We start from the raw sequence: 114,063 nt of genomic DNA, 5'->3' as shown, positions 1-114,063 counted from the left end.
TAATATAATATTTTAATACGGAATAATAATGTCAACTACATGTAACAAATAAATCATTTAATCAAATTAATATACTAAATTATTGCCAATAAAATAAAAAAAAACTTGTAAACAAATATTTTCTAAAGAAAAAAAATCTATAGTCAAATTATTTCAAATCTAAACCAAAAAAAAAAAATCCATGTGTTTACTTTTTCTTTCTTCTACTGGGGCAACCTCTTCCTTTGCTTCACTTTTTTTTTTTTTAACAAGATCTTTTGATGGAAGAAAATACCTCGAAAGTAAAATACAAGAAGGGAACTTTAAAAAAATTACAAAAATGCTTTTAAAAAAATTAAAGAGAAATTTTAAATGTATCAAAAAATATATTTTGCTTCCACGATAATTCAAAAAATGTTGGTAGAAGAGACAGAAAATAAAGTAGTTTATTTGAATGACTATTTGCTTATGAAGTTATGTTGGAAGATCATTAACGTAAATTTAGAATTAAATACTTTTTAATTTCAAATCTTGACAAATTCGAGCTATTTTGAATAGAAAATTTTGGGACTTAAACGGTAGAAAAATAGCTATGTATTAAGGACAACGGTATCCGGAGTGCCCCACATCGTATCTCTACAATGGTATGATATTATCTGTTTTGGGCATAGCCTCACGACTTTGCTTTTGGTTCCATCCAAAAAACCTTGTGAAAAAGAGCTATATACCATGAATCACTCATTTCACATATTACACCAGGATTACACATTCCAAGGCTCACCACTACTTCTTTGTTCGACACCTGAGGATTTCACCGACACAGCTAGGTTTTAGACCATGACTCTGATACCACTTAACAACAGTACCCCACTATCTCCATAATGGTATGATATTGTCCGATTTGGGCATAGCCCTCATGGCTTTACTTTTGGTTCTACCCAAAAGACCTCTAATAAACCTTGTACCATTTGAGATAATTGTCCTCTCTTATATACTATGAATCACTTTTTTTCGAGTTGCGAGACCTTGTTTGAACTCCCTGCACAAACCCAACACTATGCTATTACCAAATATGAGAGTTCAATATTACAAAAAATAATAATAATTGCAAAAGGTAAATCAATGATTATTGTGATATTTCAATTTAGTAAACATCCAATATCAATTATGTAAATTAATGCGATGATTATGATTTACCTCAAAAAAATATTTAAATCAATTCTTAACTACAATAATCAAACTGAGTAAATAAAATACTTATTATCATTTTAAATATTGAGGTTTTAATCTCTACTATTAAAGTTTGAGTATAGTTTAAATGGTTTAGGTACCTAACCACATTATCGTGAGCTCTTTGTCGTTGAATTATACTCATGTCATCAATAAAAATTATTATTTTGATAGAAGATTAGAAAAATATATATAAAAATTCCAAACTTATTTTATGAATATTATTGTTTTAAGAAAGTATCTCATGAAAAAGACGTTATTTTATCTAGTAAATGGACGTTTTTAGGTGACATATTTTGTCACGTAAATCGTCTCTCTACTTGGACAATTATCATCCTTCCATTTTCTCCTTAATTCCTGCTCTCCCTCGATGTACCCACCCTCCCTTCTTCTCTTTAATCACTCACTATAATCGTCGTTTCGTTCACTTTCCTTAATTCCCGCCCGCCCTCTCCCTCTTTCTCTCTCTACGTAACATTTTTATTGAAATCATCTATTCAAAAGACAACTTTAGATTCTAAAATAACTTTTGAAAAATAATATAAAAAATTCCCAGAAGAAACTTCGGTGTCGAAATCATATTTTAATCTTTAAATTTTATATTTCTTCAAATCCATCAGCATGTGCATACTTATTTCTTTCTTTGAAGTTGAAGGTTCAAATTTTTATACCTCTAGTTTGTTGTAAAAAATAAAAAAATCTCGGGTTCCTTTTTAGCCCTACACTTTACATTAGAATTTATTAACTTTTTATTTTTTATTAATTATTTAAATGAATCCAATTCATTTTAAGAACTTGACACCTGACTTTCTACGTGCATGCTTTTATACAAGTTTAGGAACTAATATAAAATATTAAAAAATTTAAAGACCAAAAAAAATAATCAATTTTTTTTTTAACCAAATTTCTTTCACTTCATTTATTGGTCCGAATAATTGTACTGTTTTGCTTTACAGCGTAATTAGGGTAACGCTTTTATTGATTTTTATTAGTTATTTATAAATCAATTAAACATTGTAACGTAAAAACAAATGGCAAGAAAAAAAAATGGCAACAACAGAAATGACCTTATTAAATAATGATTTGAAAAATAGTGTAAATATGGTTAACTGGTAGTTATCGTTCAATTCTACAATTTAAATTAGATAAAAATGCGTTGAAAACAAATTGGCCAAATATTATCCTATAATTGTTTTTTAGTGACAAATATACCTTTAAACTAACAACTTAATGTAGCAGCTTGATTCTAGAAATTCTAGGAATAAAAAAACGGGAGAATAACATACATAATCAAACTTTTTATTACATGAAATGGTAGATTTAAGGGAAAAAAAATTAGAGGATTACATTCTTTGAACTTTATCAAACTTATAAAATCAACTCTTACATTCTTTTAACTTCGAGATTTTGAAAAAAATAATAATAATAATAAACTTATAAAATCAATTCTTTAGACTCCTGGAAATAAAAAAAATTAAAAAAAAAAACCATCAAAAGCTAAATTAAGTTGCAGTAATGTGATTAAAATTGATATAGAAAAATTAGAATGAAAATATGGATGACGTAACAATCAATATTGTGGCAGTATTAACTGCCCCTCTCCAGGATAGGTAGAGATTGAAAAACACATAATACAACAGATTGAGTATAAACACAAAGGTATATAGGGTCCATGTATCTAAATTTGTTGGAGGTAAACTAAAGAATCATGATTCCAAAGGACACAATTACGAGAAGTTGTCGTTGAGGTTGTGAGATTAAGATTGATGGTGATGAGTGGACCTGTGTAAGAATATTTAAAATACAAAGAGGATTTTGTTACAAGTAGTTGAAGTAAGATGGTATTCAAATTTATTTATTTATTTGAGAAAAGATGGTATTCAAAATATTAATTAGTTAGAAGGAAATTCGATATTAATTTGTTAGAAGAAGATTCAAAATATATTGATTTGGCCGTTTATCTACTGGGTAGAGAGGGACATTCCTGTGGACCTGGGGCCATCAGATGTATACGAGGGTAAATACGAAAATTAACTCCAAGGATCCTCAGGGGTTCCCTAAAATAAAGTTGTTAATCTTTCGTATTTTTTAGATCTTCGGAAAGAAAAAGTAGGTTCTTTTTGCCGGGTTGAAGACAAAGGTTGAGGGAAGAATTTTAACTCAGCGATAATTTGTTTATATCTTCAACCTACTGCAACGTGAGGCTCTGCCCGCCCTTCCCTTCTCCGTCAATCCACTCCGAGTCGGGTCGAGGAGCTGCTAGTCCAACTTCTTGAGCAATCGAGATATTGAACAACGAACATTTGATGGAATTCCTTGCCTCACCAAGAGCGAAGGTCGATTTGACTAGAATCCTGGACCTGATCTTTAATCCTACACTGGTTAATGATGCGATCGGAGAAGTTTCTCTTTTGTCATTTTTTCATCAATGCTGGCCCAGTCGAGGCTCGTCCATGCCCAATCCTACCCTTCCCTAGTCCCTAAAAGCCCTCCTCTCCTAGGCCTAGCAAGAGGTTATGAGTTCGATCCCCCACCTCCCACATGTTGTACTCGAAAAAAAAAGGCGATTTGAAACAATATTATAAAAGATTTATATGGAGTAGTCAAATTGAAACAATAATATAAAAGATTTATATGGAGTAGTCAAAGCGAACAGCTCAACGGTAATTGACATATATCTCCAATTCTCCCGTTAAAGCAATGCAAAAGTCTAATAATATCAATAGCAAGGACAAAAGCTAATATTGATCTTGAATGTATTATTTCTTTAAAATTTATTACAGTTGTTATTACTTTTTAAAACTTAATAGCCTACTTTGTTGTTATTATTATTTTTCTTAAACATGTGGTTATAAATATTTTGATAAAATACATTTTTAGTCCCTCATATTTAAATTTGGTTTCTATTTGATCCCTCAATTTTCATAACCAACACTTCATTTGATCCCCAAAATTTAAATATAGTTGCACAAGTTCTAAAAACGAAAAAGTATTTTAAAAAACGAATTCAAACAAACTTGTTATTTAAAAACCAAAAAAAAAAAAAACAGAAAACAAATTGGTCATCAAACTGGAGTTAGTAGATAGGAGAAAAATATTCTCCCAATTTTTTCCAAGGACATGAATGCAAATTTCCTGTTCTAGTCAACAAAGTCTAGGCAATCAGATCAGACTATCCAAAATCATGAGATAAAATCTTCAGTTTTGGTTTTATTACAAACATTCTCACTTTTTTTTTCCTGATTTTAACAGCCATCTAAGTGATTATAATTCAAGAAGCCAGCAAAAAGGACCTGAAAACAAATTGAATATTATGAATTTCCAGGGCAATCATGCAAGAACAATCAATGAGAGCAGGTTTCCTTTTTTGTCTTTTTTTTTTGTCACAAACAATACAAGTAAATAATGCATTTTTAAAACCATCAATAGGGGGCAGACACTTACAAAACCAATTCCATGTAATTGAAAAATGTAGTCATTCCCAGCAAATTTAGATAGCATGAGGGGAACCAGTGTAATCCTATATTGAAGAAACTACAACAGCCAAAATTGTAATAAGAACCTTTAGTCTGCCAACTTAGTCAACCGGTGAATTGTGCTTCTTGCAACTCTGTTACCCGGATCGATCTTCAGGACAGCCCTCAGGTCTTCTGCTCCAAGTCTGTACTTCTCCATACTCTCGTACAGAAGTGCACGTTGAACGAGAACGGTTACATTTGCATCATCCTGATCCAATACCTGCACAGCACAGTGAAGGGTGTGGCTTTTTTACAAGTATTCTAATGTTATACTTTTTCCCCTTTGGGGGCGGGGTGTGGAATGGTAGAAGACATGAGTTTTAGTAAAGTAATTTATCAAAATCAAACACCAAGCACTGGAAACCAGTGGTCAGCTAACAATATTATAGCACCCAGTAGCGTTTTTCTTTAAAACAATGTTTGCAGAAATGAAAATTTGACTGACAATATGGTGTTAACTTCAGTCAATACCAACACACACCAGAGATGAAGTTACTTCTTTCTTCTTTTACAAGAACTGAATTATGATAATCAAACAAAGCTGCAAACAAAGAACCAGAAAACTTCCTCCCAGCTAATGGACCTAGAATTCAGGGTGCCTATTGATGATACGGCCATAATTTCCAAGTTACCAGGTTTATAAGGTTAATATAGTACCTGCAGTGCATTAACAAGTATTTAGTTATATCAGAGTTTTTGGATCTTTTACCTTTGTACAATCAACCACTGCTTTCTTATATTCCCCAACTTCTTTGTAACATGAAGCTCGTGTCGACAAAACTTCAACTATGGCAGCACTATCACCAGCTTTCTCAAAAAGAATTACAGCCCAAGAAAGCCACTTAATAGCATCAGCATATTGTCCCTGCTTATAGAAATCGACTCCCTTGTTATTCGCCAAAGAAGATGTCACCCCTGCAGGAGGAGTTGGAAGTCCTTCAATCTCAGTTGTTGAGCCGCCCACATCATGACCACCACCCCCAAACTCCGAATCCATTCCCCAATCATCGGCATCCATGGATTGTGGCACTCCAGTTGCTCCAGACGCCATTGCAGCACCTCCAACTGGGGCTTTGGATGAGCTAAACAGCACATCGAGCGGATCACTGGCAGTGGTTTGAACAGTCTCTTGAACCTTGGGACCAAAATTCATTGGGGGCATTCCGAAATCACCCATGTTTAAGCCAGAATTAAAACTAGATCCATTGAAACCAACACCACTCCCACTCGATCCACTCGAAGGAAATGTTCTAGTGCTTGGATTTGAAGCATTCTGGAAATCTCCAAATGAGTCCTCGCTTGAATTGATCTTTTGACTGCTACTTGTTGAATTCAGCTTTCCGGATGATTTAGATCCAAAGTCAACTAAAGAACCAAAGGGATCCTTGCTAGAGCTCGTCTTACCACTACCGGTGGTAGAACTCATGCTCCGACCTCCGAGATTTGGAGCCTTGATATTGGTGGTATTACTCTGATTAGTATGCCCACTATTATAACTGCTAAGATTCTCAAAACTCCAATTTCCAGTACTTTTACTCGGATTACTAGTGGCTCTTGGCAACGAATCGGTCATGTTTCCCATCGAAAACGAATTCCTATTCAATGCAGCAGCTGACGATGCCGATGCCGATGCCGGAGTCGCATTTTTCAATGGAGAATTCGTGTTACTCTTACCTGATCCCAAGGCGGAACTGACCAAATCGCCGAACAGATTCGGATTCTTTTCCGCAATTCCAATGCCCGCAGTGGAGCCAGAATTCGGCGTGGAACCCCAGCTCTTCCCAAATATATCGCCGACCATTGAAGAGGGTGCATTGGACAAGGTGGGCCGCGCCGCCTGATGCGTCCACGAGGATCTGCTGGGCTGCTGCCAGGCCGGCCTGGTCTGCGTCGACGAATATGAAGGACCGGAGGAAGCATATGAAGAATACGATGGGGATTTGTTCTTCTGATCGTTGAGCGATTTGGAGGGAGAGGATCCGAGACCCAAATCGAACTCGAAATTCTTTCCGAAATTGGAATTCATGGCTTGATGAATTCAAAATCCCCAGATAAGGAATGAAATTAAGAACAGAAAAATGGGGATCTACCCTTTCAGAAGCGTACCTAGGAGAAAGTGATCGGAAATTCAAGCGGAGCAGGGCGTGTAGATCCGACAAGGCGACGGCGACGGCGGAAGACACGGCGGATGATGGGGTGACGACGGTAACGGGCGGCAGGGTTCCAAAGACTCTCCTGGATCCTCGAATCCGAGCTCTCTCTGGTTCTTTCAAGCTCCACCCGACCTTGACTCTCTGCCGGTCAATATTTAGTTTCTCATTTTTTTCTCTCTAAAGAAATAAAATTTAGGTTAAAAAACATACTTCCTCGCTATGAGCTGTAATTTTTTTAAGATAATAATTTAGTCAATAAACTTTAATTTTTTAAACGGTTTAAAATTTATAATGATTTAGTCTTTATTATAAATTTTTTTGTTAATTTTTTTAGAAAGATAAAATGTGTTTATAAATTACAAAAACTAAATCTCTATCATAATATAATGTAACAATTTAGTCCTTATTGTTTAAAATTTATAACGATTTAATCTTTATGGTAAAATTTTTTGTTAAATTTCTTATATGTGTAGATCGATACTCGATGAGAGACAAAATGTATTTGTAAATTAGAAAGATTAAATCGTTATACGATATAGTCCCTATCATATGTGTTTATAAAAACAATTTAGTTCTTATAGTTTAAAATTTTTTACAATTTAGTCAGCAAACGTGAAAAATCCATTAAAATTAAATCTCGATTTTTTTAAAACATTAAATATCAATTTTTATCTTATAACAATTTAGTTTTTGTAATTTTAAACATATTTGGTATTTCATTTATTTATTGATCTATATATATAAAAAACTTGCTAAAATTTTTCATGATAGGGACTAAATTGTTACAAACCCTACCTGAACTAAATTGTTTTCAATTTGAAAGTACAATGATTAAATCGTTACGAACCAAAATTCGTGAACTAAATTGTTATTTCAATGGAGTACAAGGACCAAAAATTTTTTTAACCTAATTTTGATGAGATTTTTTACGATGGGGACTAAATTAAAATTTTTTAACTAAAATTGACTAAATTGTTACTTTATATAAAGCAGAGGGAGCAATGTATTTTTTAACCTAAAATAAAATAATGCTAATCTCATATATATACACACACCGAACGGTTTCAAATCTTTTAGCTAATTCGGTCTATACTTTTTTTAACTTTTTAAAAATTTTATTTATGTATTAAAATTCTCACTTGTGTAAAAAAATATTTTTAAGAAAAAAATTTACTTCTACTGTCCAAACGAGTATAACTCAGTGGTAATTAATATATATCTCTAATCAAGAGGTTGTAAATTCGAGCATAGCTCACTTATTATAAAAAAAAAAAATGTATGAGTCAAGCTGATCCTCGTTAACTTTTGCAGACGCAAACTTCTAACAAAATCCACAACAATATGCCGTTATTCTCAAGGCTATCGAAGAATCAGCGGAAGTTCGTCGAGGCTGGCAATCTTTGATCCAATTTTCATATCAAACAGGATTTAATTTGATCATAATATTATATAAAGAGCTCTCATTTACCATTTTTTTTGCTCTAAAAAAAGTTAAAAAGGTCTTGTATTTTCAGCCGGTCATTTTCTTTTATTAAATACCTTCTCTCAGACTATCTAAATTTAGCATAGAAGCATATAACAGCCCAACACACTAATATTGTCTAGTTTTTGTTTTTTGTTTTTTTTCCTTCTTCATAAGACACTGATATTGTCCTGTAACGTATATATTAATGGCAAAATAATGCAGTATATTTTTTAAATTAATTATTAATGTAATTATGAATATCCTTTTTTGAAATCTCCTTTTCCTTCATCTTAATACTCCGGGTTTTAGTTGTATTAAAAAAAATGACCAACAAATCATCATGAGTAACTCATTGATCCAAAGAGACTAGGCCAATGATTCAAACCACTTGATGACCATCTACTAGAGAATTAATTCCTATATATTTCCACGACGAATTTGAGGGAAGTCGTATAGAAATTGCAAATTCGATGCAAATACATTGAAATATATACATATACTTTTTTTTTTTAATTTGCATAGTAATGAAGCTAAAATGTAGAATTAAGAATAGTGAAGGCATGGAGGGCACCGTTGCAGTTGAATCGCCCGATTTGGTGGTTTTGATCAGGTGGCTGAGTGGCAGTGAGATTTATGTAAGAAAGCTCAATTTTCTCACAAGCCTTCCCTGAGCTGCACTGCAAATTTACTGCAAACTCTGAGTTGTAACTCCCACTTATGTTTCTCATCTTTATCTCACTCAGCTTCACATTCGATGCCTGCCTCAAAAACAAGTGCTTTTAATGAAAGTATATTAATTAAAGTATTTTTCTAAACTAAAACTATTCTCAAAACACAACTTCGAGTCAGACCAAAAGTACTACTTGTAGTTAATACCATAATCATAACACTGAATGTGACATGATCATCGTTATCTATCCAACACTGTTTTGTTACACATTACACTAACTTAGCCAAAATTTATCAAACGAACATGTCACACCAGCGTTTTGTTAATTGTTAATGGTTAAGAATGAGTTTTATGTGGAGTAGGGTCATATTAAGAGTAGTTAATTACCTCATGTGTTTTGCAAGAATGGTTGGGACAATATTGTTGGTCAATGACAATGGGGTTTGAGACATTGGACATGACAATGTTTTGAAATGTCAAATTGGTAGCTATGCTTGAATGCTGTCCTGGCCATGTCTTTATCCTCACTCCATTTGTAGTGCCATTTATGGAACAATTCTCCACTCTTATTCCCACCACATCCATCTCATTTTGGTACCTCCCTAGGCTCCCCACACTGCATTATATTATTCCAAATACCCAAAAACACTACTTGTTCAAGATTCTACCATTTCACGTACTTTTTTCTACAAACACAACACTAATTAGAAAGTAGAAAGTAGATGGTAGATAAAAGATACCTAATTCCATGTCCCGGACCACAGTTAATGTCGGAAACGGACACGTTAACGCTGCCGGGTCCGATGGAAACACAATCGTCGCCGACGCCAATATCGGAGGAAGTAATGTTGATGTTGGTAGACTGACTAACATGGATGCCGTCGGTGTTCTGACTGTCCCCTGGAGCTCTAATATTGAATCCAGAGAGATGAATATTGTCACAACCATGAAGAGCGACATGGAAACCTTTGCTGTCCACAACCTCAATATTGCTCACCCTTCCATATGACACATCGCTCAGCTTCAAAGACTGATCCACCAAATTGGGAGAGAGAAAAAGGTTGGATTTTGGTGTTTTGATTCAAAAAATAGAAGGGGAGGGCAATTGCAATGCAACTAACAGCAAAGGTAAAATTACACCTTTAATAAGTCACAGATTTTTTTAATAATGCTAAATTAGGAACTTATTTGCAAAATATACCTTTCCCGAAACTTATTTGGGAAGTAGTGCTCGAATAACTGTAGGCACTTTGCAAGTTGAAAACTATGGAGTAACATAGGTAGTTTCTTTACAATTTGTCGAACATTATTCTTAGAATAAGTTTGAGGAGAGGTATATTTTGTAAATAAATTTTTAATTTAGCACTATTAAAAATAAGTCTATACACTTTAAATAGTGTCTATTGATAGTCGATAAACTTTTAATTTAATTTGTGTCTAATAAATCCCTAAATTTTAAAATGTCTCATAGTTATCTTATGAATCTAATAAGTTACCCCAACTCGTTTTAAAATAAAAGAATGTTTAATTTTAATACCTAATTGATTTAGTGAAATTTTTTTAAAAAAATATAAGAATATATAACAAAATTGAATATTTAAGAACTTATCTGACGTACCAAAAATTTATAGACATAAAATTGAAAATTAAATTAAAGCCTGACTCAACTAATTAAGGTATACATCGATTTATTATGGTCTCTGAATATACTTACGGTGGCAAATATGTCGCAAGTGAAGTGGCGACGGCAGGCAGAATTGGACCAGGTTTGAGCGCCCTGACCGTCGAGAATGGCGGTGGTATTGGTGTCGCCACCAGTGATGTCGAGGTGATGGAGGCTTTTGAAGTGGATCCAGACGTCGGCGTCGTCGAGGGCGGTCGGAGCTCTCAAGGTTCCTAAAATGAGGACTTTGGGAGAGAGGTCGTTGAAACAGGGGCCGGAAAATACAGTTTCTCCGACGAAGAATGTGCCCTGTGGTACGTACAACACCGACCTTCCTGGATAAGCGCATGCCTCCTCCCACGCTACCATGAATTCCTATACCTCAACAAAATTTTATAGATCTAGTATTTTAATATTGATTCAGTTTAGTTTATAATATTTATTTGGATTATTATATTTAACTTTAGTTCATTTTAGTCTCTTTTTTTAAAACTTTAATACAGGTTTTACACCTAACGAAAACTCTTCGGTATGAAGTAATATTTATATTTTAAAACAATATTGATGGTAATGTCATGTTCAAATTTGATAGGAAAATAAGATTAAAAATAAAACGAAAGGAATTGGTTCTTTTTGTTTTTAAGGGACATTTTCATTGGTGGATCTGGGTAATTTTTTGCTTGCTAGATTTTGCGGCCAGACGAAATATTTTCAGTATCATTTGATACATTTTGTTTTTTTAATTAAGCTTGTTTTTTAGATTTGCATTAGTAAGGTTATCAAATATGAATTTTTAATCAAATTTAAAAAACAAAAACAAGCCTGTAATTTTTTTTTAATTATATAAAAAACAATGAAACAAATAAATAGATAGGAAAAAAAAGTGTTTATAAGGTTAATTTTAAAAATAACAAACCAAAAACAAAATTGATTAGCAAAGGTTGATTTCTAATTTTTGTGGTTTGATTTTAAATATTTTACATTTTTTTTACAACAAATATTTTACAAGTTAAATTTAGTGTAAAATTAGTTTTGAGGTCACATTTATTCAAGGTTAGATTTTAATGCTATAAAATTTAAATTTAGAGTGGTTCAATTTTCTTTTTCTCAATTTTAAAAATATTTTAGAAAATACATGGTTCTTTTCACTATTAAATATTTTTTTTGAAACACAAAATATTGCATTAAATAGAAATAATACAATTAAAGGTTACATCTAAATAGTGGTAACCACACATCACCGTCACAATCTATCAAGGAAAACAATTATTCCAAAGGACATAGAAATGTATAGAAATGACACACTTGACTAATAAAACAGTTTGCCTTTTCCAAGAACCATGAATATAATCAAATTTTAGCTCAATGAATATCTTCTCAAAAGTCATCGGGGGAGAATCCTCAATTAATTGAAGTATATATTGTCAATTATGACACCCCTATTCACAATTGTTAGAGAAATAATTGGCACCAAAGTTTTCTTATTCCCCCGAAGGATAAGATATAGAAATAAAAAAATATAGATTTTTTTTTTAATAATAAACTTTCAATTTTTCAACCATATAAATAAGTTTCACGTAAATATTTTTCTTTTAAAAATAAATTAAAATATAATGGAATAAAATAATATATATATATATATGGAATTTGTGTATAAAAGCAAGTGACTTACCAAACTGCTCTCCGTATTTCCATCAGCAACTGCTCCATAATCAGTAACATCAAAAATACGTGGAATCCGCCATGGGTCTCCTCCGGGAGGCTCCGCCGCGTCCGCCGGCGAACGAAGGAAATCCAATGCATCGGCGGCGGATTCAAAATCTCTGGCGCAACTGAGAGACACGGAAACGGCTAGAAGAAAACAGAAGAAGATCAGAAGAGGTGAAAGCTTCATGGTTTCTGAGAACAAATTCTCACTGCAAAAAAATGGCGAGGATTGGCCATTTAAATAGGTAAATCTGCCATTAATTACTTGAGTTTCAACTAGTTTATAAATGTGGAGTTTCTTCGTCGAGTTATAAATGCTTCGTTTCTCGTCATTTTAATTCATTTCCGTTTTCGGTTTCTCTGTTGACTCTTTCGGCCGTTTTGTTCAGTGCATTGCGGGGTTTTTTAGCTCAATAGTCGGCCTACTTTAAAAATGTCACCATTCCCAAATTTAGCTAATTGCCGATGTTTTTTAAATTACAATAATAATAAAGTAAATATTTTTTATTATAACAATTTATCTAATATTAATAATTAAAATAAAATTACATCAAATAAACTTTAATATAATATATTATTAAGTTTTATTATTCTAAAATTTAAAAGTAATAATATCTATTTAAAAATTTTATTGATATTAATTTATCATATTATATAATAAAATTACATCAACTAATAAAAATTGGAGTATAAATGGAGAATAAATTATAAAAATATAAAAAAAAAAGTTAAAAGACGTATTTGGTCCCCTGAAATTTTTTTTTATGAAAATAACGATTTAATCTCTGAATTTTTAAATTAGTAATATTTTAGTCGTAAGCGTTAACTATTCTATTAGGATTTAACAGAAATATGGGTGGAATATGGGTGGAGTGCCCAATAAAATGCCACCGAGGACACGCTTTAACCCAAAAAATAATACAAAAAACAAAAAACAAATGTGCCGAAATTTACGGCCACAGGTGAAATTTACTGCCTCAGCCGGAAGACAAAAGGAAATCTCGCAGAGGACGAACCCCCAGTGCATGTCTGAGAAATGGAAGAAAAAATCAAAGCAGTTGAAGAAGAATTGCAGGATAATTGTAAATAAAAAACCAGAGCATTACAATTGTTAGATTTTGATAATCGATTAAGTCCAAAAGAAAACCCATCTCGAAGATTGCGTAGGAAAAAGGGAATTTGTTCGTTTTGCTTTCGGCTTTGGCTGAGGACCAAACCCAGCCCCAATTTGGCCTGAATTAAGTCTTGCGAGGCACTCATCTCCGACAGCCGGATGGTGAAGCCGGTGGTCTAATCGTAAGGGTGGAGACCGGTAGATGAGAATCGCAGGGGGACTGGGAGCACGTTATTCGTTGGTGTGGCATCCTAATTGGCATTCCACGTCATATTCATGTTAAATACTAACAGAATTTAAATACTAGCAGAATCTTGCAATGACTAAATTATTATTAATTTGAAAATTCAGAGACTAAATTATTACGTTTGAAAGTTTATGGACTAAATCGTTACTTTAATAAAAGTTCAGGGACCAAATGTGTTTTTTAACCTAAAAAAAACTAATTAAAAATGATATGGATTGAGAAAGGGTAAAAATGGTACATTATTAATACACGGAATAAGTTTGAGGTGGGTCCCACCATTTGATTACATTCTTACAATTTGGTAAACACCATCAAAGAGGATCAAAGTTTTGATTCATTGATTACGATTGCGGGGAGGTAAATGAGACCTTAATGGAAGAGAAAAAGAAGTATGCATATGGAAGATGAAGAATCAAGGAGAGGGAGGAGGGGAACCGAGAGAGGAGGGAGGAGAAAAAAGGGAAGAGAAAGTAGAGAAATTCAAGAAAAAAATTTAGAAGGGCAAATATATAATTTCATATAAAAATGATGCCCGTAAATTGTTAGAAAACATAAAAGTTAGGGGTGGGAACATATTTCAAAGTTGGCCCTTTAAAATGACTATTCAGTTCAAAAACCTCATTGCACGATGAATAACCAAGAAGGTCCATTTCTTTAAAGAATTATATAAATGAATTTGTAAAATATATTTTCGTCCTGAAATTTAAGTTTCCTGTCTATTTAATCTTTAAAATTTCAACACTTTAAGTAATTCCTCCATTTTTAAGAAATGAAAATAAGATAAGTTAAACGACTTGTTGATAACATTTTCGTTTATGTTTCTTTTTTTTAATTATAGAAAAAAAATATATGTTTGAAAATCATCCTGGTTTGTTGTGCTCTAAAATTTTAAATTGAAAAGTTAATTTATATGAACATTAGTTTTGTAAACTAAATATTCAAATTTATTATGTTGTAATTACTTTTTAATATTTTTTATGCATTTTTTAAATCAATAAAATAATATTTTTAATTTATACTTTGAAAAAAAAATAAATAATAGAAAAAAAATAAAAAAACTTGATTTTGTTAACCCAATTTAGAAACATTTCTAAGAAATGAAAAATGAGAAAGAATAATAATTATCAAATATTTGTGTTTCTCACGAACTAAAAATAAGAAATAAGAAATCAACTTTTAAGTTTCTTTCTTTTTTCTTTTTATTTTTTATAAAATAAAAATAAATGTATTATTTTGTTATCTTCCCCTTATAAAAATTCATAATCAGATCCGTTTGCTTACCATCGTTGAAAAATTTCATTCCTTTTTATCCTATTACTCTCCTACAAATCCATCAATACTATTATCATTTCTTATTTCATTTCGTGAGCTCTACATATTTATTATAATTACTTTACCACTTCTATCCTTTCTCTCCCCTCAATTAATTAGATTTAATTAATTTTTTATTCATTTATACTTCAATTTTTATTAGTTGATGTGATTTTATTATATAATATTATAATTTTTATATTAATCAATAAATAAATTTTCTAAAATAAAAGTTATTATTTTTAAATATTAGAATAATAAAATTTAATAATATATTATATTAAGTGATGGTTATCCTCCTAAAAAATTGTTTTATTTGACGTAATTTTATTTTAATTATTCATTATTTATTAATATTAAATCAATTATTATAATAATTTTTTTTTACTATCAATAATATTGTAATAAATTGAATCAAAATTTATTATTACTTTAATTTGTTCGGTAGTAGATTGAGCCAAAAAAGAGAGTACAAAAAACACATCATAAATTTGAGGGCTGAGGGTCTGATTTGCAAGGGGGTGGGAATTGAATGCCTTTGTAGCCTACTTTAGCATTCGTACAATGGGAGATGAACGGCGCGTTGGCTTCAGAAGGGCCTGTGTACGTGAGATTTATGTTCGACATCTCAATGTTCTGGCAAGGGAACTGCTTGCTGCACTTCAAGTTTACTGCCACCGGTGAGATTGAGGATCCTTGGACGTTGATGAAATGAACGTCGCTGATCTTCACTCGGGATGGCTGCATTTTGTTGGAAAGAAACGAGGTTAGAAAGAAATGGGAAACGAGAAACAGGAAACGAAAACGAGAGAACGAAGACGACGAACCGGCTCCTTGCAAGTGGTTGAGCAGCTGTACTCTTGGTCTATGAGGATGAGGTTCTTGACATTCAGCATGTTGATGTCTTGGAAAATGATGCCTGATGCTGCACTTGGGGGTGAGTCTGGCCATGTTTTGATCCTCACTCCATTGTCTGTTTCCAGCAATGTGCAGTTTTTTACGGTGACGCCCCGCACGTCCTCCTCATCGGGGTACTTCCCGAGGCTGCCAACGCTGTCATGATGGTGGACAAGACACAGATCATAATTTTAACGAAAATACTTAACCCCTCACCGGTAAGGAGCTGGAATCTTGTCCTCACAAGTATTTTTTCCTTATTCCAAATACTCAAAACACTACTTGTTCCAGATTCTATCATTTTCATATACTTCTACAAAATAACACACAAAGAAATTAGAGAGTAGAGAGTAGATATGATACCTAATTCCGTGTCCAGGACCACAATTAACGTCGTAAACGAACACGTTGACGCTGCCGGGTCCGATGGAAACACAACCGTCGCCGACGCCGATGTTGGAGGAAGTAATGTTGATGTTGGTAGAGTGACTAACATCCATCCAGTGTTCTGGCTATCCGAAGGAGCTCTAATATTCAACCCAGAGAGATGAATATTGTCACAATCATGAACAGCGACATGGAAACCTTTGCTGTCCATAACCCTAATATTGCTTACATTTCCATATGACACATCGCTCAGCTTCAAAGACTCATCCCCACCAAATTTGGAGAAAAGAAAATGTTAAATTTTGGTGTTTTTATTTAAAAAAAAATAATAATAGAAGGGAGCGTGAGGACAATTGTCCGTGACATTCGAACTCTCACCCCATGATTGGATATATGTGTCTTCACCCATTGACCTACGATAGTCTATAAACTTTTAATTTAATTTGTGTATAATATATTTCCAAATTTTAAATGTCTCGCTAACATGAATTTAACTCGGTAATTGACACTATCTCTCATAAATAGATATGAGTTTGAATCTCTCAACCCCACTAATAATAACAATAAAATAATTTACATGCCTCATAATTATCTAAATTTTCAATTTTTGAATCTAATAAGTTATCTCACTCATTTTAATTTAATTTAATGTCTAATTGATTTAGTGATATATTTTTTAGAAATTATCAAATACATAATAATAAAACTCAACATTCAAAAATTTATTAGACATTACTAAAGTTTAGCATGCATTAGACATAAAATTGTGTTTAAAAAAAAAAAACTTTTAAATTTCATATGATTATTGTAATACTTACTATGGGGAACATGTCGCAAGTGGAGTTGCGGCGGCAGGCAGAATTGGACCAGGTTTCAGCTCCTTTACCGTCAAGAATGGCGGTGGCGTTAGCGTCGCCACCGGTGATGTCAAGGCGATGGAGGCTTTTGAATTGGATCCAGACGTCGGTGTCGTCGAGGGCGGTCGGAGCTCTCAAGGTTCGTAAAATGAGGACTTTGGGAGAGAGGTCGTTGAAACAGGGGCCGGAAAATACAGTTTCTTCGACGAAGAATGTACCGTGTGGTACGTACAACACCGAACTTCCCGGGTGAGCGCATGCCTCCTTCCAAGCTGCCATGAATGCCTATATACCTCAACAAAATTTTCACTCTGTTACATTTTTTTTCTTACCGTTTTTTTTAACAAATAAATAATAACTTCGTTAACATGTGTTAGTGTGTATATTGACTAAAATAGATATTCGAAAAATTGACAGATAAAAATTATTATTTTGTTAAATTTCAGCATTTCCTTGAAATAAAATGTTGTGGGATTGAATTGTAATAAATACGAAAATTTAGAAACTTAAATAAGATTTAAATATTTTCTTTTTAACTTTTATATAAATTTATAGGCTAAACTTTTTAACGAAATTTCAAAATTTTCTAATCCCGTTGATTTGCGAGTATTGATTCCTTTGTTTATAACGGACATTTTGATTGGTGGAGTTGAGTTTACGGCTAGATAAAATATTTTCGTTATCATTTTATTTTTTTATTTTCCATTTTTAAAAACTAAAACTTATTTTATACATTTTCATTTAGTAAGATTATCACTCCCATTGAAAACATATTTAAATTTATAGTCAAAATTTAAAAAATAAGAACAAATCTCTAAAAACTACTTTCTTTTTTCCTTTTAAAATTTAAAAAATAAGAACAAATCTCGAAAATATTTTTAAAAATTATATAACTATCATGGTTCAAAAGAAATTGTTCTTACAATCAAAAATATTTTTAAAAAATACTGAGGTGAATGGTGACTAGTAAGTAACTATTTAGTGTTCACCGCCACTGAATATTTGACAAATATAGTAGAGAAATAAAAAAAACATACATAAATTTATTTTTGAAAATGAATGAGGATATAAATAAATTTCATCTGTTAACACGTAAGTATTTGTCTTTTTAAAAATAAATTAAAATAATATATATGTGTGTGTGGAATTTGTGTATAAAAGCAAGCGATTTACCAAACTGGCCTCTGTCTTTCCATCAGCAACTGCTCCATAATCAGTAACATCAAAAAGACGTGGAATCTGCCATGGGTCTCCTCCGGGAGGCTCCGCCGCGTCCGGCGGCGAACGAAGGAAATCCAATGCGTCGGCGGCGGATTCAAAATCTCTGGCGCAACTGAGAGACACGGAAACGGCTAGAAGAAAACAGAAGAAGATCAGAAGAGGTGAAAGCTTCATGGTTTCTGAGAACAAATTCTTACTGCAAAAAAATGGCGAGGATTGGCCATTTAAATAGGTAAGTCTGCCATTAATTACTTGAGTTTCAGCTAGTTTCTGAATGTGGAGTTTCTTCGTCGAGTTATAAATGCTTCGTTTATGGTCATTTTAATGCATTTCCGTTTTCTGTCTCTCTATTCAATCTTTCAGCCGTTTAATTATCAAATATTTATCTTTCTAAGAAATAAAACTAATAAACAGAAATGAGAAATGAGAAACTAAAAAATGACCTTTGAGTTTTTTTTTCAGCACTATTTTGATATTCTTGCCTTATAAAATCCCTAATAAGTATTAAATAATATAAATACTTGAAATTTTGATCTTCAAATAAAACTTATACTTTTTGGCTTAAAATTTTAAATAATAATAAACAAGTAACAATAAAATTGTTACTAAGTTTCTATTTCTTTTTCACAGTTAAAAAACAGAAATAATAAACCATTACCAAAACTGTTTATTCATATAAATTTAAAAAGAAAAAAAAAATCAAAATTTTATGAGAATTTCTGGCTTTCTCCTGAGATTAGCAATATTATAAGAACTTTTTGCAACAATAAGTCTCTCTATAATTTGAACTTAAAAAGGCCAAATGATTTTTCTCTTAGTCTCTGTAATCTAAAATCTTCTCTGATAATTTGGGCTATATTGGCATCCACATCCTCACTACTTTCTTCCTGTTTTTACCTTTTTTATTATTATAAATTCATTATTTTTTCATTTGTGTTAATTAATATGTTTAACAATCTTTGAATCTGGGTTCATTAGTGTGGCTTTTGCTGCTGTTTTTCTCTGCATCATATTCACTATAACAAACCACATTACTTGATCAGTAGAGAAAAACCACTGCTTCTCAAAAGATTCTGTGCATTAGATTGAGCCACTGCAGCATCGCATGTGAATCAATCCACTTTACAAACTTCATCAACACAAAAAAAAGAAAAGAACAAAGAACACATCATAAACTTGAGGGTGGGGAGTCTCATTTGCAAGGGGGTGGGAATTGAATGCCTTTGTATCCTACTTTAGCATTTGTACAAGCGGAGATAAACGGGGCATTGGCTTTGGGAGGGCCTGTGTACTTGAGATTTATGTTCAACATCTCAATGTTCTGGCAAGGGAACTGCTTGCTGCACTTGAAGTTTACTGCCACTGGTGAGATTGAGGATCCTTGAACATTGATGAAATGAACATCGCTGATCTTCACTCGTGATGGCTGCATTTTGTTAGAAAGAAACGAGGTTAGAAAGAAATGGGAAACGAGAAACGGGAAACGGAAAACAGGAAACGGGAACGAGAGCGAAGGTGACGTACCGGCTTTTTGCAAGTGGTTGAGCAGCTGTACTCTTGGTCTATGAGGATGGGGTTCTTGACATTCAGCATGTTGATGTCTTGGAAAATGATGCCTGATGCTGCACTTGGGGGTGAGTCCGGCCATGTTTTGATCCTCAGTCCATTGTCTGTGCTCAGCAATGTGCAGTTTCTGACTGTGACGCCGCGTACGTCCTCCTCGTCCTGGTACTTTCCGAGGCTGCCAATGCTGTATGATGGTGGAACAGGACACAGATTAAGCAGGGTAGAAACAACTCTGTTTGATTTTGCAGGTGAAGATTGAGTGTTACCTGATACCGTGTCCAGGACCGCAGGTTACTTTGTTGATGACGACATTCGTCGATCCTCGACCGATGGAGATGCAGTCGTCACCGGTGGCAATGACCGATCTTGATATCTTCACATTGTTGGAGCGGCTGAGATGTATGCCATCGGTGTTGGGGCTGTCTTCTGGCGCCGTAATGTGCATTCTTCGCACCCTAACGCCTTGGCTATTTGTGATGAACATGTGAAACCCCTTGCTGTTGGTGGAAGTGATGCCTTTCACAAGTCCATGAGTGATGCCATTGAGTTTCAAATTCTAGGAGAAGGGGAAAAAAAGAGTGAGAATTTTTGGGGTCCTGTTTTTCGTCGAAAATATCGGTAATTAAGGCGATCTACAACTTACAACAGCAAGCTTCGTGCAATCAGGATTCATACCGCAGTCGTTGTATTTCCAAACAGAACCACCTTGTCCATCCAAAGTACCTCTACCAGTGACTATCAAGCCGTTGATCTTCTCAAACAATATCCATTCATCGGAGACGAATTCGCTTAAATCGGTACCACCTTTCAAGACCGCGTCGATCTGAACAATGATCGGACTCAGACAGGTACATGGCCCTGCAAATACAACTTGATTGATGAAGAAAGTACCACTAGGAATCACAACTCTTGCCGCTCCCTTGGAATGACATGCTGCAACCCATGTCCTTATTAAATTCTGCAAAAAAGCAAACAGACCCAAATTCACATTCCAAATCCGTAACAACCCAAACAACATTCTTAAACAACAACAACGAGGACAACGACAACAACAAACCATAGAACTATCCGTCTTGCCATCGGCCTTGGCACCGTAATTCAGCACATTAAACACAACTTCGTTGTTCCGGTGTTTAATATCCTTCCCTAAATGGACATTCTTAAAAGGGTCCGGCGTGTGCGGGATCGGGGGCGGGTCGGCGTTGACAGCAACCAATGCTAGTAATAGCAAGGTAAGAAGAAAGGAAAGAGATGTCATTGGAAACAAACCAAAAAGGGATCAGAAAAGAGAAGAAATACAAGTTTATTGGGTGTTATTGTTTTGTAGGGATTAATAAAAAGCCCCCTTCAAGCTAAGGGAGGCCAATTAGAAGCAGAGAAATAGAAGCAAAATGTTGGTCTTCTTTTTGTGGTTGGTTATTTTATAGCAAGTTTGAAGGGGAAGAAATTGGGAAGCACAAAGTGTATTGAATTCAATTGGTTCTCAGTGGAGGGTGTTTTGTAAATGTTTGTTGACTTGAAAGGCCCTAAAATTAGTGGCTATGTTCCTCTAATATAGGGATGCCAATTTGTGTTTGTGAAGAATCCTGCTTTTTCTCTACCAACTCTCTTCTATAAACAGATCCTATTCGTTTTTCATACACATAATTCTCTTCTAACTTCTCAACCAAATATATGCTCTCGGTTCAGAGAATAACTCGCTTCCCATTGCCTCTCCAAACCAGATATCACAAACTACTTTATATTCGCATTAATCCACCGTCTGTATCACTTATCGTGTATTGTTCCGTCACCAAAAATACTTGTTACTCGTCTCCCTAACGGTTAAAGGTTCAAATCTTCTGCCCCTTATTTGGACAAAGAATAAAAGTTGTTTTAAACTCGATTTTGCGTGATAGATCGTTCCGAACATGGGTTATTCATTGGTTTTATTTGTTTGAATAATGAAAATGTTTATCCTTGAGAGGAGCAGCACATCTTTTGGCTCATCGATCTTGGTCGGATCTCATTTTTGGACTGTTTGCTCGTTTGAGCATTTTGGGCTCTATACCATATTAATATTCACGAGGTTTGGTTCTCTTTTGACAGGAGTAATCCCTCTTTTTTAATGTAGGATTGTGTTATTTTATTTATTTTCATATCATTGAAATAAGATGAGTAATTATTCATCTCACAAAAGGAGCTAGGGAATTATTTCTCTAAATGAAATAGAATTAAAATAGATTTTTGGTAGGTACCGTAGGTTTACACCTTGAATAAAAGAGATTTTTTTTTTCTAATTAAGGATAAGTTCAAGTTGGTAATTAGTTGTAACCTCAAACTAATTTTAGGAGTTTGAATGGACAAAAAATGAGATTTAAACTTTTTCTTTTAATTTACTTTTTTCAAACATGTTTTATATCAATAAAATAAGAAACTGCAACTACCCAAACATATAGTTAATTACATATAGCTGATAACTTTGTGTTACAAGCAGAGCCCATAAGTTTTACAGGACTCTCCATGAGCTAGCTTCACATAAACACAGAAACTAGGACATGCCACAAAAAGAAAAAAAAAACGACAAAAGCTATAAGAGATGCCATCTGAATACATAACTCAGTTGTTAAGACATCGCCCTATTTCTTTGTTACAGTATTGTTTGGTATTTTATAGTATACTGCAACAAGGTCAAAGAGCCTTGTTGATCCGCTTCCCCGGCCACTCTTTAATGATCATGCCACCGTGGGCTTTGGCCAATTGATCAGAACGTATCGGTGGAGATGGCTCAGCCCTTCGCGGAGGCTGAACCGCTGCCACCGACTGCGGCTGACAGGGAGCAATCGGCCTCCTCCTCGGTCGGGCGTAGTGTTCATCGATGAGGGTGAAGCCTTCCAACCCGATCCTAGCGAGGTCGGTACGAGCTGCCATGGCAGAGATGATGATAAACCTAAGTTATGAAGCTTTAGTGAGCTTTGTGTTTTGGCTTGGTTGGAGATAGAAGTTGAAGAATGATGAGTTTATATAGGGTTTTGGATGGAGCTATGAAATTCACCAGTTTGTTGGAAGCTTATCCTCAAACAGAGGACAATTGTTTGGAGAAAAAAGGATTGGAATTTGTTCTCCAAGATCATTTTGAGAGATTATTCTTCCAAATTGTTTGTGGGATCTTTCTTTCACTTTTGGTGCAACCCAATTAAAATCTGCCAGATGTTTCAAGGGAATGCTTTCTACATTAAAAGATAGCCTTATAAGGTTAATTAATAAGCATGATCTTGTTGTTGATTTCTGAATCTGATTTAGTTTCTGTGAATGAAAAAAAAAAAAAGATACAATCAATTATTATAAATCTTCAAAGCTAAAAAGTTACTTTTTATTCGGTAAGTTTTAGTTTGGTTACCAATATTTAATATTATATTAAGATCTTGGATTAGGCTCTTTTGTTAGGGAATAAAGTACTCAGGTTTGGTTGGATATATCTGGTCAAGCTCGGATTATTTTATATCTTATTTAGAGTAATTTTTAGGTACGTGCTACTTGCGCATTAGGTAATTCTTGATTCTTAATTTTTTTAAAAATTTCAATATCATTAGATTATTGTTTACCAACAACCCAAAATCGATGTCGTGTGACTTTGTCAATTGGTATGCGCCATTCAGAGTTCCAACCAGAGAGGGAGTATCCTCATTCGACCACAATCCAACTACGCCATTCCCGGTGGGTGTGGTGTGGTTACCCTTTGAATAATTTTAAAGTATTTTTTTTGTTTTAAAAAGAAAGGAGGGATGAGAAAAGAATCTATCCCTATTGAATCCAATTGACTGAAGCACATTATTACTTGCCACATGAATATAACAAAAATTTTGAAACACTAATAAGAAAGAATATATTCTTCTCTATCTGGGTCATACAAGGCATTAATGAAATAATCATTCCAAGAAAAAAAAAAGCATAAAGTTGGTAGGATGAGATATTTTGAGTTTTTGTTTTAACTTTTATTTTTTCAATTTTAAGAAATATGTCATATGTGTGTTTCATTTTTTTTAATATTCTTAAAACGATGTAGAAAATTTGGGAATAAAAGTTTTGATTTTTTAGGGTTCGTTTGATAATGTTCTTGTTTTCGATTTTTTGTTCTTGTTTCTAATTTGTTTAGAATTAGAACCTGTATAGTTTGGTAACAATTTCTATTTCTTGTTTTTAAGGGAAAAAAAAATAGAAACATAAATATGTTTGATAACTCTTTTCTGTTTTTTGTTTTTAATACAACTTCTTGTAAGAGTGAGATTTGAACCCATGACATATTGATCAGTATATATACCTAAACAAATATTTGTTTTTTTAATTTTTTTTTTGAGTTATGTTTTTTTAATTTTTAGTTAAAATATAATTTAGTAAATATAATATAATAAGTTATAACATATACTCAAGAAATATATTTCATCAAAGAAAATATAATTTACCACGTATATATTTCTTTGATATAGTAGTCTAAATGATTAGACTTAAATAAAAAAATACATTCTCAAAATATTCTTAATTTAAAAATTATATATTTTTATTAAAAATAAAAAATATATTAAAGAAAATATAATTTACAATATATATTTCTTTATAATTAGACATAAATAAAGAATAAATTTTCAAAAAATTTTAATTAAAAAAGAGAAAATATTTTATAAAAAATAGAAAGTATTAAAAAAAAAAGAGGAACAGACTAGTTAAGTTTAAAACTAATGTAAGTTAAACAACAAATTAAAAAATAATGTAGATTTAAAACTAATAACAAAATAAATGTAATTTAAATAAAAAATTATAAAATTAAGTTAGACATCTAAACTATTGAGATAAATAGGTTAGGTGTTGTAAAAAATTACGACAGAGAATTGAATTCAAGTAAGGAGAGTTAATGACTAACGAACTCATCACTGGAAAGTTTCTAGTCCCGAAGTTAATTAAAGAAGTTTAAATAAAAAATACTTCATTGAAAATCAAAATCAAAATAAAGAAAGGAGAGGGTGAGAATCAAATCAAGAACCCGAAGTTATTAATGTATTTGCCAGCCACTGCAAGTCCAACAACTTTTGAAATATTGGCAACCAATACGTCAAATAAACTCAAAATTGCATGCACGGGCTGAATTGGAAGTCTCGTCAAATCGAAATCACAGTTGATGGCTGCAATTTTGAGGAGATAGCACAACCAATAGCTTCGACTTCGAGCACAAGCAACTTGAGTTATGGGTATAAGAATGAGTTTTTTTTTCCAAAAAAAATAAAAAGATAAATCTCCCCTATTTTCGTTTTAAAAACGAAGAAAATGATGAGTTATCAAACATGTCTCTTTTTCAAAAAATGAGAAATTAGAACAAAAAAAGAAACGAAAACGTTACCAAACAGCCTTTATATTTCTAAATTTTTATAAATATTAATAGAAGTGTTATTTCATTCTTATTTTATTTTTACTTTTTTTAGATAATTTTATTTTTACTTATAACATGTTTAATAATATAAAATAATATTTTAAAATACGTAATAAATTTTGAATATTTTATTTCAAAGAAGATTAGAGAGAAAAATGATCTTTCATTCTTTTTATAATTAAATAAAAAAGAGAAAGTAAGGAACTAATATAGGAAATATAACTAAATATGATTTTGTTCAAAATAGAAAACAAAAATAAAATTAAAAATTAAAAATATTCGGAAGCGGTCTCTTTAGTTCTTTCTTCTTACAAAATTAATTGTTTTAAATAAAGATGAAATAATGTTTTGTATAATTTATACAACCTTTTGAGTTTTGAATTTTAATTAATTAAAAAAAAGTAACTAAAATTTTACCCAGTTAAACTCTTTTCAAATGGATAGTAGAGAGAACAAAAGTAATTTAAATATAAATCATATATGAATTAATTTTGTTGGCATCTTATCAAAAGGTCAATATTATAGTTGGATATTCAAAAATTTTAATGAAAATATATAACAAGACATCGTCAAAACAAGCACAGTTTAGCGATAATTGACATATACTTCCAACCAAGAGTTTATGAGTTTGAATCACCTCTCCCAACATATTTTATTTATTTATTTTATAATATAATAAAAAATAGGGAATTTGAACTATGACATTCAAAAAAGTAAATAATGACTTAACCCATTAAACTATGTTAGTTTATATATATATGTTGGATGGAACGAGGAAATAAAAACGAATGACCTTTCAAAGATTAAGGGTTCGTTTAGTAACTTTTTTGTTTATAAGAAACGAGAACGTTACCAAACAAGTCTAAAATCAGGCCTTTATTTATTATTATTGTTTATTCTTTTTGAGATAAAAAAAAGGCTCAAGCCTTTATGCATATGTTCCCTTTCAAAAATGTCATAAATATCTTTGTACTAAGTTCCACACTACCCTATCCATGTCCATAGTAGTGGAGTCGTGTATCTTTTTTTTTCTTAAATAAAAAAAAATAGTTATTGTTCTATTATTGATTAAGTTCCATCGTATTAATGTTTGATTTTTTTAATTACAACTATTTTTTTTTATATCTGTGTGTTTGTGTCAGTCAGTGCGCACCTCGATTATTCACGGACCAACCGCCTGACTCTATTACTAGGTAGCCACCATGGTTTGAATTCATTCACCTCTAAGTTTTTTACTTTACATTGTTCTTTATTGACCACTTGAACCATCCTATGATAGTTAATTACAACTATTTTATAAATTATATTTGCAATACTGTTGTAATATTCAGGATTTAGGGTTCACATTTCATATTCATTTATCCATATTTTATAAGTTATCTTTTCCATTTTTTTTGTTAATAATCTTTATTTCATATGAATCTAAGTTGGTTTTAAAATGAGAAATTTAACTTTTTCTTTGTTAAAGGAAAATGATAAATTTTAATTATAGCATAGATTTAATATATATTTTAAAAAATGTTAAACTTTTTTTTTTAAATATAACATAATTGTGTTTTTTTTACGTGGTTTACACTAAGTTTGAGTCTCTATTAAATAATTTTTGAAAAAAAATGAATTTTTTTAATGTAAAACTACAAAATTTAAAATTTATACATCAAACCAAAACCAAAATAAGTATGAAACTTGATACTAGATTTAAATCAGTAAATAAGTCAACCAATCATCATAATTTTTTGGGGATTTGTAATGGGCAGCATATAAGTTTTCTATATTTAACAAAATAGCATGCATTTTTTATATTTTCAGATATAGCATTTTTTTGAAAATCCTGATTTTAAAATTTTCAATATTTCCAAATTACCCTTTTCAGTTATCGCTTCGTTATTATATATCAAACATATATCACATATATATCAGGAGTATATCTGACAACATTAGGATATCAGAAGTAAATCAATAGTATATCAAAAGTTAATCAGTTCTATATCAGTTGTATAATAGTAAAATCACTATTTTACCTACTTTAACCCTTTGTCTTGTATTTTTTTTGATCAATTAGAAATTAGTAGGTATTGGCATGCATGGAAAATGAAAGAAAAATTTGATACTTACTGAAAATGAGAAAGAAAACTTGAAAAGGAACCTGCATGTGAATGTCAATGGTGACTTTCGAAATTACTGTGAATGAAAAATCAATTAGAAATTAGAGGTAAATAGAAACTTAGAGTTTTTCTGTTTATCAATAATATATCATGATATATCAAGTATACATTGTACATATATCAATAGTACAATTAAGTTTTATTTAAAGTTTTAAAGATCAAAATGAAAGCAGCAACAATGTCATTCTTAAAAGGTTTAAATGTCATTCTTGGGTATCAACATCAATATCAAATCAGCAGCAAAGTCCTTCAACCAAAAACTTAAAGGTTTAAACATCAAAACGAACCAGTAGCATAAACCAAAAGTAGACTAACAATGTCATTCTTAAAATTCTATAAAACAAGAAGCATAAGTTCCATAAGCATAAGTTCCAACAGTCTAGAAAAGCGTAAGTTTCATTCTTGTATAATCTTTAGGTAAAAGCTTGAAACATCAATCTTCGTTCTTAGTGATTGTCGCGTTTTCGGAAATACTATCTTTGAAGCTTTTCATTTTTCCAAAGACAACACTTTTGGCGTTGGTTTATGTTGTCTTTTGGGACGAACGACATCAACATTTTCGACAATGTTTTTTTATTTCATTTTTTGTGTTTGTACCATTGCTTTTATCTGAAAAAAAATTATTTCATATATTAGTATATCATAAAACATATATTAGAGGTAATATGTTCGAAATAATTGGTAGATATCATAGTTATATAAGAAGTAAATCAATCTCATATCATATGTATATCGAACATATATCACATATATATCAAGAGTATATATGTTAATTATAGTTATATCAGAAGTAAATCAATAGTATATAAGAAGTCAATCAGTTCTATATCACCTATAGTAGTAGATATCATAGTTATATCAGAAGTAAATCAATTTCATATCATATGTATATCAAACATATATCACATATATATGAGGAGTGTATCTGTCAATCATAGATATCATAAGTAAATCAATAGTATATCAAAAGTCAATCAGTTCTATATCACCTATAGTAGTATATATCGTAGTTATATCAGAAGTAAATCAATTTCATATCAAATATATATGAAATATATATCACATTTATATCAAGAGTATATCTGTCAATCATAGTTATATCATAAGTAAATCAATAGTATATCAGAAGTCAATCAATTCTATGTCACCTACAGTAGTAGATATCATAGTTATATCAGAAGTAAATCAATTTCATACCATATGTATATCAAACATATATCACATATATATCAGGAGTATATCTGTCAATTATTAGTATATCAGAAGTCAATCAGAAGTAATTTATTGTTGGTTCGGGCCTGCAGGGTATATTTGTAATTTATAATGTGGGCCTCCGTTTTTTTGCCAAAAAAATGCTATATTTGAAAAACCCAAACCTTGTTGCTATTTTGCTTATTTACCTAACTTTTTTTTGTCATATCTCAAGTTGCCCCTAATTTTTTTTAAGTAGAATAATTTAGAGACATGGGGAATCGAACTTCCAATTTTGAGAGAAGTACTATATATATACTAATTACCATTAAGTTATGTTCATATTGACAACAAATCATCATAATTTCTTCCTACTTTGATTATTGGTTTGATGGTCGGATAATGATAGATGATTACGCTTGTTTACATGCGTAAAAAGAAGGTTTTAGATGCTGTTTTTATTATGTTTCAGCTTTGTTTCGGATTTTTCTCGGTCGTTTGAGTTCCAATTCATGCAAAATTCATGTATTATGGTTTGTGGTTGGCTTATATTGTATTTATGACATTTTAGGACCATTTGGGAGTGCAAATTAATCAAAAGAAGCAAAAAGTCGGAAATACCTACATGGGAGGCGCCAGGCGCCTGGGAAAGCTGCAGAAAATAGTTTTTCTTCCAACTTTGCCCTTAATGAAATGCGTCTTCCCATGCGTTTTGGTGGTTCCAACCGATGCATACGTGTAGAAGAAGTGTTCCACTATCAGTTTGAGCACAATTTGGTCAGTCAAAAGAGTTGGAAATGAGTGATTCACCATCGTTTTAGGACCTACCTAACCAATTCTGCACAGCTATAAATTCCAGCAGCTTCTCCACCAAATTCATCAAGCCTTGCTTCCTTCTCTTGATCATTTTTAGTGTTTCTTTGTTGCTTTCTAAGTACTTTTGAGTTGCTTTCATTAGTTGCTTTTGGTTTTTAAATCCCGAGTACTTTACATTCCTTTATTGAGCTTTGTTTTGTTTCCATTTATACTTAGTTATTTTCTACTTATTCAAATATATAAAAATCCAGCACTTTGCTTATCTTCCCTTTGCCTTTACTTTATTTTTTAAGAGAGTTGTGTTTTTGGAGGAAAGAGCACGTGACACTCCCCCTTGCTTGAAAGAGAAGGGCGAAGCTCTCAATCCCGAGAAAAACTCTCCGTTTGTTAACTTTTGTTTTTCACACATGCATTCTACATTCAACCATTTTACTTGCTGTATTTTCTTCAATATGTCTTTCTAAATTCCCGTCTCTAGCCCGGTTATGGATAGTTAGCCTTTTATTTCTAATAAGGGTTGCTAAGAAGTAGTGTTTTTGCTTTCCATTCATTGCTCAACATGTTTTCCCAAAAAGTTAGGATTTAGAGAAGGCCACTGTACGTCTTAACAAGTCAATACTAAAAAGGTTGCTTATTTGCATTGTTGAGTGGTTAAATCGAGGAGAGGAGCGCCTTAGACATAAGGGTTCCGCTTAAGTAGCCTAGACATAGGACCTTAACCCGAGGTTGCGACTATTTCCATCCTAAAACTAAGATATCTCTCATAATAGACATATTAGGGAATATCTTAGGACTTTGAACTTGCTTAGACATAAGTCAAGTGAAAAGCGTAGTCGTTGGTTCCTAAAGTAAAATGCATATCGTCCTTAGCATATCCTTGATTCTTTGTTGGCTAACTTGAAGTAATTCGGGCTAGGTTTTATCATTATAAGTCCAAATCCCAAATCCAAAACCATTATTTGTGACCACTTCTCATTTTACAAGAATCACTCATTTCAACATTCACTATTCTTTAAAACTTTAGAGTTTGGAAATTATTTAGAAGTCCTTGAGGATCGATACTTGGATACTCCATCCATTTTATATTACTCTGACAGGTGTGCGCTTGCATCTATATAATTGTTACCACGCTTAGTGCGTGCGTTCAGCAAAACGCCAGTCAATAGACTAAGTCATAAATTTGTCTCCTAGAAGTAATTAAAATTTATTCCCTATCATTTTAAAAGTATCAATTTTATCTCTATTATTTAAGATTAATTTCAATTTAGTTTATATTGTTTAAAATTTATAACGGATTAGTACATTGATAAACCTATCAGAGATGACATTCTACAAAATTTACATTTTTGTGTTAAAATACATCCTTTAAAGATGGAGCATACCATTTTTTTATGTAGATGTAATTATTATTAAGATATGGAAATTAAAAATGGAAAATTGATTGATTTGAAGTTTACATTTTAAATCTCATGCACCTTTCCACTCCCCTAAAAAAAAATTCATAATTTTTAGTTATTTCTCTCTTTTTCATTAATATTTTTTTTCCTCTTGCTTTTCACCATGGTTTCTGTAGGTCGTCTCTCGTCTTCTTAACGTTCTCCATTTTTTTGTCGTTACCGTCTTTGGCAGCCCGGTTCCAATTCACTCGCCTTTTCACCATTGTTTTCGATAACCAATTTTCTGCTGTTTACGTTTTAAATATTCTAAATTTGTTTTTTTTATTTCTGATTTTGGATGTTGGATTGGAGTTCATCAAACTCAATACATAAAACTTCTTTTAGACAATCGTATCACGGGTCAAGAGTGAATTTTAACTAATAAGACCCATCATTTATTTCGTGTTCGAATCATCCACATCCACCCTCGCTAAAAAAGATTGTTATCAAAATAATTTATTAAAATCTCTCTTTCATACTAAACTGGCAAAACCGTCAAACTTTTGCCGAACTTCACGTCCGAGGAAGGACGATTAAAGTATATTTCTTCCCTTTCTTGATTTGTGTGTTCGTTCTTCCATTCGAACTATCCAATCGAATCTCATGGCCTGCAGATTCTGCAAAAACCCTTCTCGATCCAATTTCGCTTAGTAATTTCTTCCCATTCTTGTTCCCCTTCAATCCTTCACCTGATTCCGGAAAGATGGCGAAGCGCACATTTGATCTGCTCGGCCATGTTCGTCCGGCTCATGAGCTTGACCTCGATGCCTTGCTCCGCTACTGCTCCGCCAACGTTCCTGCCTTCCCTCCCTCCCCATCTAATTTCACTGTCTCTCAGGTACTTCATCTTCTTCCCCCCTCCCTGCTGATTTGATCGTTGGTGTACTGGTGTGGATTGATTTTGTGCTTCTCTTTTCATTTTTTGGAGTTTAGTTCGGACATGGTCAGTCAAACCCGACTTATCTCATCGAAGTTAGTTCCGGAGGTTCTCCGAAGCGGTATGTTTTGAGAAAGAAACCTCCGGGGATGTTGCTCGAGTCTGCTCATGCTGTTGAGAGGGAGTTTCAGGTGCTTAGTTATATATCTTGATTAGGAAGAAAGTGATGCTTTCTGTCAGTTTCGTTTCTTGTAAATTGCAGTGGGTATGATAATTTTTTCAGGCTTTAAGTTTCATTTTCAATTTCTGATGTGATAGGTTCTTCGAGCATTAGGCGTTAACACACAGGTTCCAGTTCCTAAAGTTTTCTGCCTGTGTTCTGATCATAGCATAATTGGTACTCCATTTTATGTTATGGAGTACTTGGATGGACGCATATTTATAGACCCCAAATTGTCGGTACGTCGAGTAACTTTGTGAAGTTTTACTAGTTATTGACTTTCTTCTGATGGATTGAATACTATTGCACTAGGGAGTTGCTCCTGAAACGAGGAGGGCAATATATTTAGAAGCTGCGAAAGCTTTAGCCTCTCTACATTCAGTTGATGTAAACTCCATTGGTCTAGGAAAATACGGGCGTCCAGAAAATTACTGTAAGCGACAGGTGTGCCCAAAGTATTTATGTTGTTATTACGGATTATCTGCAAGGTTTTAAAGGTCGACGTTGACAAAAATGATGAGGGCTCAATTTTATGGTAATGTCCATGGAAATATCAATAAAATGTTGATCTTGATGAAGTTTTGTAGAAAAATTATAAAAATCAAGAAATTCAGAAAAAGTATTTAAATTAACAAACAAGCATTTCACTCTTTTTAAATGTGTCAAAATTCTTATTATTAGTATTATGTTTATATTAGTAATATTTTGTTGATATTTTCTATGCCTTTTCGATTTTTTTACAATGTAACGAAAATGATGATTCACTATTTATATTGATGTTGAACCTATTGACGTATGAAAATGTTGATAGAAATATTGACATGTTGATGAAAGTTTAATGCCATATTATGAATCCTTTGAGTTATCTTGAACACCCCCACATTATTATTTAGTGAGGGTGTTTCACCGGAAGGGTAGAAGAAATGGTCATAACAAAGTTGTTAGCCAAACCAAGTAATGTAAGATAAGATGTTGCTCATAAGCTTCTGCTTTTGGGTTCTGTTTGTCTTTTTTCCTTAGATTGAGAGGTGGGCAAAACAGTATGTTTCATCAACCAGCGAGGGTAAAGTAGATGGAAATCCAAAAATGTTTGCACTGATTGATTGGTTACGGCTACATATTCCTACAGAAGATTCATCAGGTGTCACAGCTGGCTTAGTTCATGGAGATTTTCGAATTGATAATCTTATATTCCATCCCACTGAGGTTTGCTATTTCTTCTATATTAATGTATTCCTTAGAATATCTACCCATCCATTTTTGTATTAGCTTGTTCATCCAAGAAGATTAGTTTTTAATCTTCACGTAGTCTGGCACCCCACTATAAACTTTGTTTTTTGGAAGTTTATAGTTGAAGTTGAGGTGTATATATATGTTTAAGACTGTCTCGTCTTTAACGGTGCAGGACCGAGTAATTGGCATTCTTGATTGGGAGCTATCCACTGTGGGAAACCAAATGTGTGATGTTGCTTATATGTGCCTGGTATGTTGGGAATTTCTCTTCTTCAGCATATGTATGATCACCATTAGGTTCCAGCATTATAACTTTAGCTGTGCTACTTCATTTATTTTCAGGCTTATATCCTGGACTTTCAGTCTGACCATCCAAATCTAGGGCAGGGTTTTGACTATTGTGGAACTCCAGAGGGGGTTCCTTCTTTACCAGAGTATTTGGCTCATTACTGTTCTATTGCTGTAAGTAGCTATTATTAGCATAGTCTATCAAGAATTTGAGTTTTTCGGCAGTCTTACAAATGTTTTTCATTCTATTAGGGCGTAACCAAATTTTGGTTCATAGTTTTCCACCCTTGGATTGATCATTGACATATTTCATCTTCGTTTATTTCAAGTATTTAGTTCTTAGCATTGGAAAAAGAAAGCACTGGTATCACATATTCCAGCGAACTTAGACATCTGAAAACCTTCATTACACGTGGTTTTGAGAAATCCTGAAGCCATTTCATTGTTCTGCCCCACGACAGTTGGGGGCACCACCAATTTGTTACCTTTTTTTCACATTTTTAATAAATGGGTTTTCATTATAAGTTCATAAAATTATTAGTTCATAAATTATCATTAATACGCACATTAATTATTTTTATTATTTTATGGCAAGTTCAATTAATGTCTTTGAGAAATGGTGTTAAATATTTTATATTATCAAGATGAACTTTCGTAGATATAGTGTTTAATTAATTAAATTGTAAAAATTAGTTATTATTTTTAGACTTGATTAAAACTTACTTGATTATGATTAGCAATTATTAATTAATTTAATTTATATACGACTATTAAATATTTTCAAGTAAAAACTTTTGCAATGTCCATCGCAATCATCTAAATATTCTCCGATATCCCATATGTTCAAGCATCCTCTTACTAGATATCTCATTTTTTTGTAAACCTTTAAACAAATAGCCTTGAGCATCAATAGACTAGTGATCTGTGTGATTTTTTTTTTTTTTTTTTTTTTGTATGATGCAGATAAAAATTGACCTAGATTGAATTGAAGACATTTTTTAGGGGGATTTATATTAGATTTGTCGACAATGAATGCTCATGGGCACATTTCATTGATCTAGCTGAAGTGTAGATTCATCATTTAAAATATATGTCACTGGTTCTTGAGACACACTTTTGTGGAATTTCTTGTTGCAGGGAAGACCATGGCCCTTTTCTGCTTGGAAGTTTTATGTTGCTTTATCCATTTTCCGAGCAGCTGCAATCTTTGCAGGAATTTATAGTCGATGGATAATGGTATCTTCTCAATCATTGAATATGTGGAGAGGCAAATAGGGTGATTTTTGAAGTTGTTTATTTGGGGTAATTCACAGTTTTCTTCTGAGAATGTAGGGAAATGCATCAGGAGGTGAGAGTGCCCAGGTTTCTGGAGAAAAAGCTAATGCATTCATTGATTGTGCTTGGGCATTTATTGAACAAAAATCTGTGCTTCCCGAGAATCCTCCATTTGGTATTTCTATTTTTTAAAAAGGTTTTTGGGCTTCTTGTAGAACATAACCAAGAATATTTAATAAGGTGTTATTTCCCTTTCAACAACTTCAGATTCAATTGTACGAGTTGATCCACAACATGCTAGGAAGGAGAATGAAGAATGGTGCGTTCTTAAAAATGGAGGAAACTTTGTCCCCAGTGAAAAGGTCATGGAGTTGAGAAAAAGGTTGTCTAAGTTCATGAAAGATCATATATATCCTATGGAAAATGAATTTTATAAACTTGCTCTGTCTTCCTCACGTTGGACCATTCACCCAGAGGAAGAAAAACTAAAGGAGATGGCTAAGAAAGAAGGCTTGTGGAACTTGTGGATACCTGTTTGTATTTTGACTCTTCTCTCATTTACCCACATGTTCTCATACTTCTCTGCTTTTTTAATACTAGTATAAGAAATAAGATTCCTTGTGCAGTTTGATAGTGCTGGTAGAGCAAGGAAACTGCTTTTCGATGGAAGTAGCCACATCCCTTCTGCAGGTGCAGACAACCTTCTTCTTGGTGCTGGCCTCTCTAATCTTGAATATGGGTATCTCTGTGAGATAATGGGTCGATCTATTTGGGCACCTCAGGTGTTCAATTGTGGCGCACCCGACACTGGAAATATGGAGGTAAGATCATATTTCATAGCCTGAATTCCGCCTGCAAGGCTGCCAGCTACTATAACTGCTGTGCCTACATATTGACTCTATAATAAATTGAACAGACCAATCAATGGATAGATACGAATATATTTGACACCAATGATACGGTCAAATTTTGACAGATTTATGGCATGATATAAGCATCCATTATTGGAAGTTTGGAACTGTATTGATCATTTTGTCTTTTCATTATATTAGGTATTGTTGCGGTATGGCAATAAACAGCAACTGCATGAATGGCTTATTCCTTTACTTGAAGGAAAGATACGCTCAGGATTTGCCATGACTGAACCACAAGTTGCATCCTCTGATGCAACAAACATCGAATGTTCAATTAAAAGGTAGTGGAATGGTGTGAAACATTTATTTACAGATAAGATCTCTCCTAATTAGTGTACAGAAAAAGAGAGAAACTCCCCATTGTTTGGATTACATTAAATTTTTTTCAATTATTTCGTAGAAACAACTTTCAATGAGGATAGATATTACAGATATTGAATCTTCAACTAAAGGCATGATGAATGACGGTTTTCCTTCCGGATATGTTTTTCTTCATTAATTTATGATTAAGCTTATCCTTCATTTACATTTTGGTAGTTCTTTCCAAAAAGAAATGTCAGACTTTTTAGAAACATAGAAGATCTTACAACTGTACAGACAATGTTGTTTGTTATTTATATAATTACACTTGCACGCAGGGAAGGTGATACCTTTGTCATCAATGGAAAAAAATGGTGGACAAGTGGAGCCTTGGATCCGAGGTGCAGAATCCTTATAGTTATGGTTAGTTCTACTATTTAGAAAAAATATTTATTCATCTATTACTTTCCAAATTAATTTGTATGATTATTTATGCAACGAGGGATTCTCCAATCTCCATTATTTGCAGGGAAAAACAGATATCAATGCTGCTATGCATAAGCAACAGTCCATGATCTTGGTTGACATCCAGACTCCAGGTGTAATAATTAAAAGACCGCTAACAGTGTTTGGCTTTGATGACGCACCTCACGGTCATGCTGAGATAATATTTGACAACGTGCGTGTTCCTGCAACAAATATTATACTTGGAGAGGGTCGTGGATTCGAAATTGCCCAGGTAATTTGTTCAAATCCTTAATACATTACCTTGTATTATGTATCCTATGGATTATGATCCTTGCAACAAATGGTGTTGGCTTCGAGTATTCCCTAGAAGTTTAACTGATGGAGCAGTTTCATTTTCAGTAAAATGGAACTTCGCCGAAAATGTGAAGTCTGGATTTGTATAAACTTCCAATTTGTCAACAAGTTTATTAACTGAGGACATGAAACCAGAAGCAGATTTATTCCTATGTATCTTGTTACTAGTTCGCAAAATACAGATACAGTTTCACATGCACATATGGTTATTCTTCTTTGTCATTGCCTGTTTTTCGCTATTTACCTACCAAGTGTTCTTATTGTTTACTTGAACGACCTTCCTCTGGTTCTGTATATCGCTGCAGGGTAGGCTGGGCCCAGGGAGGCTGCACCATTGCATGAGGTTGATAGGAGCTGCAGAGCGAGGTATGCAGATGGCAGTTGAGAGGGCTCTTAGTAGAAGAGTGTTTGGAAAGCTGATTGCTGAGCAGGGTTCCTTCCTTTCAGACATTGCCAAGGTATTTGATACATTGACCATAGCATAAATCATCTATGGGGGGGTTCATATCACGTCCCAGGTTCAGAACCCCATTTCAATTGGAAATCTTAACTAGAATTCCTTGGTTCACTTGTATGCTACATGATCCTCCTTGACACTAAAAATGATTGTGATAATGGCTACATTCATGTCAGTGTCGAGTGGAACTGGAGAAAACAAGATTGCTGGTTTTGGAAGCAGCCGACCAGTTGGATCGGCTAGGAAACAAGAAAGCGCGTGGGACAATTGCAATGGCCAAGGTAAATTTTACTACATCTGATAGAAGTTCTCAGGATAATTGCTAATTACACATTTACACTTGAAGAAGTTTGTGGACTTTATAAATAGTATCCTCTTGTTTTGTAATGGTTTTGAACACTCAAGCAAAATCTTCAAACTACCCATTTTGTTAATTAGAGTTATTAGCTTTTCATGGAATCAACACATATGACACCTAGAACAAGGCACGTGCTTGTTCTGTTAAAAACTTTAAATTACGGTAAATTTGAACAAAATGGTATAATTTATAGATTTTGCATCTCAAAAGGTTATGTAAAACTATTTTCACTTACAGAGATATGATTCGTAGATTCCACACACACAAGGTGCAATTTGTCATTGTTCCAAGTTCTAGAAACCAATCTTCATTCCCCCTTTCTTTTACATACACAGGGTGGAGTCGAGAAATTTTGAAATCTTATTGGGGCATTAAGGATAAAAAAAATTTAAAATGTTGACATTTTTTAAAATCATTTCTCAACAACATTGTCTTGATTTTTCGCTCCACTGTTGTTGATTAACGTCTCGGTGAAACTTGGTACAGGTTGCAGCCCCAAATATGGCATTGCAGGTTCTGGACATGGCAATGCAAGTCCACGGTGCAGGTGGCTTGTCTTCTGACACTGTTCTTTCTCATCTGTGGGCTACCGCAAGAACTTTAAGAATAGCAGATGGCCCTGATGAAGTTCATTTAGGAACCATCGCCAAGTTGGAACTTCGAAGAGCCAAACTCTGAAAGTTAAAGGAAGATTCTCAGGTACCATACGACTGAAAAAAGTCATGTTAAAAAGGACAAGGAATAAGACAAAGTAAGAAAACAGAAGGAAAGAATAAGTGGATTATATTTCAGCTTTATGTTGAAGGAATGTATTATTATGGTTGTATCTGTTGGGATGGTGGCGTCTTGTTACGCCCATGAAAAAAATTCAATAAGAGCATAGTAATGTTTTGTATTTTTTTTTCTTTGGACGAGCAATAGCATAACACAATGGTTTAGTTGTAAAAGACCTTTGTTCCTTTTCAAGTTGAATATTTCTTATCGTACTAAAAGCGGTTTATTGGTCCAACAAGATTAGAATTAATTGAAAGGGAATGAGTTAACATTTCATGAACGTGGTTTTCAGCACAAAATGTTAGCCAAGTGGTTGCCGCATAAGATTAGTCGAAGTCTGCATAAGCTGGCCCGGACATATATATGAAAATCAACTTGATGATCTAAGGTAGTAATGCCAACTTAAAATTATTACTTTGGACTATTTAAAAACACTTATGTCATTTTTAAAGTTATCTCAATACTCGAGGTTTGCTATCTCGTATTTCTCCTTCAAACATTTAATGGTGGTGAGGATAAGATTTAATAAAGTGTCTAAGTATTTTTCCATCTAAAATTAGGAAAATATTTTGCTCCTCAGCGAGATGGTGGGAGAAATATAAAAATAAGACTTTTTTTTTTTTTTAATATTGATGAGGTGTCAACTGTTGGCAAGATTTCTCTTCATTGCACAAATTGAGGAGCTAAATTTTTTCTCAGAGATAAAACAAAACAACCCAGAACTATAGCACTGTGGGATGTCTTAATTTAATTCACAACATAATGGGTTCATAAACATGATGAAATTAAATCCTAATTAAGTTAAGAAATTAGAAAACGTGAGAACCCAGCTAAATTTAGACTGGAAAAAGTCAACACAATGTTTTTTTTTAATTTTGTTTTTTTTGGAAAGCAACACAACTGATTTAAAAGGAAAAGTCAATATCAAGAAAGGCTTCCCCAGAATGTTCCGACAGTAACGGTATTAACTGTCATCTCGGATCCCTGCCCAAAATTTCTTTTTCCGGTCCCTCCATAAATTTCGTTTCTCCGATTAACACCAGAAAGCAAGGCAGTGCTGCTGCAACTTCCATTATGCCATTAGCCAAGTGAAAAATGAAACATTAAAAAAAAACAAAAAAAAGGATAATCTCGGGCAAAACTAATTCCAAAAAAGAAAAAAAATGTCTGATGGCGATGGAGGGAATAAGAAGGCTGCCCTCATCGGCGTGTCTTCGCTGTTTCTCGTTGCGATGGTAGTTGCGGTGGCTGTCGGCGTCAACAAAAGCCCCGACGGCGGTTCGGGGGAGATCACGACCTCCACCAAGTCGGTGAAGGCCATCTGTCAGCCCACCGATTACCCAGAAACATGTGAGAAAACGCTCGAGGCGGCCGCCGTCAATACGAGCGACCCACGTGAGCTCATCAAGGTCGGATTCAACACCGCCGTCGAACAACTCAGATTTGCCATCAGCAACAGCTCCACCTTGAAATCGGCGGCCGCCGACCCTAAGGCCAAGCTGGCACTCGACGACTGCGGCGAGCTGGCCGATTACGCCATCGACGATCTCAAGAATTCGTTCAACAAAATCACCGACAATTTCGACATGGACAAAATTGACGATTACATGGAGGATCTGAAGGTGTGGCTGAGTGCTGCGCTGACGTATCAGGTATTAATATTATAATTCGAATAGTCAATATGTATTATAAATTTTTGTAAGGTCTCTTATCTATGAGCAGGGGATTTGCCTGGATGGATTCGAGAACGTGACGGGTGACACTAGGGAGAAGATGAAGGGTGTACTCAAAATGTCGCAGGAATTGACCACCAATGGGCTCACCATGGTGGATGAAGTCTCATCCATCATGACCTCGTTTGGGCTTCCGGCGATCGGGCGACGACTGATGACGACAAAGGAATCCAATGCCAATGCAGAGGAAACAGAGTCGGAGCCGTCGTGGGTGAGTCAGAGGAGGGCGCTGCTCCAAGCGAGTCCAGGAAACATCAAGGCAGACGTGGTGGTGGCTCAGGACGGAAGCGGGAAGTACAAGACAATTAACCAAGCTCTGAAGGACATCCCAACGGCAAAAGACAACCCCACTAACAAAACTTTTGTAATTCACATTAAGGCTGGAATTTACAAGGAGCAAGTGCTTATTGACAAACACATGACCTGGGTCATGATGGTCGGCGACGGCCCCACCAAGACCAAGATCACAGGCAGCTTGAACTTCATCGACGGCATCACCACATTCAAAACCGCTACAGTTGGTAAGTTCAGAGAGATAAATGCAAAACCAGAGAATTTTTAAAAACATATAATAAAAATAATGAGCTTGTCAAATTTTTCAGCTGTGATTGGGACGAACTTCATCGGCAAAGACTTGGGGTTCGAGAATTCAGCAGGAGCAGCGAAGCACCAGGCTGTGGCGCTTCGAGTTCAATCCGACATGTCCATCTTCTACAACTGTCAAATGGATGGTTATCAAGACACCCTGTACACGCACGCTTCACGGCAATTCTACCGGGACTGCACCATCACCGGCACCATCGACTTCATCTTCGGCAACGCTGCAGCGATCTTCCAGAACTGCAAGATCTTGGTGAGGAAGCCAATGGAGAACCAGCAATGCATTGTGACGGCCCAGGGGAGGACTCAAAGGCGGGAGCCGACCGCAATCATCCTCCAGAACTGCGTGATCGCGTCGGACCCGGCATACTTCCCGGTCCGAATGGTGAACAAGGCCTACCTGGGGCGGCCTTGGAAGGAGTACTCGAGAACCATCATCATGCAGTCCCAAATCGACGACTTGATCCAGCCGGAGGGGTGGCTCCCATGGCAGGGGAACTTCGCTTTGAAAACTCTGTTTTATGCAGAGTTCAACAACAGAGGGCCCGGAGCAGCCAAGGACAAGCGCGTCAAATGGCGAGGCATCAAGCAAATTACGCCGGAGCACGCCGTGGATTTCACCGTTGGGAGGTTTCTTCGTGGGGATCCATGGATCAAGCGCACCGGAATACCATATACTTCCGGCATGATGGCAGTGTAGACAGGGAGGAACAATGTAACTTAATTACATTACAGAATACAGAGTTAACTAACTATATATATATTTATCCATAGACAACAAGTGGAGTGGAGCTCCTTTGGGTAGGAGATTTAAATTTTTTTCCACGCATTTAATTTTATTCAATGCCAAAACTTTTACTTTCTTTATTATTTTTTTTATTTTTAGGAATACCCTATTCAATCTTTTGAAGCTTGTGTTCTTAAGATGTTGAATAAAAATAACAAAAAAATTTGAGATCAATTTCAGTCTGGAGATGATAATGCATCATAGTGAGTAGGAGATGCCCTCCACGTCATTCTCCATTTCTCCACTCCCATGGTCTCAGGTTAGTTTGTTTACTCTTAGTGGCCTTCTCATCTAAAAATAACAATCCTAATTTTATTTTTGGTTTCATTTGAAATATCTCTTATCAATAGAGATAATTGTCCTCCATTATATACCATGAACCACTCTCTTCTTTAATGGGACTTTATTCGCACACTTAACAACCCCAACAATCATCGCATCGAACAAAGTACCGTTTGTATCTTACTTCGAATAGTCATGCACTCCTTGCTATACGTACCACATTGTAAGAAATACCTAGTGTTGACGACTTCTATCGCACTATTAATCTCCTCCACTCGAACAAAGCTACAACATTCCTCCTGTCAGTTTACCCGACTGACTTCCTATCAATCTAACATGACTTGATAGGACATGTCTTGCTCGTCGTTTGATCACGAAGTATGTCTTTGCTCGCCACCTCGAACACTTTTTGTTTGATTTGGAGATCCATTCACAATTTCCTTAAATGACTATAGGGCTCACCAATCACTCTTCTTCGTCATTGAGGATTTTCCACCACAAAACTAGTTTTTTTTACCATGGCTATGATATTACTTGTTAAAGACAATGATATCCCAAATATGATATTGTCTGCTTTGAAGATAACCTTTTATTTTTTGTTTCACCCAAAAGACCTCGTACTAATAAAGATAATTGTCCTCCATTATATACTATGGATCACTAACCAAACACTTTACAACCTCTAACATTATACAAAACCATCACTCCCGCTTTACAACCTCAACATTGTACAAAACCATCACTCCTTTGCTCAATTAGTGTATCATATTAATATTTAGAAATAACAATGTTAGCTATAAATACTCTCAAGAATCATAATTGAAAGATTTCCAAATTCATAAATTAAATAGATGCAACAATTAAAATTTAGAGATTCTCTATAACTTAACCTAAAATAATTGGGATTTCACTTTTTTGACACATGCAATGGACTGGGAAAAGGGACTATAAAATTGAAGAAGGGGTCATTTTCTAAAAATAATTTGGTCCAATATACATTAGGCCAAAATAGTTATTTTGTAAACCTTCATAAACTAAAATAGATATTTTTAAAAATTTAGGGACCAAGATGAAATGACCTAAAAGTTGGGGATGAGATGACATTCAAGCCATAGAAAAAGGTCCGAAAAGAGAGGCCCAAAATTTGATGGAAGACTGGGAGAACGCGGCCCAACACTTTGACTTGGAAAGCCCAAATTCTTGGCCCGTTCAATTCCTTCCCGCATCATTTTCAATTTTCCACTGACTTTCAATCGCGAGCGAGCGGGAAAGAGAACTATTTTGAATCCTCTTCCAAATCTGCAGCACCAAGAAGCCAAGAATTGTTGCGCCAATCCATTAGCTTTCTTAGTTTGCTCATCATTTTCCCAGGAAAATTTCTTACACGGACGGACGAATTGTTCTTCGAGTGGTCTGTCGCTTTATTCCATAAAATTGCTATCCCTAGGGCTCCATTTGAAGTTATAGCAGCAGCGGAATGTTTGAATTTCAACCTCAAGATGACTGATACCAGAGAAGGAAACAGTAAAACCGCCGGCACTGGAGAGGCTAGTTTCCATAGGCTGCAGCCGGAGCGGGACCTTCAATTAAATTGGGAAGTGGACCTTGCGCAGAAGCTCGAAAACTATTTGGTGCAGATTTGCTCCGGTGGTGAGCTTCAGTCCGGCGAGGACGAGAACCAAGTTTCTGTCAATTTTGCCGAAGGTAAGCTTCATTAGACACTCATCTCTGTTTTAATCTATGAAAATTTGAATATTTCTGACTGCTGATGTTTCCGAAATTTCTTTTTGAGGTTGTAGCTGCTCTGTTGCTTCAAGGTTCGATTCAAGTGTATAGCCGAAAGGTTGAATACCTCTACTCGTTGGTTCTTCGTGCGCTGGAGTTCCTTTCCCAGAAAAGGTTCGACCCTTGTTTCAATTTTGAGTTTTGTATTCAGTGCTCAACAGTTTATATATATATGGAAATTATATGGTAAATTCCCATTAGAAATCTAGCACCCAAATGCATAAATCTTCAATGTCCGAGGAAAAGTCAAGATTAGGATCTTGTAAGGTGGAAATTATACGATAAAGGCCCATTGGAAGAAATAACAAAGATGCAGTATGAATCATTCTTTAGGGAGAAAAAAAAAACTGTAGATACAAGGAAGAGCTAGCAGGATCCATTGCCTAGTCCATGATCATCCCAAAACCGAAAACGAGTAACATCTGCAACAGTTGGATGAATGAAACCTAGGATCATTTAGAATGGATAGCAGAGTTATGAGTTTTGACCTACCATATTTCTTTATCAGCTTAGCTGAAGGGCATTGAATTAGGGTAAAATATTGCTTGACACCGTTCTGTGTTATTACTCTTTCCTTTCCTTTCCCTTTTTTTTTTTTGAAAAAAAAATCATTTTCGTAATTTTTTTATTCAAGCAGGCAACAGGATAATTTAGAAGGAACCTCAATCGAGGGTGAACAAAGTGGCTCTAATAACAATGTTGAGGATGAAGACCTATATTGGGTTTCAGAGGATGTTCCAGGTAGCCTATCAATTCTATGTCATAGTGAAACTAGTGGAGTATTTTGATAAAGTATTGTTTTATTTATGGTTCACATCTAATAATTGCAGTTGATCCAAAAAATTCCTTGGACAGTACCAAAGAAGATGGTTGGTTACGTCAATCTGTAAAGCCGCCGGCAAACTTAGTTGTTCTTGAAGGCGACTGCTTTGATGCATCTGGTGATAATGGAGAGTTGGATTCATACTTGGTAATTGGTTGTTGTAGTTAATTAACTTTTCACCTTTTTAAAGCTTTTGAAATTAATCGTAAGTTATAATTTTGCAGTTGGCCACCACAAGTGATATTTTTCAAGACTTTATTCTCTTAGATCCGTGTGATGCAGAAGGAGTTCAAGATTTTCTCAATGGTGGTAACAAGTTTGGTGGTCAAAGCCAAAATGGATGCAAGGGCAGCTCAACCCGTAGGGGCTTTCAGTCTCCCTCGAGACGTTCAGGAGGAAATATGCAGAAGTCATCTACGGGAAGGGGTCAATCACCTCTTTCCAACCGTTGTTTCAATAATAATGACTTTGACTATAATACGATGCCTGATCCGCCATGTTGTGATGATTTTGCCCATGGAAATCATGAAGTTGGTGTGGATGTTGAATATTCAGAATCAGATGGTTCTGATGATGAAGATGATCCCTGGAAGCCTTTGGATCCGCACAAACCTGGAAATTTGAAAATAAAACCATTCAGGAAAGGTTGTTGAGGCATTCTATTTACATTCATTTATTATTTAGCTCTTGCTGATTGCTGATGTTTCTTTCTCTTTTCTTGCTTTCTTTGCAGTCAAGGCTTTTAAAAAGAATTATGATGATTCTAGCAGGCATCAGTCTGTTACTGCTTTGTTTCCACTGGCAAGATTACATGGCCCAATTAGTCCAGAGTTTGCAAATATTTGGGAGGCGCGGAGACATGCCTTTGATACACAAAATGAATCCAATTCTTCTTTGTTATATGAAAAGGTAAAATTCTAGTGTATGTTGTTTTTAACTTAATGTTTCATAAGGTTAATGACACTAGTTGTTGTGACAACAGCTGCGAAACTCGCTTATTAATGAAGGACATGAAAGTTGTGATCCCACTTTTGATGTAGAAGATGAGGATATCGATCATGGTTTTGAAGGAGCAATGCCTGATGCCAATCCACCTGATATTGACGATTCCAACAATCATTTTATGGATGAGGCTATGTGTTCTGAGAATGAAAAGGTATAGAGCACAACGCTTGGTCTCTTGGTACATTGAATTTATTTATTTTCCTGAATACTGTTGATTGTTTAACTCATGGCTTTAATACAGCGTGATGCTGCTGCTGCTCATTTTAATAATGGTGAAACATATGAACCTGAATATCCAGATTCTCAAGCAAGTCTAGAAGACCTTTGTCGCTCTCACCTTGTAAGTGTTGTATGTAGATTTCTCGCTACACTTTACCTGACAGATATAGCAGGCTCTTTAATTGTTCCTTTATTGGTATTATTATTTTGCCATCCCCCTTTTTTCGTTGGCATGTACTCTAAATTTACATTTTTTACATTTTGAAATTAATTTGGTAACTGATCTGGAGTATTTTGTTTGGTTACTGGGTGCATGTATTCTCCTCGTTTATTGGGCTAGAGGAAAAAAAGGGTTGTTCATGATCTCTATACTATCCTGGTGTTTTTGGAGATATATGGTATGGCGTATGGGTAGGTTTTGGTTTGCTAGAATTTGTTCTAAAAGAATTATGGAGTCATTTTGCAGAATTCTGCACTTAAATGTCTTTCAAATTTACATTTTGCACATTATTTTAGTTGGTAGACTGACACAAATATCTAGAAGCAACAACAATCAAGGAGGAGGTACCTTGTCCGAAAACTTGGAAGTCCACATCCGCTTATGCAAATCATGCCTAGTTTTTGTCTTATTTGACGTGCTGTATTTTAGGTAGATGGTTTAGGTTTACCCATAATTTCTTTTTACAGGATGCACTCCTGGCAAGCATTGCTGAGACGGAGAAACAAACTGAAATGGCCGCTCGAGTCTCTACATGGAAACAGAAAATTGAACACAATTTGGAAGAGCAAGTAATATTTTTGATATTTTTGTATCTCAGTTCTAATTTTATTTTTTTTGTCATGATCGATATTCATTTCATAACTTTCCTGGCTTAAGAGAATTATTTTTCTGTCATAGGACATACGCCCTCCATTCGATATTCTTGAATATGGCAAAGGTATTCTTGAAGAGTTATCTGGTGAAGCTGACAATGGAGGTGTCGTGTCTTTTTCTGATGTTGTCAAGGGACAGGAGAAGTTTGATGTGGCACGAAGCTTTTCCGCTCTACTTCAATTGGTAATCTTCTTAACCAACAAACAATATAGAAGTACTAGAGTGCTGAAACTTAGAACGACAGTAGCATATAATAGGAACCATTTCTTAATTTTCTTTGTTATGGATGAAAATTGGATCTCATTAGTCAATTTTCAGGTGAACAATGGAGAGGTGGAGTTGGAAAAGAGAGGGGTTGATGGGGAGTCGATTTGCTACACTTCTGTGAATCCATTCCATGTTCGCCTTACTCACCATGACATTCGACCGGATAAAACACAGCATCAGATGTTGAGAAAACAGTCGACATCCTCGTCTAAGAGTGAAAATGGCAGTAGTGACAATGTGAGACATATAAACCATAAATCTTCCCATGACAACAATACTCTCAAACAGTCTAGGACGAGAGACTTGTCACAACAGAATCGTAAACTTCCTGGAAAGCTGGGAAAGGTCGGTAGCCTAAGGACCACTCCTGAAGGTAAGAGGCGACGAAGATCTCGATTTGCTGAACCGGTCGATTTAGGATGACGAAATCTAATATACAGTTAGGTGACTGTTAGAATCTAGTTAAGCAATTCAACACTGTATGTGGTAGTTTGAAGCACCAACTACTCGTTGGGGTATTGAGTATGAAAGTGTTTAGTGTCTAACAATTTTCCCTTTTTCCCTCTTTAAGTCTATTGATTTGATGTAATTATCATTATCTGGAGGGAAATTGATGTATTCAAAGGAAAAATACGTTGTAAGCATGTAATTTTTGTTGACCAAAGTCCCATCTGAAGGGGGAACTGTATGTATTGATTGTCTTGTTCTCTACAAATGTAATACATCTCTGTATAGCCGGAATATGTTTGGCAAGTCTTGTTAGATAATTGCTTCATTTTTAATGTTTCTGTTTTTTTTAAGATCAAGTTTTTCTTAAACAAAAAAGTCTTTTTCTTTGCTTTCTTTTTCCTTTTTTATTTTTGCTCTCCTAACTATAGGCACTCTGTATGTGAACATTATGGTGTGCCTTAGTGGTCAATAAGGACAAATGTAAATAGCTAATGATGGAATAGGTTCAAATCATGATGACCACCTACCTAAGATTTAATATCCTACGAGTTACCTTAGCAATCAAATGTACTAAGATCAGACAATTATGTCGTGAGATTAGTTGAGGTATGTGCAAGCTGGTTCGAACACTCATGGATATTAAGAAAAAAAAAGCTCTATAAGCACTCTGCATGAATTTGAGTGAGGAGGATTTATTGTTATTATTATTTTTAATAATGATAATACGTTTTTGAAATTTAGTTGAATCTTGAAACTATAGTTTGTTATTTATTAAAAAAAAGCAGTTAGAATCGTAAAAAAATGATTATGAGGGTTGTGAATAGAAAGCTAGAATGATATTACTATGAAATGAATGTAAATGGTCTGATTTCACAGAAAAGATTAGTTGTGACCATTTAAATTTTTGTGATCGGTCACTGAATTTTAATTTTTAAGCTTGTATGAGTCTTTGTTGGCATAAATTTAGTTGATATACTAGGTTTTTTGGGATGAATAAAATCCAAAGTTATGAGCTACTTTTGTAGCATTTGGAACACAGCCCCTCCTTGCATCTTTCTCATTTCTCATGTAGAACAAACTCCAATTATAATATTTTGTCAAAAATCAAAATCCTAAAACCTAAAATTTAATAGTACAAAATTAACAATTTTCTGTATATTTATTTAGTATCTAAAAGTATTGGTAGAATTTATCTAAAAGTATGAGTAGAATTTACTTACCTATAAAATGCCATAGAAATAACCCGATAAAAATATATCATATAAATCAAAATTTCAATCGATACTTTGCTTTGTGAGCTTGGAAATGAAAGTTCCATTTTCATTGGCATCTTCTCATCTCCTTCGCCAAAATAATAATAATAATAAAAAAAAAAAGAGAGAGAAATAATTTGATTGATTGATTTTGGATAATTTCCTATTGAGACAAAGCCCCTTTGTATATAAAGTATAAACCAATAGGAAATTGCTAACGTGGGCGGCCATTCAAAGTGGTTTCCCTTCGCTTTGGCGGCACCTCATAAACCAACACAGACAACTTTTTCTTTTATCCCTATGCTTATAAGCTTTACTCGTTTTTAAAAATATAATAAATTCGATTACGATGTAATAAAATATAAATTAAATTAGTAATACTTCCAGAAACTTCTTTCTTTTTTTTTTTATAAAATTAAGTTGAGAGTTACATGAAATTAAAATATAGTTAGGCAACTTGCCAAATTCTCTTCCTTTATTAGGTTACCTAAAAAAACTATTGTATAAAGATTAAAATAAAGTAGCAAGATTGAGAATGCTTTATTTAACTTAATCCTTAATTTATATAGTGCTGTTAGGTCTCTTTCATGATTAATCAACTAATAATCCGAAACTTTGTTCACTAATTATTTCATTAATGAAAAAGAGAGGAGATGAATAGTATTGGGTCAACAAATTCAGACATAAATATCTACACTCTGTTCAATAAAGAATACACTTCAACTGCCACGTCTGCGTTAAATTATGACAATACTTTCCACGTATGCGTTGTCAGTTCCACGTTGGACTTGACCATTGACTGAGCGGAGCCGACTCGTCTTCCCTGTGGCTGAGTTCATTCACACAGCGCAATCCTTTCCCCGTTCGATATCCGATTCGGCGCCGGCGACGGAGCTGCAGCCCCCAGCATTGCCGGACGGGGACGCACCGCCCCGCCTGTCCCGGCCGATGATCCTCTTGAACGACAGAGACATCACGCGACTAATCGGCGATTTGAAAGACGGAGTCAACGGAGTCGTCGACGGCGACGCCGCAGCGAACTCGCCGTCGCCCCGCCTCGGGATCTCAATCGACACTTCCGCCGGCTTCCGCCGTGCCCTAAACGACCTCGACCCGGCGGAGGACGAAGGATGAGACAGAGCCATCCGGTCCGCGCGGTCGCACTCGGCGCAGAACCCGGAGGAACTCGAACCCGGTTCGATGCTCTCAGATTCAGCGGCGGAAATCGCCACCACCACAGGAATCTCCGGGACGGCCTCGACCGGCGAGCGACAGAGTGGACAGGTGGCGTGAGAGTGAAACCACATGTCGATACAATCGATATGGAAACTATGGGCGCATTTGGGGAGAGTACGCCCCTTTTCGTTCTCCTCGAATTCGGACAAACAGACGGCGCAATCGATTGGATCGGGATGCGATTCGGAGGTGAAAGTGAAGACAGGGAGAGAGTTGAGAACGGAGGCGTCGAGGCCGCGGCGTTGGGCGAGGACGGGAGCGGCGGCGGGATTTTCCGGTTCGAAATAGAAGATAAGGCGATTCCGACGGCGGCCGGGTTGGAGACCGCGGCGGCGGGCTCGGAGAACGTACCAGCGGGCGTAGAGGTGAAGGCAGATGATGAGAATGACGACGAACAGAAGGATGATGATTGCGCTGAGCATAATTTTTCCGCTGAGGGCGAAATCATTGAAGCCGGGCGGAGAAGTGGCGTCGCCGATGGAGACGGCGTCCATTATGATCGTGCAGCGGTGGAGGATTTGGAGATGTTGTTGTTCTTAAGAATGGAGAATTTGGAGAGGATTTTAGGTTATAGAGATTTGAGAAGAAAGCAGAAGGAAAATTCATGGAGGTTTCTGTTTCGATTCTCAACACTCACACTCAGACGCCAGTGTTGACCGGAGTCGCTGAAATGACATATGCACCCTTACATGATTTAACTTTCACCAAATATTATATATTTGTACTACGAAAAATAATAATAATAATAATTTTGTTTAGCACTTGAAATACGAGATTTTGAACTTTCTATTTAAAAAAAAAAATTTATATTAATTATTGTTGAATTACGCTATATTTTCTTTCATACCAAAATTTAGAAGTGGACTAAAAATAGAAGTATTTTTTAAATAGGTAAAACAGTCCCCGTGATGCTATCAAGACTAAATTTAATTTAATAAGAGTCAAATTTAAATCAAATTCAATTGAAACTTCTAAAATCATAGATACCAAATTCCACTTTGTGCTCAAATTATGTAAGTTTTATTAAGCAAATGGCTGAGTGGTTAACTTTATATGCTTCCCAAAAAAAAAATGATACTTTATACACGTGGAGTCTTTGCTTTATTGTTAAATATGTTTCAACTTCTTTTTTAGTCATTAATAAAAGGAAAGGTGAGATCGTATAAAGTTATTTCTTTAGAATATGTTAAGAGTGAAAAAAAAAGTAGTTTGTCTTGGGATCAACAACAATGAGATGAAGTTACAATCTGAACTTAACTCAGCGATAATTAATATTTGTCTCTAGTCAAGAATTCATGAGTTTGAATCTCCTATCCCTATTTCTTGCACTAAGAAAAATGACAATTTCATGAAACTAATTCTAAGGGCTTCATGATGGACCCTAACCTATATTAAATATGGTGTACATTGATTAATAAATTAAATTTAAATTTGCTAAACCTTTAGATTGAATATAACTTGATATTTGAAAAATTAGGACAGGATCATATCATAGATGGGTCAATTTAACAAACTAACTTTTTGAGCTAATTTAACATGCTAACTTATATATGAATATTAATAGAATATATAAATTTAACAAAAGTTTCATAATAAAATCTAATTGAAAATTGTATCTAATGTCTTAATGAAGCTTGATTTAAAATCTTGAATTTTAAATTTCAAAAGATTTAAAATTAAAAAAGATTATTTAATTAGTTGATATATTGGGAATTAGACAACATGATAAAAATGTATGGATAAAAAAGTTTAATTCAATAGGTAAATCTAAACTTCAAGCAGGTAAATATATAGTTCAATCAGCCATGATATTACTTATTTAAGTTAAGGTTGGAGTCTCCCATCAACCTCCAAAGTTAAATATAATAAAATAAGAGAAAACTTTTTGGTAGTACGAGAGTACCATACTCTCTTCCCTTTACTGCTTGTAATATTAGTATTGAATTAAAAATGATGTATGGTCGAGGAGTGTACAGACATGGCCAAAATATCGACCCGATCGACCAAACCAACGGCGGTCGGTTGGTTTTTACGTTCAATCGATCACAATGAATCTACCCCTGTAAGCTACCCTAGTACTATTTAAGGGTTTTTACCTTCAAGCCGACTGACTGATATACAGATTTAGTAGGATACATTCATTCTCTTTATTGTGTAAACAGAAGGGAGTACGGTGCTCTTGTAGTGCTAGACTTTTCTGCATAATAAGCCCATGATCTTGACATTATAGGTTGAATATATAATTAGTTCAGCCCAGTTTAAATCTAGTGTAGGCCCATTGGATCTGGCCCAGCCAACTCAAATCATGCCCAATGATGAGACAATTCCCAAGACAATATCTTTCTCGACTTAAAGTTTTATTTATTTTAATATTTCATCACAAGGAGTGAAATTTGATTGGACTAATAAACCATTCAAACTCAACAGTAGCGTTATTTCTTTAAGACAGTTTTATTCCCTCTATGACGCTTAAGGTATCGTGAACGATTGTCTCACAGAATAGAATATATTACCAACCTATGAGTGCAGCGCTCCAATCACAAAATTCAGTATAGTATTTAAGTAATCGTACAAAGAAAAAAAATGAGAATTTTAAGGGAAGATTTTTGTTATGTTCTCACAACAAACAGTGAATCCTATATATAGACTATTTGTAGTTATTCAAAAGTTATGTATTTTGATGAAATAACATAACATTTATAAAAGACACAATATTTCATGAAAAGTTGTGATTCCTCATTTTTTTTATTAAAAATAATAATTATTTTTTTTATAAATTCCAACAGAAATAGATACGATCTTCAAAATAGATATTTAATAATTATATTTAGTTAAAAAGAAATACCTAAGTAATTAAATTTAGTAAGTTCATAAACACCGCCCATATTCCTGTTAAACCAATGCATCCGATGGTAAATTCAGGAATTTTATTCAGGATACAATACATAAAAGCTAGGTAAGAAAACCTGCTATATACATTTTTAAATATTTACCCGTTCAATCATAAATTTTAGTTCTTTCTATATTCACTTCGATATTTGAGGATATAATGATTCTAAGAAAAAAATATTCAAGACCAAAAATAAAATTATGCAATCATAGGAACTAAAACTAAAAGTCTAAAAAGAAATTGGAATCTTGCCAATTGTATATTTATGCTAAAACCGTCCTTCTAACTCTAAAATTGATACAATGACGATAATAATAATAATCAACAATATGAATATAAGGCAAAAAATTAGTTCTATTTATCTATAATTTTTGTATGTAAATAAAAAAAAGTTGAAACCTGCTTGAGAAAATATATAGTATTATAAGATTATTTTCTTTTCATATTTACACAATAAATTTGTTTCATAAATATTTTTTTTAGAATCAATGGTACTAAAAAAAATTTCATATCTCCTCGAAAAGTAACACTTTTGCAAATCAAGGTTGGGTATTTGTACACGTCATTGCGAATAGCATTGTTTCACTCCCGGACCAAATAAATCAATTAAAAATAATAAATAATTTTTAAATCCCTCTCAACTCTGTAGACCACACGAAATTACGCTGGGATGGGGACGGAGATTATTTCCTATCTAATATTATGATTTATTTATTTATTTATTTTTTTTTTTTTGAGTAGAAGTAACTTTCACTAGGGCAAGAAGGCCACGGGGGCCACAAAAGAAATTTCTTATGTAATACATTGAAGAAGCCAAAGAGGAAAACTATCTGTCCAAGATAGAGAAGAACAACAATGAAGACCATGCTTTGCTAGGATATCAGCCATTCGATTGCTCTTTCGGGGAACATGCAAGAACGAACAGGCTTCGAAGGTGAGAGAAGAAGCTTTGATGTCGTGAATCCAAGGTCGTTCAGTTCCCAGAGTGTTTGAATGGCCGCAAATTAGACTGATGGCTACAAGAGAATCTGATTCCACCAAAACTTGCATTTAGCCAAGGGAGAACGCAAATTGAAGGCCCTCCCGAATGGCTAACAGTTATGCTAATAGAGGCGAGTAGGCAACAGGAAGAGGGCGCAACTCGTTGCTAGAATCGTGCCTTTGGTACCTCTGATAAGAAACCCCAAACAAGTCGAGGAACCATGCTTCCCACAAGCCGCATCGGTGTTCAATTTGAAATTCAAGCCATCAGAAGGAGGATAAATAAGTACCTAAACGGATGGGGTTGGACGAAGAGAGTCATTCTCTTTTTGAAAGGCAGCTCAGTACGAGGCAATCCACTTGCTTCTTAAAAGAACATCAAGAATAGAATTCTACTGGATTAGTTGATCACGATCATTCCAAATAGCCTAACAAGTGATTACTGCAATTTCTATCTCACATTTACAAAGAACTTCTTACCATTTCTCCTAGTGGTTAGAGAAAGGGATCTCCGAATTCAAGAAGTACGGTTCTTGGAGAAGAACAAAAGACCAAATCTGTTGCGCTCATGGACACCTGAGTAGAGCATGAGTTGTTGGATTCTACCTTATTCTTACGGGCACATGTGAAACATCCAAACCTCTTTTCCTAATATTACACATTTTAGGTATAATATTATGCATTTATTTCTTAAGAAAGGTTCTGATTTTTGTGGAAACACTGAGTTTCCACTTATGATGCCAAAATCTCCTTCCGATCAAAGTATTGCTGGATTCTGAAGTAATTTTAGTACTCATGAATAGTTTGTAGGCACTTTTGAAACTAAAGAACCTTTTTCTATCATTTTGCCACAACCAGTAGTCTGATAGGCTAAATAGGCTCGGTGGGATTTTGAGAATCAGATCAATATCCTCTCGGCAAAAGAAAATAAATAACTACTCAATGTTCCAATAGCCATGGGCATCAATTAGGCTTGACACCCATATATCACCATTTGATGTGGTTGGGGAGATTGGCTTGAAAGAACTCTCTCTGGGCAACCAAGGATCTGAAAAAGCTCGGATGGTATCTCCCCATCCTACCTGTTTTCGAATCCCAAGGGCTAGAAGGTCACGACCTCATAGGAAGCTCTTCCATAAATAAGAAGAGTTAGAGCAATCAATAGCCTCTAGAATAGAAGAATCTGGAAAATAAATCGCCTTTAGAACCCTTGAGGGCAATAAGGATGGATTCCTTAAAAAACGTCAGGCTTGTCTTGCTATGAGGGTCTTGTTAAAACCTTCTAAGTCACGAAAATTCAATCCACAGAGTTCCTTAGGGAGACACAAACAGTCGAAGGACATCCAGTGCATTTTCTTCTTGTCATTGGTGGAGCCTCACCAGAAACGAGTGAAAATACGAGCAATATCATTACAAAACCTTTTTGGAAGGTGAAAGACACTCATGGTGTAAGAGGGTATGGCTTGGGCCACACTTTTAATAAGAAAGATTCTATCTTTAAGAGTATTCCAGTCATTTCGTTTCCTCCTAATGAAAGAGGAAGACAATCCAATATAGCTCCTAAGGTCTTTAACTAGTTGAGCGTCCAAAAGAGATTGAAGATAAGCTTGTCTATTCACATGGACATTGGGGGAAAACATCACTTCTGATTTAGAAAAATTTATACACTGACCTGAAGTCTTACTATAAGCAGCCAATAAATCTTTCAGGAAAAGACACTCAAGTTCATTAGCATCTAGGAAAATCAAGCTATCATCCACGAATAATAAACGAAATATTACAGGAGCTGTTTCGAAGTCAAAGGAGACTCCATGAAATTTGCCTAAGAGGTGGCGTTGTAAAGCATCATAGAAAGGACTTCGACGCAAAGGAGAAATAAGTATGGCGAGAGGGGATCACCTGGGCGAATAGCTTGAGAATGAGTGATTTAATTCAATTATTATTATTATAATCTATTATTATTTTTTAAATTATCACTTAAATGTTAATTCTCTATGGATATACCTATTTAAATAGTTAAATTCTAAAAGAATATCTATTTAAAAGTAAAAATTCTTAAATTTACTAAGGAGGTATCATAAAGCATTAAAAAAACAAATTACAAAATTTAAAATTCAGAATTTAAGTTGTCAATAAAATAAATTAAAAAACTTAAATATCACAGCACTGTCTAATATCTAGTAAATTTTACATCCCAGTATTCATCTCGTAAACCAAAAATGTACAATAAATTTCATATTCAAATATTTAGGTTTAGGGTTCATACATAAATATATCTAATATATAATAAATAAAAAAGTTAAATGGTAGAGTGGGTCCTACAGGAAACAGTAACACCCTTACCATAAATTGTGTCCAATTATAAATGTTGGACTTTTTAAAACTTTATATATATAGAGAGAGAAAAGGTTAAATAATTTTCTTTTATATAACACTTTACCCAAAATATGAGACGTTTTCGCATGCGAATCTCCTTTTGACGATCACATATGTCACGTAAGGGATATAAAAGTTGTTATTTTAGAAAAGTTATGAAACGTTCCCTCTAGTATCTCGTGTCCTTCCTCACCAAATGCTTGATTGAGTAAGGAGGAATCTTATTCTTACCACCGTTAAATATTTGACAATTTACTATTTTTTTAAAACATTTTTTGTTTTTACATTTCTATCTCTTAATTGTCAGATATTTAATGGTGGTAAGGACATGATTCCTCCTTATTAGTGAGGAGCTAATTTTTTTCCTACATATTAATATTCATGGGTTCCATCTCAAAGTAAATTAGTAACGAGATAAGCAACTCACTTATATTATAAACTCTTGTTAGATCATTTGCATTTTCAACGTGGGATCTTTAACATAAATAGTTTGTCAAATGCTTATATTTCTTAATAATATTGAAAACAAGAAACAAGAAACAATAAACGAAAAGGTAACCAAACGGGGTCTCAAAAATTTGTTCCAGTTTCATGATTGCTTGAAGGTTAGAAATATCTTCTGGATATAAAATTTTACTAATCTATGTAAGAAATAGGTTTTATATTTCTAATATTTCTAATATTTGATTAGTGAGAGAGTGAAATAATCTCCTTTTTTTTCTATCCAAATTTCTTATTTAAAAGATCGTGTTTTGAAAAAATTATGGACTCGTTTGATAACATTTATGTTTTTTCATTTTTAATAAAGAAAAATGAATTGCATGACTATATGATAAAACAATCTTTTTATTTATCTTTTAGAAAAAAATAAAAAATGAAAATAAGAAATAAGAAACAAGAAACTTGTTTTAATTGTTTAAAAAAATTTCTATACAATTTTAAAAATGTTCCCAGAAAATGAGGAACAAGAAACCTAATTAATTGGAAACAGGAGCAAACGGACCCTATATTTCTAAAATCTGAATCATAGAAATAGGACTTTGTTTTATATCAAGGATATATATTTGGACTCTGACTCTTCCAGCCTTGCTGAACAAATGTTGCTTGGCTCTGATTCTCTGGGGCACCAACTTTGACAAACAGAAGTCTGGTTGGATAATGTTTCCGTTTCTTATTTTTCGTTTCCAATTTTTTAAACAAATCTAAACATTTTACAACTAATTTTGTTTCGTGTGTCTATTTTTTTTTTTTTTTTGAATATTCTCACAATTGTACATAAATTTTGGAAAGAACCAAACAAAATTTCTCTTTTCTTGTTTCCATTTTCAATTTGTTCCAAAACATAAATAAAAATATTGTTTTATTATACTTGAATTCTTAGAAGTTGAAACCATGTAATACATTTTTCTTCATAAAAAATAAAGAAACAGAAACGTTACTAAATATGTTCAAAGGAGACGAGCAACTCGTTGTTAGCCGCTTTCTTTGTGCATGTGCGCAAAGAGAGAAAAATGAGGTTGCTCACCTCCTTGCAAGAGAGTCATTTTGGCGAAACCTTCCTATGTTGAGTTGTCCAGCTTTCTGTCCTGGCTTGTCCAATGGTAGAAGCTAAAAACAATAGATAGTTCGCACGTGAGATGGAAATTTGAATACCTAATTAATTTTTTTTTTTTTTGGAATCTTAACCATAAGCTGCATTCACATTAATTTTATTACATAATTCATTAATAATAAGAAAGATAATAATTTTTCTTAATAAAATTGAGGAACAAAGCATTCAGGTTAAGAATAAAATCAACCTTTTCAGAAAAAAATATGTCCACACGTGTTTTCTTTGGCAAAGTTTCTAACTTTCGATTATGCTTTGCTTGATAATTCAAACATGAACGTACCTGTTCATGGGAATAAATGATGCCTTAAAATAGTTTATTCCCAAAGCAAATTCTTTTATATAGATTATTTATAATTTAAACTTTTTGCAGACAGATCAAAATAGGAATATTATGCGACGATATAAATCGCGGAACTGTGCGTACAGCAACGGATTGCAAAGAACGAGAAAAAAAAGAAATAAAATAATTAAAATTAATTCATAAGGCCGCATTGAAATTGAACCGATGTGTCGGTTTTCTTGGCAGTTTCTTCGCGGACTGTTCAATTCTCCGCCTCTCTCATCGCCTATAAGAGCAGGGCCTAAGCAGAATCAAACTGAAACAGCAAAATCAAAAATGGAGAAGGAGAGCGGAATGGAGAGCATACGCCACAGCACCGTGAGCGTGAACGGAATCAATATGCACGTGGCGGAGAAAGGCGAAGGTCCGGTGGTCCTCTTCATCCATGGCTTCCCGGAGCTCTGGTACTCGTGGCGGCACCAGATCCTGGATCTGGCCTCGCGCGGCTACCGCGCCGTCGCTCCGGACCTCCGCGGCTACGGAGACTCCGACGCGCCGCCGTCGCCGAGCGGCTACACGAGCTTCCACATAGTAGGGGACTTGGTGGCGCTGATCGACGCCATTGTTGGGGCGGAGGAGAAGGTTTCCGTTGTGGCGCATGATTGGGGGGCCATCATTGCTTGGTACCTTTGCCTGTATCGGCCGGATCGGATTAGGGCGTTGGTGAATATGAGCGTCGCGTTCACTCGGAGAAGCCCTAAGAGGAAGCCGATCGAATCGCTTAGAGCTCTCTATGGCGACGATTATTACATTTGCAGATTTCAGGTATATTTTTTTTTTTCCTTTCTTCACTCATTTTCGACTGCCGTTACAATTTCAGAGTTTCGTTTTTTTTTTCTCTCTTTGGAAAAAAAAAAGAAAAAAAAAAGATGATTATTACATTTTCGGCGGCCGTTATAATTTAGCGTAGAGTTGTATGGTTGTGGTTGGTTGGGATGAACTCTTCACTACTGCATAACAGACTGCCAGGTGGCCATATACAAAGTCGACACTTGTTAAAAGTTTTTTTTTCCTTTTCTATGAGGTGATGATGTTAAATACAGAAGTATTTTAATTTGATATTTTATTTTTAAATGTTTAAGTGTTGAATACTCCTACAAACTTGAGCAAAAATTACTTGGCTTAAATTTTACACTCAATCATAACTAAGTTCCGTTTGATAAATATTTTTGTTTTTGGTTTTTCTTTTACTTTTTATTTTTAAAAAACTAGAAAACCAAACCGAACATGTTGGTAACCTTTTTTTAGTTTTCTTTCTAAAAGATTATAAATTTGAAAATATATGTTAAAAGAAAAAAAAATTAAGAGAAAAGAAAATATAGTGAGAAAAAACTTTAGACATAAAAACAATATTTGAAATAGAGAAAATAAATAAATACAAAAATAAATAAAAGTTATAGTAGAGAAAATTAATCAATTTGGAGGAAGGGAGACATAATAATAAATATTTATGAAGAATAAAAATTTAGAGTGAAAAAGAAAGTTGTTAGAGATAAATATGTCTAGGAAGAAAATGAGATTTTGCAAAATAGAAATCTGTTTTAAATTTTTTTTTTTTTACATAAAATTTCAAAATTCGTTTTTTTTAAATTTACATGAAATTTCAAAAATAGTTTTTTGGTTTTTTTTTTTTTTGAATCTAAAAAATGATTTATTCTCAGTGGTTAAAAAAGTATATTTTTTCTCCATCTCCAAAACTAGAACTGTGTAAAGTCCCCCACTCTATTTTAGGGGTGCCAGTTGAATCAAAGCAATTCCACTCAATTTGATCTAAAAATGATCATTCTTGGATAAAAAAAAAAAGAAAATATTTATCTTAACGCAGAGGAAAACAATTTAAAACAAAGAAATTGGAAATGGAATTGTGATGCAGGAACCTGGAGAAATCGAGGCCGAGTTTGCTAAGATTGGCACTGAAAGAGTTATGACTGAATTTCTTACTTACCATACTCCAAAGCCACTGATGCTTCCCAAAGGCAAAGGCTTCGGCCACCCACTGGACACTCCTATTCCTTTGCCTCCATGGTTGTCACACCAAGACATTCAATATTACGCCTCCAAATTCGACACCAAAGGCTTCACTGCCCCGATCAACTACTACCGAAATCTCGACAGGTGCGCTCATTTTATTCTCATATATCACATACCTTACACCGCATTTCGGTCGCAGGGTCTCATAAAATATAGCTGCAATGCTCCTGTTGCAGGAACTGGGAACTCAATGCTCCATTCACAGGGGCTCAAGTGAAAGTTCCAGTGAAGTTCATTGTGGGTGACCTTGACCTTTCCTACAATTCTTTCGGAACTAAGGAATATATAAACAGTGGGGAGATGAAGAAAGATGTGCCCTTCCTTGAAGAGGTCGTTGTGATGGAAGGCGTAGGCCACTTCCTCCAAGAGGAGAAGCCCCGCGAGATCAGCGACCACATCTATCAATTCATTACAAAGTTCTAATACTAGTTGCATCGCTATGGTCTTCCCAGTTTATTTGCATAATAAGGATGGCCTGAACTCGAAACTCTCTCTATTATTGCATTTCTTAGTTCGATGCCTATGGTTATTTGATGTATCGACAAGTCTAGTATTTCAAGATAATGGTGTAACCTGAACAATAATTGTAAATTGAAAACTTGAGATGTTTAGAGTTTCCTCCGGTTTTCGACGTTGAAGTGAATGTCTATGATGTTTGTGATGCCGGCTGTCACCTTCTGACCTGCCTTGACAGGGCCAACGCCTGAGGGAGTTCCTGGACAGTGAGGAAGAACACGACTTAGTACTAAACCAACTTGGTTTCTATGCCCAACAAGCTTGCATTGGTCAAGTTGATGAATTTCATCATTGGAAGGTGATAAATCCTTCAAGTCAATGGCAGGAAAGTGAAAAGCAATTAAAGAAATATAGAAAAAGTTATCGAAATAGAGGAGCTCTTTCTCTTGACGAAATGCTAAATAGTGATGGATTCCTCAAGTAAAGAACAATACTACTTATTCAACATGTAGAAAAAGAATAAAAAACAGAAATCCGAACCAGTTCTAACAACCTGATAGATAAAAGAGATTTATGGCTTCAGGTACCTGTTAGTATGACATCTCCTTCAAGAAGGGTCATGACAGAACTTATGTGGCTAATGAGGTACGGAATTTTAAAGATCATATCCTTGGTTGAGCCTTTCTGTCGAAATTCATCGTCTACCTGAGTTAATCAAAAGCAATCCATCTTAACACAATACAATGACTTAAATGCAGCAAAGGAAATATTTCATTATAAACATCAAAACCTTTAACCACAATTCTAAATCATCTGGATCAGGGATCGATGCCTTGGGCAGCTGCACGATTTACAGAATAAAACAAGATAGTATTAGATTTACAGAGTAAAACAAGAAAGTATTAGTTTGAAGATCAAAGTTTGACAAAAGAGATGCTCAAGGAAGTATGCTGGTAGTTTCCGTATTCTATTGTTCCTCAATTATTGTTTCATGTATAATGCAATATCTATGGGATTTAATCATATATGCAATCACTTTAATTCCTCATATTTGGTCCATTTGATGATATGGTTCTTTCTACTTAATAAGAAAGTGCAGGAAAACAAGGCATGTGGTTTTTCTTACAACAGAACTGATGGGTGTAAAGGTGTCCTGCCCTTTAGCTACTGTCCATGGAAGGCCTGCAGACTGGTAATGAAAACAGAATTGCTTAAGAAAAAAAAGTATACTTCTTTAACAGATAAAAGAGCTGAAAAATAAGAAACCTAAACACGGTTCAACAGTCATGCATTGTATAACTTCACATTATACTACACCAAAACTGAACCTCTTTGACTCGATGAAGATATCATATACCTATACCATATGTCCATAAGACCGTAACAAAGCAAACAAAAGGAACATACATTATCACCACTTAATTTCTTTTCAAACTGTTCGGAAGTTAGAAATAGAAGGCCTATAAGAGGTAGATTGATCCAATGAGGATATGAAGATGTTTTGTGTTTATTTCAGGACATTCTTACAAACATTGAAAGACATAGAAACAGACTTGGGAATTCTGCAAGAAACTACTTCCAGAGATCTCCCATCTTGGGTTCTTGATGACAAGCAAACAGAACAGCTTGTTGGTATTTGTTATGTTCAACATTTCAATCAATGCAGCAAAGCAATATATTCACTCTGCATAATTTTCTACTGTTTCTATCTAACATCCATCAAGAAACGGAAAAGAAAAAGATCATCACCTTTGCAGAAGCTTGGATTTCTCGGGCAGTCATATCCAGTGCAAGAGCATAACCTGAAATGTCAGAACATGTCTCGCTCGAGGTTAGGAAGTAAAAATGGTGAATGACTCTCAAATGATTTCTAGTTTCAGATCGTGCGGATGATCAAATCAAACTCAGTAATTGGTATATTTGACACAGATCAAGGCCCTAATATACTAAGGACAATTTTACTTATGCTTTGCTTGCAGAAAATTGGCCCACGAGAGGGTCAATCAAGAGGGTTTCATGCCAAACAAATTCATCTAAGATGCAGAAACAAAGAATCCTACCTCCAACATAATCCATGGCGGAGGCTTCAGGAACATCGCGAGCTCTCTGCGAGATGACGACGGCGAGCTCGACCTCGTGATCCAAAGACTTCAGAGGGTGGGGAATCTCGATCGTCCCTCCATTTTGCAAGTAAGACGACGTTGGTTTCATAAACAAAACAGGCTCCTGAAATAGATTCAAAATTTCCCCAATCCAGTCGATAAATCGCAATCGTAGAGACTATGTAATCAACTAATTAACGAAAATTCCCCTGAAAATTTTGAATGAAGAAAGTTCTGAATGGAAACGAAAAATTGATCAGGACCTTGGGGACGGCGTTGCCGAGCTCCTTGGCATGGGCGGCGTAGTTCCGGCCGACGGCGATGATCTTGGTGCCGACATTCAAAAGATTTGCGTACGCCGTTGCCATTTCCGGTGTCGAATTCGAACAAGTTCCGTGATCTCGCAACGCAGGCGCCGGGTAGAATATTAAAACAGCAAGATGTGATATTTTTAGATTTTATTGGAAACTAACTCAATTCAATCCCGACTTTGATTCATGTCTTGGGATATTTATACTACAAACAGCAGTTGAACAGCTTGATTGCGATAGATTGGGATACATTTCTCCAATGGCATTGAACTTGTAAAAAAAATAATTTTTTTGCCAAGTGTATGGACTTGTAAAAAAGCTAATTATATTGCAAGTTTAAGAAAGAATATTCAAACGTTCATAACTCAATTTGATAGGACACCTATTTCCAACTAAAAGATTATGAGTTCGAATCCTTACTTTTACCTAGTATTTTAAAAAAAAAAGAATATAGTATATTAAATATATATATATGGAAACTAATTAGATTAAATTGGTAAGTTGGAAAGTCCAACAAAAACTAATTAGATTAAAATCGTGAGTTGGATTATTGTCCAACATCAATAATCTTTTTTACTTCTTTTTTTTTATAAGTTATATAAAACACACACCAATTTAATATGAATTATTCATAGCTATAAAACTTTTTTAAGGGTACTTGCCAATTGAAAAACCAAATCAAGAGTACTAAAAAACCAAACCAAATCAAGAGTCGGGCATATCGGATCGAAGATTTGTCCATTAAGAGTGAGCATGAACAAGTCACAGCTGGGCCAACATCGATGAAATAAATGATAAAAGAGAAACTTCTCCATCGACATTTCCTCTCATCTCAAGGTGAGGCAAAGAATTCCATTCAACATCTCGAGAGTCACTTCTCATTTCTATTTTCCATCTATTCCTCAATTTGGGAAACCAAAGGTGAACTTGGAGAATACCCTTTCAGATATAGGGAAGAGTCTCATTCCATATTTATCCTCTTGAATAAAAAAAAAATCAATTGCATTTATTTGGGGTGACAATTTAACGTTCACAATCTTCAATAGTTCAAATAATTGATCGTAAAAAATACTTTTATATTTTGTAATTAATAACATAAAGAAAAATATGGAGAGAAATCATTTAGATTTTAGAGTGGTTGTTAGCCCATGGCCCATGTCCAAGTCCCACATCGATAAATCCCAGCAACAGACAGTCACAGAGCGCATATAAAAGCACAAGGAAAGAACCGAGTGAAGCATCTTTGCGCTTGGGTATGGAACCGCCCCTGTCAATTCGTTACATACCAAGGAAAATTGATAATCTTACGACTTGCCGGTTCCTAAACCTGAACATCATCCTCTCATCTCATGTTCAAGATGAGAAGCTCTGGATTTTCAACGAATCGTTTCCACTCGTTGCAAAATCTGGCCACTGTTGCTCCATCCAGAACTCTATGGTCTGCACCAATGTTTACCTGACAAAAAAGAGGGGTTGGTTCAGTCCAGGCGGGGGAAATATAAACTGGTTTTGGTTTTGGTTGCTTACTGTCATGATCGATGCGGGGTAGACGTCCCCATCATCGGAAATCTGTGGAATCTTCTTGATTCGACCGATTGCGATGATAGCTACTTCGGGTAAGTTGAGCAAAGGGGAACCAAATTTTCCACCGATGGCTCCTATGTTGCTTAAGGTTATTGTGCCGCCGGATATGTCCCCAGGACCAAGCTTGTTATCCAGTGCCAGTTGTTGTAAACGTGAAAGTTCCTTTGTGATCTAAGTAAATGCATTTGAAATCAAAGTATTCAGTGAAAACGCAGATTTTTGCCAGTGACATTGATAGAGGAAGACAATCGTTTAAGAAATCTATAAAAAGATGGGAATTTTCAATTGAATGGGAAATATGTGAAAATGGAAATGATTGATGAGGGAACGGAAAAGTAGAGAATTATGGGTGGAGACAATCCAAATCATAACAAGTATATTTCGATGCTATTGATTTAAACATATCAGCATTCAACTTCCTGAATGCAATTAGAAATTAGAAAGCCTCAAAATGATCATCTGGTTTCATTTAAGCAGAATAGGAGACATGGGCGGTGATTTACAAACCTCCATTACAGAAAGGGACTGAACATTCTTTATATTTGGCACAACCAAACCATGTGGAGTAGCCATCGCAATTCCAATATTATGGGAGCCTACAAGTAGCAAAAATAAATAAAAACTTGAAAGGAATTCAACTTTAAAAAGATATCATCTTTGGTGTTGGAATCACCCAAATTTTTAACGCATTCAATTCAAACATAAACATCTCATACTGCATACCTTTGAGAGTGACCTCATATGACTCTTCGTTGAAGCAACTATTGAGCATTGGATATTTGTTCATTGCCATAGAAAGCGACTTTATCAATAATGGAAGAGAAGTGTGCTTGACATCTGGTTCAGGAGTATTTCCTTGGAAAGATGCTTTAAGTTCCAGAAGTCCATCACAATTGATCTCCTCTACATAGTGAAAATGGGGAACTTTTGCAGCAATGGTCATAGATTTAACCATTGCTCGTTGGAACCCTCTGAAACCAAACCAAATATCAGTTGTATACAACTCTAAATCCAGTAAATCACACAACAAAGTCGTACACAATTAGCACTTGGGGAAGAAAATATTTGTTTTGCCAATTGAAATCAAACTTCAAGGCTTACTTTAGTTTTCCAAGTGGACTGAAAACAAAAGGACATGAGTTATTTGTTAACGGTCAAAAGATATGTAGTACCAGCGGCACATTGCATGATTATGCTCAACTGGACAAACATTCGCTATTTGCCTACTTAGTAGTCGTTACAAGTAAGGCACTCTAAATTAATACCTCAATTGAACTTTCTTATCCTCGTAGCTCCACCTAACTTCATCTGGTGCATGAGTGCGAGACTCTGATCCATCAAATTGCTCTCTAGGACTAGCAGCAGAAGAAACATGCTGTTCTTCAAGAATTCCTTTCTCGACAGCATACTGAAGAATATCTTCTTTTAATACCCTCCCATCTGTACCAGTTCCACGGACATCATTTATATCTATAGCATATTGTTTTGCAAGATCCCGGACAGCTGGGGTGGACAGAACTCCACCACATTTGTTTTTGTCCAGTTGGATGTCTATTGTTAATTCAGGATTTGCCAAATGCCCTTCAGTTGGCCCTGAAACCTGGGTTCCATCCTCGAAATCATCAACACCCACTTTCAAAAGAGTTTCTCCAACCTGTGATAGCATTTGGCAATTACCAGTGAGTGCTTCAGCACAAATGGAAAATGTACTTTCCTAACAATTAGGAAGTGAGCAATTCACAAACAGTAACAGAGATGAAACATTATCAAGGTTGAAAATTATCTCATAAAACAATCAAACATCAGCTAAAAGTCTACAACCAAAAAGATTTTAATGTAAAGCCACCGAAACATCGAAACATTGAGCAATCTGTACATTTAATATATCAGCCACTTAGTGGTTATCTAGAAAAGTAGATTTCAATGCGAGAAGAATATTTCTACTCTCCATCATAAATCATCAGATGTTTCCATGAATTCATGTTGATGACTATTGACTGTTGAACTCTCACCTTCACGATATCACCCGGAACATAGAGAAGCTGACCAACTTTTCCTTTGTAGCGACTAGTTATTTCAATTGTTGCTTTGTCACTCTGAACTTCACAAAGTGGTTGAAACGCTTCAACTAAATCTCCCTGCCAAACGATTAAATATCAATATTTATCTACGTGTAAAAGGAAACAGTCCAATCAAATAGCTGCCAGAATTCCAATCACTTGAACTAAGCTTGCATCCTCAGAAAACCAGACAAAAAGCCAACAGCTCGCACATGACAGCAACATGGCAGCAGTTTGAGCTTAGAACATTACATAACTGTTTGAAGCTATCAGCCAATTTTCATGCATTTTTATAAGGAATATCTTAAAACGTTAAATACTGTTAAAAAAAATAAAATAAAGAAATAAGGAACCCTCACAAGAGAATAGAGGAAAGTATAATTGGCTTCACCTCCTTCACAAACCATTTTAGAAGCTCGCATTCAGCAATGCCTTCACCAGTTTGAGCCAACGGTACATCTACCAATCTAAAAACTGGAAGACCGTCCAATGCCTGACTAGAAAAGCCACATATCTTCGAAACGCCTCTTCTATTCGCCTACAGAAACAATCAATTCGTAATTACATTCACGACCTCATTCCAAAATTTCTCCCGATTTCCGCAAGGTGAAGAGCATTGCAATAATATTAGACACAGCGAAACGAAGAATCACATTCATACACACCGCTGCCATCTCAGGATCTAAAAGAGGTTGAAACAACGCTTTGCGTCTAAGATCAAAAGAACTAACGCTAAAAACAGAAGAAAATGAAAATCAAACCGCCGAACTTACCTCGAAGCGATTAGCAGGTGATTGAAGCCATGTTGTACTGAATCTAGAGCATGCAAGCGGAGGAGAAGGCTCCGGAATCGATTTGGGCGTCTGTTCCAACGGCAACTGAAACAGGGAAGGAAAGGACCCTTGAGAGGCGAACGGAGAGAGTAACCGGCGACCGGCGGCCCAAGCGCTCCCCGGCGAAATCTTCCTCCGACCGATCATAATCATCGACATCGCTAGCAGCCTGATTGTAGAAGATCAACAACAACAAAATTCAGGAAGTTGTTGTGATTGTGAAGCGTTTTGGAAGAAAGGAGAGTTCAATTGAATTGAATGAAGGCTTTTTTTGGCGCAGTTGCCAGTTGTTGTCTTATCATTTGGCTTCGCACGTGCTTTATTTCCTTCTTTTTTCCGTCTGGTTAATCTCTACGATTCGGATAAAACCCATAGAATAATAAAAGTTGAAATATCGTTTTAGTCCCTATATTTTCGGGTTATTTTATTTTTGTCTAAATTTAGATTTTACACCTCATCAATTTCAAAAATAGTCATCGCCATTTTTTTGGGGTTATTGTTCACTTTGTATTGGAAAAAAAAAAAGCAAAACAATAACCCTCGTTTAAGAGATCACACAAATGTGAATAAAATTTCTAAATTTTGGTCCTTCTAGATTTGGAATAGCTACATCAGGACAAAAAATAAACGATGACAATGACAAACTAACACGACAAGAGATGAACTAAAGAAGAAAGAAAAAAATGTCACTCGGGATAAAAATAATTAAAAAATTATAAATATGGCCACATTATTTATAAATTGTCCACTTAACAATATCACGTCACTTTATAACTATTTTGAAATTTTAAAGATAACATAGACACCAATTGCCCAATAAAAAGTTATTCATCAACTAATAATCAATTATAAATTATTCCTTGAAGTAAATTTTCATTATTTATTAAATTGTTAATAACCAACATTAATTGGTATAAATTTTCATTCTTGATTAAATTGTTAATAACCATTATTATATTGATGTAAAACATCGAGTTTATTTTATCTCTAAATATTAACATATTCTTTTTATATAAAGATAACATATTTTATAAAATTTTCTTAATCCAATATATGAATCATTTGGACATGTTGTTACTGTTGTTCATATTTAGAGATTGAATAATATAAATATAATATAGTATTTAAATTTATTGGATGTATAAAATGCAATTGTTTGAGTACATATCCATCTGAGTCAATGCTTGTTTGTCTTCTTTATCCAAATTCAAATGCCTTTCACAACTTCCTCTTTAGACCAGATAGACTCAAATGTCATTTTCCAACAAATGCCCTTTTAATATTTGGTTTGTCTCGATACAAGTGCCCTTTTAAGATTTAGTAACTATTGAGAGAAATCTTGATAAAAATATATCCTTCGTATTATTAATTTCTGAGGAGTGAATACATATATATACAAGTGGAACACAATAACAAAAAATTCTAAATTAATAACTCACCAATCCTAATACTCCCCTCGAGATGGAGTACAAATGTTTACAAAACCCATCTTGGACAATAAAGTGAATAAAGGAGTAGAAGGAAGAGCCTCGGTGAAAACAAACGACAATCCAAACTCGATGTATTTGGTTCGCTCATAAAAAGTCGAATTCGATGTAATATGAACTGCGGCGAATAGGCAGGAACTTGCAGATCAGTCAACAAGTAAGAACTCAACCTTAGCAGAAGACTGAAATATATAGTGAGGGAGCAGATTTAAAGTAACGCAACACCCCAAGAAAATATTTGAGAGACCCCAAATCTCACCGGTGATGATAAGAACTTCTCCCTTGACGAGGAATCGGGACTGGAGGAGAATATCCCAAAGGCAAATTCATATATACCTCCTCAAGTAAGTCACCATGGAGAAAAGCATTGTTTACCTCCAATTGGAAAAGTGGCCAATTAGAAGAAACAACAATAGTGAGAAGAACCCGAACAGTAACAAGCTTGGCAACAGGAGAGAAAGTTTCAATAAAATCCAAGCCTTTAGCAACCTAATCGAATAGTAGAAAGATGGCCAAGCCTAGCATGCCATAGGGAGGTGGACGGCTGAGAAGTAGTAGCCCCACATACTTGCTGGATCCAAGGCGTCTAAAATATATAGACCATCATGAAGTTTACCCTTGTCAATCATCCTCAAAGTGGACCTTTCCTGGATTCAGTAGAGAATGAAACACATAAGGATGCATATGATGTTAAGGCACTAATGGACTGAAGGTTATATTTGAATTCTGGAACAAATAATACGTGTTGAAGAAGTATGGAATCAAATAAACGGTGCCAGCAATGGCACTGGGAATGAGAGACTCAAAAAGTGTTCGATCAAAACAAATGTGTATGGAAGCGTCAGAATCAAGGAGCCACGATCCTTCAAGTCCAACCAAATTTCACGTGCTGAATCTGTAAAAATCAAGCTCGCAGAAATTGGTTTTGAAACTGAATTTAAGATGCAGGAAATAACAACATGATTGTTGAAAGTTCCATCGATGAAACCAATCTTGTTCTTGATCGATAATCCAATAATCATAGAACGACTCCAAGACACATAATTATCATCTACCAGAACCAGATTAGATGTGTCGTTGTGATGGAGAAAGTAAGGACTTGAAGAAGAACTCCCGGATAAAGAGGTAACGACAGGTGCCAATGGTGTTGGATCCATTGAAGGATCAATGGGGTAGAATCCATGAGAAAATGAGTGCGGAGAAAAATTCTCAAAGAAAGTGGAAGAAATTGGTTATCGCTCTGATACCATATCGAGAGAAATCTTGATAAAAAAATATCCTTCGTATTATTGATTTCTGAAGAGTGAATACATATATATACTACAATAACAGAAAATCTGAATTAATAACTAACGAATCCTGATAGTAACAGAAGGGTGTAATTGTCATTTTCATAAACATGGTATGTAATAAATATGAAAGAGGAATCGTAAAAAGACTCCATATTACCAATCATCGTCAAATGAGCTCGGAACATTGAGAACCATTTTACCAAACCCCACGAATTAAAATGTCTATCTCAAAGTTTGAATGGACACCCAACGCAAATCTTTAGAATTAGAAGTGTATTTTGTTTATTTTCTTATTTTGGTGTAAATCTCATTATTTGTCATTTAATTTTCAAAACGTCTATTCTAATATGTGAATTTTAAAATAACAATTATTTTGGTTCCTATCTTTATTTTGTCCTTAATTGTTTATTATATAAATGATATAGTTTCAAATATGCATTGGTGGTGTCCTACAAAGGTATGTATTGAAGGTACCTAAGTTGGATAAAACGAGTGTGGGACGAGTAAATATTAGGTAGCAAAATAATAGTAAATATTCAAAGTGATTCTTTTTTCTTTTTAAATTTAGAGATTAAAAATAGATATTTTGAAAGTGAATACACGAAAGCGATTTTTTTTCTTTCTTTTAGGTTAGGATACTATAAAAGAATAAATCTCAAATTGACATATACCTCAAATTGAGAGGTTGTGAGTTCGAATACCCCCAACATGTTCCATTAAAAAAAAAAATGCATTTGGACATCCAAAAAAATCCAAAATGACACTTACATATGATGGGTTTTTCTTCATACCCATGGGCCTTGGGTTGGACAAATTTTAGGCTTTTCTAGTTTCTAACATTCTACTCTTCATTTCCTTTTTTAGTTTCTATAATTTCACTTGACTAATCAAATAAGGACCCGTCAGAACTAAAGAAATAAAAAAAAGAGGTAACAGGATCAAACTTACCGTTTTTAAAATATGTTACTAATTTATTGAGGATTGTCATGGGGAGATAAAAAGAGAAGAGACCAAACGACGGGAGGCTGAAAGGAACCCGAGAAGAAAGCACGAGCCAGGAAAGGGGGCCGGCACCCGACAATTCTAGCCAGCTCCCGGCCAACCAGGCCTCGATACCGAGACCTTCTCTGCACTGAGCAGTTCTCGACCCACCGGCCGAGAACTATAACGGTCCATCCGACCGTTTAACAGTTACACCCTTATTAACTCGCCTTGATTCTCAATTCGAAACATCCTATTCTCTGCACTCGACTTCTGATACTAATTTAAGCATCAGAGCCCGTGTAGCTTGTCCTAATTTCAATCTGTCTTGCACGTCACGTTGATCCGTCGATCTATTTTTGTATTTAGAGGACTGGTACACATTTGACGAAATCTCGAGAAACCAAATCTCTACGTCAACACTCGTATAGTATACTTAATGTACTTAAATTAACAACAGGAGAGTTACCTAGTTATATATGGAGTTTGGTTGATATTATCAATTATGCTATTTAAAAAAAATGGAAATCGTCATTTTTGGCTAGTGGTGATATTCTATGTACAAATACCTGACCCTTATTACTCTCAATTACCCATTAATTCTTTATAAAAAAAATTACCCATTAATTGACAGCCCAATTCATTACGGGATGGCCAATATAATAAATAATTCAGAAAAAAAAGGGACCTGATTTATAATGGATATGACTGCTACTCTCATTGTCAATTAATTTTGAGATAGAACCTATTAATATTAATAACAATTCCATTAAGGAAAATAACATCGAAAAATAAATTTTCCCAAAGAAAAAAACATCGAAAAATAATTGTGTTTTTTTTTAAACCATAAAAACAATTATGTATTTTTCCTGTTCTGGATGGAGTTTATATTTTTACATTTAATTTACATTCATTGAATGTTGTTTGTTTCTTTTCTTTTTTTTTAGTCTGATTTAAATATATATATATATATATATATATATATATATATAAATTATGGCCCATGAATTATTATCACAATGTATAATTACATTTATATTAAAAAAAAAATTGTAATCATAGATGCAAAACTAAGAGAACTAATAATTGCTCGTATTACATCATTAATGAAACTCATTATTTTGTTCATAAATCTGTAATAATAGCAATCACTATGGTGGGCAATAATGAAAGAGTTCTTAACAAAGCTTTATAATCTCAAATCTTAAACTAGTTTTAGATAACGTGAATGTAAATTTGAAGTGGAAATTTGTAAAATAAATGATATTTCAATGAATAATGGTAATATGAGGTTGTTAGTCTAGATTTAGAACTTAAAATTGCATGTCACAAGAATATAACGAATTGAACAAGATGTCAAATTATCTATTGAAGCATTATTTACCACGGAATTATGAAATCAAATCGAAATGGGAATGTTATTTCTTTAATCTTGTTTAGTAGAAATTTTATGGAATTGAAATTATTGATATAGTTTACTAAAATTATTTGGAATTTGAATAGAAACTAGACATTACAATTACTATAATACATTTTTATTATTTCTAACTTATTATAAATACAGTAACTAAATATATGATAAATACATTAACTAAATAGTATACGTTAAATTAAATTTAAGTTATTACTATTTTACTGATGGTAATATATCTTAACAATTTTTTTGATATTAATAAATAATTAATAACTAAAATAAAATTACATCAACTAAAAACATATTAATATATTTTTATTCAACAGTTAATATAAACTTTTATTAGATTTTATTTTTATAATAGGTGGAAAACAGAAAACATGAAACGGTCACTAAATAGACCTTACTTTACCGATACTGTAATATTCTATAAAAAAAAAAAAAAAGAAAAATCTCTTTTTTTCCTCTAGAAAATAATTGTAATAAATTTAGAGGAGGGGATTGTAATGGAAGGGGATGGCAGAATCATTGAATGAGGGGAGAAGTATACACTGACGGCGGAAACCTAGTGCCACCTGTCCCCGGCGGCGCCGGCTCTGCCTGAGGTGTCGGTGATTTAAGTCTATTTCTCTTATTGTAATAGCGCCGCCGCCGCCGTCGCCGGTGACGGCCGCCCCCCGCCATTCTGAGAAACTAAACAGAACTGGGCCTCCTGCAGACCTCCCTTAATTTCGCTCTCATCGCATTCAATGTGTACTGTAAATTTTTACATTCTTTTATTTTACAAATTAGACAATGCTCTCTATTTCAAATTAAGAAAAAAAATTTATACAAAATTCAAATAAGGGATTGTAGATTTAAACCCATAACTTATATATGCAACATGTTTAATTGTTGTTTTGACTATGATAAATGTTGTATTTCATGAGGGAATTGTTACCTTGTGAGAAACACTTTGTAATATAATTTTAACTTTGACTTATCGTGATCGAGAAATCATCATTTTTGCTTTGGTCTAACTTTTAAATTTATTGGTTTAAAATGCTAATTTGGTTTTGTACTTTCAACTTTAGTTCATATTAGTCAATAAACTTACAAAAGGTTCGTTTTGGTCCATTTTTTTGTCCCTATTTTCAAAAACTTTTTAATATAAAATTATAATTATATTTCAAGAAATATATTTATGTCATGTCATGTTGAAATTTTGATTAAAAAATAAAATTAAGAGACCACAATGGTTACTTTTTAAAAATGCAGGAACTAACTAAAACGAATATTTTGAAAGAAGTTGAAATTATAGGGATCAAAATGAATATTTTAAAAGTATATAGACGAAAACGAACCAAATTAATATTTTAACTAAATTTATTCGTTAAATTATCTTCTTTCTTTATCATGCTGGATTAGTCACATTAGAGTAGTCAACGTATATTATGCAACTTTTACCTTAGTCAAGATTCTCTTTAAATATTGTACTTAAAAATGTAGGTTATCTTTAAATAATCAAAAAATATTCTCATGTACGTGTTCACAATAATATATTACAAATAAAGAGGTTCGGTAAGAAATCCATGAGCACGAAATTTGAGCCTTTGAAATTTTAATGGTCTATTTGTACCTTCATTTATTTAGGACTCAATATTTATTGAAATCAGTAGATTCTTTTCAAAATTTAACCTATGAATATTTAGAAATGACAAAGATTATATCCATTAAAGTTGGTGAGATTGAGGAAAAATATTATAAAATTATGTATACTTATTTGATTAATAATTATTTTTTTATATTCATGAATATCGAATCGAACTTGTACACATGGCTAAACACATAGAAATTGTTTTGATTAATAATTATATATATATTGGTAGCTAATTTAGAATAAACACGTTGAAACAATATTTTCTTAAAGCCATTCTCTAAAATTCTTAGCAAACAAAATCTCTTAACCAATATATTATTTGTTCTTTCTAAAATAGGAACTATTATTAAGGGTCGCTTGGCTCACCATTCATTTCTTCATTTTAAAAATAAACAGAAATGAAATTTTCTGTCAAAAATAAATAAAATTTAAAATAATTATTAAATGAATTTGTTTGTCCGTATTCCAATGTTCAATGAATCTATTTGTTAGTTTTTCATTGATATTTTTTTAAGAGGTAACAAATTAATTTACGCAACATAAAATCATATGAGACAAATGAATAAGGTTTCCCATGATATTGAAAACAAAACAAAACGCACTTGACTAGATATGAGATTATTATTAATATGAAAAATATTTGTAAAATCTAATTATTTGATCAAATATAATAATAATACACCAATAAATTAGAATTAGCATGGTAGAAAATAAAGTCCTAATCAGTCAATTTCTTTTTTTATTATTATTTTTTTGGTACAACTTTTAATTATTTTTTAAATATGTATAAATGAATATTTGAACTTGAGATTGAATTTCTTGTATGACTTGAGTCTTCCATGTAACTTAATTGAATCTCAATCCATAATTCAATACGTTGAATATCTTTTTTAGCACAATAAATACTAGATTCTGTGATCCATTTTAATGTTGAACTTTCAACGTTAGAAAAAAAAATACTTTCAACAAGAGATTGAACTTTCGAATATCTAAACCCGCAATCCATTTTAAGGTCGGCAATAAAATACTTAAAAAAATAGCATAGAATAAAAAATATATTTATATATATAGGATTCAATTTAAAATTTTACAAAAATGTGTAAATTAAACCTATACAATCAAATGAGACGAACAAAAGTCACTCTTGGCAAAAATTAATCATACTTTTATAAATACATATTATTTTATGTCCTTAGGGTAATTTGTCAAGATTTTTTTAATCTTAAATAAAATTGCAATTATCCTATATTATTTTTTTAATACAACATTTGAGGTAGGAAGATTCAAACTTTCGACTTTTTGGTTAGTACTCACAACCTCTTAGTTGAAAATATATGTGAATTACTGTTGAGTTATATTTGACACCATCCTATATTCTTCGAAGTTTTATTGTTGTTTTTTTTTTAAATTAAAATTTATCGTACGAGGAATTTAAGGAGCCAAAATGATTGAAGAGGTAATAATACCAGCAAAATGGCTTTCATAAAATGATAATGGGAGTATTTGATTGTTTTGAGTTCACTCTCTTAAGTATATTTTTATAAATAAAATGTTTAGATATTTCAACCACCTTTATAGAAAATATTTAAAAGTGAAAATGATGGTGTGCTAAAGGGAATTCACATTCTTCAGTTACGTAACCTTTTAACAAACATACAATTAGCATGTCAAGTAAGAATTAAAGTAGACAACATTATCCAATAACGATTAATTCTATGGTTTGTTTTACATTTTTTAAAATTATTTTTACATTCTCACAATTTCTTAATCATGCTTTTCACACTTTCTAAATATATATTCCAACTATTAGTCAAAATTCTTAAAGATAAACAAGTTTTGAAAACTATTTTATTTTAGTTTCTAAAATTCAGCAAAGATTTTGAAAATGGTTTTTAAAATAGATAACCATACAAATATATCTATCTATCTATATGTCTGTGCGTGTGGGTAGAAAATAAAATGGTTATCCACCAGTTGATTTTATAATTTCACCCAAATAATTTAGGGATGTATTGGGTCTAAAATAGAATATTGTAATGTCGGCCCATGTCTAGTATGTCCTGACATTTGTGTGCGATCTGGCTGCACCATCGACTAGTTCTGAACTACTTGGAATAGCGTAGACTATCCTTACAGACCAACACGAGTCATTACTCCAAGTCAAGTATGTTTAACTTTGGAGTTCTTACGATTGATCTACCGAAAAGGAATGTATACCTTGTTAGTATAGGTAGTAACTATTATTTCTTTTAAGTCTTTTTCTTAACCATGCTTTCATAATCTCAGGATCACTCTTATTCGGATGTGGTATCAGTTCATTTTCATACACCCGTCCTCTCTATTCGGATGTCGCAGGTATAAAGGGAAGAAAAGTATTTATCGAATCATTGCAATTGATGTTCGATCCCTAAGAGAAAGGAGGGATCATCGTAGAGTGGATTTTTCTTATCCGATAAAGCACAAACCGTAGGTCATAGAAGGGCAAAAATAATAATAGTAATAATAAGTAGTTTAACGACCTTTTCGTTTTTTTTTTATTAAGTTTAAAAACATTACCATCACTCATTTATTCTTTTTATTCTGTTGTACTGTTTTTATATATATTTTCAAAATTGAAGCCAAATCTTGAGAACTAAAAATAATAGTTTCAATTATTTTTGTTTTTGAAATTGTGCTATGAAAATATGTCTTTTAAAGAGATGGAAAACTTATTAACGAAATTGTAAAAAAATAAGCATAATTTTGAAAAACAGAAGATTAATAATGAAATGGTTATGAAACAAGTCTAACTAATTTTTTTTCTTTCCAAACTCTTATTTAAAAATGAAAAAAAAAAAAAACAAACTTACACTCACCCCATTAATTTTCATTTTTCTATTATTTCTTTTTGGATTATTCGAATTCCATCATTTTCAATCTCACTTCTTTAATCAAGATTCATTTTCCTTCCTTTCAACTTCCAAACCTAAATCATTACTCTCTTTTTTTTTTGGGATTATGGTAACAAGATTAACATATCATCCTAAAAAAAGAAAAAAATTCACCTCCAATCATTTAATTTCACTTAATTTAATAGTTTAATATAAGTCTACAACTTTACTACTAATTTAACGAGTAAATTCTTTAAAAAAAAAATCATGATGAGCAATGATGCTAGATTAGGTGAGCTATGATTGCATCTGAATTCATGCTAATAACATCACTCCCATCAACACTTTTTGAAACTATAACTCTTTAATCCTACGCTGAATTTATTTTCATTAATGATTAAATTTGATACGTGATAAATTTTAATTTAGTTATAAAAGAAGTTGTTATTTTTATCCTTCTATTTTTAATTATATCTTATTTCTTTTCATTACAATTTTAACATGATTTTCACTCCCTCGATTTTTTAACATGCAATTATAAATTTATATTAAAGATTTTTATTGCATAAAAATATGTGTCTAATTTTTGTAAATAAAAATTTAGATGTTCACCTTTAAAATACAGAAACTAAAACAACAGATTTTGTTTAAAGTAATGGAACTAAAATAAAATGTAAAATATAAAAACCAAAAGTAACAGAGTGTGTGTGTGTGTCTATATATATATATTTTGGTTGTCCCTATCTAATAGAGGGTTTAATTGTGAACATAGTACATAAGGACATCTCATGACTGGTGTGAAGTGAATGCATTGATAATTTGTTTTTTAGGCAGAAAGAAAAAAATAATAAAAGAAAAAGACAAAACAAAGGGATAAAGGTTACCATCACTAATGTCATCTTAGCTTATCCATCTGTTACACCTTTTGCCTTTTTTCAAAAGGCCTCACTATTTTCCTGTCAAGGGTATTTTAGAGATACGCTTAAATATCATCTTGGTATTTAAATTTTAAAATTACATATTTTAAACCTCATTACTATTTTGTTTTCTATTTTTTTTTTTAATATTTATACTTATGAATATTACCTCTTTTTATTTTGTTATCTACTTTTTTTTTAATTAAGAAAAAAAAGGAATAGCTTTAAAAATTTGCTAAGAATTTAAATATATTTTAGAGAAAGATTAAAAATGTACCAAAACAATTCAAGCTAAAATTACCAAATGCTTTAATTTTTTTTAGCTTTAAAATTGATTCGTACCTTTCTTTTACCGGGGTTTTTTTTTAATATTGTTCTAAATGAAACTTATTTTAAAAATATAGTTGTTTAATTAAAAATATTAAAAATATTGTAGGTTTTGAAACTTATTTTAAAAATATTGTACTTTTAAAAAACAGAAGGTTGGTTGTCTCTGGTCGTCTCTTCAAGAGACGACCATGTGGGATGGTCATCTCTTAAAGAGACGACCAGAGACAACCAACCTTCTGTTTTTTAAAAGTACAATATTTTTAAAATAAGTTTCAAAACCTACAATATTTTTAATATTTTTAATTAAACAACTATATTTTTAAAATAAGTTTCATTTAGAACAATATTAAAAAAACCCTTATTTTACCTATTAACAAATATTAATTATATTAGACCTAGGAATGTTGGTTAAGACAAGTATTAAATAATGAGTCAACTTTAGGTGGTAAAGTAAGAGCAAATACCGGATTGATCTTTTGAAGTTGATTTGAACATAGCTCAACTGCTTATGACATATATGATCGACTAAAATGTCCTAAGTTCATAAATCATCGCTCTTACATGTTGTTAAATTATATAAAAAAAAAAAGATAGAATATTTGAAAGGGCTAATGGGAGAATTACACAAATTATAAAAAGGTTCAATTTTTTTTCATTATATATATGCTTGTAAGAGGAAAGATATTTACATCCTAATAAATATACTTATTATATCTATGCTAAATTACATTTTAGTCCATATACTAATTTAAACATGCTGTAAATTTTATTCCAATTCTTTGAATGGACAATGCTAAACCCATAGATTCTAATTGGATAATGTTTATTTTTTCAAAGATCCAAAATTACAAAAAAAAAAAAAAGAAAAAAATTCCTTAGTATATTAGATTTCAGTTACTTTTTAATTACAGTAGAAAAATCTAGTAAATTACAATAATTTTTTTTATAAGAAAATTACAATAAATTTTTGAAATCGTGAGAATTGAATCAAAATCAAAATAAATACATAAAAAAGAACATAGTAATTTAACCACATTTCTACTCTAGTTTTTTTTTTTTTTAGAATATTAGAATATTCCAATTTCATGTAAAATTTATCAAAAAAAAAAAAAAGAATCTTAAAAGCATTGAAAAGGACAATCCTAAGACGAAAAAATCATTTTTTATTTCTCTTTTGTTTTTAATGAGGGGGCAAAATGAAAAAAAAAAAAAAAACCCTAAAATAAAATAGTAAACCAAAATTTAAATTTTATGTGATAAATTTCTTTTGGTGGTGCTGGTGCACAATGGACTCCTAAGTCCTACATTAATGCAGTATAATGAAAATGTGAATTTTATTTTTTATATTTTTTCTAAAAAAATAGTGCGAAAAGTTAATTAAATCATAATTACAGTCTATGTAATTGGCCACCTTTGCATTTTAATCCATTTTCTTTCAATTTTCTTTTTTATTTTAGTCCCTATATTTTTTATTTTATAAATATTTTAATCTCATTCCTCCTATTTTCTGTTATCATATCTTTCAGTCGTTGTTTTTTAAGCAAATTTTTATTTGAATGTATTATATTTTAAAATCAATATAAAACAATATTTACAAACACTTTTCAAAATTAAGTTAAATATAAATTTAATCATCAAATTTTAAAAAGTTTGGAAACATATCGTGGATGTAAAATGCCTATTAAATAAATTTTTGGCTTGGTTGTCATGATATGGTAAACAACTAAATCATGGTAGGTTGGCTGAGTAATCATAGCACACTATGTGATCAATATTTCATGAGAATTATAATTGGATTATTTGTTAGTTTTCGTAATATTTATGACAATTTTTTTTTATCACGAAAATGATCAAATCTCGATCATGAAGATCGGACTTCTAATACCAACTTATGAAGAACCTGCAAAACAGAGTGTCACTCAAGTCAGTACATTATCTGATCTATACTAGATAGAGAATAGGTAGGGATCTCTATTTTTAGAGGTGAGCTCCTGACATGGTTTATGACATCGCTCTAACAACTCTCTGACCGCTCGAGAATTGCGGCGCCTTATCAGCGAACGTATATGTTGCCTTTGTGCCTACATGTGCTTTTTAAGGTCGGCTCGTCTTTAACGAAGGTCGGGCGAAGGTTAAATATGGCTCGACTCAATTTTTACTGCCAAGTTGCCTAAAGTTATTCGAAGAAAAATACTCATATGAATCTTCTCTTCATTAAGGTGATTGATGAACTTTAATGTAGACATGTGGCGGGTGATAATTCGCCTCCGACAGGTTTAAGCACATAAGACATATTTTACATGAATGAAGTATTGGGAGGAAACAGAACATAATTAGATCAAATTTAGAGAAAAATTGGACTCAAATTGATTGATGAGGAGTACGAGGAGATAGCGTTGAGAAGTTGATACTATGCGTGTCAACCTTCTTTATAGAACCTCAACACTGTCGCAATTTTCTTATAAAAAGAAGAGTTTGTTTGCGCTACGAGGGAGGGATTTTTTAGTGTTTTTTTTAGTTTGTATGTATGTATGTATATATATATGTATGTATGTATGTATATATATATATATATATATATATATATATATATATATATATTGGCCAATTTGGAGAGCAATGAACCACTAGAAAGTTAAGAAAAGAGATTTTCAAATGATCAAAGTCATGAAGATTATTTTGAGGACGGATTGACACGACGAACTTGCTTTCTGCTCGTTTCCTTTTATTTTTCTAGTTTTGTTATGAAACTTTCTTTGTAACTTTATTGCTATACGTTGAAGGTAAGTAGCTAAACTTATTTGTCTTAGTATTAATGCAGCCATTGAACTTTATGAATTGATTCTTTTAATCGATAGAGTTTGAATATTCTATTTATGTTTATTTAGGTTTAATACTTTAATCTAGTTAGAAGTCTTTCTAGAGCTTGTTAAAAGACCTATTCATTAAAATCCTTACTTGTTTTTTTAAACTAAACAGAAAATAATGGTTTCTTAATTAATAAGAAGAATTAAATTGTAATCACTTAGATTTGGTAAGAAATAATATAAATAAATCAAAAATAAAATGTTGTTTTTTTTATATATTTTATACTAGAAATTTTATAGAATAAGGGTCAGAAACTTATAAATCTTATTTACTAAACCTTAGAAATGAGACCTATAACAACCACTGGAATACATTATAAACACATTAACTAAATAAATATTGTGGAATATTATAATATTATTATAAAATTAAAACAGCTACAATTTTAGTAAACAATTTAATCCTGATGGAAAAAGACAAAAAGAAAAAAAAAAAAAAAAAAAGAGGAAAAAGGGGATAACGTGGCAGTAAAAGAGAGCAAGCAGTGAAATTGGGTTGCTACGCCAATCGTCCTTCTTACAGCTACACACCTACATAGCTGTGGGTCCCACCTCCTTCCTCTTCTTCCTATCGCTTTGCCTTTCTTTTCTTTTCTTTTCCTTTTTTTTCTACTTATTTATTTCTCCTTCCACAGACGGAGAAACAGAGAGAAAATGAGATCAGTGTGAATCCGAGACATGGTCGGACTCGGACTGAGTGTAATCTTAGAAACTCGGAAACTCGGCGGCGCCATCACTGAGTCAACCCGTCAGGTCATTGACAAATCTACCCTCAACGTCCTCATGAACCAGAACCACAACCATCACCGGAACCGGAACCGCCGTGACTGTTTTCTCGACCGCTGCTTTCTCTGCCGCCAGAAACTCCTCCCCGGAAAAGACATCTACATGTACGAGTAAGTAATATTTAATTATTCTATTTTATATTTTTCAACCAATTATATGGATTGGGTTGGGTTAATCATTTCTATTTTCTGAGGTATTACTATTAATTAAGTTCATTTTTCAACTTATTTGATTAAAAATATCTGAGTATTTCCTAATTTCAAATTTTAGATTTAATCCTAATTTATTCTTGATATAATTAAGAGAGAAAATGATGTTATAGTAAATTACTATTAGTAATCAATCTATACAAATTCAAAATGTGGTAAGAAATATAGTTTTAAAATTCTCTTGGAGGTATAACAACTTCAAATTAAAAATAAAATATAAATTTTTTAAAACTATTTTTTTAGTTCAAAATTTGAAAATATTTTTAAAAAATACAGAAAACAAAAAAACAGAAACAACAACCAACAAATAAAATCTTTTATACATATTTAAAAAGGAAAAAGAAAAAAAAATAAATTAAAGTAGTGATTTTGCAGAGGAGACAAGGGTTTCTGCAGCGTGGAGTGCCGCTGCCGGCAGATTTTCATGGACGAAGAAGAAGCCATGCTGGACGCCGGAAACTGCTCCTTCGCCGCCGTCAAACCACAAACCGCCGCCGCACCGCCCCCGTCTTCTTCTTCTTCTTCCTCCTCTCCTCCGCCTTCCCGCCGCCACCGTAAAGCCGCCAGAAACCACGCCGGACCTTTTGCGGCCTTCTGATATCAAAATCAAATAATACATGTTTTTTTTTCGTCTTTTTTTTTTTTTGGTTTTGATTTCTGAATATCAAACTGGAAAAAAAAGGGGTTGGGGTGTTTTTTAAGATTTAATAAGGAAAAAAGAAAAAAAAAAGCTTTCATAGACACAGAGACAGATGGTAGACTGTCAGATAATTGGTTTTTTTTTTTTTTTGGTTTAGTAGTACTAATCTTTAATTATGAAAGCCAAAGCCAAAGGCATGTGTTTTTAGAAAATTAATTTTACTTTGCTTCCCAAAATCCAGCATAGGACAATTGTATTAAATTATTAATGCCAGTTAAAAATGAAAGCTAATGTCTAAATTGAAATCTGATCATATGTTAATACTTTTTGAAAATATAGTCCATTCTTTTCTCTTTTTTTTTATAATTATTTTGCAAAGATTTAATTTCATGCAAATTTGTATTTTCTGTTGTTTTGTTACTGCTTTTATTTTCAAGCTTCTTATAAATTGTGGGTTTTAATATCTGATAATAAGAAAACTATATTATTTTTCTTTGTAAATGTAGTTCATGTTGAAAAACATTAATGTCAATTTTAACGACTGATTTTTTGCTTGTTTAAATAATGTTAATAAGGGAGAAATTTTTTTTTGTGATATTAAAGAGAGCAAGAATGTCTCTGGTGGAAGAAGGCTATTTTTCAAATTTTAAATTTAAACTTTTCATATTTTTTTGAATGTAGCAATTTAATTAGTTTTAACTTTTAAGGTTAATTGTATGTGTCACTTGATGTTACATGTACTTCTTATGATAATTTAATTAGATATTTAGCATCAAGAGTAAATTTGATACAATTATTAAAGTGCAAATATTAGAATTGGAGAAATGAAAGTAACTTTAAAATGGGTAAAATACATATATTAATATTTTTGTTAAACCTAATCGCTTTTAAAAATAATGTTTATTTAGATCTGGAATAATTATTTGCTTTTAGAGAGATACCTATTGTTTTGAATAATTAAAGTAGTTAATTATGGGGAAAGAAATTGTACATCTGTGAAGGGTGATTTCCACGAGACCATATCAAATTTTAGTATTTTAAATACTGCGTCTATTTAATTTCTTAAATAAAAATAAATAAATCACATCTCGAACTTTGAATTGTATTAATCTTTAGTTCATACAATTAAACACTATAATTTATACATAAATGGATAAAGCACTGGAGAATATTAGATTTCAGTGAATGATTAGGCAAGTAATCACGCGGGCTTAACAGTAAATTTCTTGTAAATCTCTCGATAATTCTTCTAACTAGTTTCTAAATTATTACACCCCATCTAAATTTCATTAAATAAACTGGTATTAAACTGTTAATAGCGAACACTGAAAACATAATTCAAAATATAAAGTCATATTTAAAAATTTAAAACTAAAGAGATACAGTATTTAAAATACATTAACAAAAAATATATAATTTAACTTTATAAAACATTTAGTAAATATTCAACCATAACTGTCCAAAGTAGTTCTGGAAAGAAAAAAAATAAAAGTTGTATTTTAGGACATTCTTCTCAAATAAGATGTACGAAGATTGATTTTTACGAGCGGAAAAGACAAAATAAATATATAAAGAAAAGAAAATAGATTCAAAATAGTACAAAGTTTGAACACTCTTTGGAAGTTGTTTCTAAGACTAGTTTACAGCTTTTCAACCTTTTTCTAAAAATAGTAAAAAAAAAGTATTTGATCAACTGTTTTTTTAATTGTTTTTTTTTTTCTAAATTCCTAATTCTTTTCACAAGTGACCAGCTAGAAACCAACTATTATTTCTAGGTTAAATATAATGTCTGGCTATTTCTTCAATTTGGTTCTTTTATCTTTTAAAAGTTCTAATTTCATAGGTAATAAAATTAAGTCCTTGTCACAATACTCAAAAAAAAATAATAATAAATAAATAAATAACCTTGTCACAAAATGTTAAAATTAATAACAAAATGATAATGGAACATCAAAATCCACTTTGATTAATTGAATTAAACAATACTAAAATAGATCTCATAAAATAAAAAACTTCTCAATCTACGGTCTACCTGACATAATATGGTATACTAATAATGATCACCAAGTACATAAAAATTACTAATTAATGATTGTTCAGCCTCATTGAAAAAAAGTCGATAAAGATTAAGACAACACCAAGGAACTAAAACATACAAGTCCCATTTCATAACTATTTTGTTCTTTTATTTTTTGTCTTTAAAAATTATACCTGATTTCTCCCCATTTCTTTTTCTATGTTTTTCACTTCCTTAGAAACATATCAAAATCTTTTACCAAATTCCAAAAACAAAAACAAATTTTAAAAATTTACTTTACTTTTTTTATTTTCAAAATTTAGCTTAGATTTTGAAAATATCTATAAAAAAATACTTACCACCTCACTAAGCCAATCTTGTATTTACGACCCCTAAATGTTACTTTAATAACTAAGAAAGAGATTAAAAAAAAAAAAGATGTTAGGACAAAATTTGATCCTGACCGAGGAGCTAAGTATTATCCTATTTAAAAATTAATAACTAAAACAATGAATCAACTTACCACAAAGTGTAAATAGTATCTCTAGGCTGAATTAAAAAGAAAAAACGAAATGATCATCCAACAAAGTCATATTTAGCAATCATCTTAACATTACAGCCCACACAACTCGACCATTATTTTCAAAAAGAAAGTAGCCAAACCAGAGGTCTGATTAAATTGTATAGGAGGGCAAATCATTATAATAATAAATAAAATGAATCAAGATTAATGAAGAATCGACAGAAATATTCTGCAGAATCTCATTTCTCTATTACCAGAGAGAGAGATCTTCAACTCAACCTTGATTTAGAAACCATACAAAAATCCCCCCTTTATCTTGTACTGCAATGGTGTTTCAGAATGGTGCATTTTCTCTTCTATAGCTGATCAACTTCCATGGCATAATTCAGAGCCAGCAGAAAAAAATTGTTAACCACCATAAACTCATCCCTTCAGACATAATGACAACATTTTCAAGTGGCACGGCATTTTTGGTTTGAAGCTTCAGGCCCTGCAACCTTCTGTTTAACCTTTTGAGACATTATGTAAATGGAACATTGAATTTCCTGTTTCATTAATCTACTCCCGAGTGATATATTAGATATAAATTATAATACGAAAAATGCAACACCCAAGTGATTTACATGCTGGGAGACTAGATTATACAGACAAGAGAACGTGTCATAGCATCATAATCACAGACTCGCTATAATTGTTGGTGGCATTCTTTGTTGGGGGGGGGGGGGGGAGGGGGGTTGTGATCAACCAGATTTGAAAAGTAAAACTGCTTTCTGATCCAGGTAGAAGTAAACAAAATGGTTTGTCTCGTGTGTCACGTAGGAACCTGAAACAGAAACCAGAAAATCGAATCATCTGTGATATTCATTTAGTTCTGGAAAAAGAACCAGCACAAAAAGCACCCTGAATAGAGCTCAATAATCGTGAACAGGACAATGCACTGCAACATTCTTAGAGATAAGGGAGTGTTTTTTTTTTGGAATTTTCCAAATTATTGGTCTGGAGCCGGCAACTAGAACTAATGGTCCTTTTCATCTACTAACACAATAACTACTAGGGCTTGTAGTTTTTATGGCTACAAATGCTTTAAGAGCAATTAAATCCACTCAGAAAAAAATGAAAAGACTAAATGGATCACTACCACCACAGGGTTCCTTCAAGGTTTGGGATGGATGGCCATATAAAGGGGAAATGTTGGCACTATGAGGTAGTGGAAACCACGCTAATCCAATGATTACTCGTTCACACACTACCCACATACATTCTAACTTAAACTTAACTCATTTTTACTTTGAAAGTTTTAAATTAGCAGAGCTCTCTGTCTGTGAGATCCATACCTTTTATTATTTGCTGATAAGAATCGTTTATTTCACTACTAGCACGAAGAAAAGAAGCAAAAGAGAAAAAAAAGTTGCAGATCGTCTCCCTGAATCTCTTCAAGCAAATATTTACCAAGAACCAACATTTGATGCTTGAATTTAACATGAAACAGGATATTTTTATTGTTACTATTCACTGTGCGGACAGAATCATACAGATTTGAGATTAAGTCATGTTCAACAAACATTGCAAAACAGACAATATCACGATGAAGTCAGCTAGATGGCTAGGTGCCTAACCACATTGCAAAATGAAAATAAAAGCAATAATTCTTCGCTTGAATTATTACTAACAAAACTAAATCAAATTCCACAAACACGCTTCAGCCCAATATTCTATATTTTTCTTTGAAAGAAACTGAAAATGGGAAAATTTGAACGCAAAATGAGTATTTTAAACCAATTGGTCTTTTGCCCCAATGGAACACTCAGCCCAATATTCAACTTGCATAGTCCCAAACAATCCCATCTCACTATGTTAGTTGGTTTCATCATCAAACTCTGGGGGGAGCCCCCACCCCCCGGTTGTCAACATAGCCAAACAATCCATCCACTTGAATTCCCTTACGCTGATCTGATTGATGTAGCTGAGAATTAGCTAGCAGATTCAAAATAGAGTAGGGCGGTGGACCAAAGGGAGTCAAAATTCTCCAATAGAGGCAGTTACCTACTGATGCAAGAACATAAATTTCATGTACAAACACATCTGGGCTAAAACTGCCTATGCAGACAAATCTCGCTCCTGCTAAATGCCGGAGCCCGAAAGAAGAGTCAAGCTAATGGTGTCAGAATCCCCAAAAAGAACCCAGAAAACAAAAACAATCAAATCCAGATCTCCATTTACATATATTGAAGTAGCAGAATCTTTTGTAAGAGACCAAAGCAACAGAAATTTATTGAGATTGAGCGAAAATCAAAAAGGAAGCTAGAGATTCACAAAGAGAGTGAAATGGGTTACCAAAATTACGACCGACGATGCAATGCCAGGTGGGGCCATGCCTCTTATCGAACTCCCTCTTTATCTGCTCCGCGACGTCCTTCTCGACGGCATACTTCTCAAAAGCCTAAACAACAAGAAACGAAACAGAAACAGAAACAGATTGTCCACCAAAATTACCTGTGGATTGATTGATTCGATAGAGATTGAAAAGAGGGAGAGAGAGAAGCACTAACGGCTATGGCAATGTCAACAGCCTCCTTCTGCATGTCCCCGAACATATCGGCGCTCTTGATGACGACTTTCCGGGCGAGGGGTGGCGCGGAGGAGGGTTTGCGATCCTCAGATTCGGGTTTCACCATTAGAGATGCAGGATTGGTTCTCTTGGCGTCTTGATTCATGTTGTTTGTGAAGATTTTGGGAATATATTTTGGGGGGCGAAGCAACAGATAGAAGTAGGGAGACGAATTGCTCTCGCCCTCAGCCACTATCACTCTGCGTTTCTTCTATAAGATTCCCCACGCCCAGTGATCGCTCCCCCCCTCGAATCCTTTCTTTTTTTCTTTTTTAATTTTTTTATTTTTCTTTCTTTTATTTTTCTCATAATTTTCGACAAACATTTTATATTTTGTATATTTTAGTTAGAGATACGTGTCTTAGTAAAGCATGCAGTGAAATGGTACAAGATCGATCAACATATATTTTTTATACATTATCATTAAACTTTTGACAAGTAAAAGAGATAAATGCTAACTAGTACTAATTATTTTTCATCAAACAAGTGGGTGGGTCGCATCGACGAAGTCGACATTGAAGCATGTCTTGTATATCCAAAACTTGATTTCATTTCGAACGATGGAGGAGATGAGTGGTAGATAAGACTTATTTGGTAACGTTTTTGTTTTTTGTTTTTTGTTTATCGTTTTTAATTTTTTACAAATATAAGTGTTTGGTAACCATTCATATTTTTCTTTTTCTTATTTTTTTAAGAAATGTTTCGAAATTGTGAAAAAATTTTAGAAAAAGAAAATTCAAATTTTTTTGTTCATGCTTTTTTGCTTTTTCCAAGACATATATAACAGTATTATTTTATCATTCTTGACTTAATCAATGAGATTTTCTTTTAATTTCTCCACCAAATTTCTTATAAATTCACAAAATTTTCTCTCTTTAAGTGACTTAATTTATCTAAAATTCTACTAATTCATTGTGTATCATGTCATGCAAACTTTTAATGCATCAATTTTAACATTAAAGAAATGTAGAATTGAAAAATGTCAAAACATAAAAAAAATTAAATAAAACCCTAAATAATGAAGACGACATGACAAACCATAAACTAAGTGTATGCCATTAGTTTCTGCTTAGTTATTTTTATTTGTCTATATATAGAGAATTGTGTAAAGTCTTTTTCAACTAAATTAATGAGAAGTTTCAGTTCCCAGTTCTCAGTCTACCTCTAATATGGTATCAGAAGAACACATTTCCTTACGCGTTATTTTCTCAGTCTTTTTCAACCGAGTGTTAAATCGGTTGCTTCTTCATCTCAAGCTTCTGCGTCGAATTCCAGGGCCCTGGATTCTCATGCAATGGCTATTTCTCAACCTGGTTTTGATATGGCTGCTCAATGCCAACAACTCATTCAACCCCTTCAATCGCAGTTGAACAATTCGAAGACCACTTCTGGTGATGATGCTTCGGCATCTTATATGGCAGGTAAACACTCTTCTATTTCTCCTACAACTAAAGCATGGATTCTTGACTCGGGCGCCTCTACACATATCTGTTGTTCAAAGTATCTTTTTATGTCACTCATATGGATTTCCCCACTGGTTGTGACTTTGCCGAATAAGACTAATTTCACAGCGGAGTTTGCTGGTTGTATTCGACTTTCAAAGGCTATTTCATTACATAATGTCTTCTACATCCCTGATTTTCACTTCAACCTCATTTCCGTCAGCTCATTAACCAGGGATTTCTCTACTTTCCGCATCGTATTTGCTAACAATTCTTGTCTTATCCTAGACAAGTGCACTTTGAGAACGATTGGCAAGGGTAACTTGCACAACGGACTCTATTTTCTTGAGGATTTGATTGCTTCAGATGATGTTGTTTCATTACCTCTTAGTTCTCATTCATCTCTTACTGTTAGTAAGCCGGCCTATGATGTGTGGCACAGAAGATTTGGGCATCCCTCTCATATCCATTTGAATGCTCTTCAAGATGTATTGTTTTTTTATTCTAGCGCTTGTAAAAAACTTTTATGTTCCATATGTCCTCTTGCCAAACAAAAGCATCTGTCATTTGATTCACATAATAATAAGTCTGCTACAGCTTTTGATTTGGTTCATGCTGACATTTTGGGCCCATTTGCTCAACCTACATATCATGGCCATCGCTATTTCCTTACTGTTGTTGATGATCACAGTAGATTTACATGGACATTTATGTTACGCAGTAAATCTAATGTTTTGAGTATTGTACCTCGATTTTTCACGTATGTTGAGATTCAATCTGGGTTGCATATCAAAGCTTTTAGATCAAACAATGCACCTGAGTTACTTTTTAAGGAGTTTTTTTTTAGAGAAAGAGGTAGTTATTCATCAGCTTTCTATGCTTAGTTCTTTTTATTTGTTTATACATAGAGAACTGTGTAAAGTCCTTTTCAACTGAATTAATGAGAAGTCTTGGTTCCCAGTTCTCATTATACCTCTAATAACTACATATTCTTTGAAGACATTTAATAACATTTTGAAATTTTATGAACTAATATGGAGTATTTTTAAATTTTGTACGTAAAAATGAACCTAAAAATTTTCCCCCTTAATTCCCTAGAGCTAGATTTGATAGCCATTTGATAAGATTTCCACCCATCATAAAAGTGACTGTGGATGACGATTTAAATGTTGTTCAACCATAGTTTAAGTGGACAATACCCTTTAATACCATCGTTTTTGTATATTCAACAAAAATTACATGCAAAATATATTGAAAAGTATTTTATGGAAAAAAAATTAAAATAAATTCGTGTGTTGTGATCATTTTGGAAAAAAAAAAAAAAGTGAAATCACTTTTTTTATAAATACTTTTGGATTAATTACTAATTTAGAGATATTGGATATGGGAGCATGGTTTGTTGGCTTACATGCAAAATTATTTAGACACCATTTTGAAATTGTACCCTCGTCCCGCCCAGTGCAACTTGCAATATGCTGATGATTGATGACTTTTATATATATATATATATATATATATATATTTATTTATTTTTCATTTTTCATTTTTCATTTTTCATTTTTCGAATAAAATAATTTTGAAAATTTATTTTTATTTAAAGTAAATAATCTTTTTTAAAATTTACTCGAAGTAAATTATTTAGACTTCTATATATACTATATGTTTATATTTTGAATCATATTTCATTTATTGGATTCAAATTCACCTATAAAATATAAAATAATGGCAACTTAGTTTTATTTTTAAAAAAATACTAAATATTTCAAGTTTTATTATTGTTTTTTTTGTTACATTTTGATATTTATTAATAATCAAAATTAGAGTTTCTTTTATTTGATTTGAAATCAAAATTTAAGTTTTGAAAGGTTTTTAATAATTTGTAATAAAACGTATTTTATAGAGAGGTTAATAAAACTTATGTATTATTCTTTATGAGTTACTATAAATACATCTCTAACTACGCTCTCAAAACACAACTCATTCAAATATACCTTCTACTTTCTCTATTTTGCTCTTTTAAGAACAATTGATCAAAAGAGGGGATTCTTTGTTGTGGAGCTTTGCTACAGAACAGTTGTTGTATCCTGGGGGGACATGCTAGAGAATAAATGCACCGTACTGGTGGTTAATAAAAAAAATATATTGAGTCTCTTTAAAGGGAGCGAGATACCCGCGCCTCAACCTAATTGATTACGTGTTTGCTTATCAATATTTACTCTATTTAACTATGTTATTTGTAATTCCCCATCATTTTCTATATTTATAGACATAATTCAACTATATTTTATTTTAAACCAACTAATATCAAATTATGAATATAATAACTTTTAATTAATATTTGTCTTACACGATCGAAACAAACTAATATCATACTCAATTATGTATTATGATTTTTTTAATATTTACCCAATTTTAATATTGATCATAAATGCACCTAAAATTACATTTGCGACATATTTCTTGCCCCTAAACTAGGATCAACTTCGACCATAAATTTTCAATTTGGATCCTAACTAATTCACCCATTAATTTTAATCAACCTCTCAAATTAAATATGACTAAGCCACAAAATCGACAATTAAATAACTTTGTCAAAACTTTCAAATTAAAAAAAATTATAGTGTCATTTTGTATGAATCCTATCAATTTCATATATCCAAATATATGCTTTATAATTCATTTGACACATATTGGTAATTTTTTTCTTTTTTAAATTTAACATGAAAGATTGCAAGACTCATCTAAATTTAAGGTGTTACTTAATGAAATTGAAAACTTAGGATAAAAATTGAGAAATATTGTCAAGTTTTAAGGTTAAATTTAATATTTTTCCATTACGTTTTCATAAAAAAATGCATTATATTTATATAATTTGTGCCTCTTCTTATATAAAATTATGTTTCTAATAGAGTCTAAGTAGTTTTAAATGACTAATATATATATATATATTATTTATTTATTTATTTATTTATTTTTTAACTCTTAGTTCTTTATTTACATATCTCTTTTGGTTTTTTTTTCCTTTAAATTTTTGTATGGTGCCTGTTTCGGTTAGGCATTCAACCCCATTTCAGTGCTGATCGGTAGTGTTATGCACCACCCCTCTCTACTACCCTTACAAAATAAATAAATAAATAAATAAATAAAAGTTCCATAGCTCACGATAATCCCTTAACTCAAATAAATAGTTAAGGACATGGAGGGGCTCTTTCAACTACTGCGAAATTCGATGGACAGTTCTAAATTTAGAATCAAATAACGTGAATGTTGTATTTTTTGGATTTTGACAAAATATTAAAATTGAAGTTTATCTTATATTGGAAATATACAAGTAAAGAAGTTATCCCACAATGTAATATGTGTTTAAGAAAAGTATTTCTAAAAATCAAATTGATTAAAAAGAGGTAATAAATTCTATTATTATGAGTGATTTTCACTAAAAATATTTTTAAAAATGCTTAAACTCAAACTTGCTCGCACCTCTGTTAAACTTTTTTCTTATTATCAGTAAATTTAGAGGTATGCCAAACTTATTAAAATAAAATATCGCATCAGCCTTTTTTTTCTCTCCAAACATTAAAAAAGAAAAGGCAAATATTTGCAATTATTGGCATCCACTTTTGCTGGAATCAAATTGATAAAAAGAAAAAATATATATATGAACGGTTTCAATATTTTTTGGAAAAAAAAATCTTAATTAATTAATAATAATACAAAAATTTGGCACGTTATGAATCTTAGACAGGAGACAAATGACGAATGATCTGACCTGACTTAAACGGGACGAATAAGGCAAATTGTGGTCGGGTCATGGTGGGGCCCACACAATTCTTTTATATTAATTAATCTATTATTTATTTTCTTGGGGCCTTTGAAGATCCAGAAATTTCTGATTTTTTTTTTCGAGGCTGAAGATCTAATAATTTCAAACGCGTAATCAAACCAAAGCGATATTGTTTTAATTCGAAAGTTTAAACTCCCATTACTCACATTTATTTTACTGAAAAAATTCAAAGCAAAACTTCGTTAATATTAAAAACATTAAATGATTTTTTTTTTATAAAAAACATATTTCATTAAGAAACAGGAACAATTTTGAGAGACCAGAATAGTCCGCCAATCCGAGATATTAAACTCCCAACAATTACTTTCCTCAAATTCAAGAGCCCTACGCTCAAGGGAGTGGAAACAACAATTGCTCTCTCTATCCGAAACATGAAACACCATAAGAATTCTTCAAACTCAAGATTTCGTTGATAATCCACGCAATGTCATTAAGATCTTCTTCTTCCCTACGTAACAACTTCACCACTTCAATTGAATCAGATTCTTCTAGGATTGGATAAGCCACTCCACGACGCAAATTCCATAAACCCTCCAAAAACATTAAAGGATTAATTGATTTACTAATGACCATATTATTTTTACTTTAAAGGTTATGCAAACTTATTAATATATTTTATTTCCTAATATACGTTTAAAAATGACTTAAACTCTATTTTTAGACTAAGAAAAGAAAAAAATTTGTGGCACGACACTCTTAAATAATATAGTCACATCATACAGGAGATTTTAAATGTTATATAAAGTATAAACGCAGAAATCTCAAATTTATAGAAATTTCAATAGATATATTAATTCATTTTGTAAAAATATTATATAAAAAGTGAAGTTGGATTTGAAATTTTGAAAGGAATGGTTCATCTTGTCCGTGGCCCCGTAGAGACGCGGTGTGCTTGGATTCCACTCGTTCTTCATCTTGTTTGTTGGTTGGTGGCGCAATCATCATCCCAAACGAGATTGATGTATTTCTAGAGAATCCCATGAGATCGATTTATTTTTAAAATATTAATTTCATTTTCGTAATTTCAGTTTTAGTTTATTTTAGTTTCGGGACTTTCAATTTTTGTTCATTTTAGTCGTAACCATTTTTTTGTTACAATTTTACTAAATCAGATTGAAATGACCATTTTTTTTCTTCAAAGTATAAGAATCAAAATGCACATTTACAAAGTACATAGACTAAGATGAATCAAAACTGAAAATCCATGATCAAAATATTATTTTAACCTAAATTTTATTTGAATTTGAATCTTATTAAGGGGTTAAAGTTCAATATAGGGCAAGTAAATTTAGGTTTCTCCAGAGAATAATGTTCCTCAACATGTCTTTTTGTTGGACTCTTGTTTCGTTTATAAAGCGAATAATGTTACAAATTATTTTCAAATAAATATACAATTATTATATCATATAAAAGAGAATTCTCTTGCTTGACACATAGCTAATTCTAGACTATTCTAATTTATGTGCTGTGTTTTCTTTTTAGAACAACGTTGTAAATAATAGCTCAATAATAATTGACATACATATAATATTTTCATTAATAATAGTAAATAATAGAATTTTAAAAGATGGTTAACTTTTTCATCTTCTACCTATGTAAATAGACATATATCTCCTATCAATACATTTTTTTCATTACCTTTAATTCTATTTCATTTTCAAATTTAGCATGTTTATATATATATATATATATATATATATATATTACAAAATTTAGCATGTTTATTAAATATTAAAAAAACATTTTTTGGACCATTATAATCTTTTTTTAATTTATAAATTTACAAAACGTGCTTTAGAAAATTAATGGTAAATAGTAAATTAATTAATAAATTATAAATAATAAATATCAACCTAGAATCTAAAAAGTTTATTTTTTAAGTACATGGAATCTAAGAAAGTTAGAATATGTTTGATTAATAATAACTAATAATAGAATTTCAAAATTTTTGTAACTTTTCCACCCCACTAATATAAATAGGTACTTTTTTTCTAAATTAATGGTAAATAGTAAATTAATTAATAAATAGTAAATATTAACCATGAAATCTAAATAGTTTATTTTTTCAAGGACAACGTTAAAAAATTGGAATATGTAAATGGTTTGTTATATTTAATTTATGAAGAGCTTAATTATCTTAATTAATAATAACTAATAATAGAATTTCGAAAGTTTTAAAATTCTAAAAGAATTGTAACATTTCATGATCTACTAATATAAATATTCATTTTCTTCTATCATTTTCTTACCAACATTTGGAGCTATATTTTTAGCTCTCTCATTTTCTTGCTTTAATATTTGAGGTAAATATTAGATAAGAATATTTATCTCAAAATGAAATATTTAAAAAAAAATGACTTCATTAAAATTTCTTATAAACTACCCTAAAATTTCCAATTTCATATATAATAATTTTTCTTTTCATACAAAGTTAAGAAAAAAAATATTTTTAACCTTAAAGTATAACTATAATTTTTTAATAACAAATAAGAGGTATGTTAATATAAAAAGATGAACAAATTTTATAAATGAAAATAAGATAGAATTAATTTTAATTATTAATAAAATTATAAATTATATCATATTAAATATATTGATGTGCATGTCACATGGTAAGAGATATTAGGTTATGGAATGATAGAAGTGATTGCAATTACTGTAGAGCAATTAAAATCGACATTTTTTTAAAGAAGAAAACAGACACGAAACTTTCAAGCAGTGATAAAATGCTAGAAATTAAGCAAAATTTATTGCCATCAATGAAATAATGAAGCCGAATCGCATGGGGCATGGACCTTACACTTGACAGACATTGTCCCAAGTCGTGGGACCTCGACCTCACAAATAAACCCATATAATTTCACGTTCTTACCCCACTTGAATCATTCATTTTCATTTTTATCCCATTTATTTCTAACATAATTTCAGTAGGATCCTTGACTCACTAAATTCATTAAAATAGGTTAATTACTTTTAAAAATACAGCCACATATTTTAGAAGTATAATATAGAAATTAAAGCGAATCAAAATTAAAAAGTAAAAAAGTTAAATAAAATAGCATTTAAAATTAAACCCAGTAAATAATATATTGATTTAACTAAATTATTTTATTAGATATCTGTTTCAAAATATGTTTTACGAAGTGTAAAATGTTTTATTATTTGTGTTACGTGATCTTTTAATTTAAAATTTTGTATAAAATCATTTTTTAGTACAACGAGTGAGAATAGCTCTCGATCAGAGACAAATAATAATTACCACTGAATTAAGTTAAAAGGCTGACAAAATCATTATTTTTTAAAGTATAGTTTAATTAAAATATTTTGTATGTCTTGTAGGTAATAAAATAAAAGCGTCATAATAGAACAATAAAAGTATATACATTTTCAAATGGTTTTTAAATTTAAAGTCAAATTTCAAATAAATTAGTTCGAGATGGTTCCTTTTCTTGAAAGTCTTAAATACATGAAGTATATCAATTAGCATATCCACGATCCACGCTATAATTATAAAATGGCGCAACACTTCTAATTTTATATTAATTATAACTATAATGGTCAATAATTATTGAATATTTGTCACATTCTCAAAGTCATAGAGTTGAAAACCTCACCTCTATAATTGCAATGATATTCTAAAATTGAAAACAATGTAATATTGACTCACTTAATAAATATCAAAATTTAGTAAAATATTTAAAATATATATATATATATATATATATATATATACATATTAACATAAATAATATAAAATAAATAAATATATAATGTTTATAATGTTTCATACCTTCTATTATTTATCATGATATGTCCACATGTATCTTTATTCTACGGGTCAAATTTCAAAATAACAATATAAAAAGTTTTAATCATAATAAAATACTCCTGTAATAAGAATTTGATTTCACATTGCTTTCAATGCTTTAAAATTTTTAATTATATCTCATTTTAGATTTATTTATTAAAAAAACACAATTGGAATTATATCATAATAGGCATAAGTTTAATAAATATCTCAGCAATTATATGGATGAAATTTGGTTTAGCTTATTAATATATATATTTTTTTAATACAAAACTACGTGGGAGTGGAGATTGGAAATTGATAGAATATTTCTAAAAATTAATAACAATTTTAATGGCGGAAAGACGAAATAATCCTCGCACGTGTTTAAAACTTAAAGCGTACGGCGAATGGAAAGCCCAACCATATTAAAGAAAGGGCTTATCGTTCTCACCTGAAACTCCGAGCTTCTCCTCTCCAGGCAGCCATGGCGGAACTCAGCTTCTTCGTCGGCGTAATAGGTCGGCCTTCTCTTCCACTCTCTCTCTATTCTCTCTCTCTTCGCCATCTCTGAATCTGATCATGGAGCTTCTTCTTGTTGAAGTCGTGCAGGCAACGTCATTTCCGTCCTCATGTTCCTCTCTCCGGCGTAAGTTCTCCGATCCTCTCTAGATTTCGATTTATCTCGTTCACAGCGAGCGATTTGGAGTTTTCTAAACACGAATTCCAAAATGTTACCAGCGCTACATTCCGGCGGATCTTGAGGAGGAAATCGACGGAGGAGTTCGATAGTTTTCCTTACGTGTGCACATGGCTGAGCTCCTCCCTATGGACTTACTACGGCATTGTAAAGCCAGGCGCGTATCTGGTCGCCACCGTGAATTCCTTCGGCGTCGTGGTCCAGTCGTTCTTCCTCGCCGTTTTCCTAATCTACGCACCGCCGCCAATGAAGGTGAGTTGCAAAATTGAGAGATTAGTTGACTGATTGATGGATCGATCGGCGATGGATATGGATCGCCAGTGACGATCGAGGTGCGTTGATTTTTGCAGACGAAGACGGGGATTCTGGTAGGGATTTTGGATATCGGATTCTTGACGACGGCGATCGTGGTGAGTCAAGCGGCGTTGGGAGAGGAAACGCGAATCGGAGCCCTAGGGTTTGTGTGCGCAGGCCTCAACATCATCATGTACGCCTCGCCGCTCTCTGTCATGGTAACGTAACGTCCTTGCTACTGGGAACTGTCTGGCTTTTACCAGACTAAAGCTTCTGCTCTCATCTCTCCCTCTCTGATTGGTGATTCGTTTTGAATTTTTTGATATTGGTATTTTTGGCTTTTAAGTCTTTACAAGTTCACAAATATGGACAGAGAGTAGGTATAGGAGCAAATATGTGATAGAAATAAAGTAAAATATATCTAATTTTTTTAAATTTGTCGGTCTAATTCTACTGTTTTGGAGTACAAAGGTAATAACTACGAGAGATGGTTTAAAGCAAAAAGAATAGAAGTGAAAAAAATTTCTAAATTTTAATAATTTTGCCTCTATGAATTTGGATTAAGATGAGTTTATATTTGGTAGCAGAACTTGCTTATTTTGGTCTATAAAATTGTTGGTTTCATCAACGGTATAAATCGAAGTTTATAAAACCAACTTTATAACTGTGCACTAATTTTTAGGAGAAAAAGTATTTATCTTCTTATACTTAGCTGAATGGGTTAATTTTGGTTTTATTTATTTATTTATTATTTTTTTAGTACAATGTGAGTGAGAGATAATTTTCATTTTATTGAACCATATAAAATTGTCTACAAGTGCATTACATAAAATTCAACCATTTAAAGCATTAACGGAATAATGTTTTTGCTATGTACTTTACTATTTACTGTTATTAAAAAGTTGACAATTATTTATTTAAAAAGAAAAAAAAAACGATATATTTATATTCTTTATGCATTCATAATTATTGGTCATGAACCTACCACCTAAACATAAATTATACCAAAACCCAAATTGCTTTAGTTTTTATTATTATATTTTATTTATTTTTTACACAATCGCAGAAATTTTTTTACTGTACTGAACACACCTGAAAAACAATAAAATACATTATCAAAATATATATCATGTCATAATGTAAGGCTGAAAATCTTCTAATAATTGAAAAGTACTGTTAATGGACCTGTTAAAGGCGGGGCCCGAAGTCCCATCCTTTATATTGGAAAGAAATCATTGCGTCTTTTTTTTTTTTTTTCTCTAATGTTTTGTTTGATTTTCCAACAGTAACAAGAAAACCAAAATTGATTAATAATAATTTAGATTAAACATCAGAGAGGCAGCCATGAGATAGAATGTTGAGGTATTTATATAAATAGCATAAAATAAATTTATATTTTTAAATATAGTAGAAAGTTTTTAAAAAATTTTAAAAATAACATAATTCAAATTAAATTCTAACTCAAATATGATGTAAATACATCATGCAAGTCTCGGCTACATCATATTTGAAGAAAATAAAATACATATTAAATTTATGACAGGTGAAATTTGTTTTGGAGTGATGAGAATTGAATTGAGGTTTTGGATCATGGGCTGGGGAATTGGGCTTAGCCCAGTGATTATTTTTTTTGTTTAAAAATTAATTTAATTTGCAGAAAACGGTGGTGAGGAGTAGGAGCGTGGAGTACATGCCTTTCATGCTCTCTCTTTTCTTTTTCATAAACGGAGGAATTTGGACTTTCTATGCCTTTCTCCAGCACGACTGGTTTCTTGCGGTAAGTTCTCTTCAACATTATTAAATAATCATATGATTAATTAAATCATCTTCTTTTCTTAGTTATAATGTAATATAACACTTTTTTTTTTTTTTTTAAGAAACCACTCAATACTTTGGTAACCTGATTCTATTTATTCATTTTTTATAAAAAAAAAAATAAATGGCATGGGTTCCAACATAATTATGAAACAAATTTTTTTCAATGATTTGGAACAAATTGGAAATGGGAACAAGGAAAAAGAAATTTCTTTTTGGTTATTTCCAAAATTTACATACAACAAGAAATAAAATTAATGGCAAAATACTTAGATTTCTTAATAAAATTGGAATAAGAAAAGAGGAGCGGGAATGTTAACAAAAAGGCCCTTAATATTATTTATCCCTGTTTACTATTCTTCTTCATAATTATTTTTTTAGCGATCGTGAACTGTGATAGTCAATTTGAGAATGGCTAAAAAATAAGTGAGTTTGAATTCTTATTCTTAATCACACATGTTATTGTACCAAAAAACAAAAAGTTTGATTGTGATACCTTAATTAAAGAGCTTTGTTTCCAAAAAATTAAAAGTTTCCAATTTTTTCCCTCCTAATTTATCTTTAATATTTTAAAATTCTCAAATTTATCTTTAATGTACTAAATTTTGTTAATAACCATTAAATTTTTATTTTGTTTAACGTATTCATGCCATTTAGAAGAAATGAGCTTTCCATGCAGTTAAGATAAAGATTATATCTTGTTAACTAGGCGAGTTTTGGGTCGACACATTCACGCATCGAAATATATAAAATAAAACAATAAGTTAGTAATACATCGATCTTTTTATTCGTGTAAGAAAAGACCTAATCGATCGAGAAATTTTGTAACATTAGGATAAAATTGAGAATTACTTATGCTATAACGGGTGCAGGTTCCAAATGGAATGGGATTAGGGTTGGGATTGGCGGAGCTGTTGCTGTATGGAATTTACAGAAATGCGAAGCCATTGTTGCCATTGAAGAGCTCTACCACATCTTCTGAAAAAGATTGCCTAACCCAACCTCTCATCATTTCTTCTTCAACTTCAGACCCACAACAAACCTAATTTCCAATGTGTGCATGTGTTTTTACATACAGGCTTATTATTAATCTTCATGGAATTAATAGGTGAATTTCCAAAAATTTAGAGTTTGTTTGTCGATATATATTGTACTTGTAGTGATATTGAAAGTAATTATTATTTATATTTACTTATTAAATAAATGACTATTAAATTGTTTGAATGAAACTAAACAAAGAGTAAAAATTGTCTAGAAGAATTCTACAATGCAGAGGCTGTGAACAGAAAGATTGTTCAACTGGTGATCATCTTGGCATCCATTTTCATGAATTTCGTTCTACTACCGGAAGTTAGTACTCTTACATGTAAATTCCGCCGACGCGACAGCAATAGTTTAAATGATGGCAGTCTACATCTTAACTTTTTAAAATATATCTCAAAGCGTCGAACGAATAATATTTGGCTAGTGATATATCGTTGTAATTTGGAGTTTAAAATTTGAGACTATATCTTAATTTTTTAAAATTATAAATTAACCTATGTTAGTTCTAGATTATTATATTTAAACTTGATTTTCATAAGTTGGGACTAATTTAAATTGTGAGCTAAACAACACTCTCGTGAAAAAGTTAAAACATATATGATTTGATTTTTATTCAAGATATATTAATTCTTATCTAATATTTTGCAAAAACAAAATTCTCATCTAATAAGAGTCTCTCTCCTCACTTCTCATTGGTGTACATCTGGTTAAACATCAATTTGAGAATGTTTGATGAATTCAAACTAAAGAAAAAAGAAACACTAGTGTTAGCAAACCAACTTGATCGCTCAATATTGTTGTCTTGTAGTCTACTTCGACGATGATAATATACTTTTGCATCTAAAATTTGGCATCATCATTCACAACAACAATTATATTTCATATTCATACGAATAAAAAATATACTTCTCTTTTCTTAGTTCAACAATTGCACTATTAAACTATTTTCGGATTCAGCCACTCTCAAATAACATCTCTCAAATATCCGACCTACAACAAATTATACCACAATTGTATAATACTATTTTGAATATTAAGCGATGATATATATAATAGTCCATAGCAAGGCCCGGCCCAATAGCTCCTCGAGATCCTCTCTCTTCAATACAGTGGCACATGTGATGCACGTGACCATGAGAATCTAGCTATTACTAGCATTCTATTATTACAACTTACAACACTAAACTAACTAATTTCTCATTTTTATAATCAACTTTTAACAAATTAACAAATAGTATTTCTAACCAGCCAACTAAACACAAGATATAGATCGAAATTATACTATATAAATAATAATTTAGAAATATGTTCATCAATTAGTGAGCTATCATAATCTCATATCATCAGTTGTCGGATGATATTAAATTTAACCAACTAATTATCAAAAAAGAAAACTCCATAAATGCTAAGATCCAAAAAAAGTACTTGAATGTTACCACAAAATCAAATATCGGCTCTAAAGACAAAAGCTAATATGCATTTAAATATATAACATTAGGTTTAAAATTTAACAAAAAATTACATTGATATTTTTATAAATACATATTTGTTTTGTACTATTTAGTAGAAGTTTCAAAATAAAAATCAAAGACACCGTAACAACTCGAATAGTATCCATGAGATACTACCTAAAACCTAGAGAGTATAGATAAAATGTGCCACATTGAAACTGTATTTAACTTGCATTTATAATATTGTCAATGGGTTTACTATGTTAAAATTAACTCTAGCGTAAAAAATTAAATTTAGAATATTCCTCCTTTTCATATAATGAAATTTGAAAACATAAGGTGTTGGAAAATTACAGAAATAAAATTTATTGACGATAATAACTCTAAATTGAAAATAAATCCATGTTATCGATTGATGACCAAAAAAATTATTTTGCAGATATTTAGTACACGAGAAAGAAAATAATAAAAATAACCCGACCACCGGTCATACCAGTCAATGACTCCATAATATTCGAATACACAAACAAAGCAACACTTGAAAAGGTTTGACTCACCACCCTCCTCCTCTAACATGATTTACAATAACCACTGACAAATTAAACCACAAAAAAAAAATTAATAATAATCCATTTCATATCTGTTTCTCATTAACATTTAATTAAAAGCAGTGCCATCTTAATTCTCAGTTTCATTTTTTGAAACTGTAAAATTTTTAAATTTGTGTTCAGATTCTTACAGCCAGCAATGAAGGAATGGCGTCCAAACTTGGAGTTGACGAATTCTTTTCGGATGTTTCTCTCTTTCCCTCTGAGGAAGAAAACGGCGGCTTCACGAACGCCCTCATCGGACTGGCAAATGTCCACCCTCTGTTCTTGCTCCGCCCCTGCACGTACGCCGCCGCCGGAAATCTCCCCTCTTCGCCGGAGGATGATGATACCCAGTACGATGAAGAGCCGGAAGACGAAGACGACGATGTCTGGATCATGAACCCGCCGAATATCCCGCCGCATTTCACCCGCTCTTTCAAGCATTCATCGTCGCCGCCGTGCACGGCGGCGGAGACGGCGGTGGTTAGTTTGGGTTTGCCTTCTCTGTGAGATTCCACTCTCCGTAGAGTACAGTCGCCGAAGCCGGTGGAGATTCTCTCGAAGAAGTCGCCGGAGAAACTCCGGCTGCCGCACCCGACGGATCTGGATCTCGACACCTTCCTTTCAAACGACGAGACGGAGGCAGTGGCTTGACTGCTGGTCGGACTGTCGTCGGCGCCGTCGTCCTCCGCCGCACCGGCAGAGTCTCTGGCCGTTTCCGCGTACTTCTCCTTCTGCTTCACGGCGATCGCGGCGGTCGGTAGAGACGCGATCTTCGAACTCTCCCGCAAACTGTGATCGATTTTCCTGGAGGATTTAGAAAGATCAAACAGAGACCAAATCCATCCCCTGTTTTTGGGAATAAAATCCCCGCCGTCGTATGGATCAAGAAATTTCCCTCTCCCGGGAGTCGCAGTCGATTTACTCCGCCGGAAACCAACCTCCGGCTTCTTCTTCTTCTTATTCAACAGAAAAGGGATTCGATTCCGCGCCGCGTGACGATCGTGGCAGCCGGCTCCATCGGCGGCCCCAAATTTGGCCGACGAAGCCGCAGAGGCCGCGGCGGCGGCGAAATCAGATCTGAAAGACGAGGAGGAAGAAGAGGAAGAGGAAGCTCGAAGAGGAACCGGAGAAGACGAAGAAACCAATCTCCCGAGCTTCTCTTGAAGACATAAAGCACAGATCCCGCCATGGCTGCTCCGGTAGGGATGGTAAGCGCACCTCATGCCGTCGTCAATGTCGTCGTCCAGGGCTCCGCCGCCGTCCGCCTTCAGTTCTTCCACCATCGCCGTGAATCGCAGAGAGAGAGAAGGGACGAAAACGTGAATTCGTGGTTGGGGGAAAATGGAGGAGAAATTGAAGTAATGCGACAAAATGAGGAGGAAAAAAAACCCTAATGGAAAGGAAACGGAGACAGAAGAATGGAGAGCAGAGGAAGAAGAAGACAGTGTTTTGGTTTCCTCCCCCAATCCAAACTCCAACCCTTTTATTTATTAATAAATCTCCAATACCTCTCTTAGCTGAAAATAGAATTAAAATAAAAAGTTTTATTTCTTTTATTTGAGGTAGGGGTGGATGTGCGAATTTACATCTTATTGGATTGAGATGATGTGAATTATCGCTCGTTTTGACAATAAATTTTTTTATTTATTTTAACCTTTTAGTCTAAATTTATTATTTAAAAATTAAAATATGACACAGTTAACAAAGTAATTTATTTTTAAATTCTATGAAATTCTGGAAAACCCCATGATTTTGTTTATGAAATTTTTTTACATAAAAACACTATTGAATTCCGGTATAACAAACATATGAATTAATTTGAAATTTGTCCAAATTTGAAATCATTCAAGATTTTGAGGTCCATCTACCATAAAAGTTGAAGGGTGTGTTTTTAGATCTTTTAATTTGGGATTTAATAAGTTATTGATTTATTGTAAATTATGTAAAATTAAGAAATTTATTAGACATAAAATTTAAAGTTTGATGACCTAATAGACATTTTTTAAGTCTATAGACATATTGGAAACAAGCATAAAAGTTTAAGAAACTATTGAAAACTAAATTTATAGATTTATTAGATATGATCTTAAAAATTTGGATATCAAACTTGTAATTTCGATCTTATAATACAAAGTTACTATCCAAATACCCGTGGTGTGGTGTTTATTTAATTTCTAAAGTTTTAAAATGATTTAATTACCTTTTTTTAATTCTTTTTAAATGGGTAGGTTTCACATGCTATAAAAATTAATGCAAACTCTATTTTGTTAACTTTAAGTTTAGCTTGACTTGTTAAACTACGTATCTGGATCGTAAGTTCGAATCTCACTCTATACCTTGTTGTATTAAAAAAATAATAATTTATATATTTTTATGGTTTAAACTAGATGTTGACATTTTGAATAGTCTAAGATTGATTTTTATTAAATGAAGAATTAATGTAAAGTTCACTGAAAATTTAGACTTTATATTGGCTAAAATACAAGTATGTTAGACATTTTCTAAAACTCTCAATGATTTCCATATTTTTATGGTCTGAACCTAATTCTGAGTTTTTCTTCAAAAAAAAAAAAAAAAAATTCCTTATACTGATTTTTTGTATTATTTCATATACTAGTGAACTTTACATTAATTTCTTTTAAATTTTTATTTAATAAAGATCTTAGATAATTCATATTGATTTATAAAAATTAATGTTATTACTGTTCCATAAAGGTTTAAATAACATCAACGATTCCTGTATGATATGATTTGTCTAATCTTTTGTCATTTAGTTAATTTAATTAATTGTGGATATAAATAGTTTGCTTTTATTGATTTTACAAACTATGTGGTCATTGTGTTTTGATTAAGAAGTATATCATCTATACATATATTTGATAACACATGAGAAATAAAATTTAATGGAAAAAATAAATAAAAACATGGCACATCAAATCTGTTGAGATATACAATATAAGCCAAAAGAAATCCCATAGACATATTTAAACATAATATTGAAAAAAAAAAAGATAGGAAATTCAAAAAAAGACATAAGTATGTCTTGGATAACATATATATAATTGTTGGAAAAGGAGACATGACAGGTTTTGGATCCCTTCAATTCATTCAATTTAATACCCACAAAATAATAATAATAATACTTAAAATTCAATTTTCATGGCTTGGGTTTTCATACTAATTATTATTTAATACTTAAACCACCCAAATTATTATATGTTTTCTTAAATTATTTAATAAAAACATAAGTTAAATATGTTTTCTAAAATTTTAATGTAGTGGTTAATGGGGTAAGGTAAAGTTTTATTACATGATCAATAAAATATTTAAATCATATTTGGTCTTTGGACTTTCATATTTCTTATTTTGTTGTACGAGAAAAAAAAAAAGAGCTTACTAAATTTTTTTAATCCTACAATATTTAGATACTCGTACTTTTCACTTCTGTACGAGTAAACTAAAAGTTAACAAGTACTTCTCTACCCCCAATAAAATTTTCATAATGTTTTTATAAGATAAGCAAAAATGGACAATTTTGGAAATTGTAAAAGTAGTTGAAAGTGATCTATGATTAAAAAAAAGTATTTAGGACGTGTTTGGAAATGATATTTTGTCGATCAATTTAAAGTTATTTTAAACTTTCTTAAATCAAATTTTTAATTTGACAAACATGATCAATGTAAATGGAAGTAATTTTGAAGATGCTAAAATCACTCCAAAACATACAATAACATGATTGGTTTTGATTTCATGCAAACGTCGATGCATACACATATTTGATTAGGTAAACAAAATAAACAATGACACAGACATCAAACTTTTTATCTTTTATTTACCCAGTATTATATTCAACACACACGATAGAAAACTAGAGGTTCAAATTTTCGATCTCCAGAAGATCAAGTTACTAACATATCTTAACTCGTTAATCTGTGTTCAGACCATGAACGGAAATAAGTACAAAATAATGTTATAACAATCATAAGAAAAGTTGTGGTGGGGGTTGAGATGTCAAATGGAGGGAGAAGAGAAGAGAGAAGGGACAGGCCATTGTTGGGTTGCAGCAAAATGAAGTGATTTTAGAGTACATGGTTGAGGGAACATCTGCCCCAACTTAAACTACTCAAGTTTCCCTCTTCTCATTTATGTTCTCTCTTCTATTGTATTTTATTGTATTTGTATGTATTGTATATTAATTGATTAGTTCTATTCTGACATCCCTTCATAATTAATGCTATAAATATTTTGTCACGGACCTTATGGGGCTTCTTGCATTTATTCTACGCTCGTACGTCTCGATCTTGGTATAAACACTTGTCACGCTGAACTTTCGCCTTAGCGTTACTCTGAATGGGCCACTGAAAGTGAATGTACTTGCACAGTATTGGTATGGAGAGTAACTATTGGTTCTTTCAGACCTTCATTAACTACGTTTGTATAGTCTTGCACTGTCTCTCGTTCAAATGTTGTGTTGGAATAGACATATTTGAAGTAGTCTGTAAATATATGTTTCTAAAAAAATGTTATATATATATATATATATATATATATAGTGGTTTGTTTAAATGTTGCTAGAAGCAATTGATTTGTTTTCTAGTTTTTTTAAGAGTAGGTTTGAATTTTATTTTTAAATTCTGTAATATAATATTTAGAAAAAAGTATATGGGCTGATAATTCATTAATTTTACTGTACCCATGCTTCAACTTCAAAGTTTACCATTCTCCGACAATGCAGGCTGCAGCTTCTCGGAGAAGATCAATCTTCTAGTGATAAAAAAAATTTTGTCCAAAACCAAACTTTTTTATTGGAGATAAGTGTCATAATCATGTTGACATTTCAGATTTAGTTTGGGAATCATTTAATTAATTTACATAAATTGCATAATATTTAAAAATAGCACAATTCAATAAAAAAAAAAGGAAAAAAAAATCTAACTTAGATATGAGGTAATGTTTACTAAAGAACCTCAAAATTATACTATATTTAAAAAAAAAATGAAAAGGTGTGATATTTTAAAAAATATGTATTAATTTTATGTCATTGAGTGACCTCTCTCTCTTTTATGTTATACTTTTTATTATAGATATCATCTCACACATACTTAAATTACAAGCGTGTGAATTATTTTTCAATCATTTTGTAGATAATCATCTATTAAACAATTTTAGTTATCCAAAATTACTTAAAAAGAAGCTCAACTTTACTGCATGTACTTCTGGAATAATTTTAGAACGAGCAATTTTAACGAAAGTGATTTAATGACAAGTGAATTTTATATAATTATTTTAGTGTTTTGTTGCATATTTTTTCAAGTGATTTTTATATATTCAAAAATAATTTTGAATGATTATTGTTTGATTTCAAAATGACTTTAAAATCACAAAATCAATAACATATCTTTCAAAACTATTTAACATCCTTTATGATGGAAGAAAACATGATATATATATAATTTAGGGTCCGTTCGATAACCATTTCATTTTTTGTTTTTAGTTTTAAAAAAATACGATTGTTTATAACCAATTCAATTTTCTGTTTTTTATTTTTCAAAAAACATTTTGAATTTCTAGGTAAATTTTTAAAAAAATATAGTTTTCAACAACATTGTTTTTCAAAATCTATTTTTTCTTTACCTACTCAACCTTTTTTTTTCTCATATTTATCTCTAAAAAATTTATTTTCACTTTAAAATTTGTTTATTTCTAAATTTCTCTCTGCAAACTTTATTTTCTCTAAAATTTTCATATTTTGAATATTTATTGTTATTTGTCTCTCTCTAAATTTTTCTTTTTTTTTTGTTTTTGTTTTTAACATACCAGTTTCATTTCTCTCCCTAAAAATTTAATATTTTTCATACTTTTTTTCTCTTTAAAATTTCATATTTTATAACTTTTATTTATGTTTGTACCTAATCTATTTTTCCTCTAAAAATTATATTTATTTTCTCGTTCAATTTTCTTTCACTGTAATTTCATTTATTTGTGTATTTATTTATTTTCTATAAAAATTATATTTTGAATCTTGTTTTTATCTCTAAATTTATTTCCACTATAAATTTTCTCTTTCTTTATAATTTATAACATATATTTTCTTCTCAACTTTATTTTTTCCTCCAAAATTTGTCTGTTTCTGTCTTTTAGTTTTCTTTAACTATTTTTTTTCCTAAATATTTTTATTTATCTCTAAAATTATCTTCCAAAAGTTTATTTACATCTCTATTTTCATGTCTCTACATTAGGGGGAGACAAAAATTTCTGCAAGGTTGGGTCCCAAAAATAGAAAATGCATGTCCCGACCCTCTCTCCATCTCTCATTCCATTTTTAAATAATTAATATATATTTATTACACTTTTTAAATTTGAATTCTAAAAATAATTAAAAACAATTATAAAACCGATAATTAATCTCGAGAACATCTCTTGAACCGCCCAAGAACGAGGTGGAGACGAAAACTCAAAATATTCACGAGTCCGAGAATGAGGGAGAGTATCCTCACTCGCACCCACACCATTGTTGACTCTACACTACATAAAATTTTCTCTCTCTCTAGTAGTATTTTCAATTGTCCAACTTTTTAAAAATAAAAAACTAAAATTGGTTACCAAACATGTTTTGGTTAAATAAAAAATGGTTATCAAATATATATGAAAAATAGAAAATCAAAAACAAAAAAAAACCAAAAACTAAAAAATAAAATGGTTATGAACGAGTCTTAATAATCAATCTTAATCATTTTAGAAAGTGAGAGAAAAAGTTTAAGAGAGATTAGGACTAATGATGGAAGAGGGGATTAAAAAATTTTAGAGAAATAAATTTAGAAATATCCAGCTTAAAGATAAATAAAGTTAACAAAAATGTTAGAAATGAACAAATTAAATTTCTCAAAATGTAAGATTAACTAGGAAGGCACATTTGAAATTTGAGACAATAACCATATTAATAACTAATTTTCTAACAAAAAAATTAGTTAGAGAATCACTCCCAAAGCGTTGATGGGAATCACTACAATTTTTCAAATACCTTATAATCATTGTCAAATATGTCTATTTTATAATAAAGGTGATTTTGACATTAGTGAGAGTGGTTATAGACATATCAAAATCACTCCTCAAACATATTCAAACGCAATTTCAAAAGTGTGAGTAGAAAAATTATTTTTATTCAAAATCCATATTTTTAAATGTCCTCTCAAATATACTACTAATGAAATTCGTTTTATCTTTAGAAAATTGTATTACATAATGAAAATCTAAATTATGAAGTTAAAATCTAAATCAAGATTCGAACGTACAACCTTTTGATCAAATTAGAGATAGTATTTCGATCCATCCAAATGCTTAGTTGAAAAATGTATATTTAAAAATCTAAATAATAAAGCATTGAGATTATATGCTTGAAAAAAGCAATAGAGGTCCAAATTTTCATGCTTGTTTAAATTATTTTTATTATTAAAAAAACATCTCAGATCCAACTAGAAAAAAACACAAAAACATCCTAACCCAACTAAAATAAATGCCCTAAACATAACAACTATTTGACCCGATGAGTGAGCGTAGTACCAATAGCGTCCATTTTGACCAACCTCATGGGCACGTGGGGTCATGTGATTGGTTCCTGTCTATTCCATTTATTCACACTATCCTTTTACTTTATAAATAATTAATTTAAATAATTCATTTTAAATTAATTTCTTCTAATTCTTGTTTAAGAACATATAGTTTAGTATTTATATTTTTAAAAGGAACATTTTAATCTGTTTATTTTATCTTTATCTTATTTCTTCTCATCACAATTTTAATACTACATTTTTTTAAATGTATTTATAAATTTATATCAAATAGTTTCCATTGGATATAAAATTTGTATTAAAATTTTGTTAATAGAAATTCAATTAGTCCATTTTTAAAATACAGACACAAAATAAATATAATAACTAAAATGAACAAAATTTAGAAGGTAAAAAATTACATTTTTTTAAGCAAGTGAATAAAAAATTAACTAAAATTAGAAATGAAGAGATTGAAATAGTATTTAAATTTAAATAATTATTTATTTTCGTAGACATCACGTCAATTTAAATGAGTAGAAGTTGTATTACTACTATAATTATAAATTCTCCACCAAAATCCATAATATCGTGAAACGACGTGGCAGAGGCAGAGGATCTCATCCGTGCACCTCCCACCCCGATCTTGTCACATCAGCCGTTGGATCCTTCAACCCCCGCACATGGGGATCTTCCTTTTTTTTGTCTCTTCCGTCAACGTGCTCCTTTTTTTTTTTTTCCTTTTTCTTCTAAAAAAAATCAATAAAATAAAAAAAGAAATATGAATATTTAATAAAATTGTTTAGGGTACGATTTGTTAGGTACTGTTGCTTACGTAATAAAATCGGAAGGCATGTGAGGGTGGCGTTGGCCCAAATCTGGAGACAGCAACCGTTCAGTGTACATATGGGCCCAGTCGCATTCAACGCTGGGCCAGGCCTTCTTCCCCCATTTCCTAATTTGGCCCATTATCCATCTACTACGCAAACGCATACCCATCTCCATAAAATACAAACTCAATCAATTTCTTTCCATTTTTTCCCTTTCGTCCCTCAAACTTTTATATTTTGTTTTTAGTTTAAATTATTTTAAGCAAATAACTAGTTTGGTCATCGTTGTTATTCTGGTCTAGCATAAATCTCGATATTTTGGTCCATATAATTTTAAAATATTTATTATAATTTCATATTTATTTGTCATTCTACTTTCAAAATGTTTGATTTGGTTTTTTTACTTTTAAGAGGTGACTATTTTAATATTATTTTTTTAAAATATGTATATTTTGATCCTTATGTGCAAAATTTTAATACAAATTTTACCTACAATGAAATTGTAATGTTACGCTGAAATTGTGATATAAAAATAAAATAAATAGACAAAAACTTTACTTTTTAAAAGTACAGGCGAGTTCACCGACAAAAATTGACCAAAATCCGATATTCTTGCAACATTTGTAAGAATAGATATTAAAATTTATGTTATCGTGTCAAATTTCTCATTATATATTTAATCTTTATGTTCTAAAAGTTTATAATTCCTAGAACTTTTAATTTTATGTCTACTAAATCTATGACATATTAATGATACAGAATCATATGTTAGATTAATTTTCAACGGGACTCTTAAATGAAGTAAGTACCTAGAGTAAATAATACAACCATAAAAAATTTAAGAACCAATAAGTAACTTTTTGAGTTAGACATAATCTCAAAAGTTAAAAAACATCATTTATAATGTGACATGGTAAAAAAGAAACAAAATATACAAAAATATTCTCTAATATTTGAGTCAATTCATCTTTTAAACTTTTGAACTTTACCCTTAATATATTAAAAATTATCAACTGTCTTTCCTTAAATTACTTGTCTACAAAAAATTGATATATGATCATTCATTATTGTTATATAAAAAAAATGCCACTCCAATGCTGCATGACTCATAAAACCCATTTATCAGTAAAATTTTGATCATTTGATTAACAATTTTTTTAGTGGTATGTTCAAGTGTCATATATTAATAAAAACAACAACTTAATCATACATAAGATATGTGTGTTAACAAATTTCTTTAACAATGGATATAATCCATAATTCTTAATAAACTGAGGATAAAATTGAAAAACAAAATTGATCACCTATTATATTTAGCTTTAAAAAATATCATTCACCAATTAGTATCACCTGTTAGAAAAATAGATCATGAAAGATATAGAAATAATTATATGCCATAATTATGTTACTGAAGTAAGTTTAAAGGTGTAATTATAACTGTTTAATCATGAAATTGATCAATACTACGAACCTTGACTCGATATTGAGAGCGACTCGAAGGACGAATTGGAAATATACGAGGTTGGTGACCTACAAAATAGAATTTTCAGCATCGGCCGAACTAAACTCATGAGAGATTTTAGTATTTGTGTACCTCAAAACGGAGCAAGTGGGTTCTATTTATAGGCGAAATCTCTGGCCGCATTCTTAACAAGACCTCAACGGCTCTTTAAAATTGTCGTGAAATGCAGCGTGATATCGTGGAGTCTGTTGAAGATTGGAGTTGAGCGAAGGTAAGGCCAATTAGTCCAACCAATAAATGGAAATAGGATTTCAAATAAGCCTGATCGGCTCGACCACCATGGAGATCAACTTGGTCCTAGAAGATAAAGAACGAGGCGATGAAACTTAAACCGTAGCATCGCAAGCTATGTGTAGCTTCCATGGTCCACTCGTTATATGCCGCATGTGAATCGAGAAATCAACTCTGACAGTAACTATTTTGACCCCGGAGAAGTTAGGGAGGGTTTTGATTGAGTGTAAAGGAAGGGAAGTGAAGTGAAGTGAAGTGGGGGAAAAGTGTCACTTCCCCATATGAAAACGGGACAAATTGGGCTTTTGCATGTGAGTTTGGAAGATTGGACCAAAAAAACTGCATATAATTTTGGACCCGTGACATGCTGCGGGGCCCAACTCTGATCAAATCTCCACCGTTCAAATTCAATCTCAGCCACCATCATCATTCATTACATTGCAAATTAAAATACCCCTAATCCAACCTTATTTCCCACTCCTAGCCTTTCTACATTTTGATATTTAAAATTTACATATATAGTTTTCAAAACCTAAGCAAAGTTCTTGAAAATTACAAAATAAAATAAAAAAAAAATCGTTTTTTCCCCCAAATTTCATTAACGATTCAAATGTGTTAAAAATACATATATAAGAAATGACGACATGAACATAGCTGTAATCAAAGTTAGAGGTTCGAATTCTCATAGTTTAAATTCGTTATTGAAATTTCGTATTGTGGTACCTAAATTTTTATCTTTTTCAAAATATTCTTGAGTGTCAGAGCCAGCTTGCACACACCTCTAATCTCACAGGACAATACTATGAACTTACAAAATTTAACGTCGGGAAACACATATGAATTCCTAATTCTTAAAGTAGGAGACCATCATGAGATTTCTTAAATTTTATCTATTATATTTTAGTTTCTAACTTTCAAATGTTGCGTTGCAGCTTATATAAAAAGAAACGTTTTGATCCGATCTCACTTTCTACGTGTAAC

General features: G+C 32.5%; 14 protein-coding genes, 1 long non-coding RNA gene and 1 pseudogene across 15 annotated transcripts; 6 read left to right on the top strand and 10 right to left on the bottom strand.

Moving 5' to 3' along the window:
• Nucleotides 1-4,503: 4,503 nt before the first annotated feature.
• Nucleotides 4,504-7,048, bottom strand: LOC111009222 (Tetratricopeptide repeat (TPR)-like superfamily protein). Its single transcript, XM_022282235.2, has 2 exons — nucleotides 5,437-7,048; nucleotides 4,504-4,947 (listed from the first exon to the last, which is right to left on the bottom strand). The coding sequence occupies exons 1-2, from the start codon at nucleotides 6,751-6,753 to the stop codon at nucleotides 4,774-4,776; spliced, it is 1,491 nt and encodes a 496-aa protein (XP_022137927.1). The 5' UTR covers nucleotides 6,754-7,048; the 3' UTR covers nucleotides 4,504-4,773.
• Nucleotides 7,049-8,875: 1,827 nt separating this feature from the next.
• On the bottom strand, nucleotides 8,876-12,572 carry LOC111009318 (exopolygalacturonase-like). Its single transcript, XM_022282368.2, has 5 exons — nucleotides 12,351-12,572; nucleotides 10,730-11,053; nucleotides 9,756-10,045; nucleotides 9,403-9,631; nucleotides 8,876-9,103 (listed from the first exon to the last, which is right to left on the bottom strand). The coding sequence occupies exons 1-5, from the start codon at nucleotides 12,570-12,572 to the stop codon at nucleotides 8,876-8,878; spliced, it is 1,293 nt and encodes a 430-aa protein (XP_022138060.2).
• Nucleotides 12,573-15,540: 2,968 nt separating this feature from the next.
• On the bottom strand, nucleotides 15,541-18,593 carry LOC111009319 (exopolygalacturonase-like; annotated as a pseudogene).
• A 733-nt stretch (nucleotides 18,594-19,326) lies between these two features.
• On the bottom strand, nucleotides 19,327-22,981 carry LOC111009407 (exopolygalacturonase-like). The gene is made up of 5 exons (XM_022282479.2): nucleotides 21,043-22,981; nucleotides 20,629-20,943; nucleotides 20,252-20,541; nucleotides 19,944-20,169; nucleotides 19,327-19,845 (listed from the first exon to the last, which is right to left on the bottom strand). Exons 1-5 carry the CDS (start codon nucleotides 21,241-21,243, stop codon nucleotides 19,612-19,614), a joined length of 1,266 nt encoding a protein of 421 aa, XP_022138171.1. The 5' UTR covers nucleotides 21,244-22,981; the 3' UTR covers nucleotides 19,327-19,611.
• An 8,467-nt stretch (nucleotides 22,982-31,448) lies between these two features.
• Nucleotides 31,449-38,633, top strand: IBR3 (acyl-CoA dehydrogenase-like protein). Its single transcript, XM_022282242.2, has 17 exons — nucleotides 31,449-31,832; nucleotides 31,928-32,062; nucleotides 32,190-32,330; nucleotides 32,404-32,535; nucleotides 33,112-33,297; nucleotides 33,497-33,574; nucleotides 33,667-33,786; nucleotides 34,750-34,848; nucleotides 34,945-35,062; nucleotides 35,155-35,420; nucleotides 35,514-35,708; nucleotides 35,940-36,082; nucleotides 36,440-36,524; nucleotides 36,631-36,840; nucleotides 37,229-37,381; nucleotides 37,557-37,661; nucleotides 38,225-38,633. Exons 1-17 carry the CDS (start codon nucleotides 31,698-31,700, stop codon nucleotides 38,414-38,416), a joined length of 2,493 nt encoding a protein of 830 aa, XP_022137934.1. The 5' UTR covers nucleotides 31,449-31,697; the 3' UTR covers nucleotides 38,417-38,633.
• An 834-nt stretch (nucleotides 38,634-39,467) lies between these two features.
• Nucleotides 39,468-41,806, top strand: LOC111009179 (pectinesterase). The gene is made up of 3 exons (XM_022282147.2): nucleotides 39,468-40,164; nucleotides 40,235-40,766; nucleotides 40,848-41,806. The coding sequence occupies exons 1-3, from the start codon at nucleotides 39,676-39,678 to the stop codon at nucleotides 41,543-41,545; spliced, it is 1,719 nt and encodes a 572-aa protein (XP_022137839.1). The 5' UTR covers nucleotides 39,468-39,675; the 3' UTR covers nucleotides 41,546-41,806.
• A 1,347-nt stretch (nucleotides 41,807-43,153) lies between these two features.
• Nucleotides 43,154-47,640, top strand: HEB2 (condensin-2 complex subunit H2-like protein). Its single transcript, XM_022282066.2, has 11 exons — nucleotides 43,154-43,618; nucleotides 43,714-43,813; nucleotides 44,337-44,440; nucleotides 44,530-44,669; nucleotides 44,747-45,167; nucleotides 45,256-45,431; nucleotides 45,505-45,678; nucleotides 45,769-45,867; nucleotides 46,434-46,535; nucleotides 46,645-46,803; nucleotides 46,939-47,640. Exons 1-11 carry the CDS (start codon nucleotides 43,414-43,416, stop codon nucleotides 47,308-47,310), a joined length of 2,052 nt encoding a protein of 683 aa, XP_022137758.1. The 5' UTR covers nucleotides 43,154-43,413; the 3' UTR covers nucleotides 47,311-47,640.
• Nucleotides 47,641-49,193: 1,553 nt separating this feature from the next.
• On the bottom strand, nucleotides 49,194-50,473 carry LOC111009146 (RING-H2 finger protein ATL2). Its single transcript, XM_022282106.2, has one exon. It carries the CDS (start codon nucleotides 50,318-50,320, stop codon nucleotides 49,430-49,432), a length of 891 nt encoding a protein of 296 aa, XP_022137798.1. The 5' UTR covers nucleotides 50,321-50,473; the 3' UTR covers nucleotides 49,194-49,429.
• Nucleotides 50,474-58,062: 7,589 nt separating this feature from the next.
• LOC111009320 (epoxide hydrolase 2-like) lies at nucleotides 58,063-60,673 on the top strand. The gene is made up of 3 exons (XM_088123777.1): nucleotides 58,063-58,790; nucleotides 59,899-60,140; nucleotides 60,233-60,673. Exons 1-3 carry the CDS (start codon nucleotides 58,191-58,193, stop codon nucleotides 60,477-60,479), a joined length of 1,089 nt encoding a protein of 362 aa, XP_087979903.1. The 5' UTR covers nucleotides 58,063-58,190; the 3' UTR covers nucleotides 60,480-60,673.
• LOC111009147 (oxaloacetate tautomerase FAHD1, mitochondrial) lies at nucleotides 60,533-63,107 on the bottom strand. The gene is made up of 7 exons (XM_022282107.2): nucleotides 62,878-63,107; nucleotides 62,573-62,738; nucleotides 62,262-62,314; nucleotides 61,639-61,701; nucleotides 61,303-61,353; nucleotides 61,100-61,217; nucleotides 60,533-60,771 (listed from the first exon to the last, which is right to left on the bottom strand). Exons 1-7 carry the CDS (start codon nucleotides 62,980-62,982, stop codon nucleotides 60,665-60,667), a joined length of 663 nt encoding a protein of 220 aa, XP_022137799.1. The 5' UTR covers nucleotides 62,983-63,107; the 3' UTR covers nucleotides 60,533-60,664.
• Nucleotides 63,108-63,910: 803 nt separating this feature from the next.
• Nucleotides 63,911-67,695, bottom strand: BCE2 (2-oxoacid dehydrogenases acyltransferase family protein). The gene is made up of 8 exons (XM_022282105.2): nucleotides 67,343-67,695; nucleotides 66,961-67,107; nucleotides 66,522-66,647; nucleotides 65,775-66,163; nucleotides 65,233-65,480; nucleotides 65,017-65,105; nucleotides 64,453-64,680; nucleotides 63,911-64,381 (listed from the first exon to the last, which is right to left on the bottom strand). Exons 1-8 carry the CDS (start codon nucleotides 67,559-67,561, stop codon nucleotides 64,268-64,270), a joined length of 1,560 nt encoding a protein of 519 aa, XP_022137797.1. The 5' UTR covers nucleotides 67,562-67,695; the 3' UTR covers nucleotides 63,911-64,267.
• A 14,037-nt stretch (nucleotides 67,696-81,732) lies between these two features.
• Nucleotides 81,733-83,611, top strand: LOC148211184 (uncharacterized). Its single transcript, XM_088124231.1, has 2 exons — nucleotides 81,733-82,095; nucleotides 82,570-83,611. The coding sequence occupies exons 1-2, from the start codon at nucleotides 81,878-81,880 to the stop codon at nucleotides 82,790-82,792; spliced, it is 441 nt and encodes a 146-aa protein (XP_087980357.1). The 5' UTR covers nucleotides 81,733-81,877; the 3' UTR covers nucleotides 82,793-83,611.
• Nucleotides 83,612-85,915: 2,304 nt separating this feature from the next.
• LOC111009373 (Dynein light chain type 1 family protein) lies at nucleotides 85,916-88,244 on the bottom strand. Its single transcript, XM_088124636.1, has 3 exons — nucleotides 87,924-88,244; nucleotides 87,709-87,814; nucleotides 85,916-86,197 (listed from the first exon to the last, which is right to left on the bottom strand). Exons 1-3 carry the CDS (start codon nucleotides 88,086-88,088, stop codon nucleotides 86,115-86,117), a joined length of 354 nt encoding a protein of 117 aa, XP_087980762.1. The 5' UTR covers nucleotides 88,089-88,244; the 3' UTR covers nucleotides 85,916-86,114.
• On the bottom strand, nucleotides 87,003-87,702 carry LOC148211183 (uncharacterized). The gene is made up of 2 exons (XR_015791081.1): nucleotides 87,418-87,702; nucleotides 87,003-87,324 (listed from the first exon to the last, which is right to left on the bottom strand). It is a non-coding gene; the product is annotated as an uncharacterized LOC148211183 (long non-coding RNA).
• Nucleotides 88,245-97,365: 9,121 nt separating the features above from the next.
• SWEET17 (Nodulin MtN3 family protein) lies at nucleotides 97,366-101,055 on the top strand. Its single transcript, XM_088124168.1, has 6 exons — nucleotides 97,366-97,576; nucleotides 97,668-97,704; nucleotides 97,797-98,007; nucleotides 98,106-98,267; nucleotides 99,707-99,826; nucleotides 100,737-101,055. The coding sequence occupies exons 1-6, from the start codon at nucleotides 97,543-97,545 to the stop codon at nucleotides 100,908-100,910; spliced, it is 738 nt and encodes a 245-aa protein (XP_087980294.1). The 5' UTR covers nucleotides 97,366-97,542; the 3' UTR covers nucleotides 100,911-101,055.
• A 1,794-nt stretch (nucleotides 101,056-102,849) lies between these two features.
• LOC111009149 (vitellogenin-like protein) lies at nucleotides 102,850-104,435 on the bottom strand. The gene has a single exon (XM_022282111.2). The coding sequence runs from the start codon at nucleotides 104,233-104,235 to the stop codon at nucleotides 103,087-103,089; it is 1,149 nt and encodes a 382-aa protein (XP_022137803.1). The 5' UTR covers nucleotides 104,236-104,435; the 3' UTR covers nucleotides 102,850-103,086.
• Between the last annotated feature and the right edge of the window lie 9,628 nt (nucleotides 104,436-114,063).

This window comes from Momordica charantia (assembly GCF_013281855.1).
Source record: "Momordica charantia cultivar OHB3-1 chromosome 5 unlocalized genomic scaffold, Mcharantia_2.0 BLBB01000005.1, whole genome shotgun sequence".
NCBI classification, from domain to species: domain Eukaryota; kingdom Viridiplantae; phylum Streptophyta; class Magnoliopsida; order Cucurbitales; family Cucurbitaceae; genus Momordica; species Momordica charantia.
The sequence above is the reverse complement of the archived record's forward strand: the minus strand, read 5'-3'. Positions and strand labels throughout refer to the sequence as shown.

Excerpts from the sequence above, each read along its gene's own strand:
- LOC111009149 (XM_022282111.2), bottom strand. The coding sequence starts at position 104,235 with ATGGTGGAAGAACTGAAGGCGGACGGCGGCGGAGCCCTGGACGACGAC.
- LOC111009407 (XM_022282479.2), bottom strand. The coding sequence starts at position 21,243 with ATGACATCTCTTTCCTTTCTTCTTACCTTGCTATTACTAGCATTGGTT. Across the intron at positions 20,170-20,251 it reads GGTCCTGGACACGGTATCAG|CATTGGCAGCCTCGGAAAGT; the intron begins GTAACACTCAAT and ends ACCATCATACAG. Across the intron at positions 19,846-19,943 it reads CAACCACTTGCAAAAAGCCG|CCATCACGAGTGAAGATCAG; the intron begins GTACGTCACCTT and ends AACAAAATGCAG.
- LOC111009179 (XM_022282147.2), top strand. The coding sequence starts at position 39,676 with ATGTCTGATGGCGATGGAGGGAATAAGAAGGCTGCCCTCATCGGCGTG. Across the intron at positions 40,165-40,234 it reads GTGCTGCGCTGACGTATCAG|GGGATTTGCCTGGATGGATT; the intron begins GTATTAATATTA and ends ATCTATGAGCAG. Across the intron at positions 40,767-40,847 it reads ATTCAAAACCGCTACAGTTG|CTGTGATTGGGACGAACTTC; the intron begins GTAAGTTCAGAG and ends CAAATTTTTCAG.
- HEB2 (XM_022282066.2), top strand. The coding sequence starts at position 43,414 with ATGACTGATACCAGAGAAGGAAACAGTAAAACCGCCGGCACTGGAGAG. Across the intron at positions 43,619-43,713 it reads TTCTGTCAATTTTGCCGAAG|CTGCTCTGTTGCTTCAAGGT; the intron begins GTAAGCTTCATT and ends TTGAGGTTGTAG. Across the intron at positions 45,868-46,433 it reads ACCTTTGTCGCTCTCACCTT|GATGCACTCCTGGCAAGCAT; the intron begins GTAAGTGTTGTA and ends TTCTTTTTACAG.
- LOC111009373 (XM_088124636.1), bottom strand. The coding sequence starts at position 88,088 with ATGAATCAAGACGCCAAGAGAACCAATCCTGCATCTCTAATGGTGAAA. Across the intron at positions 87,815-87,923 it reads CTGTTGACATTGCCATAGCC|GCTTTTGAGAAGTATGCCGT; the intron begins GTTAGTGCTTCT and ends CTTGTTGTTTAG. Across the intron at positions 86,198-87,708 it reads CATCGTCGGTCGTAATTTTG|GTTCCTACGTGACACACGAG; the intron begins GTAACCCATTTC and ends TTTCTGTTTCAG.
- LOC111009222 (XM_022282235.2), bottom strand. The coding sequence starts at position 6,753 with ATGAATTCCAATTTCGGAAAGAATTTCGAGTTCGATTTGGGTCTCGGA. Across the intron at positions 4,948-5,436 it reads CAGTGGTTGATTGTACAAAG|GTATTGGATCAGGATGATGC; the intron begins GTAAAAGATCCA and ends TGTGCTGTGCAG.
- SWEET17 (XM_088124168.1), top strand. The coding sequence starts at position 97,543 with ATGGCGGAACTCAGCTTCTTCGTCGGCGTAATAG. Across the intron at positions 98,268-99,706 it reads CCTCGCCGCTCTCTGTCATG|AAAACGGTGGTGAGGAGTAG; the intron begins GTAACGTAACGT and ends TTTAATTTGCAG. Across the intron at positions 99,827-100,736 it reads AGCACGACTGGTTTCTTGCG|GTTCCAAATGGAATGGGATT; the intron begins GTAAGTTCTCTT and ends TAACGGGTGCAG.
- IBR3 (XM_022282242.2), top strand. The coding sequence starts at position 31,698 with ATGGCGAAGCGCACATTTGATCTGCTCGGCCATGTTCGTCCGGCTCAT. Across the intron at positions 33,575-33,666 it reads ATGTTGCTTATATGTGCCTG|GCTTATATCCTGGACTTTCA; the intron begins GTATGTTGGGAA and ends ATTTATTTTCAG. Across the intron at positions 36,841-37,228 it reads GTGGATTCGAAATTGCCCAG|GGTAGGCTGGGCCCAGGGAG; the intron begins GTAATTTGTTCA and ends ATATCGCTGCAG.
- LOC111009146 (XM_022282106.2), bottom strand. The coding sequence starts at position 50,320 with ATGGACGCCGTCTCCATCGGCGACGCCACTTCTCCGCCCGGCTTCAAT.
- LOC111009147 (XM_022282107.2), bottom strand. The coding sequence starts at position 62,982 with ATGGCAACGGCGTACGCAAATCTTTTGAATGTCGGCACCAAGATCATC. Across the intron at positions 61,354-61,638 it reads TTACACCCATCAGTTCTGTT|CTGCCCAAGGCATCGATCCC; the intron begins GTAAGAAAAACC and ends TAAATCGTGCAG. Across the intron at positions 61,218-61,302 it reads ATTTAGAATTGTGGTTAAAG|GTAGACGATGAATTTCGACA; the intron begins GTTTTGATGTTT and ends TGATTAACTCAG.
- LOC111009320 (XM_088123777.1), top strand. The coding sequence starts at position 58,191 with ATGTGTCGGTTTTCTTGGCAGTTTCTTCGCGGACTGTTCAATTCTCCG. Across the intron at positions 58,791-59,898 it reads ATTACATTTGCAGATTTCAG|GAACCTGGAGAAATCGAGGC; the intron begins GTATATTTTTTT and ends ATTGTGATGCAG. Across the intron at positions 60,141-60,232 it reads TACTACCGAAATCTCGACAG|GAACTGGGAACTCAATGCTC; the intron begins GTGCGCTCATTT and ends CTCCTGTTGCAG.
- BCE2 (XM_022282105.2), bottom strand. The coding sequence starts at position 67,561 with ATGTCGATGATTATGATCGGTCGGAGGAAGATTTCGCCGGGGAGCGCT. Across the intron at positions 66,164-66,521 it reads TTCCGGGTGATATCGTGAAG|GTTGGAGAAACTCTTTTGAA; the intron begins GTGAGAGTTCAA and ends ATGCTATCACAG. Across the intron at positions 64,382-64,452 it reads ACCCCGCATCGATCATGACA|GTAAACATTGGTGCAGACCA; the intron begins GTAAGCAACCAA and ends CTTTTTTGTCAG.
- LOC111009318 (XM_022282368.2), bottom strand. The coding sequence starts at position 12,572 with ATGAAGCTTTCACCTCTTCTGATCTTCTTCTGTTTTCTTCTAGCCGTT. Across the intron at positions 11,054-12,350 it reads GAAATACGGAGAGCAGTTTG|GAATTCATGGTAGCGTGGGA; the intron begins GTAAGTCACTTG and ends GTTGAGGTATAG. Across the intron at positions 9,104-9,402 it reads ATTCTTGCAAAACACATGAG|GCATCGAATGTGAAGCTGAG; the intron begins GTAATTAACTAC and ends TTTTTGAGGCAG.
- LOC148211184 (XM_088124231.1), top strand. The coding sequence starts at position 81,878 with ATGGTCGGACTCGGACTGAGTGTAATCTTAGAAACTCGGAAACTCGGC. Across the intron at positions 82,096-82,569 it reads AAAGACATCTACATGTACGA|AGGAGACAAGGGTTTCTGCA; the intron begins GTAAGTAATATT and ends GTGATTTTGCAG.